This window comes from Pseudorasbora parva, chromosome 6 (genome assembly GCF_024679245.1).
Source record: "Pseudorasbora parva isolate DD20220531a chromosome 6, ASM2467924v1, whole genome shotgun sequence".
NCBI classification, from domain to species: domain Eukaryota; kingdom Metazoa; phylum Chordata; class Actinopteri; order Cypriniformes; family Gobionidae; genus Pseudorasbora; species Pseudorasbora parva.
In genome coordinates this window covers 44,828,128-44,972,306 of record NC_090177.1, presented here as the reverse complement: position 1 = coordinate 44,972,306, position 144,179 = coordinate 44,828,128, and the positions used below count along the sequence as shown (strand labels likewise).

Genomic DNA, 144,179 nt, shown 5'->3' with positions numbered 1-144,179 from the left:
TCTGGAGAAAACAGTGATGTTATCAGCTTATTTTAATTTATCATAGAGCGACAATGTTGGCTGATCGGTGATCGAGTTGATACACTTAATTTACTTTAGTAATTACATTTATTTATATATTTAGATGAATAACTTAGATCATAATGTTAGTGTCCCCAACTGAGCAAGCCAAGCCAAAGGCGACCAAAGGAACCGAAACTCCATCAGGGCATGATGGAGAAAAATAAACCTTGGAGAAACCAGACTCAGTCGGGGGGCCAGTTCTCCTCTGGCCTATTAACACACGGTGGAGGATTATTATTCTGATTCTTGATTTAGATATTCTAGGTATGATCAACTGGCCAGAGTTTAGAGACCGCAATAGACGTGATGGAGTATAATGTGTTAAGAGCTCGCTTAAGTACTGGAGCTAAACCATTTAGTGCTTTGTAAGTAATAAGCAAGATTTTAAAATGTATGCGCTGTTTAATAGGGAGTATTTTTAATATTCATAATTTTTTTTATATATCAGCTCTGCATTCCGTTAATCTTGTGGATGGGTACGTTTCGTCAGGGCGTGAGGAAATATAGAGCTGAGTTTAATGAAATAAAAGAGGCTATTTCAGTAAACTGCTGTTTGTTTGCCTGTAAACACACTCCGTGTCCTGAAGCTGGTGTGAGCAGACAGGAAGTGAGCCGTGCTCCGTTTTAATGGACTCTGGACGACAGCTCACCCTTCTGTTTGGTCTGCTGTGTTTGTCACACACTGCTATCTTAAAATCATCAATGTCTGACGTTTGCAACAGGATCCTAAACATTGGGTCCTTCTCAATTCTTATTTGAGCATCCTCGTTTCCCTTCCTCGCGTCCTATCTCCACCCCTTCAGGATGCGAGGAAAAGATTAACTTTCTTTTCATCGAAGAATCCTGAAAAATAAAAAAATATATACATAATTGTTTTCAACACAGATAATAATCATGAATGTCCTTCAGCAGATCCTCATATCAGAACGATTAGTGAAGGATCATGTGACACTGCAGACTAATGATGATAAGTTCAGCTTTGATCACAGGAATAAATTACACTTAACAGGGAAGCTATTTTAAATCAAAATGAATATATCCTTTCTTTTTTATGTATTTTGCAGCAAATAAAAGATGCTGGGTGAGCAGAAGAAAAACATTTGAATGGTTTAAACATGGTTTGTGTGTAATGTCCATGTTTGGCTGGTTCCTGAAGTTTAGTGTGTGTGTGTGTCCTGACAGCACTGGGTGGCCAATAACCTGTTCGGCCTGGCGTTCGCCCTGAATGGCGTGGAGCTGCTCCACCTCAATAACGTCAGCACGGGCTGTATCCTGCTGGGAGGACTCTTCGTTTACGACGTGTTCTGGGTGAGTTGGGCTTCAGGATGGCCTGTTTAAGTTAATTTAGGGCCTCCTATGAGAGATGTCCTGAGGTGTGTGTCCTCATACAGTACATGACTGTCTCAAACTCGATTTACTTTCAGGTGTTTGGCACCAATGTCATGGTGACCGTCGCCAAGTCCTTCGAAGCCCCGATTAAGTGTAAGTATCTGCTCTTCATCGCTCCGTCTCCAGAACAGATGCCCGCTTGTGTGTGTGTGTGTGTGTGTGTGTGTGTGTGCGTGCGTGCGTGTGCTTACGCGTTCGTCCATGCAGAGCGTAGAAATTCAAAATTTCCGTTTTGCATGATGAATGGTGTCCTGAAAGCTCTTCACAGGTGAGATGTGCCGTATGGCAGTGGTTCCTGGAGGACCCCCAAAAGGACACATTTAGCATGCCTCCTCAATCAAACACACCCGATTCAGCTCATTAGTAGTGACTCCAAAACCTGACGTCAGACAAAGGAGACTAAATGTGCACCGTTGGTGGGCCTCCAGGAATGGGGTTGGGATCCACTGATGTATAGTATATGCAATTACATACTAATAATGCAGGTACACCTTTCAAAGAACAATAAACTTTTATTTCTAAAGACTATTTAACACTGAAAACAAAAACATTTTAAATATCCACAATAAATGAACAAAACAACCAAAAACAATAAAAGCAATGGACTCTGTATGTCAACAAAAAATGCGCTTGAGTAAATACCAAAAACAATTAATAAAATGGATAAAAACGGCAAAGGATGATTGTGTTTTAGGTGAATATTAGGGGCGGCACGGTTCACAAAATCCACGGTTCAGTTCGTATCGCGGTTTTCGGTTCTGTACGGTTCTTGTTGTTGTTTTTCTTTTAATGGTTAACACTCCAGAAGTGTACTTCAGCATATGATATATAGCTTAATTATCCATAATTTAGTATACAGTATTAAAAAAAATATATATCATGTAATCATACAGAAACTGAACTTCATCTCTGAGGAAAGCTCGCTCGGTGAGATTTTGATCCAGCGAGAGAGAAGCCATTGATGACATGCTTTTAATTTTTTTGGCAAAAAAAAGGAGACTGTGTATTACTATCTCTACAGGAACTTACAGTAGCTGCGTTTCCATTACAGATTTGCGAAAAACTGTTGCGAAAGGACAGCGTTTCCATAGCTGCAGTTATGCGACTAAAACATATTACTTTCCTCTCGGGATAGGTCATTCCAAAACGATGGCACTTGGTAGGTTTGTATATCCCATCCATCACACTAGCCATTATTTTTATTGGAAGGAGACGTGTTATCCAAGAATTAATGGCAAGGAAAGCCCCTTAGGTTACTTAAGCGGCACGGATATGAGGTGTGTGTGTGTGTGTGTGTGTCAGATCTGCTTCAAGGTCTTCATGATAATGTAGCATTTCTGTGTTTAGAATCCAGTATTACTGTAATTCTATTGTCTTTTATGAGTTTAATAAAGAACTCTGTCTCTTCTCTCCAAACAAACCGAACCATCATCAGTAAAGAATGATCGACTTTTACGTGCGCCAGGTTGACGCATATAGAGTAGAGCGAAATGTTTGAATTTGCATGTTAACTCAAATGTTTTTTTTTATTTTTTATTTTGACCACTTTCGTTATTTTGGCTAGATATTTCGTTTGATGGGCATTTGAACTGAATTTAGAAATGCTTTGAAAAAGAAAAAAATTGGCATTTAATAAACAAATTTTTTTTTTTTTTTAAATGAAGACAGCGTTTGGAGTGAGTGCATGCAAAATAATCAGTTCCCTGAGTCCACAAATAAAAATAGACAGTTTATAGTTTATAATTATGTCTTGAACTCATCTGTAGAGCTAAAAATGACAAGAGTATTGTAAATTGTTTCATCTCTCTTAAAGGAAGAAGGAAAAAATGAGAACGTTGGCGCTTTTATCGGCCGTGGGTTAAAGAAAACATAGCCTAACTACGAAACTAAATAGGCTACGTTCAGGCCTAAACATTAGCATGTAATATTATTTTAATTTATATGTTGGTTATGAAAAGTGAGCAGCATGCGCAAGAATCGTAATATGTTTGAGACCTGGGGAGTCACATGATTTTGATCACTTCGAGTTTTATTTTCTAGAAAGTCTTTCTTAAAAAATATATTTAGTTTTGTATAAATTGTATTTTTATTTTGATCGATGTTTCATCAATTAATTGCCTGTTTATTAGATAAGAAGCAAACTCAGATCGTCTGGAATGGATTGACGTGCGTTACTGGCCTGTTTCCTCTGCCTTTGAGTAAGGCTGAAACTACAGGCTAGCTCTTTCTGTTTTAATGCATTTCTTGAATATATGTCTTAATTACAGTATATATAGCCTGTAGTTCGTATTAGGAGAAAATGTATGTCCTTTTAACGACATTATCTTGTTATTACGACACAATTGAGTGGAAAATATAATATATAGGCCCTATGTTGCAGCAATGCGTCACCGCAACAGGTGACATGTAAATGCGAAAAAAACGTTTCCATTGCAGTTTTGTGAAATGTCCTTTTTTGAATTGCCTGAAAAACTACCTCATGAGAGCGTAAAAACTTTTTTGCGATGTATGGGAGTTTTTGCGAAATTGCCTTAGGGGGTTTCCATTGGGCGTATTTTCAATTCGCAATTTCAATTTGCGCAATTTGAAGGGTAATGGAAACGCGGCTAGTGAGGAAAAGTATTTGAACACCCTGCTATTTTGCAAGTTCTTCCACTTTGAAATCATGGAAAGGCTGGAAAGGGCTACAGGGAAATTTCCAAGCAGCTTGGTGAAAAAAGGTCCACTGTTGGAGCAATCATTAGAAAATGTAAGAAGCTAAACATGGCTGTCAATCTTCCTTGGACTGGGACTACATGCCAGATCTCACCTCGTGGGGTCTCAATGATCCTAAGATGAGAAATCAGCCCAGAACTACACGGGAGGAGCTGGTCAATGACCTGAAAAGAGTTTGGACCACCGTTTCCAAGGTTACTGTTGATAATACACTAGGACATCATGGTTGAAATCATGCATGGCACGGAAGGTACCCCTTCTTAAACCAGCACATGTCCAGGCCCGTCTTAAGTTTGCCAATGACCATTTGGATGATCCAGAGGAGTCATGGGAGAAAGTCATGTGGTCAGATGAGACCAAAATATAACTTTTTGGTCATAATTCCACTAAATGTGTTTGGAGGAAGAAGAATGATGAGTACCATCAAACATGTGCATTCGGATGGTGATTTATTCCCGGTGGATGAGCGAGTTTTGGGATCATGCGCACCTGTGATCATGCTCACGTGGTCTGTCTAATGATTCTTGGCTGTAAAAATGTCATATGCTTTGGAATAATAAGAATAAAATCATATCTAAGTTTCATAATATTATATTAATTAAATCTCCTGTTTAAAAATAGGCAGATGTCATTTTAAAATGTGGAAGTGAGTTAATAGATTGCTGCAAATGTAACCTGTATAACGTTAATTACTGCCATAATAACGGCTCCTTTCACATGTTTGCGTGTTTTTCTTCTTTTTCTCTTTTGAGCGATGAAGAAAAATTATTCTTGTAAATACTTTCCAAAATTTTAGTAATAAGTGTCGGCTAGATCTTTAAAATGCATCCACATTACAGCGAAGCGCAACGATACGGTGCTCCGCAGGGGTCAAAAAGGTTTAATTTGAAGCGATCTCTTCTTGAAAACTCAGAGATGTGTATTCGGACGGCAGTTAAATCACCGCAGACTTTGGTGTTTGTCTAAAAACAGTCGGTAATTCGGCCGGGGATTCTTATGCGGATGGTGGGAGAAAAACTCTGACATTCTGGATTCGGACGGCAATAAAATCACAGACTATCCGCTGTAAATGATGAGAATACCTTACGACCCCACGAGAAACAGTCACCGTCTGAATAGGGCTTTAGTGGTGTTTCTAATGTGCTTTAAGGTTCATCCTCACTCTTCTGTTCCTTCTAGTGGTTTTCCCACAAGATCTGCTGGAAAAAGGTTTGGGTGCCAGTAACTTCGCCATGCTGGGACTGGGGGACATTGTGATTCCAGGTGAGTGTATCTGCAGATGGTGTGTGTGAGGCTTTAGACAGCATGTGTTGATCATTATAATAACACTCGTGTGTGTGTGTGTGTGTGTGTGTGAGGCTTTAGACAGCATGTGTTGAGCAGGATGATAACACTCTGTTTGACTGGTGTTTTCTTCCAGGTATCTTCATCGCTCTGCTCCTGCGCTTCGACGTCAGGTAACTCCTGCCTTTGCTTTCGTCTGATTTCGGCTGCGTGGAGATTTGATTCTCATGCTCTTTCTTGTCTTCCTCGCTTAGTTTGAAGAAGAACACAAGAACGTATTTCTACACCAGCTTCCTGGCTTATATTTTCGGCCTGGGTCTGACCATATTTGTTATGCACACCTTTAAACATGCTCAGGTAAGAAGCCTTGAATAGCATTAAAACACACTGCTGCTGTCCGTCACCCAAGCTGGCACTGACTGTGGCTGTGTTGGTTTGTTTTTGGCAGCCGGCTTTGCTGTACCTGGTCCCTGCTTGTGTTGGATTCCCGGTGCTGGTGGCTCTGCTGAAAGGAGAGCTGAGCGAGATGTTCAGGTATCTGTCCTCCTCCTGCCGTCTGTGGGCTGGGTTTGGGGTCAGGTGCTGAATGCACACACTTCTGCACTCACACTGGGTGTTTACATGCACGTTCCTAAGCCGATTATGCCTAATAAGCAGACAATGATCATGGTCATGTAAACGCGGTAACCCGTTTTCTTTTATCGCAGTAAGCTCATAAACGGCGTAAGCATAAACCGGTCGGGACGGCGTTTTTTGCCTCTTATTTCGCGCTGCATGTAAACGCATTAACCTGCTTTCTGTCGGCTTATTGAAGAGCTCATGTGTGATAGTGACAAAAACACAAACTCAGAGCAGATTTAAACACATCTAGCGAGTGTTTTTCATGAAATAAGGACATCTATCATAAACGCAGACTCTTTTAAGACCCAGAGCATTGTAAAGATGTGTTCTCATCTCACAGCAGAAGTAGAAGAGCTTCAGTCTAAACGCTGCAGAACTGATGAGGGATAATATGAGCCGTAAATCTCCAGCTCACGCTTTATTAACATCACAACTGACCTAACATGTGGGAAACTCAGAGTCAGATACGGACATTATTATTTCTGACGCCACGGTTTACTTGCATGTTCAGTTTACTGGTTTGCATGTAAACTGGGAAAACTGGTTATTCAATAAGCGGATATCTGTGAGTTATCAGATTACTGGTGTGCATGTAAACGCACACGTCACATGCATCTCGTGCAGCCGAAGCATTGCTGGCATGTCCGTCGCGATGGGCTGCGTCTTTAGCCCTGTTCAGAAGGTAATTTTTTCTCAAGTGTATGTCTGTAAACATGATTTTAAAGCCACCTCAGTGGATTCGGATGGAGATTTATTCAGGAGGAGCAAGTTTTGAGTTTAGGCGCACCTGGGAACGCCGCTCATGTCGTCTGTCTAATGATTATTCTTGTAAATACTTTCCAGCATTTCAGTAATAAGTGTCGGCTAGATCTTTAAAATGCATCCATATTACAGCGAAGCGCAACGATACGGTGCTCCGCAGGGGTCAAAAAGGTTTAATTTGAAGCGATCTCTTCTTGAAAACTCAGAGATGTGTATTCGGACGGCAGTTAAATCACCGCAGACTTTGGTGTTTGTCTAAAAACAGTCGGTAATTCGGCCGGGGATTCTTATGCGGATGGTGGGAGAAAAACTCTGACATTCTGGATTCGGACGGCAATAAAATCACAGACTATCCGCTGTAAATGATGAGAATACCTTACGACCCCACGAGAAACAGTCACCGTCTGAATGAATAGGGCTTTAGGCTGCTGAAGTCTTTGTGTGATGGGCGTCGGCGTCGAAAGCAAAAAGATGTGTGTGGGACATTTTACTGAAGTAGATGCCATTTACATTAAGTACAATTATAACTAGTTTACTAAATGTCTGGCAGGACAAAATTACAGGAAACACTATAAAACAATATTTAACACTATAAAACAATATTAAACACTAAAAAACAATATTAAACACTATAAAACAATATAAAACACTATAAAACAATATTAAACACTATAACAATATTAAACACTATAAAACTATGGAGCTAATTCAGTCTCAATAAAGATAAATACACACACTACATTCACATATGCACACACAGGATACACAAATGCACACACATGATTCATAAATGCACACACAGGATACACAAATGCACAAAAAATTCACAAATGCACACACAAAATTAAAAAAGCACAGAAGATTCCCAAATGCATACAAAATTCAGAAATACACAAAAAATTAATAAATACACACAAAATTAAGAAATGCAAAGAAAATTTACAAATGCGCTAAAGATTCAGAAATGCACAGGGCAAGATTCAAAATTGTATTTCTGATGCACACACAAATATATCTCGATTTACAAACTGCTCACGGTCTGTGAACTTCACTGCATTTGTGTGTGAATTTTGAGACTCCCCTGACTTGGCTCGACACACAAATGCCCTTTTTAAACAGGGGATGATCAGCAGCCAATCAGATATCACCCTTGTTTTAGCCAATCACCAGAACGCACCCCACGTGGGGGATTGTTAACTTATAAGCCAATCACATGAACACAGGTGCTGCGAGCGCTGCGGAGTTCTGTCTGTCTGTCTGTCTGTCAGTTGAGACTTGAGACCTGAAGACATGGCTTCTGGCAACGACAGGGAAGCGGTAAGTATAACTTAACGTGTTAAGCTAGTTATCTCCTTGTTATGAGATGTTGTTTAATTGTTAATGTTAACCGTATGTAATAACTGCACAAAGGCCCGAGCTGCTACCTCGGCTTGGGGCGAAAGACGCTAGCTTATGTTGAATGTTGCACAATTACATAACATACGGTTAACATTAACAATTAAACAACATCTCATGACAAGGAGATAACTAGCTTAACACATTAAGATATACTTACCGCTTCCCTGTCGTTGCCAGAAGCCATGTCTTCAGGTCTCAAGTCTCAACTGACAGACAGACAGACAGACAGAACTCCGCAGCACTCGCAGCACCTGTGTTCATGTGATTGGCTTATAAGTTAACAATCCCCCACGTGGGGTGCGTTCTGGTGATTGGCTAAAACAAGGGTGATATCTGATTGGCTGCTGATCATTCCCTGTTTAAAAAGGGCATTTGTGTGTCGAGCCAAGTCAGGGGAGTCTCAAAATTCACACACAAATGCAGTGAAGTTCACAGACCGTGAGCAGTTTGTAAATCGAGATATATTTGTGTGTGCATCAGAAATACAATTTTGAATCTTGCCCTGTGCATTTCTGAATCTTGAGCGCATTTGTAAATTTTCTTTGCATTTCTTAATTTTGTGTGTATTTATTAATTTTGTGTGTATTTATTAATTTTTTGTGCATTTCTGAATTTTGTATGCATTTGTGAATCATCTGTGCTTTTTAAATTTTGTGTGTGCATTTGTGAAATTTTTTATGCATTTGTGTATCCTGTGTGTGCATTTATGAATCATGTGGGTGCATTTGTGTATCCTGTGTGTGCATATGTGAATGTAGTGTGTGTATTTATCTTTATTGAGACTGAATTAGCTCCATATAAAACACTATTGATCTCATTCAATAGTGTTGATGCTAAAGTTTTGATGCAAATTGACCCGAGGTTCGAACATCCCTTTCCCCATCACATATCAGATCGAAAAGGCATTTATTTTCAATAAGAATGAAGAAAATATTTGAAAAGTGGAAATAAAGTGAGTGGAGCCAATATCATTGGTCTTAAAGTGTGTGGTGTTGTCCCGCACACACACAATGGTTCAGACGCCCATGGTGCGAGGTAGAGCTATCATTGACTAGCACTGGATGAGGAGTTAAAGAGACACTCGCAACTGCATTCTCAGGGTTTCCACAGGTCTTAAAGCTTTAATTTGACCTTCCACAATTGAAGGCCTTAAAAAATGTCTTAAATTCATTAACATGTCATTAAATTAAGGCCCTATGATTTCTGCGATGGACGAATCCATTCTTTTGAGTTGACTGTATAATGCTGACAGTTCACCCATAAATGACAATCCTGTCATGATTTACTCACCCTAATGTCACTCCAGACCTCTGAGACTTTCATCATCTAAAGCCATCTTCAGAAAATGTGGAATAAACCGCTGGATTCATATGGATTATTTTATGATCTCTTTATGAACTTTCTGAAGCGTTTCATTGACTGTCAATGGAGGGACAGAAGTCTTCCCATTTCAGTAAAATATCTTCATTTGTGTTCTGAAGGTGACCGAAAGTCAGTAACATTTAATCTAACCATTAAAGCAGAGTCCAGAAAAATAAAAATAAGAGATTTCATAGGGCCGTAAAGTAAATCACATGCGCCGCAGAAAATGACTTTCTGCCTCAGGATTTTAGTTTTCCAGCTCAGATTCACAACATCCTTAATCAAGAGACATTAATGGCGTGCAGAATGAAGAAATGAAGTCTTCTCTTCTCAGAAACTGAACAAAATTAAACGAGTTCATGCCAAAAACAAGAGCAAATATCTGTCTTTGAATGAAGCTGATTTTATGAACTCATTGGCAGATTTTTATTTTAATCATAAAATCACTTTCACAAGATTTCTGATCTCAAACTTTAGGCCCTTTTTTTTGTCAAATTCATTCAAAAGTAACGGAGAACTGTTGGAAATGTTATTTTCTAGCTTTGAAGTGTTACTAATACTCGTTGTGTGCTTGGACATTTACATTTAGAGAACACATTGTGTTCTTCCCTTTAATTCATTCCTGACATTTCTTGAATTGGTCTTAATGTACCTTCAGAAACCCTGAGCACAAAGATATCATACTGTGAAAGGCTGTGCGGTTGACACTTATGTGTAATTCCAGAAATACAAATATTACAGTTCGAGGTTATTAGACAGTTACAAGAAAAGGTTGACGTTCCTCATTGAAGATCCAGGCACACACTATCTGTGTGTTATGATAGTAACTGTATTAATACTGATAGTATTCTGTCTGTTATGATAGTCACTGTCAGATGATGAGATTTTTGACTCTGACAAGAAACCCACCAATCATTGCTTACCGTCTTTAGTGACGTGTGTGTGATGCCATTGAGAAAGCAGAACAAGTGACTGACTTTTGAATACGAGCGTAAACAAGCAGTGGTTGTTCTAGCCTAATGCTAGTTCCAGCCGTCACCGCTATCGCTCTCCAGCGTCTGTCTGTCTGTCGCTCGTCCCTCGAGAGCTCATCCTGAAGGCAGGAGTACTGTTGCCATTGCTCCATGAGACGTTCTTCCATTGCATATTCACATATCGGTACCAATACAATCATCTCGCTCTCGCTTCCTAATGTTAAAGGCTGTGTACTGAAGACATACGAGGTGCTTGAAGTGCTTGAAGAACTTGAGTTGACTTTTTAAAAATGTAAGTTCTAGAAAACCCTTGAAAACAGCCATATTTTTTGCTTGATAAGTGCTTGAAATATTAAAACTATCTTTTCACGCAAAATGAGCACTAGCCCGTCTGAGATAACATCACACTCATACCCATGAGAAATGGCTTTAAGCAGATACAGCTTTCATTCTTCTTGAAGCTGCTTTGAAACAATCGTCATTGTAAAAGCGCTATATAAATAAAGTTGATTGATTCTTCAGCTCAAGTCATTAACTTTATTTCAAACAAATATTAAAAACAACAAATATTAAGCTTTGCACAAACTAGACAGATTACTTGTTAAAGTGTAATGATACCTTATGTCAGCGGATGATGTTCGGATAGGTTTGTGTTTCGGGATTATTCCGCTTCTTCCCAGAGACGTGGAAGTGGTGAACTGAGAGAGAAATTGTGTAGACTTTATAGTTAGTTACACAATGTGTATTTTAAAGGGTTCATGAAAATCCCTCAAGAAATGTAGCTCTTGTCATTAATTCCTCTCCCTCATGACCCAACCCGTCAGACCTTCGTTCATCTCCAGAACACAAATGAAGATATTTCTGATGAGATCTGAGCTCTCTGACCCTCCACAGACAGCTGTTCAATGAAGACTGTCAAGGTCCAGAAAGGAAGTAAAGACACATTGGTAAAATATTAACGTGACTCCAGTGGCTCAAGCTTAGTTATGAAGAGACGAGAGTACTTTGTGTACAGCGGCTCTACAATCATTTTATGAAGCCACGAGAATAGTTTTTGTGAGCAAAAAAACGAAATAACAACTAATATAGTGATGGGCTCTCGTCCCTCGAGAGCTCATCCTGAAGGCAGAAGTACTGTTGCCATTGCTCCATGGCCCGCCGATTTCAAAACAGCTTTCTGAAGCCTCGAACCGTTGAGTGAGCATATCGATTAATGATTCGGATATAAATCGTTGTTTAGATTTTGTGCGCAATTCTCGACGCTTCATGAAATGATAGTAGAGCCGCTGTAGTGAGATGGGCTTTGTAACGACGTCTTTAGTGCCTTTATGGGTCTTGAGAGAGGAAATGACATTGGTGTCAATGAAGGCCTTTCTGAGCCATCGGATTTACACACTAATATCTTCATCTGTGTGTGAAGATGAGCGGAGGTCTGACGGCTGGCCAACCACAGGAGGAATTAATGACAGAGTTTACATTTTTTGGGTGCACAGAGCCTTTAAGTCACCGTGAGTATGAATATATGAAGGCTGGGCAGAAGCCTTCTTTGGGCCAGCTGTGAGGGATCTGTGTGATGCTGTCTCTAGTGTTGTAGTGAAGACCAATGTGTGTTCAGACCAAGAGTCCTAGAAGTCTGAGACCAAGACCTTCAAAAGATGGTCTTAAGACCGGTCTCGAGTGCTACAACGCTAGCTGTCTCAGCAGGCAGTAGACAACGTGTTTTGCAACGTGTATTGTCAGTTATTGCAATGGGCTTCTTCCTGTTTTAAAGCAACTCACAGACCTTCTTCTTCTTTGTGCTTTGTTCTTCATGTCACCTTCCTGTTCTCCTCCTCTCTTCACCCTCTCGTCCTCTGGCCCGCAGCTATGAGTCTTCAGATGAAGTCTTGCCCCACACCCCGCGGCTCACTCATTTCCCTACGGTGTCCGGCTCACCGGCGAGTCTGGCGAACTCCATGCAGAGTTTCGGCCCGCTGCCCCGCCGCAGACACACCCCCTCCGACATGTAGAGCCTGCTTTCTTCTTTTCCATTACTGTCCTCTCCCGCCTGCGCAGGTATCCCTTGATAATTCAACTCGTCTTTCCTGTTCTTTTCCTGTCAACATCATGCCATTCAGGGTCATGTACAAGAGCTTGTTTTGCTACCTCTCATGCATCACAGATTTTGCTTGCTGAAGCCCTTCTGTACTCTGGCCTCTAGTGCTTTCTCACCTACAGCTCTGGGGGAAAAATTAAGAGACCACTGCACTTTTTTCTTAAGTCAGCATCGCTACAAATATAGAAGCTATTCCATTCCAGTGTCTGTTGAATTCCAGCACAGGCACACCTTATTCACCTGAACCAAATCTTATTTAATAAGGAAAAGGATAAAAAACACATCTGTGGTCATCACTATCCTCTTGCAGTAGGATGAGCTGGATTGCAAAAACAGTGCTAGTAGTACCTCAAAGGTAATTGGAATTTAAAAAAAAACACTATTGACCATACCAAAAAAGTTGAAAAGGAAAGTTTTGAGTGAGGAAAAGAAGGCTTCAATTCTGGGTTTACTGGCAGAGGGATACAGTGAGCGTCGAGTTACTTCCATCCTTAAAATTTAAAAAACCCCGTTTCATAAGAACAAGGTCAAGCAGCAGACATTGGGGACAACAAATCTACAGACCGGCAGAGGGCGAAAACGACTCTCCACTAAACCGAATGACCGGCACCTCGTTCGAATGTCACCCAACAACCGTAGGATGGCCTCAAGTGACCAACAAAAAGAATGGCAAAAGGCAGCTGGGGTGAAGTGCACGGCGAGGACGGTTCGAAATGGGCTGCTAGGGGCAGGGCTGAAGTGCAAAGCTAGAAAAAAGCCCTTCATCAATGAAAAGCAAAGAAGAGCCAGGCTGAGGTTTGCAAGAGACCATGAGGATTGGACTGTAGAGGACTGGAGTAAGGTCATCCTCTCTGATGAGTCCAGTTTTCAGCTTTGTTTAACACCTGGTCGTCTAATGGTTAGACGGAGGCCCGGAGAGTACAAGCCAGTGTCTCGCACCGACTGTGAAATTTGGTGGAGGATCTGTGGTGATCTGGGGGTGCTTCAGGAATCGGGCAGATTTGTCTTTGTGAAGGACATATGAATCAAACCACGTACAAGGTTAAACCTGGAAGAAAACTTGCTTCCTTCTGCTGACAATGTTCCCCAACTCTGAGGACTCGTTTATCCATCAGGACCCCGCTCCATGCCACACAGCCAGGCCAATCAAGGGGTGGATGGAGGATCACCAGATCAAGACCCTGACATGGCCAGCCCAATCTCCAGACCTGAACCCCATCAAGAGGAAGATCAAGAGGAAGATGGTCATAAGCCATCAAACAAATCCGAGCTGCGTGAATTTTAGCACCAAGAGTGTCATAAAGTCACCCGACATCAGTGTGAAGGACTGGTGGAGAGCACGCCGAGACGCATGAAAGCTGTGACTCAAAATCAGGGTCATTCCACCACATTTTTTTTTGACCTATTTTGAACTGCTCTTTCCATTTTTCGAGGTCTGCATCTTTTGTTATTTTGACCAGTTGGTTTCGACAAATAAATACTCTAAATTACAATATTTTGTTTGGGAATTTGGGGAAAATGTTGGCAGTAGTTTAGAGAATCAATCAAAAAATTTAAATTTTACCCAAACACATACATATAAATAGTAAAACCAGAGAAATTTTGCAGTGGTCTCTTAATTTTTTCCAGAGCTATATATGATCAGTGACCCATAAATCACTTTAAAGGAGTAGTTCAGTTGATCTCGGGATTTACTCCTCCTCAAGCCAGCCTAGGTGTGTATGACTTTCTTCATTCTGATCAACACAGAGTTAAATTAATAAATGTCCTGACGCTTCCCAGCTTCATAATGGCAGTGAAGGGGCCATTGAGTTTGAAGCCCATAAAAGCACATCCTCCCATCATTAAAGCACATCCTCCCATCATTAAAGCACATCCGCCCATCATTAAAGCACATCCGCCCATCATACAAGCACATCCGCCCATCATACAAGCACATCCGCCCATCATACAAGCACATCCGCCCATCATACAAGCACATCCGCCCATCATTAAAGCACATCCGCCCATCATTAAAGCACATCCGCCCATCATACAAGCACATCCGCCCATCATACAAGCACATCCGCCCATCATTAAAGCACATCCGCCCATCATTAAAGCACATCCGCCCATCATACAAGCACATCCGCCCATCATACAAGCACATCCGCCCATCATACAAGCACATCCACCCAATTTATCATTATAAAAGTGCTCCACATGGCTCGGGGGGTTAATAAAGGCCTTCTGAAGCGAAGCCATGGGGATTTGTTTGATAAATATTCATATTTAACATGTTATAAAGTAACATGTCTAGCACCAGGCGGCCTTCAGTTTTCAACTTATGAAAAACTTTTGAATAGCATAAGCGTTTTGGACTGTGAAAGGCGTTACATAAATATGGATATTTTTCTTACAATACCCCGTGTCACTGCCATTTATAAAGCTTGGAAACATCAGGATAATTATTAATATAGTTCTGATTGTGCTCATCAAAATGCAGGAAGTCATTAGGGGTGAGAGATTTATATATAGTCTGTGATTTTAATATCATAATTGTTGTTTTAAGGATGTGTGATATACTCGATAAATGTCATAACACACACACACACACACACACACCCACCCAGAGAGTGCATGCGTACTATTACAGCACGTCAGAGAGCTGTCGCAGAAACGGTCACACACATTTCTTCCCCATGTTCAGAAATAGATAACATCCGTAGAGACTTTAGTTTGTAATTATACCTGTGCCAGCTTTAGTTTAATTGATGGTATATTAATGCAATAAATATAGATTTGGTTGTCCATGGTTTATTCATAATCGTTAAACTAACCATAAATCATAAGCTCACATCAAGAATAAATATCAATAAGTCTATACATTTTTAGTATCTTTAACTCTCCTGTCCAAGCACCTTTTAAGCTTTTCAGACAATGATCTCGTGCGTTTAGCTCCATCACCCCACCCTTTAATTATTCTTTCTAGTTTATATAATTGACATATTAGCTCATTAAACAGAATAAATACATCCGAATCCACTTCAGATGCAGCTTCTGCGTTTCCTCTGCACTGCAAGATTAATTTAGTTGATACTTATTTAATGTGATTGGTCTTTTATTAGGGGCCAAGCACCGAAGGTGTAAAGACATCTATTGGTTAGACTTCTTCTTCTTATTATTATTATTTGGCCATTGGAGTCTATGGCAGCCCATAGAACCATTTGTGGGAAAGTTGTGAAATTGTCTACACTGATAGAGGTCAGTACCAATAGTAACCACACAAAATTAGGAGTCTCTAACTCAGCGTTTCTCAAAGTGTGGGGCGCGCCCCACTGGTGGGGAATAGAGACATGACAAGTGGGGCACGACAAACAGGAGGAAATGTGTTAATTTTTTGTGCCCATCTCTATTAACCTTTTGAGCGGTCCCACATGGGATTTTTATGTCTATGCCCCTGAGAGTACGGACCCACATAAGGGATTTAGAATGTTCAATGACGTGACATCACTGCCAGAATTAAACGGTGGGACGCGCTTCGGCTGGCTCTGAGCCAAATGCGGACGGCTCAGCTCTTGACATACATCATGCAGTTTTCAACCACTTACTGTTTATTTTAGGTTTAATTTAATAGGCAACATTTAAATACAAAAGTACAAGTAAAACAATACATTTAATGTTAGAGTTTGTAATACACACTAGTGGCTATGGAAGCAGCAATAACAATCCATTCAAATATAATTGGCTGACATGTTTTATTCATATCAGATACACATAGTGTAAGTAACTATAAAGTTTGCTCGATTCTTCTCCCAGTTCAACGGTCACTTACTTATTCCAGGAGAAGCTGATGAATATACGTGCTGTAAATCCAATTGACAGGACTCTGAACTGCAGTGCATTTGTTCAAACGGTTCAATAACGTAATAAAAGCGATACATCTGTCATACAGCGCTTTTTTGGTTGTGGTGAGTCACGTGATAAACATGACGCATTGCCATAGAAACATTAAGGTGAAACGTTCTAAAATAACGTTGCCTTAAAATAAAACTCACACTCTAGTCAGCTGACACTTTTAGTCAGCTAAAATATTTTGACTGTACGCATGAAAGGTTTAAATGTGATGTTAATAAAATAAATGTTAACAGGCAAACTTAAAAGCCTAGATAATTACCATTTTGTTGGGGTGATTGGGGACAGGTGGGGCTCGGAGCCCTTCCCTACCTCCAAAGTGGGGAATGGCAGAAAAAGTTTGAGAAACACTGCTCTAACTCATTCTCTCTAGCTCCACCAACTGTCTAAAGTTTCACTCGTATGTATGCTAATAACTTTTGAACCCTAAGGGTTAAAAACTAAATTAATATTTTCCTACGATTCCTTCAATTGCATTTAGAATTTTCCAAAAAAGCTATTGATTAAAATTGATACCGAACTTCACCAGACTGGTGTAAACTCCGTAACGCTTTATCGTTTTCAAACCAAACATGTCATCACCATAGACTGTAAAAAAATATGGACGTAGTGTCCGTGACGTCACCCATAGGATTCTGATAAGCCGTTCTGAAGCTTAAAGTATGGGCGAGCTGGGCGTCGCCATCTTGTGAGCGAGTCATCGCGTGTCACTCCCCCATAACAGAAAATGGGCAAAAAGGCAGGATGTGGGCGGAGCTTAGGTGACGCAAGAACTATAGACGGCGGATAAATAGCTATCCACCTGTAACCACGCCCTTAATTATGCAGAACTTTAAGGCTTTATATAACGTAAACGAATGAGTTAGAAAAAAATTCACCCCCCTCACAGTTGTCATTGTACGAGGCTGTAAACATGTTTTTTTTTCTGCTGTAAAGTTGAGAATTTTAACATGGGGCTCAATGAGATTCTGCTCCCTTCTGGAGCCTGTCCCTAGTGGCCAGTTGAGGAATTGCAGTTTACATAACTTCCGTATTGGCTTCAAGAGAGATCGCGGGATGTTGCCGCTTGGTCATCACCAGCATGACCTGAAGTGACCTGCAGTGTTTTTGGCACAGCGCCACCTACTGGTCTGGAGATACAAAAATGGCTATTTTTGCTTATGCTTACAACTTCTGAACCGTTTGTCCAAAAATCATAAGAGTGGTCTCGTTAGATTTGGGATGTCATGCGGAGTTGTATGATATCCAAATTTAATTTTGAATTGTGCTAAAATGCTGTATTATTTGAGCACATGAACGGATTGTTACAGAACTCTTTTTTTTTTTTTTTTTTTCTTCTTTTTCTCAAATGCTTATAACTTTGGGTGTGGTTGAGTTATTTTCTTTGGAGTAACTTTTTTGTTGTCTCCTGAATTCTTGCTGAGTCCAACAATACCAGACTTGCCAGGTTTCGGCGTATGGTTTGCACAGCGTTGTATTTTAGCGCTTTAAAAAAACATTAGCTGATAACTTTGAAACTGCTAGTCCGATCGAGACGAAACCAGCGTCAGAAGTTCAGAAACACTGGTCGATAGCTATATGTTATAGCCCAAATGTCAAAATATTGATTGTAAGGGGTAGTAAAATCCGTCAGTCAGTCCTACAAAAGTCCCACTTTTCTACAAAAAAATAATAATTTCATGTAAATGTCTAACTCCAAAATGAAATAAGATATTTTCACCAAAATTGATTCGCACATGTATGGGCTCACTCTGAGGACACATGAGATTGTGCCTCTTGGTGGGGCTGTAATGGAACAAAACATTAAAATTCCCATAGACCACAATGCACTTCTCAGCCTTTGTGCCTGAAATCATCCTAAAATGTGTTTAACTGTTCATTGTTGCAGTTGGTCTGACACTCCCAGCCATTTTGCCATGTCTTGTCTTCTTCATGCTGAGTATGGCTGCTTCCAGCTATATTTCTGATTGAATTTGATTACATTTATGAAATTGACACAATGGAGGATGCATGCATATACTTGTTTTGATAAATAAAAAAATAATTTAATTTAAAAGTGTTGAAATATTTCTCGCTGCTGGGAGCTGACCACTACAGAATATGAGGAATATCATAAACTAGGACTCGGCAGTCCACAGCCTTCACACAATAACACTCAGCCTATTATAGTCTAATCTTCTCCCTTCTTGTGTCTGCTGCAGGTACGAAGAGGTTTCACCGGAGGAGGCGTCATCGAAAGAGGAAGTGACAGAGACGGATAAAGACAAATGAAAGTGCAAACGAGCCCTGCTTCACGTCCAGCGTTTGTTCATCATCTGTGCTTCTGAACTCTTTTAATGGCGTACCGCAGCTTTCTCAGTGCCTGTTTTCTCCACCTTCATTTCATTGCCTTCAGCCTTCAGTTTGGAAATTATGCTTGATTATTTGCTTTCAAAGGGTTTTAGTTATTACTATACAGTATTTGAAATGGGTAGGAGTTTGTTTTCCTGCATGTAACGTCAGATTACGATGCAGATTTATTAAACGTCTGGTACCCGTTCCTGTGTAGCCGTTTTCTGTTTACTCCAGGATCTCATGAGGGATTCAGTTTATGAAACTCAAGTAATCGTCCATCTTTTGGTAAATGATAGGACAAAGGCATTTTGGGTGGAATAATTTTACTTTTCGCAAGTGCGACCAAAAGTGGGACCAAATATCTCCCGAGGAAGTGAGTTTAGTTTTCTCTGCCATGTGTGTTTCTACAGCTCGTGCTCCCCGTCACTTTACAGTCTCCCCTTGTGTATCTTTCTTTTCTCAATGTAAACGTTTAAGCTTATGTGAGGAGCATTTCTTCCTCGATATAACTTTTATTTGCATTAAACTGTGGTGTTTACCACTGTAGAAAAGCAGATCATCAGTGTTTGAGTCACTACTCTTCTTTAAGCATATATACACACATTTGCATAGGCCTTTAAAGTTTGGCAAACAGTGTGAGAGAACACAGACAGGCTTTGTAGAGAACATTAGTGTAATTCGGGAAGATTTGTGCAGTGTTACCGGCATTAACATGTTTCAACTTCTAAACATTTTAGATTACATGATTTTGCTTTAAGTTAAATGTATGAATTGGCTCACTCAAATATTTCAAGTTCAGCGCAATTAAAATGTATAGTTACAAAAATTTTAATCTGCAAGTGCTGCTTGCTTACATTTCTTAACTTAAAAAAGTTGAGGCAGCTGATTGCCTGAATAGTTTTGAGTTTTGCCAGCTGATTGGGGTTTGCATGGACTATCATGAGGTTTGAGGTGTCAGTGCATTATTCCTGACTTCACCGAACACTCCTCAGGATCAGGGGCTTGACCATTAATTACTAAATAATGTGCACAGTTCAGAGCAATAATAAAGCCCAACCTCTTTAACTTGAGGCGGTTTATGTTCTTGTTCTGTCCAGATTAGGTATGAAGATAATTCTTGCACATTAAATGTATTTTTTATCCTCTTAAAAGCATAATGCCATCAGCTCCATTTATTAAAACAGTAGTTGAAGCCTGTCTTTTTTCTTCTTTTTTTTATAAAAAAAAATTATTAAAAAATTATTTGTAGTCAATCAATCAATCAACTTTATTTATGTAGCGCTTTTACAGTGCAGATTGTTTCAAAGCAGCTTCACAGTGTTAAACAGGACAATATTGCAACAGAATTTGATTTGGCTAGTTTGATTTGGATAGTTTATAGAATTAAATAAGACCTAATTAATTAATGTTATTTGTATTTTTAGTTGAATAACTTGGATCATAATGTTAGTGTCTCCAACTGAGCAAGCCAAGCCAAAGGCGACCAAAGGAACCGAAACTCCATCAGGACATGATGGAGAAAAATAAACCTTGGAGAAACCAGACTCAGTCGGGGGGCCAGTTCTCCTCTGGCCTATTAACACACCGTGGAGGATTATTATTCTGGCAACCTTACAGGTCAGAAATCATACAGTATTGTTCAAAATAATAGCAGTACAATGTGACTAACCAGAATAATCAAGGTTTTTCGTATATTTTTTTATTGCTACGTGGCAAACAAGTTACCAGTAGGTTCAGTAGATTCTCAGAAAACAAATGAGACCCAGCATTCATGATATGCACGCTCTTAAGGCTGTGCAATTGGGCAATTAGTTGAATTAGTTGAAAGGGGTGTGTTCAAAAAAATAGCAGTGTGGCATTCAATCACTGAGGTCATCAATTTTGTGAAGAAACAGGTGTGAATCAGGTGGCCCCTATTTAAGGATGAAGCCAACACTTGTTGAACATGCATTTGAAAGCTGAGGAAAATGGGTCGTTCAAGACATTGTTCAGAAGAACAGCGTACTTTGATTAAAAAGTTGATTAGAGAGGGGAAAACCTATAAAGAGGTGCAAAAAATGATAGGCTGTTCAGCTAAAATGATCTCCAATGCCTTAAAATGGAGAGCAAAACCAGAGAGACGTGGAAGAAAACGGAAGACAACCATCAAAATGGATAGAAGAATAACCAGAATGGCAAAGGCTCAGCCAATGATCACCTCCAGGATGATCAAAGACAGTCTGGAGTTACCTGTAAGTACTGTGGCACTTAGAAGACGTCTGTGTGAAGCTAATCTATTTTCAAGAATCCCCCGCAAAGTCCCTCTGTTAAAAAAAAGGCATGTGCAGAAGAGGTTACAATTGGCCAAAGAACACATCAACTGGCCTAAAGAGAAATGGAGGAACATTTTGTGGACTGATGAGAGTAAAATTGTTCTTTTTGGGTCCAAGGGCCACAGGCAGTTTGTGAGACGACCCCCAAACTCTGAATTCAAGCCACAGTACACAGTGAAGACAGTGAAGCATGGAGGTGCAAGCATCATGATATGGGCATGTTTCTCCTACTATGGTGTTGGGCCTATTTATCGCATACCAGGGATCATGGATCAGTTTGCATATGTTAAAATACTTGAAGAGGTCATGTTGCCCTATGCTGAAGAGGACATGCCCTTGAAACGGTTGTTTCAACAAGACAATGACCCAAAACACACTAGTAAACGGGCAAAGTCTTGGTTCCAAACCAACAAAATTAATGTTATGGAGTGGCCAGCCCAATCTCCAGACCTTAATCCAATTGAGAACTTGTGGGGTGATATCAAAAATGCTGTTTCTGAAGCAAAACCAAGAAATGTGAATGAATTGTGGAATGTTGATAAAGAATCATGGAGTGGAATAACAGCTGAGAGGTGCCACAAGTTGGTTGACTCCATGCCACACAGATGCCAAGCAGTTTTAAAAAACTGTGGTCATACAACTAAATATTAGTTTAGTGATTCACAGGATTGCTAAATCCCAGAAAAAAAAAATGTTTGTACAAAATAGTTTTGAGTTTGTACAGTCAAAGGTAGACACTGCTATTTTTTTGAACACACCCCTTTCAACTAATTGCCTAATTGCACAGCCTTAAGAGCGTGCATATCATGAATGCTGGGTCTCATTTGTTTTCTGACAATCTACTGAACCTACTGGTAACTTGTTTGCCACGTAGCAATCAAAAATATACTAAAAACCTTGATTATTCTGGTTAGTCACATTGTACTGCTATTATTTTGAACAATACTGTATTAGATCAGAATATTCAAGATTTCTTTGTAAAACGCAAGAGACGGGTTTATTGAGGATGGCGCGTCTGTTAACCACACACATAGGTCTGACATCTTAAGCTGTTAGCAGCTTCACCCTAGAATGAGTTACAAAATGATTTGGTAAACACCATCATTTATTAGTCAATATTCATTCATTCGAACTAAATAAAATGGATCATACAAAATGTATGTCATACAAAAGCTACCTATTTATTTGAAGTAAATGTGTTCAATACACATTTACTTCAAATAAATAGGTAGCCTTTTCCCCTAATTTCATCAGCTCACGCGGTTCTTCAATTCAAGCCTCAAAAAAAAAGGGAAAATCTGTCCCTTGTTTTTATAAAGTCAGGAAGTCAATTTTCTCTGTATTTTTTTTTGTTGAGGTTTATTAGGCTGATGTCACTTTAATACCTAATACACTGATCCGACATGAGAGATAATCAACGGCTAGCTGAGCGTTAAAGGACTAATGCATAATGTGGAGGCATAAAGAAACCGCCGCGGAGGTGCTTTAAAACCCTTTATTATCCCTATGTCATGGCCATTTGTCAACATTGACAACTTAAAGCTGTTATTGATGTTTCAGCCCAATTTTGACCGGAAGGGTAACATTGCTGGTTATTTTCGTCAGTTACGGCTTGAGATCTATCGTTCTTCCTGCTTTTATTGGTAATAACACACAATTGAGGATTTTTGGGGAAAAAACATTGTTTGTGACAAGCCTCTATGTTTTTTTTTGAAAATGTAAAAATGCAGAATGTTTACTGTGATGGGTAGGTTTAGGGACTGTGTGTGTGTGTGTGTGTGTGTGTGTGTGTGTGTGTGTGTGTGTGTGTGTGTGTGTGTGTGTGTGTGTGTGTGTGTGTGTGTGTGTGTGTGCTGAACTAAAAGCTGTGTGTTCCATGCAAAACAAGTTATTTTCTTTAATGGGTAACAATAATTATAGCCTTGAAATAATCTAGGCTGTATTGGAGCATGAAATGCATTGTAAACTGTATGCTTTGAAACAAGGGTCCTCTGTTTATTGCAGTGCATTACACAAAGTTCCCAGCCTGCCAAATAAAAATAGCAGTCACTTAGAGAAGGAGCAGAGCACTCACACACACCTGTGCTGACACACCTGGGGGGAGGGGAGGGGGGGGGGGGGAATGCTATCTGGCAACATAGGATTCCATTCATTATGCTAAGGGCGACCCTGCCAAACTAAAACAATGCATGCACTGAGACAAAAATGCATTTGCCCACATATCTAAATGTAGGAAAGAAGTTGAATAAGGCCTATTTCTAAAAACGTTGGAGTGTTCCTTTAAGATTGAACATTGGTCTGGGGCGTCTAGCTGCTCTGTGTTTTCTACTGCACAAGAGGCATGATCAACAGGCATAGTTCAAATGACTCTGTATGCAATTGGATAGTCCTTCAACCAATCAAACAACAAGAGGCGTGATCAACCCATCGCTTCTCTATCTCTATCTGTCATCGAGTTAAACCCGCCAATAGCGCACTAGGTGGATAAGCCAGTCTGTGATTGGTTCCCTCAAAAGTGTAACAGCAGTAGAAATGAATGTACAGGTCTCCAAACTGAGCTGCGAAATCAAATCACCGGCAGATCAGGCTGGGTTTACCCAATCTAGGCTTATATGTGACCCTGTAGCACAAATCTAGTCCTGCCTTTTTATTTTATGGCAAAAATCATTAGGATATTATGTAAAGTTCATGTTTAATGAGGATATTTTGTACATTTAATACCGTAATTATATCAGAAATGTATTAGTAGTAATAATATGCATTGCTAAGGACTTCAGTTGGACAACTTTAAAGGAGATTTTCTCAATATGTATATTTTTTTTGCTCCCTCAGATTCCAGATTTTCAATATTGTCCTATCCTAACAAACCACACAGGTCAGTGGAAAGCTCATTTATTCAGGTTTTGTGGTCCAGGCTGCCGCCTATGCTCGAACATGCGCGTTACCGTTCGTTGGGTTTATCATCTGAGATCAACGCAGGCGCGGTTTGTCCTCCAGGCCGCCAGTGGCGCTGTTCGCTGCGGGCGTCGCGTCGCGTCGCATGGCGTCTCTCTCCGCCTCATTCAGTGCGTCACGCCCCTCTCACGGACAAAATGGAAGAACACTGCGTGTTTGTTTGTTTGAGTGCAGTATACATTGCTAATCATTAATAAGTTTGCTTACATAAAATCAAAGTGTGCATGTAAACGCAGTCAGCGCGGAGTGAGCCTGCGGTGAAGCGTGAGTGTGATTATATTCCCATTGCTGTTCACAGATCAGCGACCGGAGAGATGAAGCTTTAACGCGCACACACACACACACACACACACACACACACACACACACACACACACACACACACACACACACACACACACACACACACACACACACACACACACACACACACACACACACACACACACACACACACACACACACACACACTAGAGCTCATCCATCAGCTCCACTAGAGCTCAGTTCGTAGTGTGGCTAAGCGAATAGGCGAGGGTTTAACTGTCTAAATGAAAAGGGTTTGATCCGGTCATTTCTGAGTTGGACTGCAGTTCATGTATGTTTTACTGGATTAATGTGAAATGCGTGTGTCTGTGGCACGATAGTCCCGTGTTGATGTTCAGCATGAGATATTTTCTTCATTATATCGTTTATAAACCGCAATGGCATGAAGTACAGAGTTAGCATGAGTCTTCAGCTCGTCTGTGTGTGATAGTGCAGGTCTAAATAAAGCTGAGAGAGCTGTAATGAGACAAATCTGCAAAGGTAAAGGATCATAGCTGTCATGAGGTCTTCATCAGTATTCAATCCAGACAGAACAGGAAAATACCCTGTAAAAAAATTACCCTGGACCACAAAACCAGTCAAAAGGGTCACTTTATTTTAGCTTAAATAAAAGGCTTTCCATTGATGTTGTGTGGTTTGGACAATATTTGGCTGAGCTACCAACTATTCGACATCTGAAAACTGAGGGTGCAAAACAATCTAAATATTGAGAAAATCTCCTTTAAAGTTGTCCAAATGAAGTCCTTAGAAATGCATATTACTACTAATAATACATTTCTGATATATTTATAGCAGGACATGTACAAAATATCTTCATGGAACATGATCTTAATATCCTTTTTTGGCTCGGTCAATGTATTGTTGGCTATTGCCACAGATATACCCGTGAGACGCAGGACTGGATTTGTGCTCCAGGGTCACACAAATTTGTGTACGTGTAACGCAAGCTACAGGTGTTGTGAGGAATATAAACGGGTGATCTCTGACCAATGAGAGCTCAATGATCTGCATAAACAGGTCTCTAAAGTGTGTTGCTGAACGTACAGTCTGTCGGCTCAACAACCAATCATTTGGAGCTCAGATTACGCAGTTGCTGGTCTTGTGTAGTTGACCCTTTTCACATTTACGAGTTTCTCCGAGCAGAAGTTGTCATAGTTGGGTTCACTTTTATAGCGGTGAATGAGAGAACATATTAAATATATTTTTTGTGTCCCCATTTTCTCAAAGAGCAAAAGAAAGCGCCACAATAGTGATTCCACAACTTTCAAAAAGAGGGAAAGAATAGAGTGATATTGATAACAGCAGTGAGAAAGACAAAGATGTTCATTTTACCATCACTCCTATAGACGCTGTATTAGAAACACCCTCGTTGTTGTTTTGTAATTTTTGCAAAAAGTAATATAATACAAACTGTGTGTAGTCTACATACATTTAATTTTTTTTTTTTAAACGCGCAGGACTTACTATATTTAGGACCGTTAACCACTTAAACTCTGCGGATCTTGTACAGGGTCTGGGATGAAATCATCAAGAATACACTTTCAGTTTTAAATGTCTGTGGAGGAGCTCTGACCTCATATGTGGCACCATTTGAAAGCTTAGAGTCTACTTTCTGGAGATATGCATCACTTTGGCATTTGTTTTAGTCAAAGTAATTTACACTAAATTACTCTGCTGTCATTTCCGCCTGGATTTGGCCGACCCAAATTGAAAAGCCTCCCATACACACATACAGTGTTGTAGACATCATTGAACATATACTTGCATGTTTATCACTTAGCAGTGTTTTATGTAACTTAAAAAAATGTTCCCGTAAAATGGTACAGACATTTCGAACTTAGACCACTGTATTTGTGTATGGGAAGCTTTTAAATTTGGGTAGGCCAAATCCAGGTGGAAATCCTAAACATGGTCCCAGATTTTAAGAGGTTAAAACGTGTCATCCCGGTCTTTGAAAAGGGTCCTTTGTGGTTAGCATGAAGTGAATGTTTTATTTTGTGTTTGCTTTTGTCCCGTGTGTTAGATGGAGGAAGCGGCCAAGACCTGGGGTTTCCGGCGGAGCACCATCGCCAAGCGGGAGTTCATAGAGGCCGTGGGGCCAGTGGACATCAGCCCCCCCGTCCCGCGGCGCAGGGGGCGAGGCAGGGGGCGCGGCAGAGGGCGCGGGGGGCGCGGAAAACGGCCGGCTGAGGCCGATGAGAGCGCTCTAGCCTCTAAAAGAGGCCGCGGGGGGCGAGCACAAACGCCCACACCCATAGAGGAAGCCTGGGCTGCTGCGGACGGGCTGAGGTCAGACGAGGGAGACAGCGATGAGCTCAATCTCCAGGAGATCCGCAAACGGGCCGTGGCACGCCGGCTGCAGGAGCTCAAGCATGGAGGTGCTGATGGGACAGGTGCTGAAGAGACGGGTGCTGATGGGACAGGTGCTGAAGAGACAGGAGCTGATGGGACAGGTGCTGAAGAGACGGGTGCTGATGGGACAGGTGCTGGAGAGACAGGAGCTGGAGAGATGGGTGGTGCTGGAGAGATGGGTGTGGGGACGGCCATCCACATGGTGGAGGAAGATGTAAGCGTGTCTGGAGGAGGACAGGTGTGCTCTTCCACTGACTCAGGTGTGCTGTCTGTCCCTGCCCCGAGTGGCTGTGAGGATCAGCATCAGGTGGAGGAGTCAGAAGAAAGCAGGGAGAGGATGGGGCAGGAGGCGGTGTGTTCCTCATGTCAGCAGACACACAGCGACAGGTGAGCATCTGTTCACTTCAGACTGGCACTCTGGGCCAATGCGGGACATCTGTTACGGTCTCCTCTGAATCTGGCGTGACGACTCTGATCCTTCAAATATTCATACTCTAGTGTAATCGACGCGCCGTAAATAAACCCGTCTCTTGCGTGATACGCCGAAATTTTGAATATTCTGATCTAATATGATTTCTGACCTGTAATGTTGCCAGAATAATAATCCTCCACGGTGTGTTAATAGGCCAGAGGAGAACTGGCCCCCCGACTGAGTCTGGTTTCTCCAAGGTTTATTTTTCTCCATCATGCCCCGATGGAGTTTCGGTTCCTTTGGTCGCCTTTGGCTTGGCTTGCTCAGTTGGGGACACTAACATTATGATCTGAGTTATTCAACTAAATATACAAATAAAATTAATAACCAAATTAACTGTATCAACTTTATTACTTATATTTATGTTGCGTTTTTACAGTGCCGATTGTTTCAAAGCAGCTTCACAGGACAATATTGCAGCAGAATTAGATTTGGCTGTACAGTCGTACTGGAGAAAACAGTGATGTTATCAGCTTATTTTAATTTATCATAGAGCGACAATGTGGGCAGATCAGTATTATAGTTTATAGAATTAAATAAGACCTAATTAATTTATTTTATTTGTATAATTAGTTGAATAACTTGGATCATAATGTTAGTGTCCCCAACTGAGCAAGCCAAGCCAAAGGCGACCAAAGGAACCGAAACTCCATCAGGGCATGATGGAGAAAAATAAACCTTGGAGAAACCAGACTCAGTCGGGGGGCCAGTTCTCCTCTGGCCTATTAACACACAGTGGAGGATTATTATTCTGGCAACCTTACAGGTAATAAGTCATATTAGATCAATAGATATTCTGATCTGATCTAATAGACCATCTGATCCGAAACCGGCCGACTGCAGTAAACCTCGGGATAAACAGAGAGACTAACATTAGTGTGGATGCCACTCTTCTTATGATGAACGAGTACATCAGGTGTTATGGGAAGTGTTCCCGGTTCCGGCAATTGATTTGAATAATGAAAGTTACAAATGTTCTGTGTATGCCATAGTAAAGAGATGTGTTTTTAGTCTTGATTTAAACTGACAGAGTGTGTCTGCTTCCCGAACAATGCTAGGAAGGCTGTTCCAGAGTTTAGGTGCTTAATAGGAAAAGGATCGACCGCCTGCAGTTGATTTAGATATTCTAGGTATTATCAACTGGCCAGAGTTTAGAGACCGCAATAGACGTGATGGAGTATAATGTGTTAAAAGCTCGCTTAAGTACTGGAGCTAAACTTTTTAGTGCTTTGTAAGTAATAAGCAAGATTTTAAAATGTATGCGATGTTTAATAGGGAGCCAGTGCAGTGTTGACAGAACTGGACTAATATGATCATACTTCCTGGTTCTAGTAAGAACTCGAGCTGCTGCGTTTTGGACCAGCTGGAGTTTGTTTAAGCGAGCAGGGCAACCACCCAGTAGAGCATTACAATAATCTAGCCTTGAGCCTATCGTGTCCAACACAACTCTGTGTTTCAGCAAAGAAGAAATATGAGCGTTTCATATCGGTCGATCGATTGCATCCCGACTCTGAGTTCAATTCAGTTTTTGTTCTTTTCCTCAAACAACACTTTATTTTGACCTGTAGTTTTGAAGATCTGAATTGCTTGTATTGCTTTGTGATGTCAGGCTGATGATCTGCTGTGTGTCGTGCCGTCACATGACCTGCGTCTCCAGCTCAGAGGCCGATCTGCCGAGGAACGGAGGAGAGTTTGTCTGTCCCTCCTGCTCCAAACGCCAGGACCAAATCAGCTCATGCCATGCGGTAAGCTTTTCTGAAGCGGTTTTCATTTCCTGTTGTTCAGTCGTGGATTAGGGATAATGGGGAATGAGCAGTGTGTGCTCTTCAGTCTCCATCTGTCCCGCTGAGGTCTCACTGTCCCACACAGGCTTTGAACATTTTTAATTCACTCAACCTCATGTCCTTCACTGTAAAAAAAAAGATTGAGGCAACAATTGAACATTTTCTAATGACTGATCACATCTACATTTTTCAGTTGGCCAAATTTAATGTCTGCGAATTGATGAAATTTAATTCACAGAAATTCAATTTGGCCAACTAAAAAATGTAGATGTGATCAGTCACTAGAAAATATTCAATTGGAGACCTAACGATATTCAAACCGAACCAAAAACCGTGATACACCACTTACGGTTCGAATCCCGATGCTCTCATGTGGAACCGAGGTGCCTGTCTTGGCAAGTATCCTCATAACACAGGTTATGCCTTAAAGGGTTAGTTCCCTCAAAAACGAAATGTCATTAACTCCTCTCCCTAATTTCGCTCCACACCCGTAAGACCTCCGTTCATCTTCACACACCGTTTAAGATATTTTATATTTAGTCCGAGAGCGTATGCAAGTGTATGCACACTATACTGTCCATGTCCAGAAAGGGAATAAAAACATCATCACAGTAGTCCATATGAGACATCAGTGGGTTAATTAGAGTCTCTTGAAGCATCCAAAATACATTTGGGTCCAAAAATAACAAAAACTACGACTTTATTCAGCATTGGCTTCTCTTCTGGGTTTGTTCTCAATCCTCAAATAAAGATTCAAACGGCTATGAATCAATCAGTGTATTGATTCATGATTCGGATCGCTTGTGAAACTGATGAAATCTTGTGACATTGGCGATCCGAATCATGAATCAATACGCTGATTCATAACCGCTTGAATCTTTATTTCATAGTGTGACAGCATAGTGTGCATACACTTGCATACACTCTCGGACTAAATATAAAATATAAAATAGTATATATAAATATAAATATAAAAATCTTAAAGCAGCACTAGGTAACTTTTTAACCTTCATAATATATTTTTTAAGACTCTTGTGATGATAAATCGACTTACAATAGGTTGAATGACACGTCTGCCATAGCCTGATGGGGTCTGTATCGTTTTTAATCGTACTTTTAAACTTCGGGTTTCGGGTAGTAACCCGAGAACAAAAAGAACTACAAAATTCGACTGCTTTACGGCATATACGTCACTTCCACCAACACACACACTTCCTTACATTCGGACGTGCGAGCCCAACTTTGTTCGTCGGATAATATAGTCATGTCCGAAGCAGCAGAGACAAATAAGAAAGAAAAGGTTTTGTTGGAGGAAAGCAATAAGAGGAAACGGAAAAATGATGTGATTAAAGGCAGGACGAGGATAAACATTGGGCCAGCGTTTGCTCGCAGGCGTGAGCTGAACGAGGCGTGCCTGACCGATGCTGTCCTGCTTGTTACGGTGATTACCGACCACTCAAACATTGAACTGAAGTATCATATAGATTCTGGAAAACGGTAACCAATAGACTACTATAATGACGCTGGCTTGTAAACGTGACCATCGAGATTATTTGGCGTTTGAAAAAAATAAAACCCATGAAATTATATTCATATGACATGCTGAAGCATCTGCCATTAAATAGACATAGGGGGTCCGCGGGTTATGAGACGACCCGCGCATCACTAGTTCAGGGCTATCAGGGCTGTCATGTCAACAAATGCACGCGCGATGGCATCCCCTGGTGTAGGATGACAGAGCTTACGACAGTAGTGGAGGAGATTATTTTTTCCAAACTGTAGGGGGACCCCGAGAGCAAAAGTAGCCAAGTGCTGCTTTAAACTGTGTGTGAAGATGAACGGAGGTCTTACGGGTGTGGAACGACATTAGGGGGAGGAGTTAATGACATTTCATTTTTGGGTGAACTAACCCTTTAAAGAAATAATTAATTGCTGACAAGATGGGCTTTTAATAAACTTGGCTGTCTATGCAGTAGAAAGGCGAAAGATTTTCTGAAACCGGTTCTACTAAGTAGAGAAATCAGAGAAGGATCCCTGTGACATTTTCTTTTGCCAACATCTTCAACACCACTCCTTATTTTTAGCACCACCTTTGTTGATCTGTCTGTCCACGGGGGAATGCAAACCAAAGCCCTGTAGCTGTCCAAAGTGCCAGTTGGTGCAAAAGGACTTTATATAATTGATGTGTTGTGTCTCAGCTGGAGACCGAGCAGCCGCTGGAGGAGGTGGAGAAAGAGGAGGTGAAGGTGAAGGTGGAGGAGGAGGCTGCTTCTCCTAAATGCATTGGTCCAGGCTGCAGTAATGAGGCTCTGCCAGAGTCGGTGTACTGCGGTCATCAGTGTATTGTGCGGCATGCAGCGCTGGCCATGAAGTCTCTGTCTGAGCCCAAGACTGAGCCCAAACCCGCTGCTCCACCGGCTGAACCGCCTCTCAAGGTAATCATTATTTCCTCCGTAACAGAGCCGTCTCTCCGGTGCAAATCATAATGCGTAGGAATGAGTGTTTTCTTGTTCTCTAATGCTCTAACTCTACATTTAGATGACCGCAGTTCTGTATGTATTCATTTGGCTTTCTGTAATCATGAACAGTCTTTAAGAGCTTCTGTGATCAGTACATTAACCAATATATGAAGAGACTAGGGCAGGGTTTCTCAAACTATACGTTCAAAGGTCCAAATCTGAATTTTCATCTATGCACTGCAAAAAATGCTTTTCTTTCTCAGTATTTTCATCTTGTTTCTAGTCCAAACATCTACAAATTCTTAAAACAAGAAGTATTTACTAGACAAGCAAAAGTACTTGGTTTGTTTTGGGAAAAAATAACTCAAAATGAAGAGAGTTTTTGCTTAAAATAAGATAAATAATCTGCCAATGGGGTGAGAAAAAATAATCTTAATTCAAACAGAAAACAAGATTATTTTTTTACCCCATTGGCAGATTATTTACCTTATTTTAAGCAAAAACTCTCTTCATTTTGAGTTATTTCCCCAAAACAAGACAATTACTTTTGCTTGTCTAGTAAATGTTTCTTAATGTAAGACTTTTTAGATATTTTGACTAGAAACAAGACAAAAATACTAAGTAAGAGAAGCATTTTTTGCATTGCGACAGGACAAAACTTGTTTTTAATAAACATGTATAACAAATCAACATTCATTTTATGAAAAAAATAAGGTGCCTTTTGCATTCGAAATACATGAAAAACAAGTATTCTGTATGTTGTGGATATTGCTGTTCAATATGACGTGTTTTGTTTCATGATGCCGTTTAACATTTCCACTCTTCACAACTTCAACTCGTTACGAATCAGACAGAATGGCTTCGTGCTGGATTGGGGCACAATGAACACACCTCTCTGTCCAGGCATCTTTAAAAACTCTTATTTTCTTCATCAACTTTTTTTCCCTGGACAATGACATCCTCCACACTCATTCAAACGCTTACTGTGGTGAAGGGTCACCTCGCGGACAATTACATCAAAAGTGTACACTCGCTGGGTGGAATGGCAATTGAATCACGGAGGAAAACTTTAAATATCTCACCTTCGCCTTAATTTCGGACCATCTCCAAAAAGACAAAACGCTAAACAAATAATTTTGACATGTGTTTATCAAAGTAGGAAATCCCGACTTTTAGTCCCTTACACACAATTACTGCTGTTGAAATACGAATGGAGGCGGGTCCGGATTGAGTCTGGACCTGGAGAAGTGCTGGACTAGGGACTGGGAATTATTTAATCATTCATCTCTCTGACATTATTCAGTTTGACCAAAAATGTTTAAAGGGGTGGTTCCGTGTTTTTTTCTAGGCTTGGTTGTGTTTATGGGGCGCAGTATAACATGTCTTAATACTTTTTTTTTAACGCTGTATTTTTCTTCTATTCTTCCTTTATTCCACACTGCTATCTGTGCTTTGAACGGCTCGTTTGCTTCCTGCTTATACGAAGCCCATCCCTCTGAAAAACACAATGGTCCTAGATTGGTCAGATGGCCAAATGTAGTTTCCTGTATTTTTATTGGCTGAAGAGCCAAGCACAGGTTGTCGGAAACGCCACGCCCCTCCCCATTACGGGCAGAAGTTACATCTGCGGAGACTAGCGAGGGTTTATGATGTCACCAACCCAGGAAGAAGCTCGTTGTAGTCCAAACCGGCCGTTTCTGTAGGCAATAAACTGCCATAACTTTAAAAGACAATATCTCCGTTTGCATTGAACTTTCAGCGCTGTAACTTTGCAGATACTGTTTATGCTCAAGCAGCGACATTACACACTAACTGAAGTTAAAAAAGTCAAATTGCATGCAGCCACCCCTTTAAATTAATTTCCACACCGGGAGTACTGGGTCCAGTCTCTACCAGACGGCATCTGTTTTCTCTGATATCCAAAACTGTCAGCACAGGATTGTCTGACGCATTACTGGCATCACTGGTTCTGAATAAGAGACCTCTAGCGGTAAAACGACATATTGTGGCTTTAACTAAATCAAACATACACTGCTTAGGTTGAGGAATCACACTTTGAATTGAGTGTTTGTTACTCTATCTGTGTCCCCGTGTTCACTTGTGTGCTTTTACATTTCAGATCGAGAAACGATCATTTCTTGCAAAGCTTTTCAAGGTGAAGATCAATAAGGCGACGCCAGCGCAGGAAGAGCCTGTGAGCAAGCAGGAAGAGCTGGATGAAGAGCCAGCCACAGCTACAGTCTCTGATCCTGCACAGACGACCACATCAACTCCTGCCCTGGAGCTCAAGCCCAGTATGTTTCTCACGCACGCACAAGGGCATCCCCCTCTCTCTGTCTCTGAGCACATTTACATTAAGGCAGGGGTCCCCAAACTCGGTCCTGGAGGGCCGCTGTCCTGCAGAGTTTAGCTCCAAACCCCAATCAAACACACCTCAAACAGCTAATCAGTGTCTCACTATGGCCTATAAAGGCATCGATTAGCTGTTTGAGGTGTGTTTGACTGGGGGTTGGAGCTAAACTCTGCAGGACAGCGGATTGGGGACCCCTGCATTAAGGCTTTGTGCATAATCGTGTAAACTTTACTCTTTTCTTTTCTCTGCGTTCAGTGCTTAAGCATAAACCGCTCAGCAAAGCTAGGTTTGCCATTTACGCTGACTTCACCCATCATGTGAACACCTGTGGTTTTAAAAAGTGCATGTGTGACCCTGGAGCACTTCAACAGTCCTGCCTCTCACGGGTATATCTAGCAATAGCCAACAATAAATTGAATGGGTCATTGAATGAATTTTAAATCAATCAAAAATGCATTGCTAAGGACTTCATTTGGACAACTTTAAAAGAGATTTTCTCAATATTTCGATTTTTTTTGCTCCCTCAGATTCCAGATTTTCAAATATAGTCATATGCTAACAAACCACACATAGATGGAAAGCTCATTTATTCAGGTTTCAGATGGAGTATAAATCTCAAATTCATAAAAATTAACTCTATTTTTTTGGTCCAAGGTCATTTCTGTGTGATATGACAGGAAATCGTTCTTAAAGGGTTAGTTCCCCCAAAAATGAAATGTCATTAACTCCTCTCCCTAATGTTGCTCCACACCCGTAAGACCTCCGTTCATCTTCACACACAGTTTAAGATATTTTATATTTAGTCCGAGAGCGTATGCAAGTGTATGCACACTATACTGTCCATGTCCAGAAAGGGAATAAAAACATCATCACAGTAGTCCATATGAGACATCAGTGGGTTAATTAGAGTCTCTTGAAGCATCCAAAATACATTTGGGTCCAAAAATAACAAAAACTACGACTTTATTCAGCATTGTCTTCCACGTTCCTCAAATAAGGACTCAAACGGTTATGAATCAGCGTATTGATACATGATTCGGATCAATACGCTGATTCATAGCCGTTTGAATCTTTATTTGAGGATTGAAAACAAACGCGGAAGAGAAGACAATGCTGAATAAAGTCGTAGTTTTTGAGAGACCCAGAAGAGAAGACTTAGGGGTGTGAAACGACATTAGGGTGAGGAGTTCATTTTTTGGGTGAACTAACCCTTTAAAGCACAATCAGACAGAACGCGCTTTTCAGGTTTGAGAACGCGAGGCGCACCGTTGTTCAATTTAGAGAAGAACACATTTTAAATGTTTCTTGGAAACCCTCGAGCTGTGCCGTCAGTCTAATCAAGGTAACGTCACCACAGCTGAAGGCCGCCTCTCCATTCATTCGATTGGACAATAGAAAAAAAAAACGTGATGACGTCGAGTATAAAAAGAAAGACGCATCTCACTGCAAAAACATGTTGTCTGATCGGGGCCTAATAGCAGATTTAAGAGCCTGCAGACATTTTTCGCAGTAGGAGAGGAGAAAATATATTGTACGGTCCGACTCTTTTGAGAAGTGGCACAAACATCAGAACATCAGAGAAACCACAAACATCAGAGAACAATCGAGCTGTAAATCATTTTTCTGCTGACATTTTAGAGCACTCGCATAAGTGGAAAACTCAGTCGGATACATGATGATTACCATGTCACGCCGATGCTGGTCTGGCCTTTCCTGTGTTGCTGGATTAGGGGTTTGCATATAAATTGGTGTAACCTTTTATTTCATTAAACGGATTTTAGGCAGTTATCAGCGTGTTGCTGTGCATGTAAACATGTTCTGTCTCTCACTCTCTCTCTTGCGCGCACGCACGCACGCACACGCACACACACTCCCCTAAGCAAGTTTTTTTTTAAAATTAGAGTGACAATCGTGGATGATCATATTTCAAGGCCAGTCTTCACACTTTGATCAGTATTACTCATGTGACTGCACTGATGACGACAGTCAAGTCAACTTTATTAGCGCTGTTACAATGACGATTGCTTGACAGCACTGACGATTCGGTTTTCTGAGCAGAGATGCTTTAGAGCTGAACTCTGTTTGCATCGTTGATCATTATTTACCTGCGTATCACCGTAAAGCTGCTTTGAAGAAATCTGCATGAAATAAAGTGCTATAAAAAATAAAGCTGACTGACTTACAAAAGAACGGGTGTTTGCCATTCCCAAGATTGGCTTGAACTTGCATCACTGTGACCACATTACAGACACTATTATCAGAAGAGTCTCTCACAGGCCCTTATGAGACAGGCACATTTAGTCATTGTCAAACACTGTTATATGGACTAATGGTCAAATATATCCACAGCAAAGATTGAGGCACCACAAAGCAGAACACAGCGTCTCTAACATTAAAACAGGCTGAGAGGTCCTCGAGATGTTGCACTACAAGTCTGTCCGTTCTGCATCACTATCAGCACCAAACCGGATGCGGGTTATGCGCAACAAAGTCCGCGATTATCTTCCGGTTCAGGTCTTTTGTAAAGAGTTACTTCAGCGATTAGCATATGGCGTCATCGGAGGAATCTTTGTCCAGAGGCTAAAGACTACAGCCAGCAGAGAGCTATTTCCACATGTTTTGAACTCGCACATGGGGAGTGGGAGATCGCATTCACAGCTCAGCTCACGGCTGCAGGCAATCATGGAAACGGAGCGGTGTGGAGCAAAGTGATTGTTTCAACTTCTCAAATTAAAGGCAAACCAAAGGCATGAAGTGAAAACATGCCAGACTGAACACGCGCTGAGAACGCGCTTACCTCAGCTCTCATCACGAGCTCATCCATGACTGTCAATCTGACTCCTGCAGCGTTTGGGCTGTGAGACTCCCTCAGCGTAGCCTGACAAGCCAGACCCACATCAAGATGTTTGGTCTGGAAACTCTCCATTGACGGCTCAATCTGAGGGGCGGGATAAACGGTTGTCTTTCAAACTCCCTCTGCACGCGATAGGATAGCGCTACACCAACCGAAGCAACGACGGTGAAGGGGAGCTTGATGATAGATTAAACATTCACCGTATCTGGTCGGCTAAACTCTGAACACATCTTCCCTTTTTAAGAATGACTTCAGTGCCGCTCTTTGTTCTTTTCTCAGAGAAAAGCTTAACTCCAAGTCTTCCGGAGGCGCGGGCAGAGCTGATTCCAAAGACCGCCGCCGTTCGCCAGTTTCTGTGTTTACTAGAAGACTGTGTTACTAGAAGCACGCAAACGCAACTCGGCCGTCGTCATTATGGCCCCGCCCGCTGACTCTATAGCCTACCTACACGATGTGGTTGGGCCGTCCAGATTCTGCGGAATACAGCTCAGATAGGAATTGAGAGTTGCTAGACCACACTTGCGGGGAAATTAAATTTGCTGCCGCTAGGGTGCGTCTAGATTTCTAGGCTACCCTCAGCGGCTAAATCACATGATATTGAACAGACACGTTCAGTTTTTAATTGTAGTGTCTGCTCTATAACTGAACTGATTTTATGAAGATGAACGCGGTCGCGGTGGGAAAGTAAAAGTGATTCAGTGATCCAGTAGCGGTGGCTTTGGAAATGGCCTCACAGGGCAGCGAAGCATTCTGGGAATTGTAGTCTTTCATCCCCATGAGACAAAAATACATTTTCTGTCTTTTCTCAGTCTAGAAGGCACAAAATAAAAAAAATAATTTCACATTTCTACTGCATTGATGACCCAGTTTAAATACAGATTCATCTTCCCAGCGCTGAAGTACCCCTTTAAATACTGCGTCAGTCCACTTTCCCTCTGTACAAACTGTATCAAAATGCAATCGGAAACGATTACAAATGCTGTGTTGTGCATGCCAGCATGTTATTAATGCCTGTTTTTTAGCAGTCATTTTGTAAAGAAAAACTCTGCTTCTGTGCTCATACGTACGCTTGCCTGTAGACTAAACCTGTAAGGCTTACGTCATGCCGTCACCGTTCTCACAGAACCACGTTTCTGTTCAGATCATGTGATGATGATAACGGTATCGTTGCAAAACCTGTTCGGGGTTTGAGTCCTCTAGCCGGCGGACAGGACATGATGTGTAAGCCGGCCCAAAATAAATATTAATGATTATTCACAACGGATGTTGACTCAACTTACTTTAGCTGGACAATTTCTGTCTATAGCCAAAATAATCTCTCTTCCATTAAGTTTCTGTTATCACTGTAAAGCTGCTTGGAAACGATCAGTATTGTGCTATACAAATGAAGGGGACTTGACTTAAGATAACTTCAAAGAGTAACACTGATGTCCATTGCATATGCAGGTTGATATCTTAAGTTTATTTTTCTTCTTCATACTAAAAATCGGAATGATTACCAATAAAATGGCAACAATAAAGGACCTAGCCTATAGATATCGCCTCCGTTCGACTCTTCCTTTGACCAGCAGATGCGATGAGACTGTCTGTTCATGTGGCGATCTGCATGAAGCCTACTGTAGTCTCTGAGCTTGAGTTCAGTGCGTTTGATGCAGCTTTCTGTGTGGAAGACACGGCCGCATTCGGGAATAGTACATCACAGCCTTTATATAGTTGACTGGGAAATGCTGTTCTGCAGACCAAAGCCATGCCAGAGCGGCATATCTGGATGATAAAATACACTTTCTGCTGGGAAATCACTGGGGATTAATCTAAATCACAATAGTGCACCAGTAATGGCGATGCAGGATTTGGTCAAATTGTGTGATCAAGTCTGAACGTGCAGGAGCGACGAATGCGTTGAAGTACAAATGAGCTCCCCCGTCAACTGCGTCTCCTGATCGCAGGGTTCCCAATCATCCTGGAAAACCTTGAACACCTGGAAAATTACAGACACATTTTCCAGTCCTGGAAAACGCATGGAAATTTTGAGAAAATGTTAAATGTCCTGGAAAATCTTGTTGTTGTCATGGAAAATATATGTATATATATATATTTTTAAAGTTCTTCAGAAGAAACTCACAATTGAGAGATCTATAAATTCAGATTTGTGAGATATAAACCCACACCTCGTAAAATAATGATAGACACTCACAATTTCGCTACAAAGTCAGGATTGCATGATATAAACTCGTAATTCAGACTTTTTTTTCTCGCAATAAAATTTTTTCCAGCACAATTGCGATTTTATATCTTGCAATTCTGATTTCTTTTCTCAGAACTGAGAGATATAAACTCACAATTGCAAGTTATAAAGTCATATTCTGAGCAAAAAAGGCAGACTTTTACCCTGTGGTGGAAACAAGCTTCCATAGTTATAATGTATGATTAAGAGCTCATAGTAAACATTATAGTTAAGTCATGGCACTAAACTGTATCCCTCTTAAAGACTTGGAGAGGAATATTTGGCATGATCATTGTCTTTTATTTCCGCCGTAGTAAAATTGAAAAGTCCTAGAAAATGGTTGCTGAAAATGAGCGGGAACCCTGTGTTTTGGCGAGTGCAGTGCCCAAGCAAACAGTGTAGCTTCTGCTGTGTTTTACTGCTGTAAAAAAAAATCTGAATTAGTCCCAAAATAGGCTAGGTTCTTAAAGGACCTGTATGTAAGAAATATATTTCAATGAATCCTAAAATGGCCCTGATATGTCAGCAGACATTAAGAAATCATGTTCATTTCTAACACTTCTATCACTGACAGCAGTAGTCCGGCCAGGATATTGGCATTATAAAGCTGTTGTGGCAGCTCAACTGATGTTGATGATGTCATGTTGTGTTTTGGCCTGAAGCTCCGCCCTCCACCTGTCGACCAATCACGGAGTCATTAGTGTTTGGGGTTGCCAGATCTGCTTTAGTTACCACAGCTGCAGATCTACAAACGTTCTGCTGATCCTGCAACCAATCTGGCAACCTCGAGTCAGGGGGAGGGGGAGACACCGCTCTACAGGCATCTGAAAGGGATTGCAGGACCAGTTTTGGCCACAATCTTACACACACTTCCTTTAAAGTGTGCTCATAAAGATTATAAATGATATTCGCTTAAACACTGATACAGGCAAAACATCAATTCTGGTTCTACTGGACCTCAGTGCTGCATTAGAACACTGTTGACCACACCATACTTCTAGACAGGCTGGAAAACTGGGTCGGGCTTTCTGGGATGGTCCTCAAATGATTCAGATCATACTTAGAAGGGAGAGGTTATTATGTGAGTATAGGAGATCATAAGTCTGAGTGGACGTCCATGACATGCGGAGTCCCACAAGGGTCCATTCTTGCACCACTCCTGTTTAACCTGTATATGCTGCCACTGAGCCAAATAATGAAAAAGAACAATATCACTTACCACAGCTATGCTGACGATACCTAGATCTACTTAGCACTGTCACCTAATGACTACAGCCCCATTGACTCCCTGTGCAAATGCATTGATGAAGTTAACAACTGGATGTGCGAAAACTATCTTCAATTAAACAAAGACAAAACTGAAATCACTACATTTGGAAACAAAGATGAAATTCTCAAGGTGAACGCGTATCTTGAGGCTAAAGGCCTGATAACAAAAAATCAAGTCAGGAATCTTGGAGTGATTTTGGAGTCAGACCTGAGTTTCAGTAGTCATGTCAAAGCAATAACTAAATCAGCATACTATCATCTGAAAAATTTTGCAAGAATTAGATGTTTTGTCTTCAGGCAAGACATTTACTGAATGAGCTCTGAGCACTGTATGTCCGACTGATTGCACCCTATCTTATCTCTTTATTCTTTTTATAATTGTTTTAGTTTACCTTTGTTCTTATCTCTGGTTATTGTTTATTTTATATGTTCTTTTGAGTTAAATATGATGAGTGAAAACTGGGTTTGATGGAAATAGTAAGTTTGACAATAAGGTTTGAGTATGTGTAAATCTGTGGAGGGTATGATGAGTGAGAATGGGTTTAACAAGAAGGTTTCTGAGTAAAAATCAGGGAATAGTGATTAAAATGGATGTTATGTACGTGTTTGAGAAAGAAATGAATGAGAGGTGCTCTAATAAAGATGGTACATGTTTGTATGCTGTAAACTGAAGAATGTTTATTTTTATATCAGGGATCTGACCATATTTTTTCTTTTCTTATTATTGTCTTTACAACTATTGTTAGGGGTTGACAGTTTTGACCCATAGACCAGATATGCGAAATGAAGACCAGGAGTCAGGATGTTCAATCATCGGAGAGAATTTTACTGAAGAATAGTTTGCAGTTTCATCAGTAGAGTCAGCTTCAGAGTCTCTCAGGGCGGTGTCAGGCCAGACTCTACTCTACACAAAATTACCACACCAGTTATACCAATTTCAAGGGCATGATTTACATCATTACAAACACGTGGAATATTACTGATTGGCATAAAGTCTAAACAATGTGTCACACGAGAATAGATAGGAGATGTTGTTGTTGTTAATCAGGATGTATACATCAGACAATCCCAAGATTGGGGTAGTGTTGACTTCAGGGGAGTCCTAGAAAGACGCCCAGAGGTCTAGGGTGTGAGAAAAGCGGTCCAATCCTGTCCATAGACCTGCACAGAACATGTTACACACACACACACAAGACTCTAGGGCACATCTCTCCTCCAAGGTTAGCGCAGCAGTGAGCTTATCAACAGAACAAGATATCAACACCACATGACAAACAAATCTCCAGAAAGAAAAGTATGACTAATGTCATCTACCTCATTCTATAAAGAAATATAAAGAAATATAAAGACAAAAATGTACTTCTATCAATGGGAAAAATCACTATATAAATGGGAAGAAATCACAATTGGGAGACTCAAATCCTCCCACCCCTTCCTTTCCTGGGGTTAACAACAGGCAGGATTCACCTCTTAGAAGTTCTAACTTTCTCTCCAAGGCCCTGTTGGTCAGGCTATCTATGTCAGGGCACATAGATAGGGGTCAGACTGTCTTTGTCAGACCGTCTCTGGAAAGCAAATTAGACACCATACAGCAGACATAGAGTCAAAATCATATTAAATAATAGTTAAATGTATTAATGATCAAATAAAATTGATTGTCAGTAATTCATTATTTTGAAAGGATAATAACTGATTATTTAATTCATGAGGTTATTCAAAATCATTCAAAAGGATAAGATGCATATGATGAAGAGGCAAGGGTGTCGGCCCACTCCCCCCTTCACTATGCTTGTTTTAAATTTTTTTTCGTCCATATGGTACTCTTTTTTTCTCATGCATTTGTCACCACTGTTTTAATTAATTTCTATGTAAAGCACTTTGAATTGCCATTGGGTATGAAATGTGCTATACACATAAACTTGCCTTGCCTTGCCTTGCCTAAAGGGTTAGTTCCCCCAAAAATGAAATGTCATTAACTCCTCCCCCTAATGTCGCTCCACACCCGTAAGACCTCCGTTCATCTTCACACACCGTTTAAGATATTTTATATTTAGTCTGAGAGCGTATGTAAGTGTATGCACACTATACTGTCCATGTCCAGAAAGGGAATAAAAACATCATCACAGTAGTCCATATGAGACATCAGTGGGTTAATTAGAGTCTCTTGAAGCATCAGAAATACATTTGGGTCCAAAAATAACAAAAACTACGACTTTATTCAGCATTGCCTTCTCTTCTACGTTTGTTTTCAATCCTCAAATAAAGATTCAAATGGTTATGAATCAGCGTATTGATTCATGATTCGGTTCGCGTGTGAAACTGCTGAAATCACGAGACATTGGCGATCCGAATCATGAATCAATACGCTGATTCATAACCGTTCGAATCTTTGGGTAAACTAACCGCTGTCCTTAACTTGCATCAACTGTGTGTTTTTCCAAATGCTGCTTGTGTTTTTATATCTTTATACCCTTCTATTTATTGTTTTTCCCCAGCCGTTAAAGACACAGATGAAGTTGAGTGCAATACCGGCACACCCCAGAGCCCTCCTTCAGATCCGACTCTGGACGTTACGGCTTCTCAGAAGACTCCCACAGCTCCGCTGGTCAAGAAGGCCACTGGAGGAAGAGCAAAGAAAACCATGCCCGGCTCTCCACGACTGGAGCTTCTCAAAGGGACTCTTAGTAAAAGCCCTTTGCCTAGAAAGCCTCCTGAACTTATGGCACCGGCTGAGCCCAGCACACCTGCAGGCAGAGCCTCAGCGGAAGATGTGGACAGCCCTCTCCTGATCAGACAAAACATCCGCCGCTCGCTCTGCAAAATCATGCTCCGAAGGTTAGAGAATGAAACCTCAGGGGTGTGACGATACACTCATGTCACGGTTCGATATACATCATGATAATGATCTCACAATATGATATGTAGTGCAATATTTTAAGCCAAAATATATATTTTTAATTATTATTAAAACATTATTATTGTATTATCACCAGTTTAAAAAAAAGGGCTGCCAGCCACCGCCAGGGTTTTTGACCATTTTCACAAAAATTGAATAGCCCATAGAAAATTTTAATTTATGAATATCTGAGCATGCAATATATAGCAAAAGAAAGAGCCGACCCTCTTCTTTTAAACAACATCAAAAAACGTATTCTAGCTTCATGCATTCCTTTTTTATCAACACTTGAATATGGGCAAGCTTCATAAAAAAAGCAACATTTTGTACAAAAAGCTGAGGAAAATCACGTGTGTGTGTCTGTGAGACTGACTCCAGATCAGTTTCAGAGCGAGGATCAAACACAGATGGAGGAGATGGAGTCCACCAACACTGGGTCCTGTTGTCCTGGGCCCACATCTCATTCAACATTAGATAGATTTGATTATATGACGTTTAATGTTGATGATCATGTTATTTTTTATATGCATCTGTTTACACTCGATCGCTTACTGCGTCTTACTCGCGTGTGTTTTGATCAGGAGGTTCTGTACTCATTCTGAAGATGTTATAGTGCCGGGAAACCCGGACATGTCTGTGTTTGGCTGGGAAAGAGTTAATGGCAGGTTTAAACAAAATTTTGTGTGTCATTTTAACCATCCTCTGACAATACAATATCTATGTGTTGGCAGCGTCCCCAACTGGACAAAGTTAAAAGCTATTTTACGGCATCATAAGTAGGGGTGTAACGGTTCACAAAATTCACGGTTCGGTTCGATACGATACACTGGTGTCACGGTTCGGTTCGGTACGGTTCGGTATGTTTTAGATACAGCAAAAAGAAAAAATTGGCAGATAAATTACCTTTTTTAATTATTTTTTTAATAAAACTAACGAAGTATGGATTTTTTTTTTTACATTGAACAATGACGAGTTATACTTTACCCATCTTCTATGTAGTTACAGGAATAAGACATTAGCTCTTTACATTAGCTCTCTCCACACTTTTTACACACACTACTGCTTCTGTCATCCCCCAAATCCTCACTTGTTTGACTCTCAAGGGGGCGTGTCTGAAGAACGTGGCTGTTCAGCTCCCATTCATAATGTAATGTGCCGTCACAGTCAGGTAGCTTTGTGTAGCCCTTGACATCCAGCCTGTTGTCAGAGCAACCGCTGTTGCTTTGGCCAATTGGTTCTCTGTTTGTGCTTTTGTTGAAATGGGCTCGTGAAGGAACATTGTAACGGGGCTCAATTACTTAAAGCATGTTCTTAAAACTCCGCAACCGTTAACATGGGTATGGAAAAAATACGCACCGCATAGACTACGCACTGCAGACGGAGTTTGTGTGAAAATGGGCGTAAGGTCTCATATCCGCGGCTATGAATGGGCCACTCGCCGCGGTGATGTCTTTTGCCATTTGAATAAGTTGGAAATGTCTGTCTTAATGCTGCGGGGATAGTTTGTGGCTGTTTCTCCTTTTTATCGTCTTGTTGTCGGCGTAAATGAGTTGATTGACATGACATTAATTATTCCCGCTGCTGTACCATCATGTAGCAAATGCGACATACCGTTTGTTTTTTATCCATCACTCTTGCCAACACCATCATAGCGTACAAAGAATCCAAAGTTCACCCAAACACCAGACCCGTTTATTTTTGGAGGATCTTCTATTTCTGGTTTGTTAAACGCAATAGCCATTTTGCCACGAGCATTCAGCGCGTAGCCTACTGAGTAAGCGAGAACCTGACTGAGCAGCCTAAAACATATTTGGTGTTTTTTTTTTTCACTTCAGCGGTGTCAGGGGCATTGCCTGTTATGTCGTTTTGGTTATTGTTGAACGCATGTTATTATATTTCACACACTTTTTTATTTTTCCAAATCTAATTAATTAGTCCGAGAACCGTTCGGTACATAATGCGTACCGAACCGAAAGCCTTCTACCGAACGGTTCAATACGAATACGCGTATCGTTACACCCCTAATCATAAGTAATTATGCGTAGGGCTTTGTTGACCACTTTGCCTCAAAAAAAAAGTGAATACAGATTTTCCATCTGGAAATCTGTATTCACTCATTTTTATCGTTGTGTGCTTGGCCATGTAGCTGCGGTCTCTGATCTTGGGATGATCTTCTTCTGTAGGTTAAATCAGAGTGATGATCTGAACATTTCTGAGAATGAAATTGAAAAGCTGGCAGTGGACGTGGAGAAAGAGATGTTCAACATGTGTTACACCACAGATGAGGAGTATAAGAACAAATACCAGTGTCTCATCCTCAACTTGAAAGATCCCAAACACAAGGTTCATTTTCTTCCCAAAATGGCTTCATTTAAATGCTGTTTTCATAATGTGTGGAGTCATTCTGTGGATGTTTTCAGGAGCTGTGTCATCAGGTGTTGAAAGGAAACATACCTCCAGTCAGGCTCATTCATTTGAGTCAGCAGGACGTGACACGTGTCGAGGTAAAGCATTGTGTTGCTCTCAAAACATTTATGTTAAGACGATGTGGAGCTTTTCAGTTTTTGACTGTTTCTGACAGGAGCCCGCTGCTGATCTTTCTGTGAAGGAGGAATCATCATCCCTTTGTTCTTTGAAGGAGGAATGCTCATCCCTTCGTTCTGTGAAGGAGGAATCCTCTTCCCTTCGTTCTGTGAAGGAGGAATCCTCATCCCTTTGTTCTGTGGATGTGGAAGAGCCTCCTCTTCCTCCTCTTCCTCCGGAGGAAGTGATGATCGTAGAGACCACGCAGTCATTGAACACAAACACTACCTCAGTGAGTTGATCGCATCGGCTTCTAGCTGAATTTTAGATACTTTGACAAACACATTGCAGATCATCACTGCAGCTCTTTAGTGTTTATTAGGGCTTTAAATCTGAACTGCTAGAGCACAGCACCTGTTCCTCTGAACAATTAAGCAATAAAGCCTTTTGTCTATCTTTAGGAAGAGAAGCTGCCTCTGTCTCAGCTGAAGCAGACGCCGGCGAGAGAAGCGCGCGTCGATGCTCCAGAAGTGATCGGCAGTATGCTGAAAGACACCACGTTAGAGCACAAACACCATCTCTTTGACCTTAATTGCAAGATATGTACAGGTATGACCTTCTAAAACGCATATTGGATAAAGCTTCACATGCCCTGCCTGCTTTTCTGGAGATTTAAGCAGTATGGCAGGGGTCCTCAGATCTGACCCACAAAATCCACTTTCCTGCGGAGCGTCTCAATCAGCTCCCTAGTTCACTAGTCAGGGCACTGATCAGGGAGTCAGCCCATTGACTTATGTCCTGATCAGTGCCCTGACTAGTGAACTAGGGAGCTGATTGAGACGCAGGGAGAGTTTAGCTCTAATCCTAATCAAACACACCTGAACATGCTAATCAATGTCTTCAGGATCATTAAATCACAGGTGGGTGAGTTTGATCAGGGCTGGCGCTAAACTGCAGCACATTGGCCCTCCGGATGAGAGGGACCCTGAAGGGAGGCTGTATGTGGATATCACAGTGTAAATGTCCTGATAAAATCTGCTTCATTGTTGGCCTCTGTTATACCAGGTGCAGGTGTTGCATGTCAGTACTGCTGCTATATTTTAAAATTATTTAAAATCTGCCAGTGGGGTAAGAAAAATAATCTTAATTCAAACAGAAAAAATTATTTAGCTTATTTTAAGCAAAAACTCTCTTTATTTTGAGTTCTTTTTTCCCAAAACAAGATAATATTTTGTACTTGTCTAGTAAATGTTTCTTAATACATTTTTTTTTTTTAGATATTTTGACTAGAAACAAGACAAAAATACTAAGTAAGAGAAGCATTTTTTGCAGTGCAACTTTACTACTGTTCATTGTAATTTAAGCTATATCTGGCCTTTTGCTTAACATGTAGGTTACAGAAGAAAACTGCAGGGACTATTGGAGTCTGTGGTTATCAGTACTTCTTAAGCTTGGAACATACTTTGCAAGAACAAAGAAATTTGTTCGTTTTCTCGAGGTGGCAAGAACAAGAACAAAGTTCGTTCTGGCCAGTACATTCATACTTTACGAGAAAAGCAGGTGCCGATCATCTGCGTTTTTCTGCATTAACCACACCCACTTTAAATCTCTGACCAATCACACAATAGTTCTCGGACACCCGCAAGAAAAAAGTTTGTTAAATGACATAATTTTGTTCTCGCAGCCCTGGGAGCGAGAACTTTTTTCTCTGTTATTCTGAAGTATGTTGCAGCCTTTACACTACAGATTGCTGTTGTTCTGGATACTGATGGGTAAATAGAGTGATCCAGTCGTTTTAAAATACATGTCAAGTAGATATAAAGTAGGGCTGGGTAATGAGACAAATTTCTCGAGCTGGTTCGATTTATATTCAAAAGCTTTTGATTCAATTCAATATTATATAAAAATTAAAAATGTGGTGCATGTTTTTATCTAAATGCTCCTCTCTAGAGTTCATTTTTAGCTGACTGGTGAGTTTATGGACACTGAATATGGTTTTAATGAGGTAAACATGACGTGACATTGTGCATAAGCTGTTTTACTGATGTCTTTCACTGGCTGAAACTCTGATTGAGCTGATTTTAGTGCATTGTCCTCTATCTTTTACCAATCTGATTTCGGTAAGTAAGTCTCTTAAGCTCTCCTGCACCACAGTATAATCTGCTACTTTTTAACCCGCAGGCCAAGTATCATCTGATAATGATCCTGAAAGCCAGAAACCCAAGATGAAGACAGTGAAAGATGAGGCAGAAAAGGAGAAGCCTTCACCAGCTGATCATGGGGCTGGTGCGGCAGTGGATCCTCCAGACTCAGAGATCATCGAGTCTCCTGCTTCTCCCAATGCTGAGGAGGACTTGGACTCGCGGATGCCATCTGCAGATTTCTCTCCTGTTTTGATTCCTTCAGTTCCCACTGTGGCCATCTCCAGAAGAGATCCACGTACAGCCCAATACAGACAGACTCTTCCATCTGCTGCCCCAGAGACGGCCTCGAGCCCGCTCCAGCAGCCGCTCCCAGTGCAGCCTGCCCTGGACCCTCTTAAAGAGACACCGCCACCCCCTGTGGTCCTACAGATGCCTGCTCCAATGCCCAAATCTATCCTCACCAAACCCTCGCCAGCATCTCTGGACACCTCGTATAGCTCAAGGTGTGCATACAGGCATTTTTGCGATGTAACTTCAACAATAAATAATGCAATAATAGCACAAATAATGAATACATTCTCATGTCTCTCTTTTTCAAGGCTGGCAGATTGTGATAAAGGAACAAGACAGTTTTTATCTAAACAGAGTATTTTATGGAAAGGCTTTCTTAACATGCCAACTGTAGCCAAATTCGTCACAAAGGGATACTTAATTTCTGGCTCTCCTGACTTTCTGAAAGAGGTTGGCTTTTTTTAAACATTACTAAATGATTCATTTTATTATTATTATTATTATTATTATATTTTAAAGATATATTTTCTTGTTGTGAATTATTTGATCTCAAAGTATGCGGATGGTATAAATATGGCCGGTGGGTGTTACATGTATGCACTTTCTGTGTTTAGGACTTACCAGACACTATACAAGTTGGAGGCAGGATATTACCTCAAACTGTCTGGGAATATGTTGATTTGATAAAGACATCAGAGGCAAAGGTAAGCCCACCACCTCAAATTTGTCATTAAAGGGATAGTTCAGCCAAAAATGAAAATTTGACGTTTATTTGCATCCAACATGTAGGTGTGTTTGTTTCTTCAGTAGAACACAAATGAAGATTTTTAACTCAACTGTTACTAAATAGAATTAGACCCCATTGGCATGCATTATACGAGCAACGGGTGAAGATAAAAATCTTCATTTGTGTTCTCCTGAAGAAACAAACACACCTACATGTTGGATGCAAATAAACGTCAAATTTTCATTTTTGGCTGAACCATCCCTTTAATAATACTGATATATTAATTGTATTAAATGCACATTGATCAAATCTATTTGCATTATTTCCATGAATACAGGAGCTGTCATTAATCCGGTTCCATCCGGCCTCAGAAGAGGAGGAGGTTGCATACGTGTCCCTGTTTTCATATTTCAACAGTCGTAGGAGATTTGGGGTTGTTTCTAATATTTGTAAACACATCAAAGATCTCTACCTCATTCCGCTGTGCACAAAACAGGCCATCCCTGCGGCACTGCTTCCCTTAGAGGGACCAGGTATATGATGCACAGATCACATACTCAGGGCTCGACTTTAAGCCCGTTCATCTGCTTGGCCTTCGCATGAGGAAACACTCATTCACTTGTCAGAGTAAAACAATAGCTCAATCAAATCAAATCAATTTTTTTTTGTAAAATGTTACAAATATTATTTATTCTGAAACATCAGTGTTCAGTCAGCTTTGACATATAAATCTGCATATGTATGTTCTATATAAATATAATCTTTATAATCCTTTATAATCTTTATAAAGGTATAATATAAAGAAGTAAAATAAAAAATATATTTTTAAATATATGCTTATCTTTGATTTTAAATTCTTACATTTGATCAATAAATTCAATTATAATAATAAGACACTATAGGCTGTTATCAATCAAATTAAATCATTACACTGAAAAATTGCACTGTTATGAGACTGCTTTGAATATACAATAAGACATGTTTGAACGAATGACTTTCTTAAGCATGAAAGTAAACCTCCAGGTCTTCATGAGCGAGTCCTTCATTCAAACCCTGAAATGAAATCAGTGCCACAGTTTCAGTCGGGATGGTACTCAGCACTCTTGCTCGTGTGATGTTGCTCAACTCTATCATAAGTTATAAATATTAAAACTCCACATCGTGTTACGACAGTAAGTCAACTGAGTATCTTTGAGCTGCGCTCGTTTGTTGAGATTTCTCCTTGAGATGCTGCGTCAGTGCATTATTTATTATATTATCCTCCACTATCGATCGCCCCTTACACTAAATGAATGCAGAATCATTCTCGCGGTTTGGTGACTCCCCAGTTATTTTTTGTTAATGACATTTTAATCAGGATACTTGTCCGGTCGGGCAAATAAAATGATCTTTCACTTGCCCCTTCAAAAATCAACTTATCCTTGACAAGCGTTAATGTCAAGCCCTGCAATTATATTATTATATGTTAATATATATAATTTAAAATCAATATGTCATTAAATGCTAAAATCCTTTGGTATTCTTGTGTTTCTGTGAAACTGAATTCCATCAAAAAGCTATTTTGTGTAGACCAAATCCTGGACAAGCATTAATGTCGAGCCCTGCATACTGATCTGTTTCCAGTTTCACATCAGGTGATAATGACTTTGACCTTTTTATGTTATGACTTCTCTTAGGGCTTGAACAGGATCACCCTAATATCCTAATTGGGTTAGCAGTCTGTCAGAAACCAAAGCGTCTTGAGGGATTGCCACAAGATGTTGCCGAGAAGAAATCTAGGTCCTTGATTTGTGTGGATAAAAGGGAAACCAGCAATCCTACCTCAATAAATGATCTTGGACAACACAACACTAAGGCTGAGGCTATCTTGCTGAATCCTTGTGGATCTTTAGCTTCATTTAGGTTACCAGACCCAGTCAGCTCTCTGTGTGGCCCATCTTCTCTCCCTAGAGTGTCATCTGTGTCGAAACCCAGCCCGTCTGTCAATAACTCCAATACCACCCCACTTCAGACCATACTTAACACTTTATTTGGTCAAAAGAAACATGATGAGTGTAATATAAGCTTGTCAACAGATAAGGTTCAGCCTTGTCAACAGTTGTGCAAATACGATGATCCAATGGTGTTGGGTGATGATGATGATGATAGGCCGTACGATCCTGAGGAGTATGATCCAGCTCTTACTAATGGGGCTCTGGTTCCAATGAGTCCGACTGAAGTTTTGGAGCCTAAAGCTTCATCTGTAGCCCCTGGTGAAGATGATGATGATCGACCGTATGACCCAGAGGAGGAGTACAGTGCAGTTGCTAATGTTCAAACTGTCAGAAATAATATACCCAAAACAACAGAGGTTAAAAATACGGTAGAGTCCTCTACAGTTTCTAGTGATATAGCCTATGATCCAGAGGATGAGACTGTGTTTGAAGAGATGCAAAATTACCTCACAAGTAACGCTTTACCTCACAAATCCGCGATCTCTGAACACAAAATGCCCCAATACACCGATAAAATCCCTACTACAACATTCACTGAGCAGCAAAAAATTCTTGAAGAGTTAAATAGGCAGATAGAGGAACAGAAAAGACAGCTAGAAGAACAGACAGAAAGTCTACGCCTTCAGAAGGAAGCCATTGGTGTTTCCATGGCCCATTTCTCTGTTTCTGATGCTCTGATGTCACCACCAACAGCATTTGGTAGGGACGAAGAGGATGAAGTAGAAAAAACACCCTATTGTCCAATAATTAATCAGAATAGGGATCCACGAATCTGTCGAAAAGCAAGCCCGGATGTGCAGTTGGATGATGCTGAATGCGGGGCAATAGAAACAGAAAGTGCACAAACATTATTAAACATGGAAGAGACCAAAAATATAGTAGTGGACAACTCATTAAACACAGAGAAAGAGAAATTAGCTTCTGATAACGCGATGCCAAAGGAAGGGTCACCAAAAACTGCACAAGCACAGAACACTAAATCCTCACGTTCAGAGAATACCTACAAAAAAGGAAGCAGTAGAAGGTCCTCATTGAGCACAGATAGGTCGTCAAGAAGTAGGCGTGAACACAGCAAGCCATACCACCAAGACAGGACGTCTTCAAGAGCCTCGCATTCAGCTAGAGCCTCGAAGGATGCCTCAGATAAACACCATCGAAGCAGACCATCTAGGGGAAGTCACAGTGACAGACGGAGAGAGACATCCTCAAGGAAGAGGGATCATCATCACCACCACAGAGGCTCATCCTCACCCTCGCGGTATAGGAGCAGAAGTCGTCGTTCCACGCGCTCACACTCAAGCCGGAGGGAAAAATCCTCGCTGGACGAAAGTGGCCAGTCTCGGAAGACTGACCAGCAAGAGCCTGGCCCATTGTCAGAGCACAGCACGCAACATGCATCACAACATGAATCTGACCAGGTGTCAGGCAGTGATCGCATGCAAACTGCATACACATTAGGACAAAGTGAGACTACATGTAAAGACAAACAGTTGGCAGATTTTCAGCAAGGTGGTCTTTTAAATGCAAAGCAAAGCCAGGGACTTCAGACATTCCAAAATCAAGGGGAACATTGTCCTCTATTAAACAAGTCATTTGACAAAAATCTGCCATTTTATAGCCGATCTGAAATTAAGAGAGATCGTTTGCCCCCTAGCAAAACTGACTCGAGATTGAAACGAGGAGCACTACACACCACAGGTGATACTGACCTGCCTTTACACAGAGTTACACCAGCATTACAGCCACACACATTTCAGACTGACGCTTTTCACCATGACTCCATAAGTCCATCTACCCGGCCGCCACATAACCGAACGGCTCATTTTACTGAGCCTGGCTACACTGATCAAAAGAAAGGCATGCCGTCAGTTCAAAGGTCGAATTATTTACATAATGAGATGGACGAATTACATTCAGGAGATTTCCCCCAAAGATCTTTCCATTCACAACATAGACATTTATCTGACACTGATCAATTATATTGCGGAGAACCGCCTCAAAATAAAAGAGACGACTTTTTTATGCGTGATGCAGACCACAACAATCAACCTTGTGCGTCTCAAAAAGAGGAAGGATTCCCCATATGGGAGCATGGCAGGTTTGATCACCAAAAACACCCGAATCACATGCTCAGGAGATTTCCACTGGAAGAGACAGACCAGGCCCATCAAAGTCAGAAACCCAGGCCTGCCCAGTTACATGAGGGCAGTTTTCAAGAATCTGAAACTGGTAGAGTATCTCACAAAACAATTAGATCTTACATGCAGGGGGACAATTTTAGTAAGGATGAACCTGTCCAGTTTCAGCAAAGAGAGTCAATATTAGGGCCTGTCCCTGTGCACAAGGGCAATTTCAGACCCCATAATCCTAGAGAGCATTGTCAACCTTCCACATTTGATAAGTGGAACCGGTCAGGAGAGCCCCCGTCTGCACCATTGAGGAAACTGAGGAGTCCTACATTTGGTCAGCCCAGGGGCCCATCCTCTTTTGAAGCAAGTGGACATGCTTCCCCCCAAGATATTTGTGAACTACAAAGCCCTGACCGCAACCAAACATTTGCAGAGGATGCAGAAGACCGAATACAGACATCTTTTTCTAGACGGGCTCCAACACACGCTCAAGACCCGGCAAGCGGGGCAACGCACAGCCAGTTTGAAGGACCGCGATATGCTGAAATCAAAGGTCAACCAAGAGGGCTGAGTTTATCTGAGTTTAGAGGACGAAGAAGGGGCGCTAGTGGGACATTTTTTGCAAGGGGTAATAAAATGAATGCACAAATGAGGGGACCTCGCTTTGATTCACCACAGCAGTTTTCGGTCCAAAGAGAACCATCTCCTGATTTACATGGACCGAGAAGACCTTCACCTCAAAATAGTGACCATTTTGACGACCACAATGAAGCCCATTCTTCTGGTTTACCCAACCATTCCACTCCTACTCCCTTTAAAAGACCACAACATCAAAATCCATGTGAGATTCAAAATTTGGGGCAACCACACGCAAATTTTGAGTGCCAACTAAAAGAGACAAATATACGGCCGTTACGGCGATCCGGTCCGCTACTCCCCACTCCACCTGGAGGTCCAATTAATCTGAACACTTCCCAGGTACACAGGCATAACTCCCACAATGAGTGTGACCGGTCACCTGACATAAGACACGGTCGTGTTGCGAAGGACGTCAGTGGACATTGCATTCGTGAGGAGGAGCCAAGCATTGCTAACCGTTTTAAACTTCAGCGACGTGATAACTCAAGATTACACGATGAACAGGTCGGGTATGAAAGTAGAGAGCAAGAACCAAGGGTTCAGGACAGAAGTTATGGACAAGCAAGCAGAAGGTCAAGAGGACGCAATGGCAGATGTAGAGGTGAAACAAGGGCAAATATGTGGAGATAACAAAACGAAGAAGGAAAAAAATGAGCAGATCCAGCAGTGTTTGGCGGTGTAGTTAAGACTTATACTACTATAGGTTGACTTCATAAGTAAAATGGATGGGGAATAAAGGAACAAGACAAGCTCTCTGAAGGTTTAAATATTTGCAAGTTCAAGCATAGGCGGACCTTTTTATACGCCTCAAGATAGATTAGATGGATCTCAATCAAAAACATTGTTCTGCAAGTGAAGCAGTTTTTGATAAATCTGTTGGTTTCTTGAAAGATTGAAGGTTTGTTCTCTCTGCCATATCAACTTTAAGTTGATTACTGAAAAAGAAATGTTTTGTTTTGTTTTGTGGAAGCAGGACATGTTCATTTAAACTACTGACAAAAGTCTGTGAATTTTTTATTTTATTTTTTATCTCTTATAGTCTCATAAATAGCAGTGTACATTTATGTTCATAGATTTTTAAGTACTTTTCTAAATGTACATTTGTAAGTAATTCAGTATTTCAAAAAATGGAGCCTTGTCTATTTCCACTGATTTAATTTAGTAAACAACTGAACCACAACATCTGACCAGTGCACTTAATGATCTCTAATTATGTGTTTTTTTCTCTAAGGGATACTCCAACCCAAAAAAAAACTCTGTCATCTTTTTTTTTTTACTCATCCCAATGTGCTTCCAAAACCACATATTTTCTTCTGCAGATATTTTGAAAAACATTGTGAAACAAACAGCATTAGAGCCCCTTAACTTGCACTGTATGGCCAAAAACAAAAACAAAACAAAAACATAATTGTACTGAAAAATTTGTATACACTGTTTTTTTGTTCCACAGACAAAATCATGATCTTAGATTAATAAATAATGGCAGAGTTTTACTTAATTGGTTGGAGTGTCCCTTTAAATATTACTATGGATGAATATTATGTGGATATAACCATATTAAAATGCCATCTCATCTTTGTAATGCATGGGTAGTGTATCTTTATTGTGAATAAGCCAGACACAGTTTTTGATAAACATTGATGGATTCTCCACCACATTAAAGGAAATGTGTCATAGCCTATAGGTAGCCTAGTCCTATAAAGGTTAATAAAGAAGTTTTGTATAATGAATGAATCAGGAGCTAAGTTTACTTTTGCCTATTTTTATTAAAAATATATTTTTATAGACAAGTTTCTTGAACACTTAACGTTATATAAATTGCTGCAGCAACAATGACAGCATTAAGAATAAAAGAAAATGGAAAATGTTCAGAGGCAGTATCAAGTTAAACATTGACAATTTCACAGTTTTGAAACTTTTTTTTAAGCGTTTTTGTGTCATAAATGATTTAATTTGGGTAACTTATTGTTAAAGAAAATTTACATTTACGAATAAATATGGGTTCTAGTGGTAAATGGGTGTGATTTGCATGCGCATATGATCCTGTTCATGGGTCTTTCCATGTTTGATACAGTTATTAGGCTACTTGTATTAAGTTATTACTGAAGCAAGTCGCGTGATTGAGCCTGTAATAATCGTTTCAATCCGTGATTTTTACCACAAAAACCGGACGGCGGGCTGCGAGTGACGTCAGCAGCGACGCCATTTGTTTTGCGTGTCAGCCGTTCGGTGTCAGGTAAGGCCAGTCCTCCTCATTAATCACTTATAATCAATCAGTTGTTTTCACCATCTACTTTAGACTCACGATTCCGAGACTGTGCGCTTCATTCACACGGTTATTAATGGTCGTGATAGAGTCAGTCAGACTTTAAATCCGGGATGTGACGGCGGGAAAACTCGGGAAGTTGAAGACGGGTTTGGTTAAGTTAAATATAATTTCCTTGTTAACTGTTTAAAATGTAAGAGACCGTGTGTTTTGTCTCAATCAATTATTCCTAGATCCATTTACAAAACCGGTAGAGCAACTAACTTACAGTTGACATGGATGACATTACCGCTATTATTAACTTGCTGTAAAAGTTGACATGAAATGGCCTCCATTAACTACGCTAACTGTACCAATAAACCCATGCTACACATCGTTTCGATGAGATAAAACATGATTTAATCCACTGACAGTTGTTTATATTGTAATATTGGGTTGCCAACTTCAGAAAAGGAAAATAAGCGACGCTCAAAATATCTGTACTGTAACTAATGTAATTTCAGTGTGTAAAGCTTCTCAGACATACACATTAGTTTTGCTTCGCCTATTTATGTACAGTTTAATTCTAAAAATACATTTTATTTAACAAAAGGTCATGTTACACACAAAAAGCATTGCTCAAAATAACAGCATTTTTCTGAAATAGAAAAACTGTTTTAAAAAATGTATTACTCTTAATTTCTTAATTAATTAATTTAATTAATTATTAATAACTCCTAGATCCATTTACAAAACCATCATAGCAACTATGTTATTATTAACTTACTGTACAAGTTAACATGAAATGGCCTTCACAAACCATTTTACTCTGCTATAAGGGTTATAACAATATAAACTAATGTGACATATTTTGATTTTAATTGAACAGAATAATCAATGACTTTAATCAAGTTATAATTGTTTAGATTGTGATAAAGGGTTTCCAACGTCAGAAGAGGAAAATAAGGGGCGATTGTGGTGCTTTATAGGAAAATAAGGGACACTCAAAATATGTGTAACGTTACTGTATATGTCATTTCAGTGTGTCTGCGGTTAAATGTGTGTATAATAGTTTCTCGGACATACACATTTGTTTTGCTTAAGCTATTAATGTACAAATTTATTCTAAAAAGAAATTATATCATACAAAAAGTCACATTACACACAAAAAAGCATTGTTCAAAATAACAGCAATTATTTAAAATAGAAAAATGTTTATATAATTATTTTTGGAAAGAAATGAATGAAATTAATACTTTTCTTCTCCAACGATCCACTAAGTTTGTCACAAGGGACAGTAAAAGGTTTTATATTTCTGGTAGATTAGGTTCTATTGAACTTCCTATTCATCAAATAATCCTGAAACATTTTTCTACACAACTGCTTATAATCATAAATGTTTCTTTATCATATCTCAGCTTTTGATCAAGTCAGCTTTGATCACAGGAATAAATTACACTTCGCCAAATATTCACAGAAAACAGCTACTTTACATTATAATAATATTACACTGTGTTTTTACTGTATTTATGATCAAGTAAATGCAGCCTGGCATGCTGAGCTGAAAATACTCTTTCAGAAACATTAAAAATCTCACAGGTCTAAAACTTTCTGAACGGTAGGATATTAAATATCACCTATTCAAAACAAGGTCATAACCTTTGAAACTTAAGTTTGGTGCGACCATTGTAAGCCTACATTAGTATGATTTAAAGTGCATATTTCTTAATCAAAGAGAACTTACAAGGGAGATCACGTATGGGACATATCAATTAGGCCCAATATAAGGGCCGGCCTGGCTAATACGGGACAGTTGGCAACCCTAGTTCCATACCAAATGGAGCCAGAATTAAATATGAGTGTGGACACCTACAACTAGGGTTGGGTACCGTTCACATTTTAACCGGTACCCAACGGTACCTTTTTCCGTTACTTTTAGGGGTATTTTACCCTCAATAACTGCAGAAATTGTAAGCCATGTGTTGACATTTTGCCAGAGCTGCCTCTGTCTCTGTCTGTCAGATACGTTGTCAGGTACCGAAATGCGGTCCCGATTGATTTAATGCGAATCGGTATTTGAAAAGACAGACGTAATTCAAGTGGTGCCCTTAAAAGTACCGAATTCGGTACCCAACTACAAGTGTTTATTAGGGGTGTAACGATACACTTGTGTCACGATTCGATATATATATCACGATACTGAACTCACGATACAATATGTATCCCAATATTTTAAGCCAACATAAGGAAGAGTTTTTAAAAAAAGAAAATGGTATTATTATTAAAATAATATTATTATTATTTGTGTATTATTATAATTAAGACCCACAAATATTGCCCCACTGCATCATTATACATTTTATTCAACATTATATAGTCGTTTAATGTAATAATGTCACTGAAACTCCTTAAACTTTATTTTTTCGCCTCAGGCATTACTCAGTCTCACTTTGAGGAGTGTGTGTGCGCTTCAGATGGTCAATGCAATCCGTCGCAGCTCTAATCGCAGGAAAGCTCGTCAGAATGAGCGCTAAAGTCTCAAACTGTAAATGTTCAGCTCACCCGAGAACTTTAATTCTGCCTTTACTCTCTCGTTGTTTTCTCAATCACCTGAGCGTCCGTGTTTACTACAGTACGAGTAAATCTGTTCATCATAAGCCGTCGCTCGTGTCTCTTCAGAAGACTTGGGTTCGGATTAGACACTCCATTAGTTATTTTTATGATGACTTTATGACATTTTGTGGATCTTTTAAGTTTAAGAGGAATGGACTTTAAATAGAGGGACAGAAATCCCTCAGGTTTAATAAAGAATATCTTCATTTGTGTTTTGGAAGTTAAACAATACATGACACGAGGACAGAGTTTATATTTGTGGTACATTTGTTAAAGGAACACTCCACTTTAAAAAAAAAAAAAAAAAAGGCTTATTTTCCAAGTCCCTTAGAGTTAAAGAGTTGAGTTTTACCGTTTTTGAATCCGTTCAGCCGATCTCTGTATCTGGCGGTAGCACTTTTAGCATAGCTTAGCATACATCATTGAATCGGATTAGACCATTAGCATCACGCTCAAAAATGACCAAAGACTTTATTTTTTCAAGGATAAGATTTGTCCTATGTAAAGCTTGACTCTTCTGTAGTTACATTGTGTAGTCTAAGACCAACAGAAAATGAAACGTTTAGATTTTTTGACCGATTCCTGCTCATTCCTGTGTAATAATCAGGGAATTTTCCTGCCGTACCATGAGTGAAGCGGCACAGTGATATTACCCAGAAAATTGTTCTTAGCTATATCGGTATTAAAAATGTTTAATTTTCCGTTGGTCTTAGTACACAATGTAGCTACAGAAGAGTCAAGTTTTAAATAGGAAAAATATTGAAAGTCTTTGGTCATTTTTTTGAGCGTGATGCTAATGGTCTAATCCGATTCAATGATGTATGCTAAGCTATGCTAAAAGTGCTACCGCCAGATACACAGATCGGCTGAACGGATTCAAAACCGGTAAAACTCAACTCTTTAGGGACTTGGAAAATAAGCCTATTTTCAAAAAAAAGTAGTGTTCCCTTAATGTGTGTGTGTGAATAATGCCTTATTAATAGACCAACTACAGCAAGCTGAGCCTTGAATAAAACAACTATATCACAAATCATATCGTTTCCATCAACGATACATATCGTCATATATCGTCACATTTTTATATCGTATTATATCGTTTAACAATATATCGTTACACCCCTATTGTTTAATATTATGATTATTATTTAAACGCATAACAGCGTGTATCAGAGTAAAGGAGTCAGTCAGTTGTGGGCTTTACTGTTATTGTTCATTTGTATGTGAGATTAACAGCATCTGAACTCTTTCAGGATGAGCTCGTCTATGGCCTGTAAGACTCCGCATGCAGACGAGTGCCGTGTGTCTGAACCGGCCGCTGTGGCGGTGAGTTCGCAGCTCAGCCTGATGGAGATGAGCGAGGTGGAGTACCTGCAGCACATCATCCAGAGCCACATGGAGGCTCAGGCCAGCGAGACAGACAGCTCCGGCTTCTCCCAGCTGGAGGAGAGCCTGTCTGAGGCCCCGGAGCGGCCCATCGGAGGCGGTGCGGAGGCGGGCGTTTCGGCGGAGGAGATGGGGGTGCTCCTGGAGCCCAGCGAGACCACGCCTGTCAGCGGGGCGGAGGTGCCTGGGTCTGTGCTGGAGCGGGTTCAGATGGAGGACAGGACAGATGTGTCTCGCTGGAGAGGGGCGGCGGAGCCCCGGCACAGCCCACCGGCACGAGTCTGCCTGGAGAAAAGGTCACAATGCACACATTTGTGTTTTTACTGTTTATTTGTTGTTTGTGTTCACTCATAATGTTTCCCCCCCCCCCCAAACCATCATTGGGTAAAACTATTCAGACAGTAATTGTTTGTCATGGGGTCGTAGGGTATTTTCTTTATTTACAGGGGCTTCATTTTTATTGAAAATAAATGCCTTTTCGATCTGATATGTGATGGGGAAAGGGATGTTCGAACCTCTGGTCAATTTGCATCAAAACTTTAGCATCAACACTATTGAATGAGATCAATAGCGTTATAGTGTTTTATATTGTTTTATAGTGTTTAATATTGTTTTATAGTGTTATAGTGTTTAATATTGTTTTATAGTGTTTAATATTGTTTTATAGTCTTATAGTGTTTTATAGTGTTATAGTGTTTAATATTGTTTTATAGTGTTTAATATTGTTTTATAGTGTTTCCTGTAATTTTGTCCTGCCAGACATTTAGTAAACAAGGCGTTATATTTGTACTTAATGTAAATGGCATCTACTTCAGTAAAATGTCCCACACACATCTTTTTGCTTTCGACGCCGACGCCTATCACACAAAGACTTCAGCAGCCTAAAGCCCTATTCAGACGGGGACTGTTTCTCGTGGGGTCGTAAGGTACTCATCATTTACAGCGGATAGTCTGTGATTTTATTGCCGTCCGAATCCAGAATGTCAGAGTTTTTCTCCCACCATCCGCATAAGAATCCCCGGCCGAATTACCGACTGTTTTTAGACAAACACCAAAGTCTGCGGTGACTTAACTACCGTCCGAATACACATCTCTGAGTTTTCAAGAAGAGATCGCTTCAAATTAAACCTTTTTGACCCCTGCGGAGCACCGTATCGTTGCGCTTCGCTGTAATATGGATGCATTTTAAAGATCTAGCCGACACTTATTACTAAAATGCTGGAAAGTATTTACAAGAATAATTTTTCTTCATCCCTCAAAAGAGAAAAAGAAGAAAAACACGCAAACATGTGAAAGGAGCCGTTATTATGGCAGTAATTAACGTTATACAGGTTACATTTGAAGTATTAACTTAATTCCCCTCATTTCCACATTTTAAAATGACATCTGCCTATTTTTAAAAAGGAGATTTAAATAATATAATATTATGAAACTTAGATATGATTTTATTCTTTTTATTCCAAGCATATGACATTTTTACAGCAGACGGTCATTAGATTGACGACATGAGCGGCGTTCCCAGGTGCGCAGGATCCCAAAACTCGCTCCTCCTGAATAAATCTCCATCCGAATGCTCGAGTTTATCACTGAGGGGGCTGCAAATTCATTTTTACAGACGTTCACATGAGAAACAATTACCGTCTGAATCAATCAATCAATCAACTTCATTTATATAGCGCTTTTACAATCACGATTGTGTCAAAGCAGCTTCACAGTGTTAAACAGGACAATACTGCAGCAGAATGTGATTCGGCTGTACAGTCGTTCTGGAGAAAACAGTGATGTTATCAGCTTATTTTAATTTATCATAGAGCGACAATGTTGGCAGATCAGTATTATAGTTTATAGGATTAAATAAAAACTAATTCATATTTTTTTTTTATATATTTAGTTGAATAACTTAGATCATAATGTTAGTGTCCCCAACTGAGCAAGCCAAGCCAAAGGCGACCAAAGGAACCGAAACTCCATCAGGGCATGATGGAGAAAAATAAACCTTGGAGAAACCAGACTCAGTCGGGGGGCCAGTTCTCCTCTGGCCTATTAACACACCGTGGAGGATTATTATTCTGGCAACCAATATGAATGAATAATGTACATATAATATATAATGAATAGGGCTAATACTCAGATTTTTAACAGAATTCTGACTCATGTGACTCTTTTTTTGAGTCGGGCTGATTTTCAGCGTTAACAATAAACGAGTGGCGATAAACCTATCCCAACCGGCGATCGGATGAATTTCTGGCATGTCCTCACTGCGCCTGTGAAAACAGAATTAAACCAAATCTTAAAACAAATTTTAATGAAGCAGGAAAGAAAATGAAAAGAGGGCGATCTTTAAGTTCTGTAGCTATTAAACTAGCTTCAATTTAGCAAACTGTTGCTTACCTCCCGTGTGTGGTGCAAAATAGATAAACCATAATCCATGGCCTTCAAGCCATCTGTGTGTACATACACACCAGCACCTCTTTTATTCATTTACTTGTTTCACTTTTCACTTTATTTACTCATTTATTTAATATTTAGTTGATTTTATTATCATAGGAAATGTGAACTGATGATAAAGAAAAATGTCACGTCGCACCGTTTTAAACCATGAAGGCGAGTCAGTGGATATCACACTAGCAATGGGCAAACTTTGAGTGAGAGGTATGGCGGAGGAGAAGAAGTCTCAAACCCATCAATTTTGAGTCAATTATTTAGCCACTATACAGAAAGTGAAAGTAAAATCTGACGAGCTTTCAGCGCATATTCTCTCAGAGACAACTTCAACATCTGATAACGGTAGATAACTGTCTTCATTTGTTTTCTTAATACTTCTCTTGTGGCCTATATATGTAGAGAAGTTTTTCATGTTCAACTAGTTGTTTTGGAAATAAAGCTTAATTTTCATTGAGGACTTGTGGACAGTGTTGGGACATATTATGACTGTTAATCGTTTTAACTATAGGCCTGTAATTCCTTGTATAATCAAGCTGAAAGTGTTGTTATCATTTTCAGTGAGGAGTAAGCTAATCGATTTTAATCTTTTATGCGGCTATACTGCCTACCCTAATGATAATTTAATACATAAATTATGCTAAATCGTCTTGTATCGATAGCTGATGCTTTTGACGATATAATGGTGTATCAGCGCAACCGGCTCAGGGTTTATCGTGCATATTTTTACACTCATAGTGTGAGCACATCAGTCAGAGCGTCGTCTTTGCATCGCATGCCATCTACTCGTACTGTGTGAGCAGGCCTGAGCGTGTTGCTGTGGAGATGGAAATATGGGGATTAAATTACCACAATATGGGGCATTAGAAAGTTGTTTTGGCAGCTTGATTTCAACATTTGCTCTTTTCACAGATGCCAGGTTTCCATCCAAGGAAAAAGGTTCAGCACATCACAATGTGTAATGATATAGCTGGTGGAAATGCCAGTTATCGATACATTTTTGCAAATGTTTTTTTTTTTTTTTACTTTAGTGTATGTTGATACTTTAAATCTCAGCAAAAAAAAAAAAATATTTTTGAGAAAAAGGGCTTTAGCGTAAATCAACGTGGCGTCACATGACAGAATGAGCCTATGCAGTGCTCTAGACGTGACCAAAAGGGTTGCATATGCGACCATTTTTTGAGAACATGCCAGTTTTGATGTTATAATTTGACATGGTCACGTTTTTCTGTGTTGCATTAATGGCCGTCCGCAAGCGTGAGCAGCACATATTGTTTTCATTCACACTGGGAGCAGGAGCGTCGCGTGACTAGGGATGCACAGATAGGATTTTTGAGGCCGATATCAATTTTAACAAATAATTATTGGCCGATACCGTTATTTTTCACTTGCCCTCTTATTAGAAATGTTGTCATTAAAATAGGGGTTTTATCGTGTTTTAAAGTAAAAAATCGAATAATTTCTAATGAACATAGTCTGGATCTATTTAACACTGGACATGAGGTTCATGCATTCAAGTCCTCATATATTGAGGTGACAGAGGCTGAAAACACGTTTTTGCAAGTTTCTGTGTGTGTGTGTGTGTGTGTGTGTGTGGCAAATTAAACTGTGTGTCCTCGTCATTCATTCACAGAGAGTCATTCTCATATATAAAGTCTTTTTGAAAACGTTTATGTTTTGTGCAAATTTTTGTAAATTAAAAAAAAAGGAATGGACGCAAAAGTAGACAGACCAATAGCGCACATTTACCTCAAGAGACTGCTTATGATCTATCGGCAATTAGTTTATTTTATGCTTTCTTTTGTTTTCTAAAAACAGCATAGATTAAATGTTTGATTTTGGGATTTAAGAATTGACTCATCAAATTAAAATGTATTAATAAATTGACGACACTGGAATTTACTGCGAGCCAAGCTGCTCTGGAGACATTGACCCATGAGCTGCTGGCGTGTAAATGAACACAGTGCCGCGGTTTTCTCTGAAACATGCAGCCGCTCATCACTTTTTAGTTTTGCATGATATACCGGTACTAGAAAAACATCGCGATACCCTGCTATTACAAGTGGTGCAATATGGGATTTTATTAGTACCGGTACTTTAAGGAGGAGAGCGCTAATATGAGCTGTATATTGAATTTGTCAGGACGTGTGTGTGAGCTCTGCTTCTATCGTGCACTAAAAATTGGAAGCAGAAGAGTTCAATATTTACGCACAGCGCATGAAAGAGAAAGCAACAGAAATATGCGCGCATGAGAAGAAAAAGCATGGCGCGGGACGTGCTCGAGCCGGACACTGACCTAAAGCACACACGCACGCCTTTCAGGCAACATGCGATTCAGTTATTATTGTTTGGGTTTGAATGGTCAAAATATGTAAAAATGCGTGGTCTGGCGAGTATTCAGGTAAACACAGTCGGATGTCTTTAGTGAACGTGTAGAGCTGAGGAAACTAGAGCCGTGTACAATCACACTAATACATATCTCAATTTCAATTTAGTTTCAATTAATTGTGGAACCCTATTAATGTTTTATTGTACATTTTTAAACATTAGCTTTTCATCAACTCTCAACCCCCCCCCACCGTTTGAGAAACCCTGTTTTAGGTCAAAGGACTTTGACTGATATAAATAAACAGTGTGAGAATTGCTGCTTTAAATCATTGCTGTCTCAATCTTGACATGATTTCATAATTTGTCTTGCAGATTTTTGTCAGTGCTTTGTCACTCTACGAGTGCTCCAGCAATCCCCACGCATGCACAGATAGAGAAGTGGAGTAAACCAGACAAGATGCTGACTTATCCATACGAAGGACATCTGTTCAAACCTGTAGGTGCTTATCTTCATGTCAGTCAAATGCACCGCTGTGTCTGTCTGTACCTGAGGTCTGCTGTCTGTTTGTTTATCCTGTGGTCTTTCCCTTTCTCTTTTATTGGAGGCTGGTCTACAGTCAGAGCTGGTCATCCCCACAGATTATCAGACGTGGAGCTTCAGAGCCGATCACGGCTCAGACTCGGTGCTGAGAGCCCCGTTTGTCATTTACACTGACGACCAGCAAACTGCCTCCACACTCCACAAGAGTAAGACTCTCTAAACGGTCTCTCTATCATACAGACAATCTTGGTAATGATTTATTGTTCATTTTAAAATGAGGAATTAATCAGCAAATGATAGTTATTATAAATGCCTTTATGTTGCTCTAAAGCTGTTTGACTTTTCTTCATCATTGGAACGCAAAATAGTTTTCTCCATACAGTGATCAGGGGCTGCCAATCTAATAATCAAAATAAAAAAAAGCACCATAAAAGGGCTCCAGATGACCTATGCATGCATTAAAAAGAGGAACAAATCTACAAAAACGAGTCAAATAGGGATCTCATTTTTATTTGAATAATTACAACATCATTTTAAGCAGCATTCAGCACATTTGAGAGCAGCCATACTCAAGCACACACACACACACACACACACACACACACACACATCTGGTGTGCTATCTTTCTGGGGACTCGCCATAGGCGTAATGGTTTGTTGTATTGTACAAAACCAATACACACACACACACACTGCCCCTGCCCCTGCCCCTAAACCTACCCATCAATGGAAACATTCTGCATTTTTACAGTTTCAAAAGAACACATTCTGTATGATTTATAAGCTTTTGTACCCATTGGGACCTCAATTTAGGTCCCCACAGTGACACGAGTCCCCATGAGTCTGTGTGCATTCAGGTTAAAGTCCCCGTCAGGCTAGAAAAAACAGGTACACGTACACACACACACACACACACGCACACAAACACGCACACACACACGTGTACACGCACACAAACACGCACACAAACACGTACACAAACACGTACACACACACACACACACACACACACACACACACACACACACACACACACACACACACACACACACACACACACACACACACACACACACACACACACATTACTGTCATAAATACACTTGTAACCATAGTATGGACACCATTAGTATATTAATAAAAAGACTCATGAATAAAACCTAACCAATTTCATGGCTTTGACTATCATCATGCAGTATCGCTCACTTGACCTTCATAAACCATTTCCTGTCAGAAAGTCTATAACAGAAAAAACTGTTCATTTGATACTGTGCTTATCGCTGGGTTATCGTCGCTGTAAACACCGCTTTTAACCCCGGGTAAAGGGAGCGTTTCACACTTGTAATTTATCAACGCTTTTCACCCGGGATTCTGCAGGGTTAACTCCTAGGGCTGGGTAAAAAAAAAAAAGATTTCTCGATTTGAATCGATTCTCATTTCTATGAACCGATATCGATTCTTAAATCCCAAGAATTGATTAGTCTATCCTGTTTTCAGTTGATGAACTGGACATCAGGGCCGTGCACAGGGGGGTGGCCCGGGGGCTAGAGCACTGCCCCTTTGCCCTCATCAGCTAAGTTGCCCTTCTCGGCCCCTTCCCTCCCTCACCCTCAGAGGATTCCCATATAAGCGCTCTGTTCCTCTAAAAATCCACTAATTCCGCTAATCCGCTCCGTGTTTTCCCGCTCGCTCCGCAGCATGGCTCACAGATCCGCTCTCTGTGGAAACGACAGTTCCAGAATGTCGTCACATTAACTTATTTCAAACTACAGTCCACATTACAGACAGTGGTTGATCCGCAGAGTTAGTAGCTTTTTTGTTTCAACAGTGCAAACATGGATTCAAACTGCTCCAGCGGGTAAATCGTCATACTGTATACTGAATATTTAGCTGACAGTTTGTCACCCAACTCCTGTAAAATAGATTTCCGATTATAATCAATTTTACGAGTTAATACTAGTATCTATAACATACGTCCTATTTATGATATTTTATTTAGACCATTATAAATATAAATGAGTTGTATCAGGGTACAATGGGGCTAAAGCACACCCTAAGAAAAATGTGCTCATTTTTCAAAAAAGTTCATACTTGTGCAAAAATATTTTTAAAATACAGAAACATTTTTTTAAGTAAATAATCTGAAAGCATTGAATGAATGAGATCCCATGATAATTTAATAAAGTTTTATCATTGTAACAATTAAATATATTTGTATTAGCCAATATGATTATTATCATATTTATATTATATATATGATGTTGCATCTAAGATGGACACCCAACTTAAGATATTTACCAGCTGAATCTTAACCATGTCATGTCAACAAATGGAAGTTAGTCAGATGTTTATTATCATGTTAAATATGCCTTTTACCCCAAATACCATAGTTTACATATTCTGTTATTAAAAAACTGTTGCGTATGATTTACATAAATCATAAACAAGACCTTTGTCTCAAAATATATTCAGTAATTTTAGTGATTCTCATTTGCTACTTAAATCTCCAATAAAAAAGAGATCAACTTAGCCCAGAATCAACTTTTTGGAAGAATAATTAGAACAACATGAATGTTATTAGCACTAAAGCCTAAAAATTGTATTTACAGTATGATTGTAAAAGGTTTGTTATTCATTCTCTATATTAAGATGGTACTCAATCCCCTTTAAGTACCCTTTTTTTGGTTTGGGCCACTGCCCCTTAAAATGTCTGTGCACGGCCCTGCAGACCATTGTAGCCCGCTTCACATCCAATAAATCACAATAATCTTTGTGCTTTGTTACTGCTGATTTAAAACAGAGTCTCAGATTTAAATTAAATTACGAAATTATGAAAGTCAAAAACATGAATACCGTTTGGCTCTGTGGTGCAGCTCAGCTCAAGAGAAGATGAACTGCTCATCTCTTCCACCTTAATTCAGTTACAGCACGTAAAAAACAACAAGAATGAGCATCTGAAAGTGTGTTAAAAGAGAGAGTACAATTTACTGAAATCAGTATCTCGTCTCATGCTCAATCGGTGTTTAAACCGCGTGAAGACGTCAGTAAAACAGCTTTCAGTTTACAGCATCAGTTCAGAGATTTGTTCCTTGAGAAAATTGGCCATATATTGTACCTGATTTATATCCAAAATAATCAAAATGAATTGAAATGTACACTTGTGAATCAAATCCAGTTGTGAAATTTGTGTCAACACCCAGCCCTAGTAGTTACACAGGGCTTGTGTAAAAACGATGATGATGATGATGATTTTTATGTTTCAATTGAAAATATTTCAACACAGAGGAAAACTGAGCTCTTTAAGCCACTTCACTCAGACTTTAATGGCAAAATTAAAGAACAGGCTTTTTTATGTGCAAAAAAGAGCAACATCTATAATCAACTACACCTCATGTTACGCTAAAGTCAGAGCAGTGAGTGAGTACTGACTTTATGCTTTTCCCAAGAGTCCAGTGCAGGGCTGAGAGGTGTGTTTATATCAGTTTCTCTCTCGTCCTAAGATGAGGTGGTGGATAAAGCTGTGCGGCCCATCAAGCGCGCCCGGACAAAGGCCCTCAGGGCGTCGAATATCCTGCAGGGCTCAGAGAACTGGAAGCCGCGTGCCAGTTTGTCCTGTGCGAAACGTGACAGGACGAGGCCGCTCATGGATCGAACTCAGCGCAAAGAAGTTCACAATCGCAAGGAACGCGATCGCAGGTGGTTTGCAGCATTACATACGGCTCATCCGTTTCCCGCAGCATTGGCTGTTTGGTCCAGAGATGATATGTGGCGTGTTTGTGTCCTCAGAAGACGGATCCGCCTGTGCTGTGACGAGCTGAACCTGCTGGTGCCCTTCTGCTACGCTGACACTGATAAAGCCACCACACTGCAGTGGACCACAGCCTTCCTCAAATACATACAAGAAATACACGGAGACTTCCTTAAACAGGTGAGTGTGGTCAGCATGTGAAATGCATCGATGACGCATTGACTTTTAGTTCACATTTGTACTTCGGTTCATTTGGTCCGGACCAAAAAACAAAACATATAGTCCTGGCCCGCTTAGTGTTCACACTGGCATTTTTAACAGCGAACCAGTTACTGAACCAAAGGCATAGGCAGACGGTCACAACCTGATTGGTCGGCTTATATGACATAGGAGCTCGCTTACCGAACATTCAGAACAATGCTGTGTGCTGGATTAAACAGCATCATTTTATGCGTGTACATATGGCGTTATTTTTACCAGCTGAGAACTCATGAAGAGCTCATAAAATGTTCAAAACAGCTCCAGGATTTCCTCTGTAATGCAGAAGCGAAGATCTGCTGCAAAAGAGACGGCCGTTCTGTCGTCTGTACCGACTGATGGGCAGCTCAGGTCCTCTGATGAGAAAAACCAGGTTTGCTTTTTGTGCGTTTTTTCTAGCATTTTCGAAACATGCTCGTCGGACCAAATTTTGATGAGGCTCTTCCTCGTTGCTCCATGTTTGCCCTCTAATGTTAACGTTACTCATTTTGGATACACCGATCTTACCGTGTCGTCAAATCAGCTGACTATGTATCACATCCTGTGACATCACATCCTGTTTGTGGTTCGTTTACATGTGTTTGGTCCGCGCTGCGTTCATATATGAACCGAACCGCACCAGAGTTTGTTTGGCAGCGGACCGAGACCCATCTTTTAGCTTCAGACGGCAGCGTTCACATATGTTCAAATGAACCGCACTAACCGAGCAATCACACCAGGGTTCATTTTAATCCAATCAAACATGACAAGTGTGAACGCACCCTTAAAGAGGATAAAATGTGTTTTAATCGTGGAAAAGTCTCATTTAGATTAGGGTTGCATGGTATACTGGTACTACAGTAGTATCACGATACTAAAGCTTCAAAATACTGGCGATGCTACTGTACTTTTTTTAACCGGTAGTATCGTTTTTACATCATTGTGTGTATTTGACTGTTTAATGAAACTTCATTTTGAATGCGTGAGCTCTTTACCGGCTTGTGTGTGCGTCGTCAGTATGAGTGCAAAATAAACTCTCAAAGAGCTCCTATCCCATGTATTACAAAACGCTCTGAAATCGCTTGCGTTCAAATGTGCAAGGTTTAAAAACACAAGTGATTTCCGTCAGCTGTCCTGAAATGAACGTGAAAATGTTAAATTGAAGCATGCACATTGTGATATATCGGTAATTTGCTATTAGATTGGGGTATCGAGCCAGAATCAAATGCAATTATTATACTGTGGTATCAGATAAATCATAAACAATCATTATATTAAGTAATCATCATTAAAGATAGACAATATTTTTTTTTATCATATAGTGACCTTTAATTAGTTGACTTTATTGCATCTCTAAGATCTCAGCTGTCATTAATGTCAGACTGTAGGATCATGACCCCCGCTGTAAGCCATGTCACACTGTAAGATCTCAGCTGTCATTAATGTCAGACTGTAGGATCATGACCTCCGCTGTAAGCCATGTCACACTGTAAGATCTCAGCTGTCATTAATGTCAGACTGTAGGATCATGACCTCCGCTGTAAGCCATGTCACACTGTAAGATCTCAGCTGTCATTAATGTCAGACTGTAGGATCATGACCTCCGCTGTAAGCCATGTCACACTGTAAGATCTCAGCTGTCATTAATGTCAGACTGTAGGATCATGACCTCCGCTGTAAGCCATGTCACACTGTAAGATCTCAGCTGTCATTAATGTCAGACTGTAGGATCATGACCCCCGCTGTAAGCCATGTCACACTGTAAGATCTCAGCTGTCATTAATGTCAGACTGTAGGATCATGACCCCCGCTGTAAGCCATGTCACACTGTAAGATCTCAGCTGTCATTAATGTCAGACTGTAGGATCATGACCTCCGCTGTAAGCCATGTCACACTGTAAGATCTCAGCTGTCATTAATGTCAGACTGTAGGATCATGACCTCCGCTGTAAGCCATATCACACTGTCAGATCTCAGCTGTCATTAATGTCAGACTGTAGGATCATGACCTCCGCTGTAAGCCATGTCACACTGTAAGATCTCAGCTGTCATTAATGTCAGACTGTAGGATCATGACCTCCGCTGTAAGCCATGTCACACTGTAAGATCTCAGCTGTCATTAATGTCAGACTGTAGGATCATGACCTCCGCTGTAAGCCATGTCACACTGTAAGATCTCAGCTGTCATTAATGTCAGACTGTAGGATAGTTGAGGAAAACTCGTCCGGAGTTTTATATCATCAATCAATGAAGCGTTCGGTGACGGTGAGCTGCATTACACACAAGACTGAAATGGGGACTACAGAGAAATCTCTAGCTCTCGTTTTGGTCATAGTTTGTCTTGAAAAACTGAGATATTTGACTGTCGTCGTAGGAGAAGTCACACTGCAGGATTGTGTGCCAAATCTTCTGACACTGGCAGAATTTCATCTGAGGTCAAATTTGATCGCAGCGCTCATTAATCGGCTGCCGGTGAACATGTCAAACTAACAATCAAAGACGTCAGATTTTAGCCTAAATCAGAGGAATCTTTTAGGATTTGCTAAATTGGGATTTAGGATGGCCAAATCGTGAACAAAAATCGCACAGTGTGAACCCGGCTTTACCTGGCTAGCCAGCAGAACTGACTTCATGGTACTGGCGCTAGACCTTTGTGTTTTATTTTTGAGTTGTATGATGATATCTTCCATGTACTCCCATAAGCATGCACACACTCTTGTTCCAGGACTTCCAGAGGACTTTCTGTGGCAAAACGGGACTGCGTCTGAAACCCAGCTGTGTGTCAGCAGCACATCATCTGGAGCCCTGCCAAAACATGAGCGCTCCTGGGGGCGCGTCTACACACGACTGACTCGAGTTCTCCACGCCAACCCCAGGTTTATCATCTAATCATTCATTAACGTTCTTCACTCGGGCCAAACCATGCCCGTTTGTTCTCATAGGCCAGGTCGAGTGGACAACGGCACGTTGTTGATTGTTTTGAGAGCCAAAAACCTGCAGACGGCTTTTCCTTTGAAGGAAATGTAAGACACTGTACTCATGTGTATTTTTATTAATGGTTTGTATTTGTATGCCTTGTTTGTTTGAAAGGCATGGCCATTGTTGTATTAATGTATAAAAAGTCATTTAAATAAAAATGATCTATTTAATGCATTTGTTGTTGGTGTGTTATTGAACGGTTCAGAGACATGAGCTCTATGAAATGATTTACTGAAAAGTGGCTTTATTCAGTTTTTCTTACAATACCATGCTGTAGAAACTCGCTGTACACACAACAGTAACTCAGAAATAATAAATAGTATTTAAAATCATATTTAATAGTTACAGCACCAGTATCTAGTGGATACGGCTGATAAAGCCCACAGATGGCCAATGACATATTTTACAGTAAGTGTGTCTGAAGCATCTCTGTCATCAAATGCTGGTGACCTGGAATTTGACACTAAATGTAAGAATAAAATGGCAAAGAAAATTTCAGTAATGCATCCAATATATCTGTTCGTTTCTCGATGCCTCAAACAAGCCTTGTTTCAGATACTGTGAAAGCCCTCTTGAAGCTCAGCGCTGTACTTCATCAGAGCGATAAACGTTTAATGTACGAGGATTGAGAAATCGTTGAAGGATTGAGATTTGTACATCAGCCGGTTTGACGGTGTGCTGTATTTGTTCTTCTGCTGTATCTACACGTGTTGGTGCTTCGAGCCGTGGATGTTCTTGAGTTACACTGAACATCTTGAACATGCCGCTCTCGAGCTCAACGTTTGTTCAGCTGTGGAAACGCCGCCGCTCCTCCAGGGCCGTCTCTCCTGAAGCTCTCCTCAAAGGGCCTCTGCTCTTTCTGCTGCTAATGGTTCTTGGGGTTGGAGGACTTGCCGTGAACCGCCGCCCCCTGGCAGGCTGAGGTGTCGCAGATTCCTGGCGACCCCTGGTGTCCCGTTCTGCCGGCTCTTCCAGCTTCTCCTGGCTCTCCGGGGTCTCCAGGGGCCCCGTCACGGCCATCTTTGACGAACCCATGGACTCCTGGCAGACCTGAGGGCCAAAGGGAAGGAACGATCAGAATAACACAAGACAACGATTCGCAGAGAACTGGGAAAGAGCAAAGAATCGCATGTCTACATGTTCTACTAACCCACTAGTCTACTAGTACTGGAATGAGTTGTAGTTGCAAAGATACTTATAGTTAGTAGAATGGACCATCAGAATAAAGTCTAACCCTGTTTTGTGTCTTAAAGGGTTAGTTCACCAAAAAATTAGATGTCTGTCATTAACTCCTCTCCCTAATGTCGCTCCACACCCTTAAGACCTCCGTTCATCTTCACACACAGTTTAAGATATTTTATATTTAGTCCGAGAGCGAATGCAAGTGTATGCACACTATACTGTCCATGTCCAGAAAGGGAATAAAAACATCATCACAGTAGTCCATATGAGACATCAGTGGGTTAATTAGAGTCTCTTGAAGCATCAGAAATACATTTGGGTCCAAAAATAACAAAAACTACGACTTTATTCAGCATTGGCTTCTCTTCCGGGTTTCCGAATCGCGCATCAAACTGCTGAAATCATGTGACGTTGGTGATCCGAATCATGATTCAATTCGCTGATTCATAACCGTTTGAATCTTTATTTGAGGATTGAAAACAGACGCAGAAGAGAAGACAATGCTGAATAAAGTCGTAGTTTTTGTTATTTTTGGACCCAAATGTATTTTGGATGTGTTGTCACTAGCAGCAGGGTTTAATCTGAAGTCTGTACATGTTTTTTTTCTTCTCTCAGTCGTGTAATGCACAAATTCTGACAGCAACAGTTGAGTTAAAAATCTTAATTTGTGTTCTCCTTAAGAAACAAACACACCTACATATTGGATACCCTGGGGGTCAGCAGATAAACATCAAATTTAAATTTTTGGGTGAACTATTGCTTTAAAGGTGCACTATGCAACTTTCCGTCCACTGGAGGGCGCCTATTCAAAACAAAGGTGTAGTTTGATGACGCAAAGTGTGAGCGCAGCATCTTGGGACATGTGGTCTTCACCTCACAGCCGGTGGAAAATAGGACTCGGGCAGAAATCACGTTCATGCATGCGGTTATTAACGTTACTGTAGTGAAGCAGAGCAGGACCGAGCGTTGTGGAGCTGAGCACGGCCGCTGGAGCGATTGGTTATTAACGTTACTGTAGTGAAGCAGAGCAGGACCGAGTGTTGAGGAGCTGAGCACGGCCGCTGGAGCGATCGGTTATTAACGTTACTGTAGTGAAGCAGAGCAGGACCGAGCGTTGTGGAGCTGAGCACGGCCGCTGGAGCGATCGGTTATTAACGTTACTGCAGTGAAGCAGAGCAGGAGCGAGTGTTGAGGAGCTGAGCACGGCCACTGGAGCGATCGGTTATCAACGTTACTGTAGTGAAGCAGAGCAGGACCGAGTGTTGAGGAGCCGAGCACGGCCGCTGGAGCGATCGGTTATTAACGTTACTGTAGTGAAGCAGAGCAGGACCGAGTGTTGAGGAGCCGAGCACGGCCGCTGGAGCGATCGGTTATTAACGTTACTGTAGTGAAGCAGAGCAGGACCGAGTGTTGAGGAGCCGAGCACGGCCGCTGGAGCGATCGGTTATTAACGTTACTGTAGTGAAGCAGAGCAGGACCGAGTGTTGAGGAGCCGAGCACGGCCGCTGGAGCGATTGGTTATTAACGTTACTGTAGTGAAGCAGAGCAGGACCGAGTGTTGAGGAGCCGAGCACGGCCGCTGGAGCGATCGGTTATTAACGTTACTGTAGAGAAGCAGAGCAGGACCGAGCGTTGTGGAGCTGAGCACGGCCGCTGGAGCGATCGGTTATTAACGTTACTGTAGAGAAGCAGAGCAGGACCGAGCGTTGTGGAGCTGAGCACGGCTGCTGGAGCGATCGGTTATTAACGTTACTGTAGAGAAGCAGAGCAGGACCGAGCGTTGTGGAGCTGAGCACGGCCGCTGGAGCGATCGGTTATTAACGTTACTGTAGTGAAGCAGAGCAGGAGCGAGTGTTGTGGAGCCGAGCACGGCCACTGGAGCGATCGGTTATCAACGTTACTGTAGTGTGAAGCAGAGCAGGACCGAGTGTTGAGGAGCCGTGCACGGCCGCTGGAGCGATCGGTTATTAACGTTACTGTAGTGAAGCAGAGCAGGACCGAGTGTTGTGGAGCTGAGCACGGCCGCTGGAGCGATCGGTTATTAACGTTACTGTAGTGAAGCAGAGCAGGACCGAGTGTTGAGGAGCTGAGCACGGCCGCTGGAGCGATCGGTTATTAACGTTACTGTAGTGAAGCAGAGCAGGACCGAGTGTTGAGGAGCTGAGCACGGCCGCTGGAGCGATCGGTTATTAACGTTACTGTAGAGAAGCAGAGCAGGACCGAGTGTTGAGGAGCCGAGCACGGCCGCTGGAGCGATTGGTTATTAACGTTACTGTAGTGAAGCAGAGCAGGACCGAGTGTTGTGGAGCTGAGCACGGCCGCTGGAGCGATCGGTTATTAACGTTACTGTAGAGAAGCAGAGCAGGACCGAGCGTTGTGGAGCTGAGCACGGCCGCTGGAGCGATCGGTTATTAACGTTACTGTAGTGTGAAGCAGAGCAGGAGCGAGTGTTGAGGAGCCGAGCACGGCCGCTGGAGCGATCGGTTATTAACGTTACTGTAGTGAAGCAGAGCAGGAGCGAGTGTTGTGGAGCCGAGCACGGCCGCTGGAGCGATCGGTTATTAACGTTACTGTAGAGAAGCAGAGCAGGAGCGAGTGTTGAGGAGCCGAGCACGGCCGCTGGAGCGATCGGTTATTAACGTTACTGTAGAGAAGCAGAGCAGGACCGAGCGTTGTGGAGCTGAGCACGGCCGCTGGAGCGATCGGTTATTAACGTTACTGTAGAGAAGCAGAGCAGGACCGAGCGTTGTGGAGCTGAGCACGGCTGCTGGAGCGATCGGTTATTAACGTTACTGTAGAGAAGCAGAGCAGGAGCGAGTGTTGAGGAGCTGAGCACGGCCGCTGGAGCGATTGGTTATTAACGTTACTGTAGAGAAGCAGAGCAGGACCGAGCGTTGTGGAGCCGAGCACGGCCGCTGGAGCGATCGGTTATTAACGTTACTGTAGAGAAGCAGAGCAGGACCGAGCGTTGTGGAGCTGAGCACGGCTGCTGGAGCGATCGGTTATTAACGTTACTGTAGAGAAGCAGAGCAGGAGCGAGTGTTGAGGAGCCGAGCACGGCCGCTGGAGCGATCGGTTATTAACGTTACTGTAGAGAAGCAGAGCAGGACCGAGCGTTGTGGAGCTGAGCACGGCTGCTGGAGCGATCGGTTATTAACGTTACTGTAGAGAAGCAGAGCAGGACCGAGCGTTGTGGAGCTGAGCACGGCCGCTGGAGCGATTGTTAAACAAATACCCGCCTCGCGAATACCGGGACTTTTACTATGACGGGACGGGACACAGTTGCCGGGCGCCTGCACAGATCCGGTCTTCCGGTTTTGATTTTGAGGTAATGCAGTTCTGTTTATCATATTAGATCATATTTAAGTGTGTTTAAAATGATGTTATGACGTTACTCCGTGCGTTCACTTGTTCACACTGCTAAGAGTAAAGCGCTCCTGCCAAATAAAAGCCGAAACCGAGGGTAGCGCAGATATGACACAATTGACAGGCGACTCCCTCAAACGCTATGCTGACACGTCCCGGTCCTTAGTTAAAATAGCAATTTTATCACAATTTACAAATAGTTGGAAACATTTGGGATATTTTAGGTTCTCAACTGAACAAAATATAACCTAAACACTGGCCTAGTGGTTTTTGGATATTTTACTGCAAAAATACTACATAGTGCACCTTTAAGTGTTTTTTTTATAAATATATGTTTAATATTGTGTGTTAAGCAAGTTTTCATTTTACTTAAGGTACATTTACATAGACAAGCTACAAGAAACTAGTTATTTGACTCTACGTGTGTTTTCCAAACCCCGGGTCCACTTTTATTGACTTTGAAAAGAGAAAATGGCAACCTGGAGTCACACTTAATGATGGTACATACCCTGGTCACCCTGGTCTCCAATGGGCCCTTCGATTGCTTTACCGATGGGTCCCTTATCACCTTGCTCACCAACATCACCTGTAGAAATAAGATGCAAAGAATTACATTTTTTGGAACAAGATTTTTTATTTATTTATTATCCTTTATTTTACCAGGAAATAATCCCATTAAGATTCAAAATCTCTTTTTCAAGGGAGTCCTGGCCAAGACAGCAGAAAAATAAATTAAAAATAATAATAATAATAACAAACAAATGAAAAATAAATAAATAAAATACATATACACACAATTAACTGAAAGAAGACATTTAACACTTTAACATCATCTCAACAAAAATCACCAGCAACACTCAATAACATCACATGTGCATTTAGTACTCAAATAGTCCTTTATCCTAGTTTTAAACTGTCATTGTCGGTAGATACTCAAATTTGAGCTGTTTCTGCAATGTATACCAGGAAAAAGGTGCAAAAACTTTAAAAGCACTTTTACCGAAAACAGTTCGCATTCGTGGGATATACATGATTTGCCCATATGATCTAAGATTGCTATTCATTTATGGCCTTAATAAGAAAAGTATACCAGTGCTCCAGCCTGTATGATTGTATGATTTAATATGATTGCATATTAAATCCTGGACTGGAATCCTGCAATTATACACTATATTGCCAAAAGTTTTGGGACGCCTGCCTTTACATGCATGTGAGCTTTAGTGCCATCCCATTGTTAATCCGTAGGGTTTAATATGGAGTCGGCCCACCCTCTCTAACAGCTTCAGCTCTTCTGGGAAGGCTTTCCTCAAGGTTTAGGAGTGTGTTTATGGGGATTTTTGCCCATTCTTCTAGAAGCGCATTAGTGAGGTCAGGCACTGATGTTGGACGAGAAGGCCTGGCTCTCAGTCTCCGCTCTAATTCATCCCAAAGCTGATCTATCGAGTTGAGCTCAGGACTCTGTGCAGGCCAGTCAAGTTCCTCCACACCAAACTCCTCATCCATGTCTTTATGGACCGACGCTTTGTGTACTGGAGCGTAGTCATGTTGGGACAGGAAGGGGCCGTCCCCAAACTGTTCCCACAAAGTCGGGAGCATGAAATTGTCCAAAATGTCTTGGTATGCTGAAGCATTAAGAGTTCCTTTAACTGGAACTAAAGGGCCGAACCCAACCCATGAAAAAAAACCCACACCATAATCCCCTCTCCACCAAACTTTACAATTGGCACAATGCAGTCAGGCAAGTCCCGTTCTCCTGTAACCGCCAAACCCAGACTCGTCCATGGGATTGTCAGACTGAAGCGTGATTGGTCGCTCAGAGAACACGTCTCGCTGCTCTAGAGTCCAGTGGCGGCTGCTTTACTCCACTGCATCCCACGCTTTGCATTGCTCTTGGTGATGTAAGGCTCTGATGAGCTGCTCGGCCATGGAAACCCATCCCATGAAGCTCTCTACACTGATCTTGAGCTCATCTGAAGGCCACAGAAGTCTGGAGGTCTGGAGCTGTTGACTCTGCAGAAAGTTGGAGACTTCTATGCACTGTGACCCACAGCATGAGCTGACCCCGCTCAGGGATTTTACGTGGCCTAACACTTCATGGCTGAGTTGCTGTTGTTCCCAATCGCTTCCTCTTTGTTATAATCCCACTAACAGCTGAGCGTGGAATATTTAGTAGTGAGGAAATGTCAGGAATGGCCTTATTGCACAGGTGGAAACCTATCACGGCCCCACGCTTGAGTTCACTGAGCTCCTGAGAGCGACCCATTCTTTCACTAATGTGTGTAGAAGCGTCTGCAGGCCTAGAGCTTGATTTACACACCTGTGGCCATGAAGGGATTGAACACCTGAACTCAGGGATTTGGAGGAGTGTCCCAATACTTTTGGCAATATAGTGCAGCATTGGTGGCGCTTTCTCATGTGAAACTGTGCTATCATAACATAACACTTTAGAGGAGATTAGACTCAGGAAGAGGGAGGAAGCTTACATTTTCCTGACACATGCTATCCTTACAAACAAAAGCATGAGCAGTCTCTCACCTCGAGGACCAGGATCCCCCAGGTCTCCTGGCAGTCCCCTATATCCTGGCGGACCAAGGGCTCCGGGGTGGCCAATGGATCCAACTTCCCCTTGCTTTCCTGGAGGCCCAGCTGGTCCAGGACGGCCCACAGCACCGGGAGCCAGGGGTCTTCTCAGGTTAGCCGCTAACTGAGCTATCTGATCTAAGGGGAACATGAGCAGATTGTAAGACGACAGCTTTTCATGAATGCAGTCTGGTAAATTTAAGAGTGAAGAAAGGTTGTACCATCAATCATTGAGCCACACAGTTCTCTGATGTGCTGCTCACTCGTCAGTTTGCCCTACAACATGAACACAGCCGCAATCACAACACGGATCTCGGCACGGATCTATAGCACAGTACCAACATACAGTCAGGCAGTTACGTACAGGAATACCAGTCTTCCCAGCGACCCCTGGGAAACCTTGCTCTCCCTGGAAGCCCATTGGGCCTGGTTTTCCCGGAGCTCCTCTGCCTCCAATCTCTCCCTGCGGTCCCACAACGCCTTTGGCTCCCAGTTCACCACGCTTACCAGACTAGAAACCAGGCAGGGAAAAACATGGAGGAAGTTATTGTCCTCAGGTAGTAGCATCATATGTTTGGTCCCAGTCTAGATCGATACAGCTGCCCACGATATATGAACAACACCTGTTCACCGAACTGATATCTACAGTCCAGGGGTCTCATTTATAAAGCATGCGTAGGCACAAAACGCGGCTGGAAACGTACGTACGCCATTTCCCACGCAAAGGTTGTGATCTATACAAAACAAACTTGATGGGAGAATGTGCGCACCTTTAAGCAAACTTTGAGCAGTGCGTACACACATTCTGGAGACAAGCCCTGTGTCCCAATTCGCAAACTATCCATACTAAATAGTACTTTAAATAAGAATTAGTAACTCCCAAATCGTAGTATGTTGAAAAGAGTATGCCAAAGATACCCGGATGGTTTACTATTTCCGGTCCGAATTTGAAGTGCGGATCGACACACAAACGGCTGATATTACCCACAACCCATTGCGAGTCGGACGAGGATTCGATTAGAACTACAAACGCGGATAAAAACCATTAAAAAAACTACAAACATGACGGATGTGTGAGTCCGCCGGTTAAGTAGAGAGGTTTAGATAAAGGGGTGTGAGTGATCAATCATCAGTATTTAAGATGTTTATTCAGTGTTGTCCACATTATATTTCACCTGCAGCAGCATTGTGAACTTTTGTAATGACACGTTTGGCCGTTAACTTTTAAAGCATCATTATATTTAAACTACAAACACACGAGGAGAGTCTCTGCATTAAAGACACACACACGGCAGATCAACGAGCGGCTCCATTTCTCTCCGATACGGCAGGAGATTTAACTGAATGAGGAGGATTAGAACTGTGTGATGATAGACAGGCCAGTTAAACAATGATGGGATGCTCGTGACTAAGAGTCCATTAAAGATGACGAAGTAGTCCCGAAGCTCGCACCCTCTTCTGCTACACACTCAAAAGCATCTACTTTTTTTCACAAAAAGAGTACATACTTTTAGGACATAGTAGGCGAATTGGGACGCAGCAAAAGGGAATTGGCGACACAGAGCTTGAGGTTGTGAACTGAAGTTAGATTGTAGAAAATAAATGTGAGAAGAACGATTATAAGAATTAATGACATTTAATTTTCACTCAATCATACGTTATATCCACATTATCATGAAGATTAAATCCAACAGTGTTATTTGTTTTAGGCTATATACATCTAGTAAAATCCAAATGTATTTCAAAATGTATTATAATAATAATCATCAGCTCTGCCGTACAGTAACATTGTCCACAACGGACTATTTATGGTTAAAAATGGGCGTGTACAGGCCAGGATATGAGGCGGGTTCACGTACGCACATCTGCAGGTGATCTGAGATTATAAAGGGAACATTGCTTACAGGTGTGCGTACGCACGCTTTTATACATCAGAATGTTTTTTGCCGCTTTAATTCTCCTTTTGCCTGAAATCTCCTTTTGCCGGAATATTTTGGGCGCACGTAAACTTTTAGTAGGGATCCTAGGCACAGTTTTATAAATGAGGCCCCTGGTCATAAGGTTGCATCCTCACCTCTCCTTTCTGGCCGACGGGACCATACGGACCCTGAAATAAAGGGAAAGAGAGTCGGTCTCAGAAATGTTTTGGTTGAGTGGAAATGAAAAGAAGATTATTGAGACATTGAGTTACATACGGGCTCTCCGTTCTCCCCCGGTAAACCATCACTTCCAGCAACTCCCTAAAACACATCAGCAGAGAAACATGCTCACGCTTCATTGCTTATTTCATACAGCGCTTTCTTTCCATCATACAGTACACAGCCTTACCATATCTCCTTTAGGCCCTCCAGCTCCGACTGGACCCTGAGAGAGAGAGAGAGAGAGAGAGAGAGAGAGGGAGAGAGAGAGAGAGGGGAGAGAGAGAGAGAGAGAGAGAGAGAGAGAGAGAGAGAGAGAGAGAGAGAGAGAGAGAGAGGCTCAGTGTGTTTTTGAACAGGTGTGTGTGTGTGTGTGTGTGTGTGCGCGTGCGTGCGTGCGTGCGTGCGTGCGCGCGCGTTGAGTGAAGCAGGCCTGAGAGTACAGATAGGCTTTGTTCTGTCTGATTACACCAAAACTCAACACTACATGTGAATCTGTATGCATCAGCCTGTGTCTTTAGAGGCTTTTAGAAAACCAAAACTGCAAAGTTTCATGAAGAACTTTGATATTGGCTTGACATTTGAAAACCATTTTGATTAAAAGCTCATGTTTCTGCATCACTCACCCTCTCACCAAAGCCGCCTCTGATGCCTGTCGGACCAGGCAGACCTGGATCTCCAAGAGCTCCTTTAACACCCTGTGTGGAAACAAATTATGGATGTTAATAACATTTATGAATTTGAATAAATTGGATCAGATCACGGCGGTCCGCTCTCATGATCAAGATTTTTGCCAAATAATTAGTCGTTTACTATCACCAAACCCTATCATGTGCCTTCAGAACTCTTGGAATATAAGACGTGACGCAACTTTGCATAATTTTTTGAAGACCATTTATTGCCAAACATGAACCAGCAGGCAGTTCTACCTTTTTTGTTATGCGGTTCAACCAGCTTTCAACAACGCCATGTTTGCCAATTAAAGACTGAATTTTCATTTCGGAGGAATTATGCCTTTAATGGTTTGGCCTAAAATCATAGAACTGGCTGCTTTTTATTCCTTGGGTCATACCAGAGTCACATGTAAAGTCGTGTATGTAGGCCATTTTGAAGTTGAAGTAATTGCCATGCCCTGAAAAGGTTGTGCATTTGACTAATTCTTCTAACTTTTGCTCTAGTTTGACTCCTTGGGTTGCAGTGCATTGCCCATTTTGCATTTCATTGAAAATATATCCTTGTTCAAACAGCATTTGATTTGGTGTGATTGGTCAAATTAAAGAGATTCTATTATTACAGTGGCCCTCATTTATCAATCTTGCGTAGAAACGGGTGTATATGTTGGCGTACGATTATGCTTACACTCCTCTCACCGCCTGATTTATGAAACTGTGCGCACCTCTGCAATTCAGGTGTACGCAATACTTGCCCTTGATAAATCCCACGGCTGAAAACGATCGTCATTAGAATAACACGCCCCTATATATTCAAGTCTCCGCCTCCCGCACGCCCTCATTTTACGCCATGGACAAACAGAAGACGGCAAAGAAACGAAACTTCTCCGACGTGGAGATCGGGGCGCGCTCAATCATCTCACTAGTCCACTAGTCAGGGCACTGATTAGGACATAAGTCAATGGGCTGACTCCCTGATCAGTGCTCTGACTACTGAACTATTGAGATGATTGAGACGAGCCCATCGAGACCATCACCAGGGAAGTTGAAAAAAAAACCCGAAATTGTTTTATTTGGGAGTTTAAAGAGTGAGATTAAAGGCGCTCACAAAAACAAAATATGGACCCAAATTACGAGTAGCTACTGTTAGTGTGGGGGTTGAGACGCGCACTCCAGCAGTTTAAATAGCTGTTTGGATGATAAATTACCATCACAATGCATTATTTTACAGCACGTTTTGAAACAATTAGCATTTAATTTCGTATCACGGCACATGTATTGGGGTGTACAATAGTGATGATGTATTGTGGAGTAAGATTCATTCACATTAATAATTACATGACAATTTGTAAGATTCTTCTTCTTATTATTATGATTATTATTCTTAATGACGCTTGTTATTCAGAAGAAGAATGTCGTTTTTATTGATTTTATTATTATTTAAAAGAAGAAGGCCATTTTTATTATTTTGTCAGTCTGAATTATTTTAGTCCCAGTCCGTGCGCAGCTGCTGAGCCAGGCGGGCCTGAAACGTCAGATAAAGCGCACAGGCTCGCGACTGGAGGAATACATATGCCTACAAATCAAACGCTTTGGTAAAGTCACACAAATTAAACATTGACGTTCATGTTACACAAAAATAAACACTAAATGTTGTTGTTGTGGTTTTTAACAGTGGGTCATATAGCATATCTTGTCAGTGCGTTTTGTGGTGTTAGGAATTGCTTTTCTGCGCATTTTCGCTCTAACTCAAAACGTGCGTACACCACCTCCTGAGCTGGTGGAGGATTGGAGTGTGTGTGTGTGTGTGTGCGTACACCACCTCCTGAGCTGGCGTAGGATTGGAGTGTGTGTGTGTGTGCATACACCACCTCCTGAGCTGGCGTAGGATTTGAGCGTGCCGTACGCCAACGTCCATATTGATAAATCTCAAAGTCACCGTGGGTTTGGGTGTACGCAAGGTGTACGCTGGAAATTTGGTGTACGCACTTTTGATAAATGAGGGCCAGTGCATGTTAATTCTCCTCTGTATTCAGGCAGAGGTTCGACATTGGTTTGCTTGGTCCTGTAATCGTGGCTATATCTGTTTGTTGGCCCGTTGATGCCCAATGCTTGTCTTGATGCCCAAATTCTGATTTGTTGACCATATATAAAAAATGTTTTACCATCAACTCACATCTTTTTTAAAAAGTGACCTAAATCCGATACCTGCATTTACACGATACATATGGCGAGAGAAAAAAACAGATTAAGCATAGGCTACATACTGAGCCGGAAAGGACTAGGCCACAAAAAGGACACTGATGAAAAATGATAATACAAGCTTTTGCTTTCCACACCATCAGAACATTGGTCTGTTAGGCACACCACACACTATAGGAGCAAAATAGTTACATCTCGGATTATTTGTCCTCATGTTTGTGGTCTATCACATTTTGAAAATCGTATAAGATGTAAAAAATCTTTTGGTGTGTACCCAGCATTAAGGTGGAGCAAACAGAGGTGAGCCCTAGCTGAGGTCTGGGCAAGAAGCATCCTATGCACTAGAGTTCATTTGGTTAACAAAACAGTGCCTAAAACTAGACAAAAAGACATTAGTTGACAAAAAACAGGGCCAAGTTGGCTAAATATGATAAAAACTTAAAAGCACATCTGACTAAGAATACATACATTTGCTGACAAAATCAACACAAAACATTAAATCATTGATTTATCATTATATTATTTTTTTAATGTAATGTATGATTGGACATGAGAAGGTTGTGTTTTATTTTAAGTGAAGTCCACACATTGTGAATATGGGAACATTTGGGTTTGAGCTGATTTTCCAGGATTTGAGCACTATTTGAGGAGTCACTCTTTTGTCCACTTTTAATTTTATATTCTTATAAAATTATAAGAATACGATTAAGAAAATTATAAGACACTTTTATATTCACACTCTTTGAACACTAAAGATCATAACATGACTTTTCTAAATCTGTAAATGATGGTGAATATCAGTCAGTTCAGAAAGTTGATTGATGGCAAATTAAGAAAATACAGAAATGTTTTATCTTATGGGTTTCATTTTTTATATCACCTCATTCAAATAATACACAGTTTGGACTTGTTAGTCAATGTAAGGCACATTATGTTTATTAATAAGGCATTTTCTACAATCTAATTGTTATTTTCTAACAACAGTTTTTTCTTTTGATTTGGTGTTTACAATGAATGACATTAACATTTATGTAAAATTTTTGTATACATTTTTCACTGATGTTCTGTACACTGTTAAATTTGAAGGATTTGTTTTTGTTTTTGGAGTGAGGCGGCAACCTCCCGCGGTTTCTCTTGAAGCCAGCATGGAAGAGACTTAAACTGCAGTTCATCGACTGGCCACTAGAGACTGAAATCTGCATCTCACCCATGTTAAACTGCCCAATTTTACAGCAGAATAAAACATGTTTACAGCCTGGTATAAATCGTGGATTTGGCCTATACGACTAATTGTGCCCTTCATGACAACTGTGAGGAGGTGAATTTTTGTATAACTCATTGGTTTACATTATATAAAGCCTTAAAGTTCTGCATAATTAAGGGCGTGGCCACTTTGAGTGACAGGTGGATAGCCATTCGTCTGCTGTCTGTTATGCCTGGCTCACACTACAGGAGTTTTAAAATCCTATCAGATTGTAAAATCTGGTTGCAGTACACACTTCAGGAGAATCTTTGCAGATTTTCTTAACTCAAATCTTAAACATGCTCACACTACAAGATATGAAAATCGAGGAGCATCACACACTACAAAATATTATTAAGATTATCGCGCCAGAGAAAGTGTGTCACGTGATCTACGCAGCAGATCATAAGCGGGAAAGCAAAATGGATCAGCCTGCTACTGTAACATGACAACTTGCTGTATCAATAATGATCATTTGTTGTGGAAAAAAAACAAAAGTGTAAGAATAAACCAGTGTGGATTAGACAATGGTTGGGGAGACAGGCTCAACTTGGATTGTCAGTTCTTCAGCAAGAAATGGAGGTCATTTTATTGACCTTATTTGATCCTGTCGTTCTGGCGCTCTGTGTGTGTGTGTTTGCAATGTATTTTCCCCTCGGGGCTTGCCGTATAGAGGTTGTGCATGCACACTTATTGTACTGGAGTGTAGCGGGTTTTTCAAGCTGGTATATTGTGTGACTGAGAATAAAGTAAAGGAACGTTCAGACGACTGTCATTTATTGTTTTCTTATATCTGAGTATTTGAGGCGAATCCTGCACGAACCCTAAGTCACACTAGTGTGCTAGAATGTTTACCGCTGCCTAGTTCAAAAGCGATCGTCACTGTTACAGTGTAGATTTGTGCTGTCAAATGAAAAACAAGAAATGCTAATAATCTCTCTCTCTCTCTCTCTCTCTCTCTCTCTCTCTCTCTTTCTCTCTCTCTCTCTCTCTCTCAGAGCTAACGTTACAGCAAACTACAGCAACTCAACTCGCGGTCGCCACTTCGAAATGTCCGTCTCGCCGTAGACTTGTTTCCTATTGGCTATTGTGACAGTACTGACGTTATTACAATCTTGCTCATCGCGATAAATATCAAACATGTTTGATATGATCGGGGCGAGCCCGATTTGCGTGAGAGCAGATCGGGAGGTGCAAGATTTGATCTGTCAATGCCTCACATTGCCAGATAATCTGCGCTGAACATCGGAACCGATCGAGTCCTGGAAAAAAAATATTTCTCCGAGTCTTGGGAGGGGAAAATCGGGCATAAATCCTCCTAAAACTCCTGTAGTGTGAGCCAGGCATTAGTCATCACATGACCTAAGCTCCGCCCACGTCCCGCCTCCTTGCCCAATTGGCGACGGCCGACTTTCCTCTTCAGAAACCCACGGGTGACGTCACGGACACTACGTCCATATCTATTTACAGTCTATGGTTTGCACGTTTCATTTTATATACCAAATTTTACATTATTTCTGAATGTAATATAAAACACAACTTATCTGTCTTGTTTTTCTCTCAACAATGCAATTTTGAATCTGTGTGACTTATATTCAGGGGTTTGTTTTACAGAAAATACAGAAATATGTGTGAACAATGAGATGTGACTGTGGGCAGAGATACCATAGACACCAGTTTTCCTGCTGTTGCTCCTGACATTATCCCATGAAATATTCCCAGCACAACATACCTGGTATCCTTTAACACCTTGGGCTCCAGCGTTTCCAGGAAGTCCAATACCACCCTAATGAACAGGCAGATAAAGCATTAAAAGACTGGAGCATGACAATACAATTAAAATATATATCTGGACCTTTTATATGAAATATATAAACTTAACATATTAACAGCACGTAATATCTTAAAGCCATATATTAATATATTTTTGACCCTAACCCTAACAACCTTATATAGTGCCTTAAAATTGTCCATGAACAACCACAAAGAGCACATCAGCATCTGTCAGGATCCCGCTGTTTGACTTCCTTCTATTGTATGTTTATGAGCCAATCTTAGACCATTCATTGACAAAAGGGAAAAAGGGGATGAAAAAACGAATAATTTTCACTTGTGGTTTTGGGGTGTGAAAATCAGCGGATTTCCAAGACTCAACTGTGTGAAAAGCAGACCCACATGTATGTGTGATGGGTCAAACTGAAATAGCTCTATCTATCACTGATAGCTAGATCAGTGTCTGATGTCTGAAATGAAGTCCTTCATGATGGTATAACGGTCATTTAAAAAAAGGTAAAGTAAAAGAATAACATTAGCTTGAATCTCCGGATACTTACAGACACTCCTCTGGGTCCAGCTTCTCCTCGCTCTCCAGGGATGCCAATCTCCCCCTGCGGGACGAGTCAGCTTCAGTAGCCATCAGTTGTGCATTACAGTGTATCAATAGCCCCATACGATCTTATTAAATGACCGGTCTTATTATATATACAGCATTCAGATGCACAGTAACATTAGCTGAAACCAGCATGCATTACCACTCTCAGAAACTGTTCATATCAGGTCACAAGGCAGATACATACAGGTATACCTGGCTCTCCAGATGGTCCTGCTTCTCCCATCTTTCCTGGACTGCCCTGAACGGAGAGAAGGATTGTTGAATTATACACCATTTGGAGTTAAAATCTACCTCAGATGGTCTTCCAGTCTGATTCGTTTAGAGTCAGAAACACCAGACCGAAGAGCAAAAAAGACCAAGAGCAATATGTCCGCTGTGTGAAAGCAGCGTGAGGACACTTGGGCTGGGAAACTTAAAGTCATATTCTCCACATTCGTCACGATAGTTTGGAGAAGCACGCTTAACTGTGTGCCTTAGCTCTCACAAAGCAGGATGCAGAGTGAGGACTAATGTTAAGAGTGTGAGCTGCTGTGGTCCACCGTGCTCCTCAGGGTCAGATTGAGAGGATGTAGAGGATCCAATCGCTTTATTATCATTCATGGCCTCTCCTGAGGACGATCAGCCATTGCCGAATTGGCACAGGAATGGAGCAGGTTTTCTTTAAATAAAAGCAGGATCTGAAACTGCTCTTGCTGTCTCCTGTTTCATATTGCACGCTGTGCTCCATTACATGTGCACGTTGGCGTGTCTTCAGCAAACACACTTTCAGATTAGGCTGTAGGTTGGGTATGTGTCTGAGGACAGAGGCTGCAGGTGGAGGTGGATGGCCTTTGGTATCGCTCTTGCTCCTGGAAGTATGTGTCTCCAGAGATATATTCTCCCCTGTGTTCGGGTCTAAAGTACAGTTGTTCTGTGTTACTGGATAGTCCACAAGCGTCCCTCAATTTCATTTACCTCCCTCCCCACCTATAGTTGGCAGGGCTCCAGACTGCCACCAAATAATTGCATTTTGATACCAAAATTTGAATGTGCATCTGAATTTTACATCCAGTTACACATGTGCGACCAGTAAATTTAGGCTTTATTCAATAGATCGCTCCAATTACATGCTCTCTATAATGCTATATTTACTGGAGTGACACACATGAGATCTAATTAACCAATTCTGTCACATTTTTTTCTTTTTTGACAGTTTTTATCAAAGTACATGATTCAAAGGTAATGAAGTCATTCTATTTAGAAGAAACCTGTTCAAACATACATAATACAAACACAAAACCAGCGCTTATACTCTACAGTAATCATTTAACCGCCAGCCTGCGTTATTACACCGTTTTCATTACAGTGGTAAAGTGGACAGTTCTTTCTTTGCTGCAAATATGCCAAACTACATGAGCCGAGCTCGACCTGTTCGCTATAAACCGGTTCATTATGTTAACTTCACGAACGACATGCACCGGTTCATTCAATTGTTCATCAACTAGATCTCTCGCTCAGACTCAAAAGTATCTTGGTCAGTAAAAGGCGTATTCATTCACTCAATTCAACAAATCACGCTCCGCCACATCTCATACTCAAAGGCTATTGTCTCGAGATTGTCATTCTTTGAGTATTTATTAGTAATACAGTGGAAATTAGCAGCTGGTCCCGAACAGGAGCTATTTTCTCAGTTCCAGCTCAAACCTGCTGCCATGCTTCGAAACAATCCTAACCAGCATGTGCTAGTTTTTTCAACGGGGAATCTTTGGATTTGTAATGCGTCAGTCATTGGCTTGGCAACGCGATAGTTTACTGATGATTTGCAATGAAAATATTTAGTATAATCAGATATTTCTTTTAATTTTATTATTGGTTTGTGTTTACGTGACTCAAATAAAGCGCTGATCTAGCACAGAGAAACTGGCAGCCCGGCGACACACAAGTGACCGATCCTAGCGGCGTCCTGTTAATGGACATTTAGAAACAACATAAATTCTCGCTGAGGATGTCTTATGTTGTATCTGAAAAATGATCCTCTTTGGCTGATAAAATAAAAGTCTTGACATATGTCTGCCTATAAACATGATTATTGTTTCTGTGCTGGAACTGACACTGACTGTACGTGTAAAATCTGATGTAAAGCAGTGGTTGTCAGCTCTTCAACAGCAGCTCTGCACATCTTTCTGATCTAAGAGACCAGGTCTCTGATAACCAGCTGATGATCTGAATCAGGCCTGTGAATATACATCATATAGGCAATGCCTTCAGCTGACGCGAAATAATCATAAACACATTATATTTTACTTCGAATACAGTTATGTATGAATACAGCCATGCTATCATGTAAGTTGCAGATAGATTGATATGCTTACCACTCCTCCTTTGGCACCTTTTGCACCAGCTTTTCCTGGCAAGCCCTGAATTATACACAGACACATTAGGTGAGTTGTACAATAATACAACAACAACAACAACAACAATAACAACAACAACAACAAACAGTAAACAATGGTAACATTTTAGGGTAGCTATTCAAATGTTATTGTCAAACACAACAACTAAAACGAGGTGAACTAAACCTTTGCACATTCAAAAACAAGCAAAAATCAATGACAAAAGATCACAAACTACACAATTTCTTATTCGTGTTTGTGACCCTGGAGCATAAAACCAGTCAAAAGGGCCATTTTTATTGAGATTTAAACATCACCTGAATAAATTCTATTGATGTGTGGTTTGGACAATATTTGGCTGAGCTACCAACTATTTGAAAATCTGGAATCTGAGGGTGCAAAAAAATCTAAATATTGAGAAAATCTCCTTTAAAGTTGTCCAAATGAAGTCCTTAGCAATGCATATTACTACATTTATGATATATTTACAGCAGGAAATTTACAAAATCTTCAATGAACATGATCTTAATACCCTAATGATTTTTGGCTTAAAAGACAAAATGGATAATTTTGACCCGGTCAATGTATTGTTGGCTATTGCCACAGATATACCGGAGAGACGCAGGACTGGATTTGTGCTCCAGGGTCACACATGTAACAAGGACACTGTAAAATAAAGTACTACCAAATGACAACAGCGTAATGGATTATAATACGTACAGGCAGACCATTAGGTCCTTTCTCACCAGATACTCCAGGTCTCCCAGCATCCCCCTGTGAACGAACACACACACACACACACACACACACACACACACACACACACACACACACACACACACACACACACACACACACACACACACACACACACACACACACACACACACACACACACACACACACACACACACACACACACACACACACACACACACACACACACACACACACACACACACACACACACACACACCATCAGCATCACTGTGGCTTCACACACGGAAGGAAAGCCTAGACGTGTCTCAGCAGAAAAGAATGACCTTTTCACCATCTAGTCCTTGAGTCCCATCCTTCCCATCCCTGCCAGGGATGCCCTAAGATGCACAGAGAGCGTTATTATGGGAAAATCTAACGGTCATCAAAACAGCCTGCGGATAACACATTTCCTTACAGGTTCGCCTTTAGGTCCCGCACCTCCAGGGACTCCCTTGGGGCCTATTTTTCCCTATTGAGAGGATGACATTGAGACTTTAGCCTAAAGTATAAACTAAACTAAAGAAAAAAAAGAATGAAGGATCTACAAGTGACTACATCTAACAAGTAATATGATGACAAGTGTGTCTTACTATCTCTCCTTTGGGCCCTTTGAAACCTTCAGGTCCTTTTTCCCCAGCATCACCCTATTCAGAAACACACACACACATCAAACATCATTCAGTGAGATTCACTAACTCTCAAATATTTCATAAGAATAACGCGCTAACTCACGGTTTTCCCAATGACGCCAGCGATGCCAGGTTTCCCTCGGAACCCAGGCAGTCCCTACATGGAGAATGAGGAGATCAGTCTGTGAGCTGAAGGTGTGTGTGTGTAGTGTGTTGATGGTCTGTAAGCTGAAGGTGTGTGTGTAGTGTGTTGATGATCTGTGAGCTGAGGGTGTGTGTGTAGTGTGTTGATGATCTATGAGCTGAAGGTGTGTGTGTAGTGTGTTGATAATCTGTGTGTGTGTGTAGTGTGTTGATGATCTATGAGCTGAAGGTGTGTGTGTAGTGTGTTGATGATCTGTGAGCTGAAGGTGTGTGTGTAGTGTGTTGATAATCTGTGTGTGTGTGTAGTGTGTTGATAATCTGTGTGTGTGTGTGTGTAGTGTGTTGATGGTCTTTGTGTGTGTGTGTGTGTATAGTGTGTTGCTGATCTGTGAGCTGAAGGTGTGTGTGTGTAGTGTGTGTGTGTACTGTTGTCTTACTCTGTCTCCCACTGCTCCGACTGGACCCTGCAGCCCCCTCAGCCCCCGAGAGCCCTTCAATGACCCAGTGGAAACAAATCAATGAGTCAAGTGGAAAACAAGCTCCTAAAATCTCAATAGTGTTTATGTCTGAATGAAGTAATGCCCCACATTTCACGACACAAAGCAGATGTAAAATACAGTATAATACAGGACAATGAGGAAGTTGCCCTATTTAAATATTTCATTGATTGTCAACAGCCATCAGGCGATTTATTGTGATCCTATTCTCATTGTTTTACTCTACACAGAATTATTTAACACTGAGACGTTTGATTTGACCAAGGTACCAGGACCCCTAGTATTACCCAAGGGTCTTCATACCTGGTGTCAACCGGGGCCCGTATTTATCAAGCATCTTAGAATTACTCACAAGAACACTGCTAAGAATTGACTTAAGAGTAAAAAAATCTTGGCTCAAAGCTGCGCTTAAACGTTAGTTATCAACTATCTTAATCATACTTAATCATACCAGTCAAATCAAAGAAGGCAGCCTTACGGTTCACAGAAGATGAGTGTGAACTCCAGCTACAGGTTTAGCCGTAATAGTGTGTGAGATGTAAGCAGTTTGTAAGTGTTATTAAGTTAGTACTTAGTGTTAATTACTAAGTAATCTAATTACTGTAATCTGATTACTTTCCCCTTTAAAAAGTAAAGTAAGGGTATACTACATATTATATTAATTTATATTAATTATATATTAATATTAATTATATATTGTGGTGTGACAAGCAGCGGGGCGAGGGACCGCGAGAGCGGGCCGGTGACGAGTGTTAATGAGTTCCAGCTGCATGACACACCGGTCTCGTCTCGCGGCGAAGTGACGGGAGCACAAAAGGAGGAGCAAAGGCAGCGGAAGACGAGAGAGGACCAGGCCTGGATTTTAGGTTGAGTTTTGTTTACGTTTTATTATGTATGTGTGGGCAGTCGTCCGTGAGGGGCTGCCCACGTTTTATTATGTGTGTTTGTGGGCAGCCGTCCGTGAGGGGCTGCCCGCGGTTTCACTTTCGTTTTGTTTATTTATTTTGAATTAAAAAGTTTTGAACGTTCGCCGGTTCCCGCCTCCTTCCTTCCCATCAAAGAACCTCGTTACATATATTAATTTATTCTTTTGTTTAATTAGCTACTCCTGATGTGATTGCATTAAATAGACTATACACCCAGTTTTAATAGTAAAGTTTTTACTGTCTGTGTTTACTGTCACCCATCGCTGATTCGACTCACATTAGATGCTGAATCGGGCTCACAACGCAAAAATGATATCCTGACAGACGCTCACCGGCGTCAGCGCGGTGTTAACGGCCAGTAAGAGTCAGTGTTGGGGCTAACGCATTACAAGTAACTTGAGTTACGTAATCAGATTACTTTTTCAAGTAACTAGTAAAGTAACGCATTACTTTTCCTCAAAATGAATAAAATCAGTCAATATGAAATCAGACTACTGTGCAAACCTCCATTGATTAAATGTGAAATAAAACAAATATTTATAAATATTTATAATATTTTATATGCGTTTAATCCCCCTTTATTGACCAATATCTTGCTGCTGACCTTTAATGATTCAGTTAAACCATGAGCAAAAATTACTAGATTGTTTGTTTTTATTGTTAAAACCTTTTTCTCCTAGGTCATATTCTTCCATTATCCAGAATGGCAGCAGAGCAGAGCAGAGCTGCCCCCTCTAATGTATGAATTTACATTTTTACCTCAGCCTGAGGCGTATTATTTAAATTTTGGTATGAAGAGGTCTTTTAACTTTGCACAAATATAGAACTTATTTGTTATAAAAAAAGCCCAGCCCAGGTGAGAAAAAGTAACGCAAAAGTAACGTAACGCATTACCTTTCTTAAAAAGTAACTAAGTAACTCAATGAGTTACTTTTTAAGGGAGTAACGCAATACTGTATTGCATTACTTTTCAAAGTAACTTTCCCCAACACTGTTAAAAGTGATTACGTGGATATTTATTTGCAAATAGTTAACTCTAGAGTTGTTTTTTCTTTTTCTTGAAGACACGATTACGGCCTTGCCTTAAAGCCTGTCTATCTGATGTAAGGTAAGATGGCGTGTGAATGAGTCCCACCTGTAAGCCCACAGTCCCTGGGATTCCCGGCGGACCTGGCGGACCTTGATCACCCTGATGGGAACATGCAGAAACACATTACAACCAGCTCTGCTTCAGCTTCAATCTGGAAAATGAAACACAATTTTTGGACCAGCTTTAATGTCTTCCAGGGCTGGCAGAATCTCACCTTCTCACCATCTTTCCCCAACTCTCCCTTGCCTCCTTTATGACCTGTGTGACCCTAGATGAAAACACAGAAGCAGCTCAGCAATCTGTCATATCTTTTGTAATGAGGGGCAGATGTTTTATCATGTAGTGATCGAGTACCTTGAATCCAGGCATCCCAGGCGGTCCAGGAGGACCTGGAGGACAGATGGCTGGACACTACAAACAAGACAATGATGCAATCAATCTCCATGCAGAGAAAAACAAGACCACTGAAGAAGAGTTGTAGCACTCGAGGCCGGTCTTTAAAGCAGCACTAGGTAACTTTTCAACCTTCATAATATATTTTTTAAGACTCTTGTGATGATAAATCAACTTACAATAGGTTGAATGACACGTCTGCCATAGCCTGATGGGGTCTGTATCGTTTTTAATCATACTTTTAAACTTCGGGTTTAGGGTAGTAACCCGAGAACAAAAAGAACTACAAAATTCGACTGCTTTACGGCATATACGTCACTTCCACCAACACCCACACTTCCTTACATTCAGACATGCGAGCCCAACTTTGTTCGTCGGATAATATAGTCATGTCCGAAGCAGCACAGACACATAAGAAATAAAAGGTTTTGTTGGAGGAAAGCAATAAGAGGAAACGAAAAAGTGATGGGATTAAAGGCAGGACGAGGATCAAAATGTGACCAGCGTTTGCACGTCGGCGTGAGCTGAAGGAGGCGTGCCCGACCGATGCTGTCCTGCTTGTTACGGTGAGCTACCACTCAAACATTGAACTGAAGTATCATATAGATTCTGTAAAACGCTAACCAATAGACTACTATAATGACGCTGGCTTGTAAACGTGAGCATGGTGATTATTTGCCGTTTGAAAAAAATAAAACCCATGAAATTATATTCATATGACATGCTGAAGCATATGCCACTGACTGTAACGTTACCTGGGATGAAGACATTTCACACGCGACGCCAGAAGAACTCGAAATCCTCTTGCAGTGTTCAGGGGAACTGTTAGTGCTGCACCGACCCGCGGGACGCTTTTATGAAGTTATTTGGCCCGCACCGCACCACTGTATATATTTTTACAACCTGCCGCGCACCCGCGACCATTAAATAGACATACGGGGTCCGCGGGTTATGAGACGACCCGCGCATCACTAGTTCAGGGCTATCAGGGTTGTCATGTCAACAAATGCACGCGCGATGGCATCCCCTGTGTTAGGATTACAGAGCTTACGACAGTAGTTGAGGACATTATTTTTTTCCAAACTGTAGGGGGACCCCGAGAGCAAAAGTAGCCAAGTGGGGCTTTAAGGGTTAGTTCACCCAAAAATGAGATGCATGTCATTAACTCCTCTCCCTAATGTCGCTCCACACCCTTAAGACCTCCGTTCATCTTCACACACAGTTTAAGATATTTTATATTTAGTCCGAGAGCGTATGCAAGTGTATGCACACTATACTGTCCATGTCCAGAAAGGGAAAACATCATCACAGTAGTCCATATGAGACATCAGTGGGTTAATTAGAGTCTCTTGAAGCATCAGAAATACATTTGGGTCCAAAAATAACAAAAACTACGACTTTATTCAGCATTGTCTTCTCTTCCGGGTTTGTTTTAAATCAGCAAATAAAGATTCAAGCAGTCATGAATCAGTGAATTGATTCATAATTCGGATTGCGTGTCAAACTGATGAAATCACGTGACATTGGTGATCCGAATCATGAATCATGAATCAACTGAATCATGAAGTTTTGAAGATCTTGACTCAGACTAAGAGGACTCCAGAGGATTTTTGTTTCAAGATCAGTCCAGACCACTGGGACTGCTGGGATATCACCGGTGCATTGTCTGATTTATTTATTAACATCATTAATGTGATTGGCTGTAAAACTGCTTCAGAAGCAATCAATAACTTATTTCTAATGTGATTTATTTATTATGCCGGTTTTAGAAATTAATGTGGGATTGAGTCAAAAATGCTCACAAAATTAATAAAAATACTCAACTGTTGCAAAAAAGTTCTTGTATGAGATCTGGGTTTTTATATTGTAACTTGTGATATAATAAAGCAATAATAATAAAGCACAAATCTGAACATGACTGCAAACAGGATATTGCTTTAAATCAAACATTCAATAGATTTAAAAAAAAAAAAATATCCTCCAGATTATTTATGCATTTGTAATTTGTCAGTTCAGACGCATCTTCTGTGTGTGCAAAGATGAATTGAGTTATTAATGATTTGATTGGTTACAGCTCTATATATAGTGTCTTATTCTTATTATAATTATTGATGAGAAATAAGTCATTTCTCAGGTGGTAATGTGGATCTTTATGAGTTAAAGGAGTGCTGGTCTGGACTTGGTCTCAGATTAGGTGGCCCTGACTAAAACACTACACTGAGGATTTATCCTCCCTAATAAGACAGTACCTCCATCAGAAGCAGTAGTCATTGGGATTTTGAAGGAAGCTAAAATAAAGGTGTTGCAAATGAGAACTCAAGACTGCGTAAGACCGAACATGTAAAGATGGACGTGTGTATGCTGCACACACAGTGTGGAGGACGTTACAGTGGGTTTAACTCACCAACAGATCTCCATTGCCTTCAGGAAGAGTTCCTGGAAGTCCCTAAAAGAAGAGGGAGGAGTACACATAAAACTGGATTATTCAAATAAAATAATGTGTTACCGCACTTTTAGTTTGAGATGCTAGTACTTACAGGAGGTCCGTCTAAGCCAGGAAGACCAGGAAGTCCTGGAAGACCCTCGGGTCCCTACAACCAATCACAGACCTGCGTCACTGATCACTGTACCTGAATGTGGTCTAGTAGATCAATAACAAATGAAGGACAACATATTTGTTGTTTTAGCAGACACTCACCGGCGGCCCCTGAGGTCCTGCTCCACCTGGAAGCCCATTCTCTCCAGCAAGACCCTGAGATCAGAAAATACAAGAGCAAACGCTGACCACATTTACATTCGTTGGACAATACATGAACATAAACCAACTCAGGTCAAAAAGCCTCAATATTAGGCCCTGGGTTCACGGACTGAGGCCAATATTGTGGTAAATCTTCCTCTTATTAGTGTTTCTGACAGGCTGTACTCACCAGAGCTCCTGGTCTGCCTCGGCCCTGAGGATGACAAGAGAAAAGATCTCAGTCCTGGCCATGTTTGGCATCATGACACTGCATTTTGCTGAAGTTTTGAGAGTATGTTTTTGGGCCGGTTTTAACAAACTGAGCGCATGAAGCCTGTCCGAATCCACAACCGGCACATGGTCCAAAAGGGTCGTCCCTCGTCTCTTAATCAGTCATGGGTGTGTTTTGGGCTCAATAAACCAATCAGAGTCTCATCTACCTTTCCCTTTAAAAGCCAGTTGTGCTCGCACAATGGAGGTTTCGCTATTTACATGCTCTGAACGTCCTCTTCTCCAGAGAGGAATCCTTTTATTTTTCATATTTAAAAATGTGTGTGTGTGCTGCTGCATGTCCCAGTTTGTGTAATAAGCAGTGTACGCGCGCACGTGTGTGTGTGTGCTGCTGCGCATCCCTGTGTGTGTGATAATGAGTGTGTGTGCGTTGTGCACTGCCTATAGGCTCATATCACTAACACACCCTTTAAATAACCCCCGAAATACTGCACTATTGACTTTAGAGCAGGTGTTTGTTGGTCAGTGGTTTTCAGTTCCTCTCAATAGCAACGCTCCAACAATACTCCTGAACACACCTGGTTTAGACCAGATGTCCACGGGGGAACACACACACACACACACACACACTCTGATGGGGGAACACACACACACTCTGATGGGGGACCAGATGCGCTAGTGCATTTGATATTAAACACTGTGGAGCTGGACAAGAACATGCGAACGGCGTTGAGCTGAAACTAGCAGAACACACTCGCGCGTCACATTACGCCAGTGTATGATAGGGCCCTCGGTGTACGTTTTATGCAGTTTTGAGGAGGTTTATGTTTTGAGAGTGATGGCAGTCTGTATCCATGCGAAAATGATGGTTGGCTCAAATTGTTTCTGACTTTCATTTGATAAAGTAGCAGGCTGAAGAACTGAAGAACTTCTTCTGGTCCTGTGACTGATATGTCATATGACTGTGTGTACTGTGGATTTACTCAAGCTTGGCACATACAGGGGGTCCGCCTGGTCCGGGAGGTCCTGGGTCTCCCTACAACAGCAACAAAAGAAGAAAAGTAAGTCTCAGTTGTCTTACTGAGAAACAAAAGACAGCAGCAGTTTGCGGTGTCCAATGTTGGAGCCACCCCAAACTCACACCGGCACGCTCTTGCAAACAGAGCCAATATTTTCTACCCCAGACAGCACAATGTCAGCCCAGATCCGGCCCACATCTCGTACACTGGGAGTCCACATGCACCAGATCTGAGCCGAAACTGTTATCTGGGATTCACAAATCACACAATCACTCACTGACTCGATCATCACTGCACTCACTCACACACACACACACACACACACACACACACACACACACACACACACACACACACACACACACATGTTTGTTTTTGTGAATTGTGGGGACATTCCATAGGCGTAATGTGTTTTATACTGTACAAACCGTATTTTCTATCCCCTTACACTGCCCCTGCCCCTAAACCTACCCATCACAGGAAACATTCTGCATTTTTACTTTTTCAAAAAAACTCCTCCTGTATGATTTATAAGCATTTTGAAAAGTGGGGACATGGGGTAATGTCCTGATATGTCACCATTTTCTGTAATACCTGTGTCATACACATGTTATTATACACATTTTTGTCCTGATATGTCACAAAAACAAGCACACACACACACACACACACACACACACACACACACACACACACACACACACACACACACATGTTTGTTTTTGTGAATTGTGGGGACATTCCATAGGCGTAATGTGTTTTATACTGTACAAACCGTATTGTCTATCCCCTTACACTGCCCCTACCCCTAAACCTACCCATCTCAGGAAACATTCTGCATTTTTACTTTTTCAAAAAAACTCCTCCTGTATGATTTATAAGCATTTTGAAAAGTGGGGACATGGGGTAATGTCCTGATATGTCACCATTTTCTGTAATACCTGTGTCATACACATGTTATTATACACATTTTTGTCCTGATATGTCACAAAAACAAGCACACACACACACACACACACACACACACACACACACACACACACACACACACACACACACATGTTTGTTTTTGTGAATTGTGGGGACATTCCATAGGCGTAATGTGTTTTATACTGTACAAACCGTATTGTCTATCCCCTTACACTGCCCCTACCCCTAAACCTACCCATCTCAGGAAACATTCTGCATTTTTACTTTTTCAAAAAAACTCCTCCTGTATGATTTATAAGCATTTTGAAAAGTGGGGACATGGGGTAATGTCCTGATATGTCACCATTTTCTGTAATACCTGTGTCATACACATGTTATTATACACATTTTTGTCCTGATATGTCACAAAAACAAGCACACACACACACACACACACACACACACACACACACACACACACACACACACACACACACACACACACACACACACACACACACACACACACACACACACCCACATGTTGTGTTTCCATGTTTAATGGGGACTTTCCATAGGCGTAATGGATTTCATACTGTACAAACTGTACATCCTATCCCCCTACACTGCCCCTGCCCCTAAACCTACCCATCACAGGAAACATTCTGCATTTTTACTTTCTCAAAAAAACTCCTTCTGTGTGATTTATAAGATGTTTTCCTCATGGGGACCTAAAAATGTCCCCACAAGGACAAGGATTTCGGATATTGCCATCTTTGTGGGGACATTTTGTCCCCATAACGTAGGGATTACCAGGCCACACATACACACACACACACACACACACACACACCTTAAAGGGACCTGTATGTAAGAAATATATTTCACTGAATCCTAAAATGGCCCTGATATGTCAGCAGACATTAAGACATCATGTTCATTTCTAACACTTCTATCACTGACAGCAGTAGTCCGGCCAGGATATTGTCATTATAAAGCTGTTATTGCAGCTCAACTGATGTTGATGATGTCATGTTGTGTTTTGGCCTGAAGCTCCACCCCCTCCACCTGTCGACCAATCACGGAGTCATTAGTGTTTGGGGTTGCCAGATCTGCTTTAGTTACCACAGCTGCAGATCTACAAACGTTCTGCTGATCCTGCAACCAATCTGGCAACCTCGAGTCAGGGGGAGGGGGAGACACCGCTCTACAGGCATCTGAAAGGGATTGCAGGACCAGTTTTGGCCACAATCTTACATACACTTCCTTTAAAGAAATGTACTACTAGTAAACAAAACATTTCTCTGTGTGACACTGGATATGCGGCAAGTGCTTTCTTAACTCACTATCTGATAAGATGGATTTTTTTTACACAAAACTGGATTGATAATAGAAATAATAGCATTTCTCAACAACATGCCTCTTGATGAAAAACAGTTTTTCATCACTGTAACGTAATACTCATCCTTCGGTACTGACTAGTTCAGAGTCAAACAGCTAAAGTCCTTTATTGTGCATCACATTGTCTCTGTTAAGAAATATCACGTGAAGTTCCCAGGTCACGGCTCGCTGCTATCAGTCACACCGGATGATGGTGATTTCTTCTGATTTTAAGAGACTAATTAACAGAAAACCTGTGGTGGGAAGACTTCACATTCCTGGCTGGATTAGGGGAACTCATCTGAAGTCACCTGATCCTCATTAAACTGCCATATGGGTCTGCTCGCGGCTGCACTGAGCCCACAATATGAAGAAACAACTCATGGCCACGAAAGCGTTTTTAAAGGGGAGCTATTATGCAAAATTCACTTTGACCTATGGTGTTTGCACACAGATGTGTGTCCACAGTGTGTGTACACAAACCGCCTATAATGATAGAAATCCATCCGGTCCTTTTTTTTTATAATTCCCATAGATTAGAAACATTGTTCAAGATTTCCCCTCACAAGCCCCGCCCTATTAGCACAGATCCCGCCATGTTTATATCCTTGCCAAGTTCCACAATTTGGGGGCATAAGATGAGACAGCCCTATCAGCCCTTGAGCGAGCCGAGTTTTAGGAATGACTAAGAGCCAGCTCTGAGAAGAACGCAGGCGTGTGCGGTATTAAAAGCTCGGTTAAGTACTTTGAACCCATGCAATGCTTTATATGTTAACATCAGGAGTTTAAAATCAACACAAAATTTGACTGGACGCCAATGTAACGATACCAAAACAGGGGTTAAGGGATCTGTGCCCTAGCCCCGGATACAATTCTAGCTGCCGAGTTCTGCAAATATTGAAGTTTGTCTGCACCAAAGAAACATTACTAGTGTTGTGTGTTTGGATATACTGATGAACATAAGAGTCTCCACAGACTCCAGTAGGGGTGGACAGTATGACCAACAGCTTTCATCAAGATATGAGTCATTTTATTTCACCATAGTCTAGTCACCTTTATTTATATAGCACTTTTAATAATGCAGATTGTTTCAAAGCAGCTTCACAGGACAATAGTGTTAAACAGGACAATAATGCAACAGAATTTAATAGAAAGTAATGTAGTTAAATATTTCGTTTTTGTAAATATGATAACGATAGTTATTTTTGCTTTAAATAAGGTTTTTATGATATCAAATTTCCTATCACAATTTTCAATATTTAAAAATGACTGCAAGATTAAAAAAATATACATTTATTCTTCTAAGTTACCAAAGTGATTCAGCCAAGAGCAGTGAGAGATTTTCTCTCGTTTGCTGTTGATTGATTTGCATTAATAATGACAGCAGGTGAATTTGGACACTGTCACTTTAAGAGCACTGATCCACTATACTCATGCGTTGTTCTTTCTATATTTCTCAGCTTTTTCTCAACTGTTTTTGTTCACTTAAAACATAAATGATTCTGTTTACTTGCAAATACATGTCACTTTGACACAGGTGTGTCTATTTAACCGTTCAAGTGACAAACATCACTCAGTTCAGTTCTCACACACTCCATGAGCAGCGGCTTCATGACGCGCGTCTCAGAGAGACAGCTCCAGAGAGCAAGCGCATTTACTCAAACTAGCTCTCTTTCGCTGATAATTGCGCTTCAATGGATTAAAATGAACAAAATTAGGCAGATTTGGTTTTTAACCGCAATGCTGACTGTAACTGCGATAGAGATGATTGGTCCAAAATCTCATTTAAATGACTAGTTAATGGTGTCTACCGGTATATCGCCCACTCCTAGACTTCCAGTATCTGAGCCACTGAGGACACAGTGGATGGATTTCATTTATGAAGGAAATGAGCGGAAAAAATTAGGTAAAGTCTTATATGTTTGTGCAAATCATTTTACGCTGGACTGCCTCACAAACGAGGGTCCGTTCAACGCTGGATTTGCATAAAAGTTGATTCTGAAAGATGGGTTGATATTAACGTCCTACTACAGTTCCACATGAGCACCTGTGCACCAATTTATAGATGATCATGACAGAACATGCTAATCCATTAAAAAAGTGAACTCCACAACAAATACATAAATTCATCAACTACCCATTCAGAAATGTTGTAAGTTCTCCCTGAGTCTCTCCGTCAGTGTCTGACCATGTAAGGCTGCACACTGCCACTGACAATCTCTCAGATTCTGCGTGAGATCCTCCAGTTTTGTTGTTGTGGAGTATTTGGCCCTGTCCTAAACTAACGATCAAAGACGGCAGATTTAGCCTAGATCAGAGGAATCTTCTAGGATTCGCAAAATTTGTCTCTGACGGCCAAATCGTGGCCAAAATCGCAGTGTGTGCACCCGGCTTTAGTGAAAGTGCGGACTCAGAGGAAGACCGTGAGGGTTTAGTGTGCCATTTGGGACAGGGCTAAAGACTGTCAGGAAGAAGTCTCCGGTGGAGCTCGCGTCGGTGCGGACACAGCAAAAGTGTGCATCAAGGGGACTTATCGACGCAAAGGGAAAACTTCTGAAACCTAAAATGACAATAGGGACACCCTACGGTCTCATTGGCTTAGCAGACATGCACACGCGGCAGCCATTGTAACTCACAAGACTGAAAGTGCATTTGAAGTGTGCCATTTGGGACAGGGCCTTTGAGGCATGAGCTGTAAAGCCTACGCCCCCTACTGGAAAGGGGACGCAACAGCTCATTAGCATTTAAAGCTGCACACACGAAAACAACATGTTTTTGCTCACATCCAAAGAGGGGCAAATTGGACATATATTACTTATAATAAATGATCTGTGGGGTATTCTGAGCTGAGACTTCACATACACATTCTGGGGACACCTGTGATTTATCTTACATCTTGTAAAAGGTCTCCTTTAATAGAAAGAGATTCAGAGACAAATACTATAGTAGAAGAGCTTTAGCCATAACGATATGTGTTCAGGTTGTGTTTATGTGTGGAGAGACTCTTAAAATACTGAGAGTTACTTACTGCTGCTCCTGGGGGTCCATCTTTGCCAGCTGGACCATCCGGACCGGTCAAACCCTACAGGACATGACATTTGCATGATCAGCAGCCAGTTCTTTAGCGCTTAAATGATTTCCTTTATATAAATGGGGTTAAAAAAATCCCCCAGAGTTTGTGTGTGCCACTGAAAATACTGCAGTTCATTCATGACTTACATCCACACCAGGCAGGCCAGGCAGTCCTGGGCTTCCTGCGGCCCCAGGGGTCCCAGCTTTCCCCTTCGGCCCCTGCCATCAACACAGAAACTCATTTAAAACACAGTGCGATTGATGTATCGATTTGATGTTTACATCTTCACAAAGTAAAAGTCTTTGAAGGGCCAGACAAGTCATCTCTCGGGAGTAAATCATTGTTTGGATTCATACTTCAGGAGAAGATCTGACACACAACACATCCAGAAATACTCACAGGCTTTCCAGGAAGTCCTGCAGGGCCAGGTTTTCCCTGCAGAGACAAGAGTCAATCATAACTACAGGCATAATGTGTGTCTGTTCATCTCTTCTGAGCTGAAGAACACTGAGAGGAGTGTGTGTGTGTGTGTGTGTGTGTGTGTGTGTGTGTGTGTGTGTGTGTGTGTGTGTGTGTGTGTGTGTGTGTGTGTGTGTGTGTGTGTGTGTGTGTGTGATGGGGGTCGGGGAAACTCTAGACGCGTGTGTGTGTTTGATTTGAGGCTGAATGAATGGGCTCTCTGTCACTGCGCTGCCACACTCTGCGCTAAGCAGATTTTCGTTTACTAAGGAAACATTCACAGCTTTCCTCGTTTACATGCGTAAATTCCTGAGAGTTTTTCTTTAACAAGTTATAGGCTTTAACGATTCACAGCTTGTGTAAACAGTCAAACCATTACTGTGCCTACCTGCCATATAATGCTGTTTAGAACATTTCAATTTGATTGTCTATCGTGGAGAGTTATTTAATTCCCATAATGAAAATGTGTTAAATCTGTCAAAAACAAACATTTTTTTCTTATGTTTTTCACCTAAAATGTGAAGCAAAGAAAAACTGATATAGTGAATGGATGGCATGTATTTTCCAGTGTCTATACTCACATCGATGCCATCTTTCCCTGGGGGTCCTGCTGGCCCCGGCGCTCCAGGTATGCCCCGAGGACCCGGCCTCTGATAGAGACACACACGCAAAATCAAGAACCAGAATAATCCCATAAAGACACGTAAAAAGAAAAGAAAGAAATCCCTCAGGTGTCAGTTCTCAGCTCATATAGTGTCCTGTTGCCCTCCTGTCCAAACACAGCTAATATTAAAAGCTGAATTAAAACTGTTTATCAGTGGGAATTAACTGGTTATTCAGGAAGTTTTATATATATAAAACTAGGAAGAAAAAGACGAGCACAAATGAGTGAAACACCGCGCAGTTCTCTCACAAAGATGCCATTGTGCCACGGTCACATTACACAGGGAAATGGGTTTTACCGGATAACCTGATTTTATCCTTCGAGATGATAAAATGACATTCGCTTTAAGTTACACCAACACATCATATTGAAATCTCTGCACAGTTTTACATTTACAATGCACATTGCAGTCAGTCCACCACTCATTGAAAAGCGTTTATAAACGAAAAAGCGATTTATAAAAGTAATACACCTTCATGAACTCGTTCGCTAAGTTACCCTCTGATGTGAATTGATAGTTTCCACAACGCGCTGTCGTGTGTTGAGTGTTGTTAAAGGCAGAAGTTAAGTGTGGAGATGAATAAACGAGTCCAGGGGTCATCGCATCTCTTACCTGTGCGAGTGAGGATGTGAGCAGCTGGAACAGAACGAGTAAATGCAGCGCAGAGAACACGGCCATGGCTCCTGTCCTCCTCAGTCCTGTGCCCTGTGCGGCGGACTCTCGCTATAGTGGCTGATAAAGGGGCAGCTCAGTCCGGCGGAGGGAGGGGAGGGAGGGAGGGCTGCGGGACATGCTCAGAATTACACTGCACTCATGATCACCAGGGCTGCACCCCATCCATAATAATCATCATCACCATCACCAGCAACATCATCATCATCATCATCATCATCATCATCATCATCATCATCATCATCATCATCATCGATAACAATAATACAGAACTGTATTCTAATTTGGTAACACTTTACAATACAGGTAAACTAATATGCATAAATTAACGCATAACTAATGCACCATGACTCATGAAGAACTAACCCATTTATTAATGATCACTGCATCAGCAACTAATGAAGATTCTACATGATAATTAGAATGAGTAATAAATTAATTGTTATTAGTTGTCATACTGTATTATTTCCCTAATAACATATTATAATAACTAATAAATTAATGTGTTAATTAGATTCTAATAAGTTCAGTTTACTTTAAAAAGTTTAGAAACTGATTGACTTATTTTTGCAAATCAAGCGTAAAGGGAAACCTGCTGAAGTTAATTTAATATTCAGCTAAAAGTAAAGAAAGCTAACACCTCCTAAGTAAATTCATTAATAAATATCAAGTTGGCTGGAATACACTACACGATTTTTTAAAAATCTGAACAGATTTTAAAAACACTAGGCATCATACACTTGCCGACTTTGTAAATGGTTACAGAGAAAAGCTGGGCATCATACACTACCAGACTCTAAAAACGTCATAAACGCGCCTGGTTGCTAGGAGACGCGTGACAGAAGTAACAACAAACATGGATTTGCAGGAGATGAGCGCGGTAATTTTTGAAGCGACTAGCTGTGCGCTGAGCAAAAAGTCAACGAAAAGGTAAGTGTTTTTCTGTGCTGATGAGTCAAAATATTGAGTCTAATCTGTAAGCATGTTCTGTTCGTTTATTGTTATTTTATTCAATTTTATTGCATAATCCCCGATGTAAGTTAAGCCGTGTCACACTGTAAGATCTCAGTTGGCATTAATGTCAGAATGCACGATAGTGAAATGGGGACTACAGAGAAATCTCTAGCTCTCGTTTTGGTCATCGTTTGTCTTGAAAAACCAAGATATTTGACAGTCGTCGTAGAAGTCACACTGCAGGATTGTGTGCCAAATCTTCTGACACTGCCAGAATTTCGTCTGAGGTAAAATTTGATCGCAGCGCTCATTAATCAGCTGCCGGTGAACATGTCAAACTAACAATCAAAGACGTCAGATTTTAGCCTAGGATCAGAGGAATCTTTTAGGATTTGCTAAATTTGTCTCAGACGGCCAAATCGTGGCCAAAAACGCACAGTGTGCACCCGGCTTTAGATGGAGGACGGCTTCGGATTTCCGTCTGGATTTGGCCTACCCAAATTGAAAAGCTTCCCATACACACATACAGTGGTTTAGGTTTAACATTTTGGTGTTATTTTACAGGAAACCCTTTGAAGTTACATACAACACTGCTAAAAGTGATAAGCATGTAATGTTGTGTAAGCTGTATTAACCGCCCAAAAAGTAGGCGCTTTTTGATTTCTTTCCCCATAAATTCATTTTTTGAAAGTGTGTAACTCAGCCCAAACTGTCTGCAGGTTTCTAGAGCACACAGTGCCTATTTCCACTAAATTACAGAAAATAGTGGAAAAAGAAGTTTGTCTGTCATGTTGTATGCAAGATTTATTCAAATGGGTGTGAAGGGATGACCCCTTCTTTTCCCCCTTCCCCCCCTCCCCCGACCCTGCTACCCCCCTCCACCACCATATACAGTGATATAAATGCAATATCCCAGTGTCATTAAATTAATTATACATGCTGGGAGCAGCCCAACGTGTCTGCAGGGTCCTAGAGCACACAGGGCCTCAGGTACACACTTGTAGCTTTAAAGGGTTTCCTGTAAAATGACACCACATTTTGAACCTAGACCACTGTATGTGTGTATGGGAGGCTTTTCAATTTGGGTAGGCGAAATCCAGGCGGAAATGACACCAGAGTAATTTAGTGTAAATACATTACTTTGTGTAAAACAAATGCCAAAGTGATGCATATCTCCAGAAAGTAGAGACTCTAAGCTTTCAAATAGTACCATATGACATAGCTCCTCCACAGACATTTAAAATGGAAAGTATATACATGACAATGTCATTCCAGTCCAGATTTTAAGAGGTTAAAGAAACATTGTTGCTCCAAGAAGCACACATGCTCTGGTGCAGAGGTGGACAAAGTACACAACTTCATTACTTGAGTAAAAGTAAAAGTCCTACTGGTCAAATATTACTCCGTTACTAGTGAAAGTTGTAAAAAACGATTTTTACTGAAGTAAAAGTACAGAATTATTTGTTTTCAAAAGTACTTAAGTATTAAAGAAAATTTCCTTTTTTATGTCAATGCATTATTTTATTATTGTCGTATAAAAGCACATTATGCCATCATGGTTTAAGCCAGTCAGTGATGCTCCAAATGACGTACTAGCATACGACTAACTTAAACTCATTTAAATACTTGTAGAAAAGTTACAAAGCTGCTGTCACTTTAAGGCCGAATGCACGGATCCAATACACTGATACACATCTGAAATTCTCCAAACTTTACTCTTCTCTATCTCCAAGACGTTTATATTTTTAATATTTTATAAGACATGCACCAAGTGTATGCCAACTAAACTAATCTTGTTTTGTGTTTTTTTTACTGAAAAATACTTTCAAAGTATATGGCTATGGGTGCACACACTTGTGCCTAAGAACGTATATGACTTATAAGAGTGATTCCTGATAGACTGTCTGCAACAACAACAACAAAAAAAACCTTACAAGAAAGAAAAAATCATCCACCGACTTTCGGAGCTGCTACAGAAACGACTTTCGACCTTCATAGAAATGTAGTGGAGTAAAAAGTACGATATTTGTCTTTCAAATGTAGTGAAGTAAAAGTCATAAGTTACCAGAAAAAAAAAATACTCCAGTAAAGTACAGATACTCAAAAAGTGTACTTAAGTACAGTACTCAAGTAAATGTACTTAGTTACTGTCCACCTCTGCTCTGGTGTGGCTTTGTTTGGAACTAAGTTACTTTTGTTGACAATATTTAAGTTACTTATACAATAGTTTTGCTGTTTTGATTCCTACACGAGTCTCACACAGACAAGATACGAGAGCATAGAGTAACGCGACCTTGTTTACGTTATTATATAATCTGTTAACATTTATTGTATAACAATTAATAATTCGCAGCTATTGACGCGCTTTGATCACACGTATCCTGGTAAAGCGTTGATGTAAAACCCGTAATGGTAAATAGTAACATAATAATGAATAAATTAAGACAAATGTTTACCTCAGAATTTGGTTTGCTAAATATTATTAGTATTATTATTTGTCTTTGCTGTATCAATAGGCAATATTTAACATGAAGTATAGGGCTTCCCTGTAAATGTATAGCAGCAGCAGCGGGCGGCACGTGTGCAAAGACTTACAAATTCTGGTGTGCAAAGACAGACCCTGCGTCTCAATCAGCTCCCTAGTTCACTAGTCAGGGCACTGATCAGGACATAAGTCAATGGGCTGACTCCCTGATCAGTGCCCTGACAACTGAACTAGCGAGCAAATTGAGACGCAACCAGAGAAAACGGCAGGCAGCAGCCCCGCGGCTGACACGCAACAGAAACGCCACCTTCACACCACGCTTGCAGGCAAAATCGATAATTATGTTGTTTTTTATTATTACAATTAGGCCTATATGCATTTATGTTAAACTACAGACTTTCAAACATGAACATGTCATTTATTATTATGTATTCGTGTCAAAATGATATAAAACCATCTTTTTTCTTTGTCTACTCTGTTGTGGTAACAGTTGTCGTCCACATTATAGAGACACTCGCGCTCCTGCCACAGCTGAATACGTTTTTCTTCCATGGTGGAGTTCCACTTTGTTGTGATCCTGCTGGTCTCCATTTCTTGTTTGTTGATTTTCTTTGGCTTGTAGTCAGTGATTTCCGGTTTCAGTAGTGATGCGTCATATGTGTTCTAAAATCGGCTCAAAATATCAAGTTTAATGCCAATTGTAGTTAACATACTCTAGAATATTCACTCATCTTACTTAAGATTTCATAGTATGGAGCTAGAAAGATGACAAAATGATCTGAATTTGAATTGTATAAATCTGAATTATTCACAAGTGTAATCTAACAAAATTGAATATTATGTTGCATTTTACATAGTACTGAATTTGAATTTTTTTAAATGTTGTATATAAACTAGGGATGTCAATTTTCACAAATTCCAATGATCGATCGTCGTTTAAATTAACGATCAATTAATCAATTAATCGTTAACCATAATACTGAAATATGCTAAAGCCGAAGCACTGAATGAAAACCGGTAGCCATCACTGACTGAAGCCACTTGCTAGTGCGTTTAATTTCGCTAAAAGAAACGCATCCTATATGATTGATCACATATATAACGTTACAAATAAATGTAATATTACAAATTACTTCAGCACAATCTGATGCGAATGCAGAAGTGAACTTGAACTAAGTTACACACGCGAGTCAGAATGCGTGACTCATGTTGTGCATGCGCTCTTCCTGGACCAATGCAATAAAACACACGGCAAATAAACCCAAATAATTAACAATCACAATGTTTTAATACAATAGTGTTCTCATTAATGTTGTGTAATATGACAATTCCAATCATAGTCATTATTAGTGCTGTTGGAGCTGAAGCTGAAGCTGATCACCGCCACGCTTTTACTACCGCTCACCTCTAACGTTAATTATTAACCAAATGCATCCTTATGAGATAAATCAGCTAAAGATAGGCCAGCACAAAATAAACACAATATTACAACTTACATTTGCACAAAACAAAATGCACATGCAAGTTGCAGTCGTGATGAAGGTGTAACTCCAGCTGTAAAATGGTCCCAAATAGAACTCGGACACGCTCGCATCATTTTCCCTCCCGTTTCGCGGTTGAGCCGCACGCACGCGCATGACCCTGCTTAATCGATGATCGAGAAGTCTTATCGATCAAATGTCTTATCGACAATTAATCGATCATCGATTAATCGTTGACATCCCTAATATAAACCTTTGAAATTGAACACATCTGAAATGTTTTTATGTCAAAATTGCATAGGCATAGAAAATATTTTCAAACAGCAGATATTTTGTTCTGAATTAATAGACTGTCAATATTCCGTTTTTGAAAATAAAGATTCAAGATTTCAGATGAAGAAGAAATTCAGATCATCAAATTCAATATTCTAAAATTCAGATTGCAGAAATTCAGATCATACAGAAAGTAGGCCAGAGGTCATCATCAGGGAAGAGTAAACGATGTCGGAAAAGTCAAACAGAGCACCATCTGATCATTTCATTTCCTATTTGTAATGGAATAAAGAGAAAAGATCAAATGTCCCTTTTATACTTTTTTGTTTATTGTAGATTAATGCACGGAAAAAGAGATTTCGGCAAGATTTCTTATTTTGCGTTTGGTTTACCACACAATTAAATAAAACAGGCCAGGTGCTGATTAATATTTTATATTTCAGATAAACATTTTTTTCTGTGAAACGCGTTAAGTTGCACAGAAAAGTTGCCTGATCTAGGACCTGCCCTGTACAGTTTAAGAAGCGGTAGTCTTCTACTGCTATAAGACTACTATTTTGTTGAACAGACCTGGGCTGAATCTGAGATCGCCCCCTATACCATCAATACCTGTAAACTGACAAGTGGTGAAAAAGGTGACATGTTTCCGAATTAAATACATTTAGGGGGCTCTCTGGGACATTGCCTCCCAGTAGTTTTTAATATGTAAACAAAGCATTTTAGTGCACTCTGACAAGAAAATAAAGGTATAGGTAGCATTTGCTTCAAGTAAAAAACATTTACACTATAGCGCTGGGCATTGTCACAAGTTTCAAAATTTGATTTGATAGTGATTCACTTCTGGCCTATCAGGTAGAGTACATGTTAAATTGTATGTACTGTACAGTGTATTGGGGGGACTTTTGGTGGTATCAGTGTTCTATCAGCTTTTACATAGGCTTACTTAAATCTGCATATTTGTGATATTTACCCCAGGGCGTTGTTATATTATAAAGGCCATTTTTTTTAATCTTATTAAATGTATGCATCATCTTTCATGTTGAATTCTTACATTTAATTAATAAATGCAGTTTTTAAGTCACTAGGGTTTTTACCAATCAAATTAATCAAATTAATTTAAACTGCAAAAATAAAACAGCAATAAATAATGTTATGAGATTGATGTTCTAAATGTTTGAATATACAAATAATAAAATGCAATGATATTTTTAAACATGAAACTAAACCGCCAATAGGTGGCAGCAAGTGATCGTCTTACTGAGTGAGTCATTGAGTCGTTCATTCAAATGATTCATTCAAAACGCTAAATCATTCAGTACAAAACACCACGCGGAGTGTTGTTCCTTTGGAACTATGTTCGTCAGTGAAATCGTAGTTGAAATAGAACAAAAAAGTTTTTTGAGTCTAAAATGTAAGTACCTAATAATGAATTATGCTACACAATTCACGATTGCAATGTATTTGAAATCGTGATAATGTTCAGCAAAACAGCTCCGTTTATATCGCTGCTCACTTGTTTTGATTTCTCCATGAATGTCTTACAAAGAGACAGGCAGCGCCAGCCTCAACGCGACTTTGTTACCAGAGATAGACTACATTATCAGTCGCTGTTTACATTGAATATAATAATAAATAAATTATTATCTGGTTATTTTAATGTTTTATTTGTCCGGTCGGGAAAGTAAAACCCTCTTTGATTTGTCCCAGACAAAGATAATGTCAAGCCCTTACAGACAGCCCTGTGTGTTCATTAATGATTTCTCTCGTGCTGTAAAGCGGAGGTGATTGGTTCATGTCGTGAGCGCTGCCGTTTGCTTGAACTGAGGGCTACAGTGATCTGTGAATGTCACCTCATAGACTGTTAAAAAATAGGTCACGCCACATTAGAGCATTTCCCATTATTATTGTTAACAACTTCACCCCCCACCCCCGAAAGAAACCTCATCGGCTCTACTCATTCACTCCTTCAAGTTAACTGTATTAATGGACTAAAGTAGGGAATAGTGAGGGCTTAGGGGGCGATTTTGGATTCAACACTGGAGAACGACAGATGACGTCAAATGCTGAGATTTTCTTCACTAATCAGCAATTTGTAAATCGCGCACGAAAAATTAGAAATCTAGCCGAAATCTCTTTTTCCGTGCATTAATCTACAATAAACAAAAAAGTATAAAAGGGCTGTTTGATCTTTTCTCTTTATTCCATTACAAATAGGAAATGAAATGATCAGATGGTGCTCTGTTTGACTTTTCCGACATCGTTTACTCTTCCCTGACGATGACCTCTGGCCTACTTTCTGTATGATCTGAATTTCTGCGGTTTAAATTTTAGAATATTAAATTTGATGATCTGAATTTTAGAATATTAAATTTGATGATCTGAATTTTAGAATATTGAATTTGATGATCTGAATTTTAGAATATTAAATTTGATGATCTGAATTTCTTCATCTGAAATCTTGAATCCTTATTTTCAAAAACTGAATATTGACAGTCTATTAATTCAGAACAAAATATCTGCTGTTTGAAAATACATGTCTATAAAATTTCGACATAAAAACATTTCAGATGTGTTCAATTTCAAAGGTTCTATATTCAACATTAAAAAAAAAATCAAATTCAGTACTATGTAAAATGCAACATAATATTCAATTTTGTTAGATTACACTTGTCAATAATTCAGATTTATACAATTCAAATTCAGATCATTTTGTCATCTTTCTAGCTCCATATTATGGTAAGATTACTTAAGTAGTTCCATTTAACTAACAGTGTTATATTATGTTCAGCAAACATCTTACTATTACTATTATACTCAACATAGTTTTAATCTGTCATTTCAAAAAAGTGGTTTATTTTGTTTTAAAATGTTGTGTATCGGGGGGCCTTTGACCCCACATAGTATTGATACAAATACTTTAGCTAAAATAATGTTTTTAATAATGTTTAAGTTAATTCTTGTTCTGTTTATTTTGATGAATAAACAAAATACTTTTTGTTCAATAAATAGGCTGTCATTAAAAAAATATATTTTAAAAATATAGAAACAAAATAATAATAAAAAGTAAAGATTCTGAAAGCATTGAACCATAATATTTTAATATAGATTTACAGTAGTAACAATAAATAGGTTTTGTTATATGATTAATATCATATTTTTAAATATGATGGTTTTATTATAAATATGGTGATTATATGGTATTTCTTTAATTACCTTGAACAAAACTCATTAAGACCTTTGTCTCAAAATATCTTCAATCATTTTAGGAATTCTCGTGATAAATCTACTTTTAAAGATCAAACATTAGATCAAATTAGCACAGAATAGTCTTTGCACTGCTGCCCGTGAGTCAAGGATCAGACACATTTCCAATTGCATCTTTGCAAAAAAAGTTTGGAAACTGATTGCCTTTTTCTTGCAAAGCTAAAGAGAATTATTTATATTTAATAAAATATTAATTAATAAAAGAATCAGCTAAAAGTAAAGAAATTGAACACCTCCTAAGTAGATTAATTAATAATAATCAAGTTAGTCTAATGCCAATTAGTTAACATATTCTAGAATATTTACTATTCTTACTTAAGATTTTACTTTACTTTTATACTAAGAGTATTTCCATTTAACTAACAGTTCTGCCAGAAAGACTCGGGAGAATAAATACTGTGAAAATAATCCATTTATTAACAACCCAGCAAGCAATAAAGTACTTTGGCATAGGCCCCGTCCGTAGCTCGCAATCAGAGGGTATGGACTCTGCATATCCTGCCTGAAGACGAAGGCAGAGGCGCAGCTGACCCCCCCGTGAGGTATGGAAGGGACCATCCTGGTGGTGGTGGTGGGGAGGAGTAGGGAAGGATTTGACTTGGAGGTGGTGGGGAGGATGGTGGTGAATTGGAGCGTCAGCATCTGCGAACTCAAACATGAGTAAGTACCGATCTTTTATACCCAAGTATTAGAATGTGATTGGATAGATAGAAGTTGAAGTGACGTAACAATTAAGTCTTCCCGGCAGAACTTATGCTAAAGGTTTCATTTCTGCCAGAAAGACTTGGGAGAATAAATACTGTGACAATAATCCATTTATTAACAACCCAGCAAGCAATATAGTACTTTGGCATAGGCCCCGTCCGTAGCTCGCAATCAGAGGGTATGGACTCTGCATATCCTGCCTGAAGACGAAGGCAGAGGCGCAGCTGACCCCCAAAAATGAGGTGGAAGAATGCTTCCACACGGACGGAGCCTATCCCCCAAAACAGTAAATAAAATAGACCCACCGGTCTTGTGTCCCGGAGTTCCTATAGAGAAGAAGAACAAGAGTTAACATGTGAAGCATGGACATGGAACGCCGTCTGCTGATGGCTAAACAGAACTTGAAGTTATATTTTGTAGATGGGCCCTACACATGAGCAATTAATATCTGCTGCTGCATAATTATAAACGTTTTTGGCCCTTGCTGATACCTTCAACATTATTATTATTATATTTATTTATTTTATTTTATTTTTTTAAAGCACACGTATAAACCACAGAGACAAGGCCGCAGGGCCACACGGAGACATGGCCGCAGGGCCACACGGAGACATGGCCGCAGGGCCACACAGTCAGTTAGACCACATAGACGAGGCCGCAGGGCCACACGGTCAGTTAGACCACATAGACGAGGCCGCAGGGCCACACGGTCAGTTAGACCACATAGACGAGGCCGCAGGGCCACACGGTCAGTTAGACCACATAGACGAGGCCGCAGGGCCACACGGAGACATGGCCGCAGGGCCACACGGAGACAAGGCCGCAGGGACACACGGAGACATGGCCACAGGGCCACACAGAGACAAGGCCGCAGGGCCACACGGTGACATGGCCGCAGGGCCACACGGTCAGTTAGACCACATAGACGAGGCCACAGGGCCACACGGTCAGTTAGACCACATAGACGAGGCCGCAGGGCCACACGGTCAGTTAGACCACAGAGACAAGGCCGCAGGGCCACACGGTCAGATAGACCACATAGACGAGGCCGCAGGGCCACACGTTTAGTTAGACCACATAGACGAGGCCACAGGGCCACACGGTCAGTTAGACCACATAGACGAGGCCGCAGGGCCACACGGTCAGTTACACCACAGAGACAAGGCCGCAGGGCCACATCAACACCAGTAGTTGTATAGGGATTACCTGAACCATTACTGGAGAGCTTGCTGAGCTTCGAGGATGATTTTTGAATCAGGTCTTATGTAAGACTCGAATACAGAAGAAGACCATCTACCCAGGATCTTGATGGCTGCAGTGGAAATGCCCCGTTCAGCTGCTGAAGTGGCTGCCCCAATCCTGAAGGAATGGCCGGTGTACTGGGAGGGAGGTAGGCTACAACTTTTGAGGACAGAAACTAGGTGATTCCTAAACCAGACTTTAGAGAGGGGTGCTCCGCTAAGTAGGATAAATAGAGGGGAATTATCTGAGGACCTTTGACGAATTTTAAGAAATTTAAGCATGGATGAGAAGGGGCAGAAATTGTTGCCAATTTTAGAAATTGTTAGTGTGACTCCAGAACCTTCAGAATCTGTTTTAGATTGCTTGAGAAACAGCGTAAAGAATTTAGGTGAAAAGCGTAAATCAGAGAAGGAAAGACCGTGGGCAGGATTGAAATGATTGGATGCTGAAGTAAATTCCTCCGGACGCATGAACCTGTAAAAAGCAGTTAGAAACACCGCTTCTAGTAAAATATTGTTATGTGTGCAAAATAGCCCGTTGCGGATGGAAGTAATTAATCTTTGCAATAAGGGTAAAGTGAAAGGCATCCGTTTGTCTGGAGAAAAACTAGAGGATTTACTAATGCCTTTTAGCAAAAGCCGGATGGAAGTAGCAGAGAAAAGACTTGGAAAATCGGGATTAAAATATTTGGCATAAAACTGAATTCCTGCAAGTAATCTCCGAATTGAAGCAGGCTTAAGATTGCGTTGTTTGAAATTAAAGGTAAGAAAGGAGCAGACAGTTGAGATCAGAATGGGAAATATAGGGATATGAAAGGAAAAGCAGAACATTAAAAAAGAAGACCAAGTGGAAGTGTAAGCTTTGTAGGTAGAAGGAGCTACTCCTTTAGACATGTAATGTCTGGCTGATCTGACCAAGTCGTCTAATTTAACATTGCTGCTGATAGGGGCGGGCAAGGTGCGGGATCCATGCTGGCTGAAGGGCAAAGCCGTCTGAAAGTCTGAAAATAAAAACGGGATAGTGCATCAGCAATGACGTTAGAGTGTCCGGGTATGTGAACAGTTTTAATGATAAAATTATGGACGACTGATAGCCAGATTAGGCGTTTTACGAAAGGCATGATCGTTAAACAAGATAGTCTGCCTTTATTGATGATGGCGACGACGGCTTCGTTATCGCAGAACATCATGATACGTTTCCTTGACCATTTTGGACCCCAAATTACACTGGCTATGACTATAGGATAAAGCTTGTGGAGCGGAAGCTTGCATTTTGACCGTATCGAGAGAAATGCCTAGAAATTCGAGCGAAGTTGAGGGACCCGATGTTTTTTTCCGTGGAGAGAGGCACGCCGACGTCATTAAATACCTGTTTAAGTATATCTAGGATGGAAGATTGCGAATTAGGAAAATCAATCAACAAAAAATCATCAAGTAAATGCAGAACAGAAGGAAGCTTACAGACATTCAGCAGGATCCAGCACAGAGCCTCGGAGAGACTGTTGAATATGTGGGGGCTACTTCTACACCCAAAAGAAAGCGTCTGTGATGTCAGACTTAGCTAACTAGGCTCCTTGGCCAGCTAACTTGATTAACTGGATGGCATTGTCAACCGAGGCATAGTGTAGAGAGAAAGGAGTTAAAGGAATGCATTCGTTAACACTTGCTATGCTGGAAGAGTGAGGAGAAGACATATCAAAAATGAGACGTTTTTTTGCCAGAATATTTGCGCGTTGCAATGCCGATAGAATTAATCCAAAAGGGAGAGAAAGGAGGAGAAGCAAAAGGGCAGATGACATATCCTTTATTGACTTCTTTTTCTAGGAGTGCTGAAACCATGTCGGGTTCATTTTTGTCTGACTGCAATTTTTTTGCAACGAAAGAGCCAGAAAGGTGTGAAAGAACTCCTACCTGAAACCCTTGAGACAAGCCAGTGATTAAATAATCCACAAAAACCGGATCAGGGTGAGAAAAAAGGTAATTTGAAAGGTTAGGGATATTGATAGGAGTAGATGGGTGACTATTCAGAATTTTCTCTGTTTGGGGGCTTTCTCTGAGGCTGCAGGTTTGTACCGGCGTGGGCAGACGGATTTCGGGTGTGGATCCTTGCAAGAACTACAGATGTGAAGAAATTTACAGTTAGGATATACACAAACAGATTCAATGAAACGAGAACAAACAGGAAAACGGCTCAGGTTATGTATATAACCCTTGTTCCCTGAGAGGGAACGAGCACTGCGTCGGAACGACGATTTGGGGATACTCCCTTAGCATGAACGCGCCTGAAGTATGAATGAAACTAGTCCAATCCTTATTGGTCCTACGTCATGTATGCTGATAAATGTGTGCTGAGTAGCCCAGCCAGCCGCTTCACAGATGTCCTGCATAGGGACTCCGGACAGAAGGGCCACCGAAGAGGCCATGCCTCTAGTCGAGTGGGCTCTCAAGGCAATAGGTGAAGGCAGATTGCGCACCTGATATGCCAAGGCTATTGCCTGCACAATCCAATTACTGATAGTAGGGGTTGACGCAGGCAGCCCTTTCTTGGGTGAGCCAAAACACACTAAAAGTTGGTCTGATTTCCTCCACTGAGCTGACCTTTCCAGATAGATCCTTAGGGCCCGAACTGGACACAAAAGGAATAATCTCCCTTCTTCCGCCGTCACATGGGGCGGAGGATGAAATGCCTGAAGAACCAAAGACCTGACCGTACTGGATGGAACCTTCGGCACATACCCTGGCCTAGGGTGTAGTACGGCCTTTACTCCTCCCGGGGCAAACTCCAAGCAGGTTGGCGTGATGGCCAAAGCTTGAAGATCTCCCACTCTCCTGAGAGAGGTAATAGCTAGGAGGAACGCCACTTTAAGCGTTAGATTCTTAGGTTCTGCTGTCTCCAGTGGTTCGAAGGGGGCCTCAGCCAGGCCTTCGAGAACCACTGCCAGATCCCAGGTTGGAACTCTGGTGCGCACTACAGGTCTTAACCTACGCGCCCCACGAAGGAAGCGTACAACCAACTGATGCCTACCCAAAGGCCCATCACCTAACGGAGCGTGGAAAGCTCCAATAGCTGCCACATACACCTTAAGTGTGGACGGGGTAAGCCCTGCAGAGAAACGATCTTGGAGGAACTCCAGTACTGAAGCCACTGGGCAGTTAACTGGGTCCACCTCACGTTCTCTACACCAAGCGACGAAAACATTCCACTTGAGGCTGTACAATCTCCTAGTAGACGGGGCCCTAGAGCTAAGTAAGGTCTCTATAACGTCTGCCGGCAGGCCCTCCTCTCGGAACCTGGCCCCCTCAGGGGCCAGACCCAGAGGTTCCAGATTTCGGGGCGGGGGTGAAATATTGTGCCCCCCGCCTGTGATAGGAGGTCCCTCCTCAGAGGGACCTGCCACGGGTGATCCGCCAGCAGCGCTATTATGTCCGAGAACCATACCCGAGTTGGCCAACAAGGAGCTACCAGAAGGAGACTGACTCCCTGTTGCCGAACCCTCTCCAGGACCCCTGGGAGCAGAGCAACGGGGGGAAATGCATACAGACGCCGCCTCGGCCACGTCTGTACCATGGCGTCCAACCCCAGCGGGGCTGGGTGCGTGAGGAAGAACCACAGTGGAAAGTGGGACGTCTCTCGAGACGCAAACAGATCCACTTCCACTGGGCCGAACCTCCTGACAATCGCCTCCACCACCTCTGGGTGGAGCCACCATTCCCCGGGCCTCAGCCCTTGCCTCGATAGTATATCTGCCCCCTGATTCTGTATCCCCGGGATATACATTGCCCTGAGGGATAACAGTCTGTCTTGTGACCAGCGAAGAATGAGATGTGCCAGTTTGCATAGCGGGCGCGACCTCAACCCCCCCCTGGTGGTTCAGATATGCCACGACAGCCGTATTGTCTGTACGGACTAGAACGTGGTACCCGCGAAGCTCTGGGAGGAAACTCCTGAGAGCCCTGTAAACCGCCATCATTTCCAGGCAGTTTATGTGCCAGGTCGAATGATGGTCCTCCCATAGACCCCTCGCAAAGCGGCCTTCCATGACCGCGCCCCAACCAGTTAGGGAAGCATCTGTTGAAACGGTTTTCCGGCAACATGATGCTCCCAGGACTGGCCCTTGGGACAGAAACCAAGCTTTCTTCCATATACCTAGAGCCCGAAGGCATTTGCGCGTGACTCTGATCATACGGAATGGGTTCCCTCTGGGGGAAAACCCCTTGGTTTTCAGCCACCACTGTAGAGCTCTCATATGTAGCAGGCCGAACGGAATAATGTTGGACGCTGCCGCTAGATGCCCTAACACTATCTGAAAGTGTTTCACAGTGATACTCTGGCCTAGCTTTATTCTTGAGACTACCGCCAGAATGATCTTGATTCGTGCGGGGGAGAGTTGCGCCCGCATCGAAACCGAATCCCATACTACCCCCAGAAAGGTTGTTTTCTGGGCTGGCGCCAACACGCTCTTTTTTGTGTTGAGCCTCAACCCCAAGCGTTGGATATGTGCTAGAACTACATCTCGATGTTGAACTGCCATTTCGGACGACTGGGCCAGAATAAGCCAGTCGTCGATGTAATTTAGTACCCGGATGCCCTGAAGTCTCAATGGAGCCAGAGCTGCATCCATACATTTGGTAAACGTGCGAGGGGAAAGAGCTAGACCGAAGGGAAGCACTCGATATTGGTACGCTTCGCCCCCGAAAGCGAACCTCAGAAACTTCCTGTGGCATGGAAGGATGGAGACATGAAAATAGGCGTCTTTTAAATCTATCGTGACGAACCAGTCCTTGGGCTGGATCTGACTCACGATCGTGGGAATGGTTAACATCTTGAACCTGAATCTCTTCAGAGACCGGTTCAGATACCTCAGATCTAAAATCGGCCGAAGCCCTCCATCCTTTTTTGGAACTATAAAGTACCGGCTGTAGAACCCGGCCTCCCTCTCCGACGGCGGGACCCACTCTATGGCCCCCTTTGCCAGCAAGGATTTTACTTCTTGTTCCATTACCCGAACCCGCTCTGGCACCACTGCAGTCCATGTCACCCCATTGAACTTTGGCGGGGGGTGATCGAACTGCAGTCTGTACCCTATTTCTACAGTACGCAGGACCCATGTGGATATATTCGGAAGGCATTTCCATGCGCCGAGATAATCTACTAAGGGAATCAGCCTCTCGAGGCTGGTCTCGGGTGTTATTTGAGTCTCGTTTCCCGTCCCCTGAAGCGGATGCCCGGCAGGGGACGAAATACGATTTTCGATATTTGGACACTCGTCCCGCCCAGTCGCAGGTCTTACTCGAGGCGACTGGATCGAAACGTGCCCTAGGAAAGACGATGTGGCCCGAAGCGTCTGTGACGGCGGGATTACCACATCGTTTTCCCTTCGAGAGCGTCGCGCGAGAGACAACCTCGGTTGTTCCCGCGCGAGGGGGACCGCTCTCTGAAGCCCTACCACAGCTAGGACTTCTTCCCAGCAGCCTTCTTAGCGAGAAGGACGTTCCTTAGATCGCCCTTCTGCACGGAAGCCTGCTGGTGAGAGCGCCGCCTCTGTTGCCAAGCTCCCGGAGGAGGGGCTCTAGAAGCGACGCTCTCTTTTTGCACCTGACGGTGCGAGGAGCTGGCTGACGGCTGCGGCTGCCCACTAGTGGCAGCCTTTGCTGGTTTTGGCCGACGAGGGAGAAACTGTCGGAAGGCTGCTGACTGTTTCCTCGCCTCCTGAAACCTGTCGACGACCGAATTAACGGCGTCGCCGAACAGGCCAGAAGGCGAGATCGGGGAGTCTAGGAGAAAAGTCTTATCTTTCTCCTTCATCCCCGACAGATTTAGCCATAGGTGTCTCTCCACTGTCACCATAGAGGCCATGGAGCGGCCGATGGCACGGGCCGTCTCCTTGGTGACGAGGAGAGACAGATCAGCAGCCTTCCTAAGCTCTAATACATCCTCCGGGGAGGGACCTTCTCCCTCGTCAAGCTCTTTTAATAGGTCGGCCTGGTACGCCTGCAATATCGATAGCGTGTGCAGAGCGCTACCAGCCCGACCCGCCGCCATATATGCCCTGCCCACCAACGCTGATGTGTCCCTGCATGGCTTGGTGGGCAGTACCGGGGCTTTTAGGGACGATGCCGATTCGGGTGACAGATAGCTCGCGAGAGCATCTTCCACCCGCGGCATCGTCCCGTAGCCTGCCTCGCGCGCACCCATAACATTAGCATAATCTAATACTGGGGGGTTGGATATGCGCGCGGAGTATGGTCTATTCCAGGACCTACACAACTCGTTGTGCAGGTCCGGAAAGAACGGCAAGCCCCGGCGAGGCGACTGAGCCCGGCGCGAGAGAAACCGGTCGTCCAGCCTGCTGGATGGCTGGACTTCCTGCCTCTCTTGTGGCCAATCGATATTTAACTTGGCCACGGCACGAGTCAGTACCTCGATAAGCTCCTCTTGGGCGGGTGGGTGCGGTGGTGACATATATGCGGCCCCACCCGCCTCGATGTTGATATCTTCCGGATCCTCGGATCCGGAGAGAATCAACATCTGATTCTCCACCCCGGGGGAAGAAGCCGCTTCGCGGGCTTCCACACGAGGTGGGAGAATCTCTGAACTATCAGAGGAAGATTGAGAAAGTGCCTCGGCAGTCTCAATCTCCGCTGATACGTCCAGCTGCGAGCCCCATGATCTGCGACGCCGCGCCGCCTCAGCGGACGCAGGCCCAGAACCACGGGGCTCGCGTGGTTGGCCGGCCTCGTCAAAGACCGCCAACCGAGACCTCAGCACCCTGAGCGTCAGCAGCTCGCAGTGGCTGCAGGCGGCTCCCTCGAGAGCCGCCTGAGCATGCTGAACGCCCAGGCACTGTACACAAAGAGAGTGCGTGTCCGTTCCCGAGATGTAGCGGGGACACGGATGCACGCACCTCTTGAACTCAGAACTAGACATATCTTCGTTCTAGGTCTCTTTTTACTGATATAATATATTATATATATGGGACAGACAACAATAAATAGACAGACAATGTTCAAACACACACAGAGCGTTATGCTGAAGAGCGATAACTGACGCTACTATGCGCCGGGCTCCCCTTTATAGCTTCCGGGTATGCCGTCACATCTACGTCATGACGTAGGACCAATAAGGATTGGACTAGTTTCATTCATACTTCAGACGCGTTCATGCTAAGGGAGTATCCCCAAATCGTCGTTCCGACGCAGTGCGAAGTTCCCTCGATATAGGGAACCATTGAAATCTGTGGTATGGCGACCTCTGCTGTCTGAAGAGGGCCTTACTTTTTCAGCACTATGGACAGCAGCCGGATCATTGTTTGCGAATGCTTTGGGGCAAAATGCGGCCGAATGCCCATGAGCGTTGCAAATAGCGCATGCCAAGATTTTTTGGCCGCCGAAATGACGGACGAGCAGTTCCGTGTCTGTAACTGACCAGTCAATCCTTGAATTGAAGAGTGCGATAAATGACGCGGATTTAGCGGAAAGTGACGTGGTACTCGTAAAACAACGTGCCTCCGTATCGTTGGCTGATATCCGCAATCATAGATAGGTAGAGATCTAGCTCTTCCCTTCTCTCTGAAAAACTTTGGCACAAAATGTCTCTGTAAATGCCGAACGCAATAACGAATTCACCAAACGATAGATTGCGTTGAAGACGAGGATCGGAGGTTTTAAGGAACACTGCCACGTCCCCACAATCCACCATCTTTCTGTCGGCAGCAGGTGAAGGGAGTAGTAAAGAAGCCAGATTAACATCCTTACCTTGGATGATGTAATTTCTTAGGTGAGGAGACACAGTTACGGCAGCTGGCAAAACAAAATGCCTACCGAAATTTTGAGTGGGAGCCGCTGTAGAGAGGTTGAAGTTTGGAGAAGATAGTGGTGCCCGAACGTCTTGAAAAGGCGTCTGAATTGAGTGTAGAGGAGTAGGCATGGTAGAAGATGGGGAAGGCTCGTTCGAGGGGTTACTTGATCCAAAGGAGAAGGAATGTAGCTGGGGAATCGCTGATGAAGTCGTGGCCGGGTCTGAGCTGAGATTGTGATTTAGGAAATGATGTTCGAACGCCGACATCTTGGATTCCAATCCTTTAACTGTTTGAGCGAGGCTTTGAACAGCAGAAAGGAGCTGATCGTTCGTGTTTGATGGTTCAGCTCTTTGTGGAGAAGATGGTAGCCGAGCAGGTATTGCTGATCTTTTTTCTGGGTGAGGTGAAGATGATTTAGCGGACCTTTTCTTTCCGGTTGGTTTGGGTTGGGCTGCCGAAGTTGAGGCGTTTGAAGCGATGGAAACTAATGGAATACCAAAAGTGTTCTGGGTCAGGAGGTATAAATCTTCTCTGGAAAGGCCTTGACTAACCGGTATGCCGGCTTCCTCGAGAGCTTTAATTATGTCCTCAGATGACCTGTGAGCCCATGGAGAGGTATGGCTCTGAATTCGAGAGCTGCGACGTGCAGTAGGAGGAGAAGGTAAGACGAAATCATCGTCAGAGTCAGAGTAGTCACAGACAAATTGCGTGTCTTTAGACATTGTCGGCAAGTGACGCGTGCAACTGAATTGGAGCGTCAGCATCTGCGAACTCAAACATGAGTAAGTACCGATCTTTTATACCCAAGTATTAGAATGTGATTGGATAGATAGAAGTTGAAGTGACGTAACAATTAAGTCTTCCCAGCAGAACTTCTAAAGATTTCATTTATATTATGTTCTGCAAACATCTTAAATACTATTATTGTCAACATAGTTTTAATCTGTCAGTTTCCACTATGGTGACCTAAATAAAGCGTAAAGTCAAAGATGATCGACTCAAAGGGAACTCTGCGACATAGGAGACTCTAGGGAACTCTGCGTCATTGTGATGTTCCATGATGTCATGGCCAAAATCTTTGGATAAACCGCTTGTAAACAGTATGAAAATGTACAACATTTCCATCACCGTTTTTGACGATTTCGTTGTGTCACATTAAATGACGCAATTGACTATTTGAAGTCAGATTTGAGCAGCCAGAGCATCCAGAAGCAGCTGTAAAAATCTGCTTACAATCGCCTTTAAATCCACTTACAAATGTGGTTTAAATCAGATTTTATAAAAGTCAGATTTCATGTTTTTTACTATAGAGAACTTCAAGATTTTAAACAGATTTTTTCTAGCAGTATATATAATCAATGTATTGCAAGTTCAGTTGATCTTATCCAATCAATATCAAGTAACACTATCAATTCAATTAAATGTAGAATGACAAAAGGGACAACAAGAAAAAAAATGCAATTAAACATCAGCGGCAGTGGGGCGGCAGTGGCTCAGTGGTTCATGTAGGTTGTCTACAAACCAGAAGGTTGGTGGTTCAATCCCCAGTTCCACCTGACCAAGTGTCGAAGTGTCCATGAGCAAGACACCTAACCCCAGCTGCTCCCGACGAGCTGGATGGCGCCTTACATGGCTGACATCGCCGTCGGTATATGAATGGGTGAATGTGAGGCAAAAATGTGAAGCGCTTTGGATAAAAGCGCTATATATGTCCATTTACATGCAGTCCATTTACCATCAGCATCAGTAAATTAAAACAAACAAATCACATAGCTTTGGAAATAACCAATTAAGCTTTGGAAATTCTAAAAGAAAGCAGAACATTGGATTTACTTTAAAATGTGTTTTCAAGTAGTTCCGAACACAACAGTTTGAAGTGGTTCCACACACAACAGTTTTAAGTGCTTCCACACACAACTGTTTAAAGTGGTTCAACACACAACAGTTTGAAGTGGTTCCACACAACTGTTTCAAGTGGTTCCACAAAAAACAGTTTAAAGTGGTTCCACACACAACTGTTTGGAGTGGGTCCACACAAAAGTGGTTCCACAAAAAAAAAAATTGAAGTGGTTCCACACAACTGTTTCAATTGTTTTCACACAAAAAAAAACAGTTTAAAGTGGTTCAAAACACAACTGTTTGAAGTGGTTCCACACAACTGTTTCAAGTGGTTCCACAAAAAAACTGTTTAAAGTGGTTCCTCACACAACTGTTTGAAGTAGTTCCACACAAAAAACATTCTGAAGTGGTTCCACACAACTGTTTCAAGTGGTTTCACAAAAAACAGTTTAAATTGGTTCCACACACAACAGTTTGAAGTGGTTCCACAAAAAAAAACGGTTTAAAGTGGTTCCTCACACAACTGTTTGAAGTAGTTCCACACAAAAAACATTCTGAAGTGGTTCCACACAACTGTTTCAAGTGGTTTCACAAAAAACAGTTTAAAGTGGTTCCACACACAACTGTTTGAAGTGTTCCACACAAATGTTTCAATTGTTTTCACACAAAAAAAACAGTTTAAAGTGGTTCAACACACAACTGTTTGAGAGGTTCCACAAAAAACTGTTTAAAGTGGTTCCTCACACAACTGTTTGAAGTGGTTCCACACAAAAAAACAGTTTGAAGTGGTTCCACACAACTGTTTCAAGTGGTTTCACAAAAAACAGTTTAAATTGGTTCCACACACAACAGTTTGAAGTGGTTCCACAAAAAAAAAAACAGTTTGAAGTGGTTCCACACACAACAGTTTGAAATGGTTACACACACAACAGTTTGAAGTGGTTCCGCACACAACTGTTTGAAGTGTTTCCGCACACAACAGTTTGAAGTGGTTTCACACAAAACTGTTTGAAGTGGCTCCATACACAACAGTTGGAAGTGTTTCCACACACAGCAGTTTGAAGTTGTTCCACACACAACAGTTTGAAGTGGTTCCACAAGACTGTTTCAAGTGGTTCCACAAAAAAACAGTTTGAAGTGGCTCCACACAACTGTTTGAAGTGGTTCCACAAAAAAAAGTTTAAAGTGGTTCCACACACAACTGTTTGAAGTGGTTCCACACAACTGTTTCAATTGTTTTCAAACACAAAAAAAACAGTTTAAAGTGGTTCAACACACAACTGTTTGAAGTGGTTCAACACACAACTGTTTGAAGTGGTTTTACCCAACTGTTTCAAGTGGTTCCACAAAAAAACAGTCTGAAGTGGTTCCACACACAACTGTTTGAAGTGGTTCCACACATAACTGTTTGAAGTGGTTCCACACACAACAGTTTGAAATGGTTCCACATACAACAGTTTGAAGTGGTTATACAAAAAACAGTTTGAAGTGGTTCCACACAACTGTTTGAAGTGGTTGCACACACAACAGTTTGAAGTGGTTCCACACACAACTGTTTGATGTGGTTCCACACACAACTGTTTGAAGTGGTTCTGCACACAACTGTTTGAAGTGGTTCCACACACAACTGTTTGTAGTGGTTCCACACAACAGTTTGAAGATGATCCACACACAACTGTTTGAAGTGGCTCCACACACAACTGTTTGAAGTGGTTCCACACGCAACTCTTTGAAGTGGTTCCACACACAACTGTTTGAAGTGGTTCCACACAACGTTTTGAAGTGGTTCCACACAACTGTTTCAATTGTTTTCACACAAAAAAAAACAGTTTAAAGTGGTTCAAAACACAACTGTTTGAAGTGGTTCCACACAACTGTTTCAAGTGGTTCCACAAAAAAACTGTTTAAAGTGGTTCCTCACACAACTGTTTGAAGTAGTTCCACACAAAAAACATTCTGAAGTGGTTCCACACAACTGTTTCAAGTGGTTTCACAAAAAACAGTTTAAATTGGTTCCACACACAACAGTTTGAAGTGGTTCCACAAAAAAAAAAAACGGTTTAAAGTGGTTCCTCACACAACTGTTTGAAGTAGTTCCACACAAAAAACATTCTGAAGTGGTTCCACACAACTGTTTCAAGTGGTTTCACAAAAAACAGTTTAAAGTGGTTCCACACACAACTGTTTGAAGTGTTCCACACAAATGTTTCAATTGTTTTCACACAAAAAAAACAGTTTAAAGTGGTTCAACACACAACTGTTTGAGAGGTTCCACAAAAAACTGTTTAAAGTGGTTCCTCACACAACTGTTTGAAGTGGTTCCACACAAAAAAACAGTTTGAAGTGGTTCCACACAACTGTTTCAAGTGGTTTCACAAAAAACAGTTTAAATTGGTTCCACACACAACAGTTTGAAGTGGTTCCACAAAAAAAAAAAACAGTTTGAAGTGGTTCCACACACAACAGTTTGAAATGGTTACACACACAACAGTTTGAAGTGGTTCCGCACACAACTGTTTGAAGTGTTTCCGCACACAACAGTTTGAAGTGGTTTCACACAAAACTGTTTGAAGTGGCTCCATACACAACAGTTGGAAGTGTTTCCACACACAGCAGTTTGAAGTTGTTCCACACACAACAGTTTGAAGTGGTTCCACAAGACTGTTTCAAGTGGTTCCACAAAAAAACAGTTTGAAGTGGCTCCACACAACTGTTTGAAGTGGTTCCACAAAAAAAAGTTTAAAGTGGTTCCACACACAACTGTTTGAAGTGGTTCCACACAACTGTTTCAATTGTTTTCAAACACAAAAAAAACAGTTTAAAGTGGTTCAACACACAACTGTTTGAAGTGGTTCAACACACAACTGTTTGAAGTGGTTTTACACAACTGTTTCAAGTGGTTCCACAAAAAAACAGTCTGAAGTGGTTCCACACACAACTGTTTGAAGTGGTTCCACACATAACTGTTTGAAGTGGTTCCACACACAACAGTTTGAAATGGTTCCACATACAACAGTTTGAAGTGGTTATACAAAAAACAGTTTGAAGTGGTTCCACACAACTGTTTGAAGTGGTTGCACACACAACAGTTTGAAGTGGTTCCACACACAACTGTTTGATGTGGTTCCACACACAACTGTTTGAAGTGGTTCTGCACACAACTGTTTGAAGTGGTTCCACACACAACTGTTTGTAGTGGTTCCACACAACAGTTTGAAGATGACCCACACACAACTGTTTGAAGTGGCTCCACACACAACTGTTTGAAGTGGTTCCACACGCAACTCTTTGAAGTGGTTCCGCACACAACTGTTTGAAGTGGTTCCACACAACGTTTTGAAGTGGTTCCACATAACAGTTTGAAGTGGTTATACAAAAAAAACAGTTTGAATTGGTTCCACACACAACAGTTTGAAGTGGTTCCACACAGCTGTTTCAAGTGGTTCCACAAAAAACTGTTTAAAGTGGTTTCACACAGAACTGTTTGAAGTGGTTACACAAAAACAGTTTGAAGTGGTTCCACTCAAACCTGTTTGAAGTGGTTCCACACAACTGTTTCAAGTGTTTCCACAAAAAACAGTTTGAATTGGTTCCACTCGCAACTGTTTAAAGTGGTTCCGCACAAAACTGTTTGAAGTGATTCCGCACACAACTGTTTGAAGTGGTTTCACACACAACTGTTTGAAGTGGTTTCACACACAACTGTTTGAAGTGGTTCCACACAACTGTTTGAAGTGGTTGCACACACAACAGTTTGAAGTGGTTCCACACACAACTGTTTGAAGTGGTTCCACACACAACTGTTTGAAGTGGTTCCACACAACAGTTTGAAGTGGATCCACACACAACTGTTTGAAGTGGTTCCGCACACAACTGTTTGAAGCGGTTCAACACACAACTGTTTGAAGTGGTTTTACACAACTGTTTCAAGTGGTTCCACAAAAAAACAGTCTGAAGTGGTTCCACACACAACTGTTTGTAGTGGTTCCACACATAACTGTTTGAAGTGGTTCCACACACAACAGTTTGAAATGGTTCCACATACAACAGTTTGAAGTGGTTATACAAAAAACAGTTTGAAGTGGTTCCACACAACTGTTTGAAGTGGTTGCACACACAACAGTTTGAAGTGGTTCCACACACAACTGTTTGACGTGGTTCCACACACAACTGTTTGAAGTGGTTCTGCACACAACTGTTTGAAGTGGTTCCACACAACTGTTTGTAGTGGTTCCACACAACAGTTTGAAGATGATCCACACACAACTGTTTGAAGTGGCTCCACACACAACTGTTTGAAGTGGTTCCACACGCAACTCTTTGAAGTGGTTCCGCACACAACTGTTTGAAGTGGTTCCACACAACGTTTTGAAGTGGTTCCACATAACAGTTTGAAGTGGTTATACAAAAAAACAGTTTGAATTGGTTCCACACACAACAGTTTGAAGTGGTTCCACACAGCTGTTTCAAGTGGTTCCACAAAAAACTGTTTAAAGTGGTTCCACACACAACTGTTTGAAGTGGTTACACAAAAACAGTTTGAAGTGGTTCCACTCAAACCTGTTTGAAGTGGTTCCACACAACTGTTTCAAGTGTTTCCACAAAAAAACAGTTTGAATTGGTTCCACACGCAACTGTTTAAAGTGGTTCCGCACAAAACTGTTTGAAGTGATTCCGCACACAACTGTTTGAAGTGGTTTCACACACAACAGTTTGAAGTGGTTTCACACACAACTGTTTGAAGTGGTTCCACACAACTGTTTGAAGTGGTTGCACACACAACAGTTTGAAGTGGTTCCACACACAACTGTTTGAAGTGGTTCCACACACAACTGTTTGAAGTGGTTCCACACACAACTGTTTGAAGTGGTTCCACACAACAGTTTGAAGTGGATCCACACACAACTGTTTGAAGTGGTTCCGCACACAACTGTTTGAAGTGGTTCAACACACAACTGTTTGAAGTGGTTTTACACAACTGTTTCAAGTGGTTCCACAAAAAAACAGTCTGAAGTGGTTCCACACACAACTGTTTGAAGTGGTTCCACACATAACTGTTTGAAGTGGTTCCACACACAACAGTTTGAAATGGTTCCACATACAACAGTTTGAAGTGGTTATACAAAAAACAGTTTGAAGTGGTTCCACACAACTGTTTCAAGTGGTTCCACACACAACTGTTTGAAGTGGTTCCACACACAACTGTTTGAAGTGGTTCCACACACAACTGTTTGAAGTGGTTCCACACACAACAGTTTGAAATGGTTCCACATACAACTGTTTGAAGTGGTTCCACACACAACTGTTTGAAGTGGTTCCGCACACAGCAGTTTGAAGTGGTTCCACACACAACTGTTTGAAGTAAATCCACACAACAGTTTGAAGTGGTTCCACACACAACTGTTTGAAGTGGTTCCACAAAACAGTTTGAAGTGGTTCCACACACAACTGTTTGAAGTGGTTCCACAAAAAAACTGTTTTAAGTCATTCCACACACAACTGTTTGAAGTGGTTCCACACAACAGTTTGAAGTGGTTCCACACACAACTGTTTGAAGTAAATCCACACAACAGTTTGAAGTGGTTCCACACACAACTGTTTGAAGTGGTTTCACAAAACAGTTTGAAGTGGTTATACAAAAAAAAAAAACAGTTTGAAGTGGTTCCACACACAACAGTTTGAAGTGGTTCCACACAACTGTTTCAAGTGGTTCCACAAAAAACTGTTTTAAGTGATTCCACACACAACAGTTTGAAGTGGTTCCACACACAACAGTTTAAAGTGGTTCCACACAACTGTTTCAAGTGGTTCCACAGACAACTGTTTGAAGTGGTTCCACACACAACAGTTTGAAATGGTTCCACATACAACTGTTTGAAGTGGTTCCGTACACAACTGTTTGAAGTGGTTCCACACACAACTGTTTGAAGTGGTTCCACACAACAGTTTGAAGTGGTTCCACAAAAAACAGTTTGAGTTGGTTCCACACGCAACTGTTTAAAGTGGTTCCGCACAAAACTGTTTGAAGTGATTCCGCACACAACAGTTTGAAGTGGTTTCACACACAACTGTTTGAAGTGGTTCCACAAAAACAGTTTGAAGTGGTTCCACACAAACCTCATTGAAGTGGTTCCACACAACTGTTTCAAGTGGTTCCGCACACAACTGTTTGAAGTGGTTCCACACAACAGTTTGATGTGGTTTTACAAAAAACAGTTTGAAGTGGTTCCACACACAACAGTTCGAAGTGGTTCCACACAACTGTTTGAAGTGATTCCGCACACAACTGTTTGAAGTGGTTTCACACACAACTGTTTGAAGTGGTTTCACACACAACTGTTTGAAGTGGTTCCACACAACTGTTTGAAGTGGTTGCACACACAACAGTTTGAAGTGGTTCCACACACAACTGTTTGAAGTGGTTCCACACACAACAGTTTGAAGTGGTTCCACACAACAGTTTGAAGTGGATCCACACACAACTGTTTGAAGTGGTTCCGCACACAACTGTTTGAAGTGGTTCCACACACAACTGTTTGAAGTGGTTCCACACATCAGTTTGAAGTGGATCCACACACAACTGTTTGAAGTGGTTCCGCACACAACTGTTTGAAGTGGTTCCGCACACAACTGTTTGAAGTGGTTCCACACACAACTGTTTGAAGTGGTTCCACACAACAGTTTGAAGTGGTTCCACACACAACTGTTTGAAGTGGTTCCACACAACAGTTTGAAGTGGTTATACAAAAAAACAGTTTGAAGTGGTTCCACACACAACAGTTTGAAGTGGATCCACACAAACCTGTTTGATGTGGTTCCACACAACTGTTTCAAGTGGTTCCACACACAACTGTTTGAAGTGGTTCCACACACAACTGTTTGAAGTGGTTCCACACACAACAGTTTGAAATGGTTCCACATACAACTGTTTGAAGTGGTTCCACACACAACTGTTTGAAGTGGTTCCGCACACAACAGTTTGAAGTGGTTCCACACACAACTGTTTGAAGTAAATCCACACAACAGTTTGAAGTGGTTCCACACACAACTGTTTGAAGTGGTTCCACAAAACAGTTTGAAGTGGTTCCACACACAACTGTTTCAAGTGGTTCCACAAAAAAAACTGTTTTAAGCCATTCCACACACAACTGTTTGAAGTGGTTCCACACAACAGTTTGAAGTGGCTCCACACACAACTGTTTGAAGTGGTTCAATACAACAGTTTGAAGTTGTTATACAAAATAAACAGTTTGAAGTGGTTCCACACACAACAGTTTGAAGTGGTTTCACAAAACTGTTTGAAGTGGTTCCATAAAAAAACAGTTTGAAGTGGTTCCACACACAGCTGTTTAATGGGTTCCACAAAAACAGTTTGATGTGGTTCCACACAACTGTTTCAAGTGGTTCCACAAAAAACTGTTTTAAGTTATTCCACACACAACAGTTTGAAGTGGTTCCACACACAACAGTTTGAAGTGGTTCCACACAACTGTTTCAAGTGGTTCCACACACAACAGTTTGAAATGGTTCCACATACAACTGTTTGAAATGGTTCCACATACAACTGTTTGAAGTGGTTCCGCACACAACAGTTTGAAATGGTTCCACACACAACTGTTTGAAGTGGTTCCACACACAACAGTTTGAAATGGTTCCACATACAACTGTTTGAAGTGGTTCCACACTCAACTGTTTGAAGTGGTTCCGCACACAACTGTTTGAAGTGGTTCCACACACAACTGTTTGAAGTAGTTCCACACAACAGTTTGAAGTGGTTCCACACACAACTGTTTGAAGTGGTTCCACACACAACTGTTTTAAGTGATTCCACACAACAGTTTGAAGTAGTTCCACACACAACTGTTTGAAGTGGTTCAACACAACAGTTTGAAGTTGTTATACAAAAAAAACAGTTTGAAGTGGTTCCACACACAACAGTTTGAAGTGGTTTCACAAAACTGTTTGAAGTGTTTTCATAAAAAAACAGTTTGAAGTGGTTCCACACACAGCTGTTTAAAGTGGTTCCACAAAAACAGTTTGATGTGGTTCCACACAAAACTGTTTGAAGTGGTTCCTTAAAAAAACAGTTTGAAGTGGTTCCAAACATAACTGTTTGAAGTGGTTCCACACAACTGTTTCAAGTGGTTCCATAAAAAAAAACAGTTTGAAGTGGTTCCACACACAACTGTTTGAAGTGGTTCCACAAAAACAGTTTGAAGTGGTTCCACACAAACCTAATTGAAGTGGTTCCACACAACTGTTTCAAGTGGTTCCACACACAACAGTTCGAAGTGGTTCCACACAACTGTTTGAAGTGATTCCGCACACAACTGTTTGAAGTGGTTTCACACACAACTGTTTGAAGTGGTTCCACACAACTGTTTGAAGTGGTTGCACACACAACAGTTTGAAGTGGTTCCACACACAACTGTTTGAAGTGGTTCCACACAACAGTTTGAAGTGGATCCACACACAACTGTTTGAAGTGGTTCCGCACACAACTGTTTGAAGTGGTTCCACACACAACTGTTTGAAGTGGTTCCACACATCAGTTTGAAGTGGATCCACACACAACTGTTTGAAGTGGTTCCGCACACAACTGTTTGAAGTGGTTCCGCACACAACTGTTTGAAGTGGTTCCACACACAACTGTTTGAAGTGGTTCCACACAACAGTTTGAAGTGGTTCCACACACAACTGTTTGAAGTGGTTCCACACAACAGTTTGAAGTGGTTATACAAAAAAACAGTTTGAAGTGGTTCCACACACAACAGTTTGAAGTGGATCCACACAAACCTGTTTGATGTGGTTCCACACAACTGTTTCAAGTGGTTCCACACACAACTGTTTGAAGTGGTTCCACACACAACTGTTTGAAGTGGTTCCACACACAACAGTTTGAAATGGTTCCACATACAACTGTTTGAAGTGGTTCCACACACAACTGTTTGAAGTGGTTCCGCACACAACAGTTTGAAGTGGTTCCACACACAACTGTTTGAAGTAAATCCACACAACAGTTTGAAGTGGGTCCACACACAACTGTTTGAAGTGGTTCCACAAAACAGTTTGAAGTGGTTCCACACACAACTGTTTCAAGTGGTTCCACAAAAAAACTGTTTTAAGTCATTCCACACACAACTGTTTGAAGTGGTTCCACACAACAGTTTGAAGTGGCTCCACACACAACTGTTTGAAGTGGTTCAATACAACAGTTTGAAGTTGTTATACAAAATAAACAGTTTGAAGTGGTTCCACACACAACAGTTTGAAGTGGTTTCACAAAACTGTTTGAAGTGGTTCCATAAAAAAACAGTTTGAAGTGGTTCCACACACAGCTGTTTAATGGGTTCCACAAAAACAGTTTGATGTGGTTCCACACAACTGTTTCAAGTGGTTCCACAAAAAACTGTTTTAAGTTATTCCACACACAACAGTTTGAAGTGGTTCCACACACAACAGTTTGAAGTGGTTCCACACAACTGTTTCAAGTGGTTCCACAGACAACAGTTTGAAGTGGTTCCACACAACTGTTTGAAATGGTTCCACATACAACTGTTTGAAGTGGTTCCGCACACAACAGTTTGAAATGGTTCCACACACAACTGTTTGAAGTGGTTCCACACACAACAGTTTGAAATGGTTTCACATACAACTGTTTGAAGTGGTTCCACACTCAACCTTTTAAAGTGGTTCCACACACAACTGTTTGAAGTGGTTCCACACACAACTGTTTGAAGTAGTTCCACACAACAGTTTGAAGTGGTTCCACACACAACTGTTTGAAGTGGTTCCACACACAACTGTTTTAAGTGATTCCACACAACAGTTTGAAGTAGTTCCACACACAACTGTTTGAAGTGGTTCAACACACAACTGTTTGAAGTGGTTCGGCACTCAACTGTTTGAAGTAATTCCATTCACAATAGTTTGAAGTGGTTCCACACACAACTGTTTGATGTGGTTCCACACACAACTGTTTGAAGTGGTTCTGCACACAACTGTTTGAAGTGGTTCCACACACAACTGTTTGTAGTGGTTCCACACAACAGTTTGAAGATGACCCACACACAACTGTTTGAAGTGGCTCCACACACAACTGTTTGAAGTGGTTCCACACGCAACTCTTTGAAGTGGTTCCGCACACAACTGTTTGAAGTGGTTCCACACAACGTTTTGAAGTGGTTCCACATAACAGTTTGAAGTGGTTATACAAAAAAAACAGTTTGAATTGGTTCCACACACAACAGTTTGAAGTGGTTCCACACAGCTGTTTCAAGTGGTTCCACAAAAAACTGTTTAAAGTGGTTTCACACAGAACTGTTTGAAGTGGTTACACAAAAACAGTTTGAAGTGGTTCCACTCAAACCTGTTTGAAGTGGTTCCACACAACTGTTTCAAGTGTTTCCACAAAAAACAGTTTGAATTGGTTCCACTCGCAACTGTTTAAAGTGGTTCCGCACAAAACTGTTTGAAGTGATTCCGCACACAACTGTTTGAAGTGGTTTCACACACAACTGTTTGAAGTGGTTTCACACACAACTGTTTGAAGTGGTTCCACACAACTGTTTGAAGTGGTTGCACACACAACAGTTTGAAGTGGTTCCACACACAACTGTTTGAAGTGGTTCCACACACAACTGTTTGAAGTGGTTCCACACAACAGTTTGAAGTGGATCCACACACAACTGTTTGAAGTGGTTCCGCACACAACTGTTTGAAGTGGTTCAACACACAACTGTTTGAAGTGGTTTTACACAACTGTTTCAAGTGGTTCCACAAAAAAACAGTCTGAAGTGGTTCCACACACAACTGTTTGTAGTGGTTCCACACATAACTGTTTGAAGTGGTTCCACACACAACAGTTTGAAATGGTTCCACATACAACAGTTTGAAGTGGTTATACAAAAAACAGTTTGAAGTGGTTCCACACAACTGTTTGAAGTGGTTGCACACACAACAGTTTGAAGTGGTTCCACACACAACTGTTTGACGTGGTTCCACACACAACTGTTTGAAGTGGTTCTGCACACAACTGTTTGAAGTGGTTCCACACAACTGTTTGTAGTGGTTCCACACAACAGTTTGAAGATGATCCACACACAACTGTTTGAAGTGGCTCCACACACAACTGTTTGAAGTGGTTCCACACGCAACTCTTTGAAGTGGTTCCGCACACAACTGTTTGAAGTGGTTCCACACAACGTTTTGAAGTGGTTCCACATAACAGTTTGAAGTGGTTATACAAAAAAACAGTTTGAATTGGTTCCACACACAACAGTTTGAAGTGGTTCCACACAGCTGTTTCAAGTGGTTCCACAAAAAACTGTTTAAAGTGGTTCCACACACAACTGTTTGAAGTGGTTACACAAAAACAGTTTGAAGTGGTTCCACTCAAACCTGTTTGAAGTGGTTCCACACAACTGTTTCAAGTGTTTCCACAAAAAAACAGTTTGAATTGGTTCCACACGCAACTGTTTAAAGTGGTTCCGCACAAAACTGTTTGAAGTGATTCCGCACACAACTGTTTGAAGTGGTTTCACACACAACAGTTTGAAGTGGTTTCACACACAACTGTTTGAAGTGGTTCCACACAACTGTTTGAAGTGGTTGCACACACAACAGTTTGAAGTGGTTCCACACACAACTGTTTGAAGTGGTTCCACACACAACTGTTTGAAGTGGTTCCACACACAACTGTTTGAAGTGGTTCCACACAACAGTTTGAAGTGGATCCACACACAACTGTTTGAAGTGGTTCCGCACACAACTGTTTGAAGTGGTTCAACACACAACAGTTTGAAGTGGTTTTACACAACTGTTTCAAGTGGTTCCACAAAAAAACAGTCTGAAGTGGTTCCACACACAACTGTTTGAAGTGGTTCCACACATAACTGTTTGAAGTGGTTCCACACACAACAGTTTGAAATGGTTCCACATACAACAGTTTGAAGTGGTTATACAAAAAACAGTTTGAAGTAGTTCCACACAACTGTTTCAAGTGGTTCCACACACAACTGTTTGAAGTGGTTCCACACACAACTGTTTGAAGTGGTTCCACACACAACTGTTTGAAGTGGTTCCACACACAACAGTTTGAAATGGTTCCACATACAACTGTTTGAAGTGGTTCCACACACAACTGTTTGAAGTGGTTCCGCACACAGCAGTTTGAAGTGGTTCCACACACAACTGTTTGAAGTAAATCCACACAACAGTTTGAAGTGGTTCCACACACAACTGTTTGAAGTGGTTCCACAAAACAGTTTGAAGTGGTTCCACACACAACTGTTTGAAGTGGTTCCACAAAAAAACTGTTTTAAGTCATTCCACACACAACTGTTTGAAGTGGTTCCACACAACAGTTTGAAGTGGTTCCACACACAACTGTTTGAAGTAAATCCACACAACAGTTTGAAGTGGTTCCACACACAACTGTTTGAAGTGGTTTCACAAAACAGTTTGAAGTGGTTATACAAAAAAAAAAACAGTTTGAAGTGGTTCCAAACACAACATTTTGAAGTGGTTCCACACAACTGTTTCAAGTGGTTCCACAAAAAACTGTTTTAAGTGATTCCACACACAACAGTTTGAAGTGGTTCCACACACAACAGTTTAAAGTGGTTCCACACAACTGTTTCAAGTGGTTCCACAGACAACTGTTTGAAGTGGTTCCACACACAACAGTTTGAAATGGTTCCACATACAACTGTTTGAAGTGGTTCCGTACACAACTGTTTGAAGTGGTTCCACACACAACTGTTTGAAGTGGTTCCACACAACAGTTTGAAGTGGTTCCACAAAAAACAGTTTGAGTTGGTTCCACACGCAACTGTTTAAAGTGGTTCCGCACAAAACTGTTTGAAGTGATTCCGCACACAACAGTTTGAAGTGGTTTCACACACAACTGTTTGAAGTGGTTCTACAAAAACAGTTTGAAGTGGTTCCACACAAACCTCATTGAAGTGGTTCCACACAACTGTTTCAAGTGGTTCCGCACACAACTGTTTGAAGTGGTTCCACACAACAGTTTGATGTGGTTATACAAAAAACAGTTTGAAGTGGTTCCACACACAACAGTTCGAAGTGGTTCCACACAACTGTTTGAAGTGATTCCGCACACAACTGTTTGAAGTGGTTTCACACACAACTGTTTGAAGTGGTTTCACACACAACTGTTTGAAGTGGTTCCACACAACTGTTTGAAGTGGTTGCACACACAACAGTTTGAAGTGGTTCCACACACAACTGTTTGAAGTGGTTCCACACACAACAGTTTGAAGTGGTTCCACACAACAGTTTGAAGTGGATCCACACACAACTGTTTGAAGTGGTTCCGCACACAACTGTTTGAAGTGGTTCCACACACAACTGTTTGAAGTGGTTCCACACATCAGTTTGAAGTGGATCCACACACAACTGTTTGAAGTGGTTCCGCACACAACTGTTTGAAGTGGTTCCGCACACAACTGTTTGAAGTGGTTCCACACACAACTGTTTGAAGTGGTTCCACACAACAGTTTGAAGTGGTTCCACACACAACTGTTTGAAGTGGTTCCACACAACAGTTTGAAGTGGTTATACAAAAAAACAGTTTGAAGTGGTTCCACACACAACAGTTTGAAGTGGATCCACACAAACCTGTTTGATGTGGTTCCACACAACTGTTTCAAGTGGTTCCACACACAACTGTTTGAAGTGGTTCCACACACAACTGTTTGAAGTGGTTCCACACACAACAGTTTGAAATGGTTCCACATACAACTGTTTGAAGTGGTTCCACACACAACTGTTTGAAGTGGTTCCGCACACAACAGTTTGAAGTGGTTCCACACACAACTGTTTGAAGTAAATCCACACAACAGTTTGAAGTGGTTCCACACACAACTGTTTGAAGTGGTTCCACAAAACAGTTTGAAGTGGTTCCACACACAACTGTTTCAAGTGGTTCCACAAAAAAAAACTGTTTTAAGTCATTCCACACACAACTGTTTGAAGTGGTTCCACACAACAGTTTGAAGTGGCTCCACACACAACTGTTTGAAGTGGTTCAATACAACAGTTTGAAGTTGTTATACAAAATAAACAGTTTGAAGTGGTTCCACACACAACAGTTTGAAGTGGTTTCACAAAACTGTTTGAAGTGGTTCCATAAAAAAACAGTTTGAAGTGGTTCCACACACAGCTGTTTAATGGGTTCCACAAAAACAGTTTGATGTGGTTCCACACAACTGTTTCAAGTGGTTCCACAAAAAACTGTTTTAAGTTATTCCACACACAACAGTTTGAAGTGGTTCCACACACAACAGTTTGAAGTGGTTCCACACAACTGTTTCAAGTGGTTCCACACACAACAGTTTGAAATGGTTCCACATACAACTGTTTGAAATGGTTCCACATACAACTGTTTGAAGTGGTTCCGCACACAACAGTTTGAAATGGTTCCACACACAACTGTTTGAAGTGGTTCCACACACAACAGTTTGAAATGGTTCCACATACAACTGTTTGAAGTGGTTCCACACTCAACTGTTTGAAGTGGTTCCGCACACAACTGTTTGAAGTGGTTCCACACACAACTGTTTGAAGTAGTTCCACACAACAGTTTGAAGTGGTTCCACACACAACTGTTTGAAGTGGTTCCACACACAACTGTTTTAAGTGATTCCACACAACAGTTTGAAGTAGTTCCACACACAACTGTTTGAAGTGGTTCAACACAACAGTTTGAAGTTGTTATACAAAAAAAACAGTTTGAAGTGGTTCCACACACAACAGTTTGAAGTGGTTTCACAAAACTGTTTGAAGTGTTTTCATAAAAAAACAGTTTGAAGTGGTTCCACACACAGCTGTTTAAAGTGGTTCCACAAAAACAGTTTGATGTGGTTCCACACAAAACTGTTTGAAGTGGTTCCTTAAAAAAACAGTTTGAAGTGGTTCCAAACATAACTGTTTGAAGTGGTTCCACACAACTGTTTCAAGTGGTTCCATAAAAAAAAACAGTTTGAAGTGGTTCCACACACAACTGTTTGAAGTGGTTCCACAAAAACAGTTTGAAGTGGTTCCACACAAACCTAATTGAAGTGGTTCCACACAACTGTTTCAAGTGGTTCCACACACAACAGTTCGAAGTGGTTCCACACAACTGTTTGAAGTGATTCCGCACACAACTGTTTGAAGTGGTTTCACACACAACTGTTTGAAGTGGTTCCACACAACTGTTTGAAGTGGTTGCACACACAACAGTTTGAAGTGGTTCCACACACAACTGTTTGAAGTGGTTCCACACAACAGTTTGAAGTGGATCCACACACAACTGTTTGAAGTGGTTCCGCACACAACTGTTTGAAGTGGTTCCACACACAACTGTTTGAAGTGGTTCCACACATCAGTTTGAAGTGGATCCACACACAACTGTTTGAAGTGGTTCCGCACACAACTGTTTGAAGTGGTTCCGCACACAACTGTTTGAAGTGGTTCCACACACAACTGTTTGAAGTGGTTCCACACAACAGTTTGAAGTGGTTCCACACACAACTGTTTGAAGTGGTTCCACACAACAGTTTGAAGTGGTTATACAAAAAAACAGTTTGAAGTGGTTCCACACACAACAGTTTGAAGTGGATCCACACAAACCTGTTTGATGTGGTTCCACACAACTGTTTCAAGTGGTTCCACACACAACTGTTTGAAGTGGTTCCACACACAACTGTTTGAAGTGGTTCCACACACAACAGTTTGAAATGGTTCCACATACAACTGTTTGAAGTGGTTCCACACACAACTGTTTGAAGTGGTTCCGCACACAACAGTTTGAAGTGGTTCCACACACAACTGTTTGAAGTAAATCCACACAACAGTTTGAAGTGGGTCCACACACAACTGTTTGAAGTGGTTCCACAAAACAGTTTTAAGTCATTCCACACACAACTGTTTGAAGTGGTTCCACACAACAGTTTGAAGTGGCTCCACACACAACTGTTTGAAGTGGTTCAATACAACAGTTTGAAGTTGTTATACAAAATAAACAGTTTGAAGTGGTTCCACACACAACAGTTTGAAGTGGTTTCACAAAACTGTTTGAAGTGGTTCCATAAAAAAACAGTTTGAAGTGGTTCCACACACAGCTGTTTAATGGGTTCCACAAAAACAGTTTGATGTGGTTCCACACAACTGTTTCAAGTGGTTCCACAAAAAACTGTTTTAAGTTATTCCACACACAACAGTTTGAAGTGGTTCCACACACAACAGTTTGAAGTGGTTCCACACAACTGTTTCAAGTGGTTCCACAGACAACAGTTTGAAGTGGTTCCACACAACTGTTTGAAATGGTTCCACATACAACTGTTTGAAGTGGTTCCGCACACAACAGTTTGAAATGGTTCCACACACAACTGTTTGAAGTGGTTCCACACACAACAGTTTGAAATGGTTTCACATACAACTGTTTGAAGTGGTTCCACACTCAACTGTTTAAAGTGGTTCCACACACAACTGTTTGAAGTGGTTCCACACACAACTGTTTGAAGTAGTTCCACACAACAGTTTGAAGTGGTTCCACACACAACTGTTTGAAGTGGTTCCACACACAACTGTTTTAAGTGATTCCACACAACAGTTTGAAGTAGTTCCACACACAACTGTTTGAAGTGGTTCAACACAACAGTTTGAAGTTGTTATACAAAAAAAACAGTTTGAAGTGGTTCCACACACAACAGTTTGAAGTGGTTTCACAAAACTGTTTGAAGTGGTTTCATAAAAAAACAGTTTGAAGTGGTTCCACACACAGCTGTTTAAAGTGGTTCCACAAAAACAGTTTGATGTGGTTCCACACAAAACTGTTTGAAGTGGTTCCTTAAAAAAACAGTTTGAAGTGGTTCCAAACATAACTGTTTGAAGTGGTTCCACACAACTGTTTCAAGTGGTTCCTTAAAAAAAAACAGTTTGAAGTGGTTCCACACACAACTGTTTGAAGTGGTTCCACAAAAACAGTTTGAAGTGGTTCCACACAAACCTAATTGAAGTGGTTCCACACAACTGTTTCAAGTGGTTCCGCACACAACTGTTTGAAGTGGTTCCACACAACAGTTTGATGTGGTTATACAAAAAACAGTTTGAAGTGGTTCCACACACAACAGTTCGAAGTGGTTCCACACAACTGTTTGAAGTGATTCCGCACACAACTGTTTGAAGTGGTTTCACACACAACTGTTTGAAGTGGTTTCACACACAACTGTTTGAAGTGGTTCCACACAACTGTTTGAAGTGGTTGCACACACAACAGTTTGAAGTGGTTCCACACACAACTGTTTGAAGTGGTTCCACACACAACTGTTTGAAGTGGTTCCACACAACAGTTTGAAGTGGATCCACACACAACTGTTTGAAGTGGTTCCGCACACAACTGTTTGAAGTGGTTCCACACACAACAGTTTGAAATGGTTCCACACATCAGTTTGAAGTGGATCCACACACAACTGTTTGAAGTGGTTCCGCACACAACTGTTTGAAGTGGTTCCGCACACAACTGTTTGAAGTGGTTCCACACACAACTGTTTGAAGTGGTTCCACACAACAGTTTGAAGTGGTTCCACACACAACTGTTTGAAGTGGTTCCACACAACAGTTTGAAGTGGTTATACAAAAAAACAGTTTGAAGTGGTTCCACACACAACAGTTTGAAGTGGATCCACACAAACCTGTTTGATGTGGTTCCACACAACTGTTTCAAGTGGTTCCACACACAACTGTTTGAAGTGGTTCCACACACAACTGTTTGAAGTGGTTCCACACACAACAGTTTGAAATGGTTCCACATACAACTGTTTGAAGTGGTTCCACACACAACTGTTTGAAGTGGTTCCGCACACAACAGTTTGAAGTGGTTCCACACACAACTGTTTGAAGTAAATCCACACAACAGTTTGAAGTGGTTCCACACACAACTGTTTGAAGTGGTTCCACAAAACAGTTTGAAGTGGTTCCACACACAACTGTTTCAAGTGGTTCCACAAAAAAAACTGTTTTAAGTCATTCCACATACAACTGTTTGAAGTGGTTCCACACAACAGTTTGAAGTGGCTCCACACACAACTGTTTGAAGTAAATCCACACAACAGTTTGACGTGGTTCCACACACAACTGTTTGAAGTGGTTCCACAAAACAGTTTGAAGTGGTTATACAAAAAAAAACAGTTTGAAGTGGTTCCACACACAACTGTTTGAAGTGGTTCCACAAAAACAGTTTGAAGTGGTTCCACACAAACCTGTTTGAAGTGGTTCCACACAACTGTTTCAAGTG

General features: G+C 41.3%; 4 protein-coding genes across 8 annotated transcripts in view; 3 read left to right on the top strand and 1 right to left on the bottom strand.

The window, feature by feature from the left end:
* The window catches only part of hm13 (histocompatibility (minor) 13), a 26,893-nt gene extending 7,448 nt beyond the window's left edge, over positions 1-19,445 (top strand). The window contains exons 6-13 of one of the 2 annotated variants that reach the window (XM_067447004.1): positions 1,246-1,371; positions 1,488-1,545; positions 5,347-5,430; positions 5,588-5,624; positions 5,706-5,808; positions 5,900-5,985; positions 12,433-12,623; positions 18,759-19,445. In XM_067447004.1, coding sequence (XP_067303105.1) covers positions 1,246-1,371; positions 1,488-1,545; positions 5,347-5,430; positions 5,588-5,624; positions 5,706-5,808; positions 5,900-5,985; positions 12,433-12,577 — 639 coding nt within the window. In that variant the 3' untranslated portion in view covers positions 12,578-12,623; positions 18,759-19,445. The remainder of the gene's footprint in view (positions 1-1,245; positions 1,372-1,487; positions 1,546-5,346; positions 5,431-5,587; positions 5,625-5,705; positions 5,809-5,899; positions 5,986-12,432; positions 12,624-18,758) is intronic. The other variant, XM_067447005.1, reaches the window with a different exon arrangement.
* A 4,812-nt stretch (positions 19,446-24,257) lies between these two features.
* si:ch73-181d5.4 (death-inducer obliterator 1) lies at positions 24,258-55,174 on the top strand. The gene is made up of 16 exons (XM_067446987.1): positions 24,258-24,422; positions 26,506-26,977; positions 27,011-27,221; positions 28,916-29,051; positions 31,289-31,525; positions 33,669-33,843; positions 42,745-43,084; positions 45,329-45,488; positions 45,566-45,649; positions 45,727-45,960; positions 46,130-46,277; positions 47,850-48,315; positions 48,412-48,553; positions 48,718-48,807; positions 49,168-49,363; positions 50,507-55,174. The coding sequence occupies exons 2-16, from the start codon at positions 26,506-26,508 to the stop codon at positions 54,220-54,222; spliced, it is 6,807 nt and encodes a 2,268-aa protein (XP_067303088.1). The 5' UTR covers positions 24,258-24,422; the 3' UTR covers positions 54,223-55,174.
* A 591-nt stretch (positions 55,175-55,765) lies between these two features.
* On the top strand, positions 55,766-72,278 carry LOC137079055 (transcription factor-like 5 protein). 4 transcript variants are annotated; one of them, XM_067447003.1, is made up of 7 exons: positions 55,766-55,828; positions 59,701-60,129; positions 64,976-65,099; positions 65,209-65,350; positions 68,645-68,840; positions 68,934-69,072; positions 71,855-72,278. In XM_067447003.1, the coding sequence occupies exons 2-7, from the start codon at positions 59,702-59,704 to the stop codon at positions 71,978-71,980; spliced, it is 1,155 nt and encodes a 384-aa protein (XP_067303104.1). In that variant the 5' UTR covers positions 55,766-55,828; position 59,701; the 3' UTR covers positions 71,981-72,278. The 4 variants fall into 4 exon arrangements, with proteins under 4 accessions (XP_067303104.1, XP_067303101.1, XP_067303103.1 ...); XM_067447000.1 differs by having other exon boundaries at positions 68,931-69,072; XM_067447002.1 differs by lacking the exon at positions 55,766-55,828 and adding an exon at positions 55,869-56,007 and having other exon boundaries at positions 68,931-69,072.
* Positions 72,279-72,361: 83 nt separating this feature from the next.
* Positions 72,362-105,895, bottom strand: col9a3 (collagen, type IX, alpha 3). Its single transcript, XM_067446989.1, has 32 exons — positions 105,778-105,895; positions 105,082-105,150; positions 104,441-104,476; positions 104,188-104,259; positions 103,997-104,050; positions 98,661-98,696; positions 97,620-97,643; positions 97,391-97,444; positions 97,230-97,283; positions 97,097-97,138; positions 94,654-94,710; positions 94,514-94,567; positions 94,345-94,398; positions 92,224-92,277; positions 91,746-91,799; positions 91,604-91,657; positions 91,429-91,482; positions 91,298-91,351; positions 90,975-91,028; positions 90,234-90,278; positions 88,067-88,120; positions 87,824-87,877; positions 87,223-87,276; positions 82,001-82,072; positions 81,565-81,600; positions 81,432-81,476; positions 81,311-81,343; positions 79,601-79,747; positions 79,458-79,512; positions 79,192-79,374; positions 77,165-77,242; positions 72,362-73,158 (listed from the first exon to the last, which is right to left on the bottom strand). The coding sequence occupies exons 1-32, from the start codon at positions 105,841-105,843 to the stop codon at positions 72,974-72,976; spliced, it is 2,037 nt and encodes a 678-aa protein (XP_067303090.1). The 5' UTR covers positions 105,844-105,895; the 3' UTR covers positions 72,362-72,973.
* Positions 105,896-144,179: the final 38,284 nt, after the last annotated feature.

What these genes read in the sequence shown, in the direction of transcription:
- si:ch73-181d5.4 (XM_067446987.1), top strand. Translation starts at nt 26,506, where the DNA reads ATGGAGGAAGCGGCCAAGACCTGGGGTTTCCGGCGGAGCACCATCGCC. An exon ending in TGAAAGATCCCAAACACAAG is followed by an intron (nt 45,489 to 45,565) that starts GTTCATTTTCTT and finishes GGATGTTTTCAG; the next exon opens with GAGCTGTGTCATCAGGTGTT. An exon ending in AGGACGTGACACGTGTCGAG is followed by an intron (nt 45,650 to 45,726) that starts GTAAAGCATTGT and finishes TGTTTCTGACAG; the next exon opens with GAGCCCGCTGCTGATCTTTC.
- LOC137079055 (XM_067447000.1), top strand. Translation starts at nt 59,702, where the DNA reads ATGAGCTCGTCTATGGCCTGTAAGACTCCGCATGCAGACGAGTGCCGT. An exon ending in AAGGACATCTGTTCAAACCT is followed by an intron (nt 65,100 to 65,208) that starts GTAGGTGCTTAT and finishes CTTTTATTGGAG; the next exon opens with GCTGGTCTACAGTCAGAGCT. An exon ending in TGCCTCCACACTCCACAAGA is followed by an intron (nt 65,351 to 68,644) that starts GTAAGACTCTCT and finishes TCTCGTCCTAAG; the next exon opens with ATGAGGTGGTGGATAAAGCT.
- col9a3 (XM_067446989.1), bottom strand. Translation starts at nt 105,843, where the DNA reads ATGGCCGTGTTCTCTGCGCTGCATTTACTCGTTCTGTTCCAGCTGCTC. An exon ending in CTGGCCTGCCTGGTGTGGAT is followed by an intron (nt 104,051 to 104,187) that starts GTAAGTCATGAA and finishes CATGTCCTGTAG; the next exon opens with GGTTTGACCGGTCCGGATGG. An exon ending in CAGGGACTGTGGGCTTACAG is followed by an intron (nt 92,278 to 94,344) that starts GTGGGACTCATT and finishes GGGTCATTGAAG; the next exon opens with GGCTCTCGGGGGCTGAGGGG.